The sequence below is a fragment of the Rhineura floridana genome, chromosome 6, assembly GCF_030035675.1.
Source record: "Rhineura floridana isolate rRhiFlo1 chromosome 6, rRhiFlo1.hap2, whole genome shotgun sequence".
Classification (NCBI taxonomy): domain Eukaryota; kingdom Metazoa; phylum Chordata; class Lepidosauria; order Squamata; family Rhineuridae; genus Rhineura; species Rhineura floridana.
In genome coordinates, this window is record NC_084485.1 from 51,739,366 (window position 1) to 51,883,544 (window position 144,179).

A 144,179-nucleotide genomic window follows, 5' to 3' on the forward strand; every position below is an offset into this window, starting at 1 on the left:
GGAACCTTTCTGAGAACTACTAGCCAAAAGGGATGTCTAGCTTGAAGGAAGGGCCTTGCAGTTTGTTAGTATTTCCTCGAGTCACTTGCTTCTCATTGACGGTATGAAGATAGAGCCCTGATATGAAGTAGACCCCAAACTCCTGGGTGCAAAGATGAGGTTTTCCTGACTCCAGGCGTGTACAAATGCCAGTTTGACTTCTCTCCTTCTATGACTATGTTCTATACTGTTTTCCCCCCAAGCACTCCATTCTGGCTCTATGGGCAAGCCATTGCTTTCCCTTTCCTCAAAGCTTGCAACCACAGGTGCCGCTTGAACCTAACAGGGAGAGAACTTTGCATCCCTGATGAATGTTGTTTCCAGGGAATGACATCTCCAGTACAGGCACAAGAATCGCTGTGTGTTTGTGTGTGTATGTGTTAATGGAGATATTTCCTGCTTGGAGGTGGGATTGCAAAGTCCATGGCAGCTAAATACTTCGGATAATGGATGGATGCCTCAATACTGCAATGCTTTTACATGTTTTCAAAGGGAGGGGAGAGAAAGCTCAGACACTCAGTATCCTTAAACTGGGATTCAAAGACTCAGTAAGGATTAAACATCAGGATTACTGCTCTTCAGAATGGGTTTGGTGAGCCTTTCTCTGCCTGTCCCACTGTAAGCTGTGACCTCACCGAGTAGAGTGAGGTGAGCTTCCAGCATTTCGCTCAGGAATAGGAAACAAAAGGACTAAACCACATGTGACATTAAATATATTGCAGGTAGTTGTGTGAATCCTTATAAAACTGTAAATAGCAGCCTGTGGCATCCTGATCAGGACTGGGACCATGGTGTGCAGGGAGAGCTTAACCCTGTCCTCATATGCTGCTGTCCTGACAAAAATCACACACACTCTGCCCTGAAGCTGCTATTAACCTCAGAAGAGAAGCTCCCATTGGTAGCAAGATAAGCTTGATTATGTGCATCAAAGTTCAGTGAGTACCAAAGTTGGTGCTATTCACCTGGAGCCTTGGGATAGATCAAAATATCCAAACCTTTCCTGTACTTCTCTTATCACATTATAAAAAGAGAGAGGTCTATATTCAACTTAGCGCTAAGCAGATGTTCTACCAGCACAAGGATTTTTCCTTGCCCAATGGAACAATCTCCCCCTCTCCTCTCCTTGAAAAATGGAAATGGACTGCCTTCAAGTTGATCCCAAGTTACAGCGACCCTATGAATAGGGTTTTCATGGTAAGCGGTATTCAGAGGGGTTTACCATTGCCTCCCTCTGAGGCTGAGAGGCAGTGACTGGCTCAGGGTCACCCAGTGAGCTTCATAGCTGTGTGGGGATTCGAACCCTAGTCTCCCAGGTCATAGTCCAACACTCTAACCACTACACCACACTGGCTCTCCTACCTCTCCTTGTGTGCCCCCTAAATCTATTCTGAGTTTTCTCCCAGTCCACCAGAGCAGATTAGGAGATGGTATGGAGGTGCGCAGGGGGAGGGGAGGAATTCTGTTTCGCTAGCGGAATGTTTTAGTTGATTGCCACCCATAATATATATATACCTTCCAGGAAAACAATAGTATTTCTAGAGAAAATGTATGGATGAAGAAGATATGGCAGATAAGGTACTAAGTGGGTAGATTTGCTTTGAAATCTTGGACGACACTTATAGAATAGCTAGCTGCTCGGCAACACATTAAAAAAAGTTTCCTGTGATAACATTTGTTTTTACTATCTAGAGTATTGGTTTATTGAGGCTAGGATAGTGCTTGTCTTGTATATGAGGCTGTCTCTGGGGACTGGAGTGTAAGGAGACAGTGAGATCCTGCATGAGTGCAAGATAGGTTAATTTGTACTATGTCCTCTCTAAGACACTGGAGTCTCTCAAGTCCTTGAGGGGCTATAGGTGGAACTTTGCTCAGCATCCCACTCATTCAGAGCAGCAGCCTCTCTGGTCATGCCTGGGATCTGGGGGACTTGGGATTATTCACACCCTTGGCAGAGATGAGAGAGCTGTCTGTGAGGCCTCATAACTAAGTCACTCTGGTTGGAGCTGGTGTTGGAACAAGCACATGGGTGACACCTGCCCCATCTCCACTGTCCAGCCACTTCAGCAATTGATACTAACAAGAAAAACAACTTTTGGTCTTGGGAAGAAGCTGGTGGAAGAACTGCTGATGCTCCCTGCTCAGCGGATTGAGCTTAGCATGGGGTGCCCACGGCCCCCGCAGGTGTAGGTGACTCCTGGTGCTTGTCAAAAAGGATGGAAGAGGACATCTCGGTTTTCAGCTTGCCATCGGAGCCACCATCACCGGAGGCAGCTTCCTGACCACACTCCTCGCAACAGCAACAACAGCAGTCCATGAAGGCCTGACCCAGTGGTTTGCAGAGGCATAGCAGCAGCACAGGAGTCACTGAGCACTTGAAGAACAAGAAGAACTGGTTGATGAGGCTTAGAAGGTCCAAGGTCTGCTTAGCCATATCGGGAGATAGGTAAGCCACAACGATATTGCTGACATTCTCGGGAATTGTGCAGAGGCCATAAATTACTGTCAGGCCAATCACCGTGCAATTGAGTTGGCTCTCACACTGCCCATGCTTGCTGCCACGACAATCTGTTTTCTCTGGGCTGCTGACCCTTCTGGTGACCAGCTGGCAGCTGACAGTGAAGAGGATGGGCAGGCAGAAGTAGCATCCGAAGTACCACCACATCCTGGCATTCTGGTAAGTGAGAACCAGAGAGTAAACAGATTCTGGCAGCTCCTGGGAAGGTTTCATGGTGCAGTAGTCAGTCACTACACCAGAGACTGGTGAGGTGTCTTGCGCCAGCTGCCAGAGGAGGATCTCTGGGACAGAAAGGGTCATGGAACCCACCCAAATGACAGCCAGCTTGGCAATGATGGAGTGGCAGTGCTCAATGGGCCGTAGCTTGGCTTGAGGACTGGTGGCTGCATGGAATCTGTCAATGCCCAAGGCACAGAGGCTGAAGGTGGTTACGCCCAAGGAAGACACCTAGGATTGCAAAGAACAGAGCGAGATTGTTGTTCAGTGGAATTGAGCTGACAAAAAGGGGCAGTTAGTTTTAAACAGAGAAGGACAAATTTAGGATAAACGGAGCTACAAAATCAGTTCTTCTGTTTCTTGGAGTGGGGGAAAAAACCCTCTTCCAAGAACAAGAAATTTGCCTATCATAAAAGGATTGATCACATCCCCATTTATGCCATGTTAAAAGGCCTTCCAAACCATAGTAAGATCATTCCAGTCCTCAACAACTTTCTTAGATAATCCTGAGAGCACTGCTATTGGTTAAGGCTAGAAGTACAAGGAAAGACACATTAAACTGTATGTGAAACATGTTTTGGAAAACGCTTCCCAATGAAGGCCTAAACAAGAGAGACAGTAACTCTAGGCAAGCCCAAATGATTGCAAAGGGGCAGTTTCAGAGTGTGAAATGAGTCCTATTACCAGAATAGCTCCAACTCACTTTGTACCTTGAGGCAGATGTATCAAGGCAGATTAGGGGGTCACCTCTGATAGTAAGGCCCGCAGCCTGCTGATACTCCTCCCCACAATCTTTCCCAATAAGACGTCCTTAGGCTCTTTCATGCGGCGTTGACACTCTAAAGGCATATTTTCCACTATGAATTTATGTTGGTGTTAAAACAGTTTCACTGGGGTGGTTTACCTTAAAGAACACTGCAAACAGTTAAGTTTTGGAAAGGTACTCCAACTTCTGTTTGCAACCCCTTACCTACCTTTACAGAACAAGGATTCCTCACAGGGCATAAGAGGCTCTGGCTGATACTCTGCTTTAACACCAGTGTAAATTTGTACTGTGGTAAATACAATCTGATTGACTCTCCTAAACCTTTAGCTAAATGTTTAATTACTTTTATTTAGGATAAGCAACTTTCTCTTCTCTCATTAATTTCCCTTCCCTCTGCCGCCCTGTTATATTTCCAACCTTTTTCTGGTTCTTTATACCTCAGTGTTCATATTTTATACCTTAACCATGCTTGCCTCCAATTTGATTTTAGTCTTAATTAGTGAAGGGAAGAAGTAGGGTAGGGACACACAGTAGGAAGTATGGGGATTCACTGTGTGTTGTTAGCATTTATCAGTTAAAACAAGCATCTGTAGTGTGGCTTCTGAAGTTACTTCCTTATAGCTGCATCTCCCGCCTGAGGAAACCAGACTCAGGCAGGCTCTGCTCATGCAACAGAAGATGGGGCTAGAACTGACTGTACCGTACCACTACAGGGGATGGGATCACAATCACAAATGCTCCCCAACGTAAGCATTTATTGCAAAGCCAGCATGGCAGGCAAAGGCCTGTGAAAGAACCTTTCTCTGTGATGCACTACATTTCTAGTTGCAAGGAGAGCATTCAGAAGTGGAATCCTCTTCCTGTAGTCTGAAGTGGTACATTCTATCCTGCTGCTTCACGACTCTTTGTCATGTTTCTGCTGCATATAGACCATGCCTCACCCATCCACCTTTTCATATTTACAGAATGCCGTTAGCAAAGGGGAAGAGCTATCCTTGCGAAACTGGAGGAAATTCTCAGGCCAATTGCAAGCTCTCACTAAGACAAGTGTTGGCCTTTAAAGCCCCCCCAAACCACCCTCCCCTTCTGAGTCTTACTACCAAAATGCATCCTCTCTCTCGAAGGAATAAACGAGTTCAAATAAGTTTGTTGATGTCCCAAGCCAATCCCTGTTAATTTCCGCTGCATTCAGAGGCCCAGGAAAACATCCCTGTTTGCCAAAAGGGAAGAGGGCAAAGTGTGGAGGAGAAAATGCCAAACGCTGGGTGAGTTTGAGAGACAATGAAGAGCATGAATAAATAACAGCCTGGGACTGCCCTCCCTGTCCCACAGCACTCTCCATTACAAACACTCTGCTTTCCTTAGGTGCAAGAAACACAACGCCCCATTTGGAGAGTTGTTCATAGACTGCCCAAGAGCTCTGGGCCCTAATTGCAGGCACCCGCTCACTTCTGAGAGAAACAAGGGACATTCTTTTGAGTGCAGGAAGCATCGGAAATTGGGGAGAGAGGCTTACTTTCCTCCAAAAAACAAACCAAAACCCTCCGTCTCCTTTTAAATGCAGCCAAACCTGGACACAACAGAGCGCTTCCAGGCCACAGCCTGTGCTTCTGAGGGCTGCTTCTCACGGTGCTTTTTAAAGGACATGGGTACGTATTCTCCCAAATCGCCTCTGAATTGAAATTTACACAAAAATTCACACAATGCTGACAATGCCCTTCTTTCCCTCCAAGAAACTGGTGAGAAGCAGCAGAAGGTTCAAGTTTGCAGGGGAGGGGGCTTCCTTGCATATTGCAGGCCCAGCCCAAGTCATTCATTTATAATTCCCCAAGCAGTTGCTCCATATGATCCAGGGTATACTTAAGGACCGCATGTAACATCACAGACATTGCTCAGGATGCAACAGCTGGATTGATTAGTTGTGCAATTGGTTAGGCTCTGAGTCTCAGAAACAGACAAAGTTGAGGTCAAATGTTAAATAATCAAATTACAAGTTAAGCCCCCCTTAAAAAAAAAAGAGCTATTTTTCTTAATTCATCAGAATGAAGAAGGAAAATAAAAGGCAGTTTTATTAACAAAGTAGTACTTTTTGTGTATTAAACTGCAAATTATCTCAGAAGGTACTAATACTGAAGTTTTTGGCAATATGCACATTTATCTAAATATAATCAATTGAATAATTGCTTAATGATTAATGATTAAACATTCCTTAATCAGTTGACAATACTCATTTATACCTTAGGGCCAAACTAGGCATGATGGTGCCAGACATTTGTTTACAGTGGAGACTGGCAGGGCAGAAGGTAGGGAGGCCAACAGTAGGGGGAGCCAGAGAAAATGGCCTACTAAGCTAGAGCCAAATGATAGGTGAGGCCAACTAATTCAGGTTTTGTTCCCATCTTCTGACTTCTTTATGGGCAACATTGAAACTAAGGAGGAGGAGGCTGACAGCTAATGCCACTTCCTAAACTGTTTGTAAGGGAGTAAGCAGGTGAGGGCTGGCTGAGGACAGACTGACCTTAGTGGGGCATTTGCCTCAATGGACACTTGCCTTCACTGTCTGTTTATACATATGTCCCATACATGTACGAGTGGGCATGTAATTTAACAGCAACAGAGTGTGTGGATGAGGGGAACTGAACCCCTTCCCCTGTCTTTCCTCCCTACAGTCTCTCACTTGAACTTTTTTTTCCTCCATCTCAGATGTGATACCTAGAGGGAGATGGACTGGGGAAACAACCTGGAATGGTGAGGTAAGGTGGGAGAGAAGGAATGCTTTAGGTCTCCTTCTCCACATGTCCCTTCTGATGCTAAAATTAGATATCTCACCGTGCTGTATTTATGGATAGGGCAAACAAGTGATTAAACAGCATGGCTGCCACTATGAGCTAAAACAGCCTCAGCCTTAGACACAGTTACAGCAATCCTAACTGTAGAAATCTGGTGTAACTTAGGCCGAGGTAAATTACCCCTGTTTCAAACTCAGTTCAGGAGTGGGACTGCTGTCTGCTGAGCTGACCCGAGCCTGGCAGAGGAAAGACAAGCCTTTAAAATAGAGTAGCATGATTGTGCTTGTTAATTGGGCTAGAGAAGTCAGACAGGGAACTATTCTCTTCTTCAACTTGTAATATAGCAGCAGGAACAATTAAGGGCCATAATATAGTCTGAAGGCACAAGAGGCCAGCTAGCTAAGCAGGATCAGGTCTGGTCAGTGCCTGGATGGGAGACCGCCTGGGAACTGTATGTAAGCTGCCTTGGGTTTCTATGATGAAAAGAAAGGCAGGGTATAAATGTAATAAATAAATAAATAATATCTCTGCACGTATATGTAACATTAATCCACCGGTTGTTTCTTTACTCCAGTTCATTCTTAGTATAAAGCAGTAGTTCTCAAATGTTTTTGGTTCACGGCGCACTGTAAAACATATAAAAGTTTCTGGCGCATTTCGTGTACAAAATTAAAAATATATCAATATATTTTAAACTATGAATAAAAATAAACTATAGAAAACTATTACTTACCCTATACAAATGGGTTTCTTCTCATTTTTAAAATATACTTTCATAATATTTGAAGCACACCTAGCCACCTCTTAGGGTGCACCAGTGTGCCTGGGGGCACCGTTTGAGAATCACTGGTATAAAGTGACTGGAAGCATAGAATTTGCTCCGTGTGCACATGTGCAGATGCTCTATCCTTGCCTCACTTTCCCCTTTCTTCCCAAAACCACTTTAACCGCTAGGGATCCAGAGCCTTGCAAACACAGATCTTGAATCCTGTAGGGGTGGAAAGCACTTACAGGGAAGTTTCAGAGGGAAGGTGGCAAGGAAGAAAAGGGTTAAGTATATTCTTCCCTGCCACTTCTCCAGTGCAAATCACCTCTCCCAGGGATGCTCTGAAGAGGCAGTCAGAGTGACTAATGCTATATATGGCTGGTTGCAGTGTACTTTACCTTTTGTTTTTAGAGAGAAACTGAAAGGCGCAATAACTTTTGCAAAAGTTGACCAGTTAGATCAAATAAGAATGTCTTCCATATGCACAGATCCTCTGCAACCTTTGTTAAAAAAGTAATTTGCAAATTACTTAAGGCTGAAGAATATGTAAATAGAGCAGAATAAAAATGACTTGCTGTTCTACTTTCATAAGCATCAATGTTTAGCATGTTAAGAGTTCTAGCATTTAACAGGATTTTTTCCTGAATGAATGCAGCTATCAAAATGTCTGACCAAGTTTCAGTTGCTTTACTTCTAAAAGCTGTATGCTCTGCACCATTTTGAAAGTGGGATGGTGAAGGGCTGCAAGCACAGCCAGCCTAAATCTGCCTCTTTGGGATTTTCAGAAGTTGACAAATATTTCCCTGAAGTAAGCAGAAGTGGCCTCTGGCAGCAATAGGTTGTTTGTTCTGCGCGAATAAGTACTTGACCCATGACTGCATTTTCCTACTTTCCTCCAGCAGGCCCTTACCCTTTTCCAACTGCCAGTGATCCTGCCAGACAATACCAAAGCCTCATTGTCTTCCCTGCCTCACCCGTGCACTGCGCTGTTCCCAGAGCCAAACACTGAAATCATTCACAGATGTTCCACCACCTGCATTGCTCTCATCTTGCTTTGAGTTAGCAACCAAGCAGAGAAGCTACAGAGTAAGCAGAGCTGTGGCAGTCCAATTGGCATGCATACTCTACCCAAGGAGGGAAGGGAAGGAGTGAGGGAGAGAGGAACATTTACATTATATGAATGGGGGGAAACTAGCTTGCATGCAAGGGGTCAAGTCTGAATGTGGTATTTGCACCACCAAAACCCATGTTCAGCAAAAACAAAGCTTATAAATGTGTAACTACACCCAACCCCAACCTCAGCCCCTGCCAACCGTTGAGTTGTAGACTGTATGCTCCTTGGAACAGGAACCAGTCTTCTAAAGTTATGTTATTCTTCCAAGCATCATGCACCCTGAAGGGAGGCACTATAGAAACAAGTAGTCGTCTCTTAGGAATGCAGGAAGCTCCCTTATACCAAGTCAGACCATTGACCCCCATCTAGCTCAGTATTGTCTACACTGACTGATGGCAGTTGTCCAGGGTTTCAGACAAGGAGTCTCTCCCAGCCCTATCTGGAGCTGCTGGGGACTGAACTTGGGACCTTCTGCATGCACAATAGATGCTCTACCACTAAGCTATGGCCCTTCTCCCTCTCTTGCTTGGTGCACATTCGAGCTTACTATTTTTCAGTGGAACGGCACTGTGTAAATGTGCAATAATAATAATTACTTAATTTACATAGCCCCATTTTACAGGTATAAAAGGACAGATCCCTGCCTCAAGGAACTTACAGTCTAGAATTATATATGGAAGAGAAAACAGGATGGGGAGGCAGGAAAGCAATAAGTGGTTGTTTGGGTTGCATGGGTTTAGGCTTGGTTACAGGTAAAGGGTGCATGGCACCTAGGAGCCATGAGACTTGTCAGCAGTCCTCTCCAATGTCAGAGACAGAACTCTGACACTACAGAGTGTTGTTCCATGCTGCTGAACCCTCTGATGCCCTGGCCGAAACTCTGTTGAAACTCTGACATTGACAGGGCCAAAAAGGAGCATCGCAGAGAAGATTTGGGAAATGCCTGGGACTTGACATGCCCTCCCAATCAGCGAGAAATTTAGGCATACTCCTGAACATGTCTAAATCTTTCCCTCCTTGTTTCCAGTGGGAAGGGATTTTTTTTTTAAAAAAAATAACATCCAGAAATGGATGGAGTCATGCAAGATTGTTCTTCTGCCCTGCTGGCTCAAGCCTACCAGACATCTCACAGATATTCTGGAAGGCAATTCCAAGTATACATTTCATAGGATTTCTTTGTAAAGGGTGCTGAGTATAAAGGTTCCTGACCCAGAGTAGGGGGTTGAGCATGATGACATTTATCCCCTTGGCCATGTGAACATATAGGTGCACATTAAAGCTGTTCATTTATACCCTCAGTTGTTTGCCCCATGTATACAGTCTCTCTTCCTTTCACTAGTATCAAGCCCAGAGGGATCATCCTGTATGGCTCAAGCTAAATAATCCTTATTATTCAATTGAAGTCCTGGACCTTCCCCCTTTTGGACAATATGTCACCTGAACCTCTTCACAGGGTAAACATAATTCACTAACAAGCAAAAAACCTTGCTGTTTAGGAACGTACCTATAGCCCACAGATATTTCTATCAAACTTTAAAAAGCAGGAAAACTGGGCAGCTATAGTGAATACACCAGGGGAGCAGGAGACCTGACTTCCTCTCTGAGATACTGTAATGCCCTTCAAATTTGGCAAAATGCAAACACAATTTGGGTTGGTCTTTCACAGTCCAATCCACTTTCTGTATAGCTTGGAAGAATTTGGTAATGTGCCTTTGGCAGGACGGGGGAGGGAGGAGATTGGATGAGTGGGCACTGGGCAGAAGGGAAGCCCCTTTCCTTTCCAAAAGGAAAACATTGTGAAAAGTATCATTTCCCCCACCTTTTTATTCTACAGCAGGCACATATAGCCTCCCACCCAAATTTAAAGCAAAGCTGTCCCTGGCCACATCCACGAGACCTTTATTTTCCTTTAGGCTGTCATGGCTTCTTCCAAAGAATCCTGGGAAGTGTACTTAGTGAAGAGTGCTGAGAGTTGCTAGAAAAGGCCCTGTTCCCCTCACAGAGCTTCAGTCAGAGCGGCTAACTGTTAAATCACTCTGGCCACTGGAGCATTGTCAGTGGAAAAGGAGTCTCCTCTCAGCACCCTTCATGAACTACACTTCCCAGGATTCTCTGGAGAAGCCATGACTGTCTCAAGTGAAATAAAGGCCTTGTGTAGGTGTGGCCCCCTGATTAGCCAAGTGAAGCAGCTGTGAGTCTGGCTTTTAGAACACTGACAGTTGGTTCTTACTGAGCATGCCCGACTTTATCATTGAGTTCAGGCCAAACTTTTCTTTAATTAATTAAATATCAGCCAGGCAATTTTTAAACTTTTAAACTGCAGAAGATGAAGGTCAGAGTATGGGGCAAGGTCAGTAACAGGATTACAGGTACTCTGTGAACATGGCTGATTTTTAATGAATTTCAACAGATTATGAGAACTCTGACAGAAAAAAGTCCAAAAGGGGTCTGCTTTTTTCCTCTCTCTTTTTAGATTTTGAACTCTTAATTGTCTCTGACTGTTTTGTGTGTCACCGTGAAAATTTAGAGCGTTGTTAAGCAAGTGTTTCTATTAGTTTTGAAAGGTTTTGTTTTGAAATGAACTTATGGGAAGCATCAGAATGGCATGGGGGGTATTTTCAATTTAACATTGCAGAATGCGAAAAATCCATGCCGCCTATAGTATACGGCCACTCTCGTAGCTGTATAATCACAAGGTAGAGACACACTTACTGTACTGCCGGTTCCAGTGCTTCTCCACCTCACTTTTCTGAAAATAGGGGCACATGACGCTAGTCAAACTCTGCCCCTTTTTAGTGTAAAACCTGATGGGAGCAGCTTGAGTGCATTTTTTGTTAATTCAGCTTCAAGCAGATTTCACAACTGATTGGCAGATCAACAACTTGCCCCTCCAGGTGTGGCCAATGGAAATGCTTTGCTGTGGATGACTAGTGTGCTCACAGCCACATTTGCAAACAGAAACCTAAGCAGAGCCTTGAGGGACTTTCCATATGTTGTGGGCCTTCTATATGTTGCTGGGCTACAACTCCCATCATCCCTGATATTTGGCCCTGTTGGCTAGAGTTGATGGGAATTGGAGTCCAACAACATATGGAGAGCCACAGGTTCCCACTCTCTGCTCTAAATGTCCCAGTCATGTATAAAGTGGGGGTGTGGATCAAATTTAAAGAGCAAACTGACCACATGAGTAAGAGAGGTGCTGAACATTCCCTCTGACCACCGTGTATCTCCCTGCAGCCCTTCCCTTAGTCTTAGTTCCAGAATTTTGTTATTTTGGGGGTGGGCGGGCAACATGCACTCAGTAGACCCCTGCCCTTCTTGAGTTGACTAACCTCTTTGGCCATTGTTACCACTGCTGATTTGCCTGCCCTCTTCCTCTGCCCAGAAGGAAAGAGCAAGGTAAATGGAAGCTGCTGCTCCTTCTCCTTCCTCCTGTCACTGCTTGCACCCTCAGAGAAGGCAGGTGAACCAGACAGCAACAGCAAAGAGGAGGAGGAGAAGCAGAGGCAGGGGGGCTCTCAGGGTCCAGCAGTGAGTCCCTTTTGTGTGGACCTCAGTAGGTGCTTGACAATGCTGAGCCCTCTGACCCTGCCTATGTGTTTTCTTCCATTGGGGCTCTGTCCTGGGTTGAGAGCCCATCAGTGGACAGATTGCAGATTGGAGGATTCCATACTCCTCACTTGTGCAGTCTTTTTGCTCTGTTATATGTGATTGAATCAGATTTGCATTTATTTTGAAAAGGCTGCTGCTGCTACACCAACTTTATTCCTCAGTTTGGTCCTCCAGTCAATTACCAAGAATTTCACAAGTGCACAGGAATCAGGTAGGTCAGGTAGGTCAGGGAGATGTGGTACTCTAGGGCTGTTTGATGTCCCTCATTTCAAGGGCTGTCTGTTTTAAAAGTATTTGTTCTGCAGTCCCTTTATTGTAACTCTAGGGGGTTCTTCATTTCTGAGAATTTCATCTGGTAATCTACAACCATTGGTGGAGAAACTTAAAAAAAATGAAGAGTGATTTAATCTGCACTCACAAATTATATTTCAAATCAACATTATTTTTCATAGAAATCTCACATCGTTCACCCTCCCTCTTTACTGCACTCCATCCTAGGAGCAGACGAAATTGAAAGTCACAAAGGATGCTTTCAAGAACAGCAAAGTTACAGTTTCCCACTCCCAACGTGTTTTATCCAGATTTATGTCTGGTTCTAAAGCTCAGTTCATGATTCCTTATTTTGTTCAGGCAGATCACTTTTATTTTCATTTGACGGATGGGGAACTGAGACTTCAAGATAGTGATTTACCCAAAGCCATCTCTCAGATTCTGTGGCTAAAGTGGGATTATAGTTGAACCTTTGAAGTGGGGTTGGAGAAAATCTCAAGCAGATTCTCTGTGCTGCGCTTTCTTGCAAAATGTTTGATTTATATTCTATTTTGCTTCATTTTTCAATGATATCTTGCAGTGATGAATGTTGGTGAATGTCAGGCTTTTTTTGAGGGGGTCCCAAAGGATAAAATGATTATATTTCTATTTAGCAAACACTTTTATTTAAAAAATCATCAAAAGGACATACGTTTTACAAAGCATCGCATAAAGTCAACTTTTAAAAGCAACATTCATAAATGTTCAATATTCAAAAAGCAAAAGCTGGATTCTAAAATACTGCAAAATTTCATTTCATCTCCAGCTGGAATTAAAACGCATTACCCAGTTCTAGGTCCAACACTTTGCCTATTGGGTAACACTGGCTTTCAATAAATGACCTGTTTTCTCAGTCCTAGATGTTGAAGGCATAATCCACTGGAATGGAAGTGAATGGGAGGTGTGCAAAAGCACTGCCATAATCCTGGGCAATTCTATTCATTTAAATGGGACTTAAATTGCAAATGAGAACATCCCGGTGGGTGCTACTTAGGATCAACCTCTAAATCAATTTCAATCAGGTCATTGTGAGAAAGAAAGTGCGTACATTCTATGGAGCCATTTCTGTGCTTTGGCTTTGGCCTATAAGACTCAGAGCCAGATACCCAAATCCATAAGGCTAACTGTGGATTGAGTGAATTCTAATTAAACCCTGGCTATGTGCTGAAACAGTTGTCTTGATGGCTCTGTCATAAGAAGAACTCTGCTAGATCAAAAGCCTTTCTAGTCAGTGTCCTGTTTCCCACAGTGGTCAAGCAGATGGCTATGAGAAGCCCGCAAGCAGGACATGAGCACAATAGCGCTCTCCCACTGATGTTCCCCAGCAACTGGTATTCAGAGGCAATTTGCCTCTGATCCTGGAGGTACCATATAGCCATCATGTTTAGTAGTAGTTGATCATGCATATTCTCTTCCCAGGGATCTTAGGGAACTGTAATTTGATGGAGAGACTACTGCTGACAAACAGACAAATTCTTTGCATCTTCACCAAATTTAAATTAACAGGTAAACTAGACGTGACTTTAACCGTGTTTTTGCATCCCATGTTTTTGGATTGGCAATGTCTCTTTTTTTTACAAAAAGCAGCTGTGAAGCCCCCTGTCTTGATCAGGATTGTGGTGCAGGTAAAAGGTTTTATAACCCTTTTCTTCGCATGGTTTTCCCACTGAAAATTGACTTCTACCCCAGCTGCTATTTGGCTTGATTTTTGTTTAATGCTACATAATTTTTAAAAATCGAGACAGGACATAATTTTTTTAAATTAGGGCAAAAAGAAAGAGATGTGGCTAATTCCAAGCATGGGATTAAAATAATGTGATTAAAGTTATGCCTAGTTTGGCCCCATAATCCCCAGGATTGATATGAACTGGTAATTCACATCATTGCTGTTTAACTGGTAGGTTAGGATCCAGTACCAGGTTGCACTTTGATCTAAGGTGGGTTGCAACAACAGCATTATCACCATATAAATATATGGTAAACAAATTAAGAAAAGGGTCCTCAAATGGATGTTTTGGTAATGATAGGTTTGGGTCTAAAAAGGTTGAAAACTTCTGTTTTAGATAGATCCTGTTGGCTTGGGGTCCATCTATGCTACATATCCTATCAGTTTTATGCCAGTTTAACCATAATGGCTTCTCCCAAAGAATCCTGGAGATCATGGGAAAACAACTGCTCCAGCACATGGCCATGTTGATTTATTTGCCCACATCTATCTGGGGGTAAAGAATCGTTTGAATTAGTCCTTATACCAGGGCAATTTCCTGTATTGGCAGCCTCAGAAATCTCTATAACGTGACTTCAAACAGCAGAGGGAACTATAGTCTGCTGACAGAATAACATGACAAATGTACAGGTCCACCCATTCATGTCTTTGCAATGCTTCCATCTGGCAGATAACTGTGGAATGGGTTTCACAGAGATTCACAACAGTGGACATTTGGCAACCATGTCCATTGACAGTGGTTGATTATTCAGACATTTCTTTTAGGCACATTATAGCTGGGCATGAAAGCGGGCAGCGACTCAAAACAAATGTTACATGTGCAGTGCAACTGGCCGTGTTTATTCAAAATAAGTCCCACTGTGTTCAAAGAGGCTGTGTTAAGGTATTCACAGGACTGCATTCCTAGTGGAACAGGTCTTCAAGCTGATTTACTCCCACCCTGCTGCTGTGGAAGCCAATGCAGCTGGCTTGATTTTCACTTCATGAGAAACAATGTATTTTGGAAATGTTGAAACACTAAACTGACACAGAGTATTCTCGCTATTGAAGCAGTTACCTGCACACACAGCTACCTGAAGTTCAGGTGCAAAAGGAAATATATTTTTAGGATGGTCAGGTGAAAAAGAGAGCAGAGTTTTTATACCTTTAATACTGTAGCTGTGTAGAACAGGAAATCGTCACTTAATTGCTTTTCCTCCCTCTACATGCCCATAATGACAAGTGTAGACTCTCCGTGTGCATTTAAGGCATGTTCCCCAAACCAAGACTCCTGGGAACTGTAGTTTGTTAAGGGTGCTGGGAATCATAGTTCTGAGAGGGATAAACTACAATTCTTGGGATTCTTCTCGGGGGTATTTTAAATGTATGGTGTCTATGCAGCCTGGGTGAGTCTCAGATTCAATTTCCTTCCTTGCCACAGATTTTCTGTGTGACCTTGAGGCAAGATGCTTAGCCTGTCTGTGCCTCAGACTGACTGTGCAGTTTAATAAAGAGATACGGTTATCACCAGGTACAAAAGCCAGACACACTGGAAGCGTTATCAACATATACCATCCCACACACACGCATACCCCTCAAAATTTAACTCGATGAGATCTTCCATGACATCAAGCAGTGCTCCAAATATCTCTCACTGATAAGTACCTGGGTGAAATCAAACAGTCCTTGAGATCTTAAAGTTAGGATTGCCACTGTTTCTTTCTGTGCCTTTAAAAGCAGGTGTGAAAAAACTGAAATGAACTGCCTTCAAGTCAATTTCGACTTATGGCAACCCTATGAATAGGGTTTTCATGGGAAGTGGTATTCAGCGGTGGTTTACCATTGCCTTCCTCTGAGGCTGAGAGGCAGTGACTGGCCCAAGGTCACCTAGCGAGCTTCATGGCTCTGTGGGGATTCGAATCCTGGTCTCCCAGGTCCTAGTCCAACATTCTAACCACTATGCCACACTGGCTCTCAAAAGCAGGTGTAACAGGTAGAAATTCAACAAGTAAATCTTTCCCTAAATGATTCAGTAATGGTGAAGCCTTTACCTATTGAATTTATGCCTGTCACGTGCCTGTTAAATGCAGAGGAGCCCTGCTGGTGGGGGGAGGGGGAGGAAACCAACCTGAAGAGGAATAGGGTTCTGAATTTTTAATCCTGCTTCTCCCTGATCCTTTAACAGCAGGATGAATGAACAGGCAATCATGTTTTGTTCTAAGTCATGCAAAGCTTAACTTGCTAATTTCTCCACTTCAGACCCCCCGCTGGCCACTGGCATGGCCACTTCATCTCTGCCTTCTCTGTCCTTGTCTCACATGCTTGCTGGCTCATTTACAACTTGTGAATAAAACTTCGCAAAAAACAATGGTATGATGTATACAGATCTTGAATCACCTTGGATCATTGCAACAGGCTGAAGCGCTGCTGGTTAATGGAGTCAATACAACCATTTGATACACTTATTCTTTTTAATTAGGGCATTATCATCCTGAGGGGATATTTATAACCTTGCTGTGTGAATTGGCTGTATTTCCATCCATTATTGTTTTCTTCTAGACAAATAAGACACAACTTCACCTAGTCTGTTTTGTAGCTCTGAGTCTCTGGGGTCAAGGCAGCAACAATTCTCTATGCCAAATGCACAACATATAAGCATAGGCTATATGAACCTAAGAACATAGGACGCTGCCTTATAGTGAGACAGATGGTCCATCTAGCTCAGTATTGTCTACGCAATGACTGGCAGAGGCTCTCTGGGGTTTCAGACAAGAGTTTTTCCCAGCCCTACCTAGAGGTACCAGGAATGAAGCATCAGACCTTCTGTATGTAAAGTATGTGCTCTTCCACTGAGCCACAGCCTTCCCCAGTAAGCACAGATTAAATGAGCACACATGGTGATCAGGTTTAAAAATACCATCTGTGGCAATATATTCCTTGGCCAACAAGGATACTTGTCTTCATTTTCCAAAATGCAGCTCAGTGATCTGGGAAACACCTGTTAATAAAGGGAAGAGGCACCAGAGACCATATCGTAAACATATGTTGGATAATGGAACAGACCAAGGAATTTCAGAAGAAAATCGCTCTGTGCTTTATAGATTACAGCAAAGCCTTTGACTGTGTAGATCATGAAAAACTATGGAATGCTTTAAAAGAAATGGGGGTGCCACAGCATCTGATTGTCCTGATGTGCAACTTATACTCTGCACAAGAGGCTACTGTAAGGACAGAATATGGAAAAACCAATTGGTTCCCAATAGAAAAGGGTGTGAAACGGGTGTATTTTATCACCCTATTTGTTTAATCTGTACGCAGAACATATGATATGGAAAATGGGATTGGATCAAGGTGGAGGTGTGAAAATTGGAGGTAGAAAACATCAATAATTTAAGATATGCAGACAATACCATACTACTAGCAGAAACCAGAAATGATTTAAAACAAATGCTGATGAAAGTTCAAGAAGAAAGCACAAAAGCAGGACTACAGCTGAACGTCAAAAAGACTAAAGTAACGGCAACAGAAGATTTATGTAACTTTAAAATTGACAATGAGGACATTGAACTTGTCAAGGATTATACCTCGGCACAGTCATTAACCAAAATGGAGACAATAGTCAAGAAATCAGAAGAAGGCTAGGACTGGGGAGGACAGCTGTGAGAGAACTAGAAAAGGTCCTCAAATGCAAAGATGTATCACTGAACACCAAAGTCAGGATCATTCAGACCATGATATTCCTGATCTCTGTGTATGGATGTGAAAGTTGGAAAAAAAGTGGATAATAGAAAAATCAAATCAATTGAAATGTGGTGTTGGAGGAGAGCTTTGCACATACCATGGACTGCGAAAAAGACAAATAATTGGGTGTTAGAACAAATTAAATCAGAACTGTCACTAGAAGCTAAAATTATGAAACTGAAGTTATCATACTTTGGACACATCATTTTTATTTTTTGTTGTTGTATTGTTATGTTTTTTTGACTTTGTTTTGTTTGTTTTTTGAAAAATTTGAATAAAAATTATTAAAAAAAAAAAAAGAGAAGACATGATTCACTAGAAAAGACAATAATGCTGGGGAAAACAGAAGGGAGTAGAAAAAGAGGAAGGCCAAACAAGAGATGGATTGATTCCATAAAGGAAGCCACAGACCTGAACTTACAAGATCTGAACAGGGTGGTTCATGACAGATGTTCTTGGAGGTCACTGATTCATAGGGTCGCCATAAGTCGTAATCAACTTGAAGGCACATAAGGTTAGGATAGCTCTGCACAGGAGGTGCTAACACGGCCAAGTAACATTACAAAAGGATCGGTCCAAGCTTGCCGTGTATAGCTGGGCCGTGGGACAACATTAGCCCCCAAAGAGGACCCATAAAATTGCTGCAGAAAAACAGAGAGCAGTGGAGAAATCTCTTACCTCCATGAAAGGCACAATGCGACAGGAGATGTTCCCCAGCAGCCTCTTCTTGGTGATCTCATTGAAGATGACCACTGGCAAGCAGAAGAAGAGGATGAGAAAGTCCCAGAAGGCAAGGCTGGCCAAGATGGAGTTCCAGGCGCTTTTCATGTAGTAGTTGTGCCAGACGATGCACATCACAGAGAGGTTCCCAATGATGCCCACAGCAAAGACAATTAGGGACAGGAACATGACAGAATAGGCACTGTAAGAGCTCTCTGTCACTGGGTACAGAGGGTTTTGGATCTGAGGGCGCTTTCCTGATGCCACAGTCATATTGTCTTGGGGTTCTGTGCCACCATGGATTGCTGGGCTCCTTTGGTGGTGGTCAGATGGATCTGTGCTGGATGGCACCAGGGCCTTGGTGGGTCGTAAGCTGCCAGGATTCATAGGCCGAGGAAACTCCACTTTTACTCCCGGAACATACTGCTGGACGGGCTTGGACTCTTCATCCTCTGTTCCCCTGCGAGTCCTCCTCCATCTCAGTTGCTCTTCTGAGAGCTGTCTCCCCCAGTAATTGCCAGCGGATCCTGGCCACCTCAGTCTGCCCAGTTCCCCGGGTGTTTCCAGCAGTGCATCTTTTGAGACAAAGTGCCTTGTTAAATGACCATCTCCAGCTCTCTGCACCCTCCTGGAGTAGGTATAGGGCTCTTGAAGAAACGGGGCAGCGCCTTCCTTCACCGTGGTCTCCAGAGGCTGCAGGAAAGGAAGCAGAAGCATAATTGTCCAAGGCAAAGCCATCCTTCCTTCTGCACAGATAGGGAGGAAGATGCAGAAAGAAGGCGACTCACAAAGCACTGCAAATTGGGAGAAAAGGAGGGGGGAAATCCCACGCTTTGACTCGGGCTATTGAGAGGGCAGGGAGCAGGGGAGGCTACCCTGAAGTTTCAGCGTGGAATGAGAGCCAAGACGGAGAAACTCTTCAGCCTGCTTCTACCAGCCTTACGGCTGTTCTGCATTCCCTCAGATCTTTGGCCAGAATAAAAACCGTTTCCCCCAGTAGTTCACTCCAATCGTCCTTTGTTGGGCCATGGGCCCCCTGGTGGCCAAGTCACAATAGCTAAAGGCTGCTGTGAAAAGATCAAAACCCAGCATTGCTTGAGCCAGGGAGAGAACAGCAGAAAGAAACCCCCGGCCTCAACAATAGACATTGGAGGGTTTGTGTGGTAGAGCTCCTGGGGGGGTTACATCAGAAATAAGCTTCTTGCTTGGTGAATCCTCTTGAGCACAGACAAATTCATTATAGTGCCTATGCAGTCATTAGTATACTGCTGTTGGTTAAAAGAATGTGCTCGATCTAAAGAAGAAAGTGAAACAGCAGCACAAATGTACACAACCAACCAACAGTACAGTTTGTTCCACACTGCAGGCTGACTGTGTCAGGGCCAGTGCAGGAAAAAACCAGCATGTTAGCTGAACAGACCAATGTATATCATTTAGACCAGGAGCAGTGAACCTGTGGCCCCTCCAGGTGTTGTTGGACTCTTAACTCCCATCAGACCCAGACAGCACAATTAACGGTTAGGAATGATGCAAGCTAGAGTCCAGTAACAGATTGCCTTGCCCTAATTTAAACAAAAATGGACAGCTGGAACAAAGAGTAGTGTAAGTGGAATTCATTCACAAATTTTTTAAAATTTGAGGGGGTTTTTCCTTCAGGTTATGAATAACTATTGGTGATTCTTTCAGAACAAATAGTTATTGTCTCATGTTGCTGCAGCAATTGTTTAGTATTCATCCACTGATGGTCCAGCAAATCTTCAGATTATCATTAACATTCCATCTGGCTGTGTTTTTGTTTTGTTTTGCATTTCAGATAAGTTTAGTCAACCTGATGTATCAACTGTACTCAACTTATCTATATCTACACATGCATCTCCTTTGCCCTCTGCTTCAGAAGAAATTTGCTTATAAACGTTTTGCTGTACATGATAAATCGGTGGTTCCCAACCTGGGGGTCACAAAGTCATCCGGGAGGGGGGTCACAAAGAGCCAAGACAAGAATTATTTATTAATTTAAAAAAAGAATGGCTGGCCTGTGCACCACCAACTTGTGAACCTGCATATGCATGCAGCCGCTTCTGCCTTCCCTTTCTTCCTTCCAGCTGACACAGTCAGTTCCCACCAGGCAGGGAGCTGAGAAGCACAGCACTCAAACAAGTGCATCAAGAGAAGGGGCCAGCTGGACTTATTTAAGCTCCAGCATCTCTCCCTCCCTTTTTTTTGTCAGCCTCGGTGAGGGAAGATTGATCAAGCTGATTGGCTCTGGCTGTAGAGACAGATGGATGCTGGAAGCGGGGTGCCTGCCAAAAAAGTAATGGGAGGGAGTCCCAGAGCGTCCCCCCATGAATGCACACCAGGGCACTCATTAAAAATTTACTGTATAGTGAACTTATACTATAATGTATACATGTCTACTCAGAAGTAAATCTCTTCATATTTACTGGGGCTTACTCCCAGGTAAATCAAATTGCAGGTAATCAGACTAAGATTCTGTTGAAGCTTTGAAGCTGTACTACTTGGGGGGGACATGGGGTTTTATAGTACAAAGATGCATCATTCTGGTTAAAGGAAGTAAAAAGTTATGTCTATAATACAAAGGCTGCAATCCTAACCAGGACTACTCAGAAGTAAGTCCTACAGAATTCAATAGAGCAACAGCCATTGAGGGTTAGTGGCTGACCCAAGGCACTAAGTGAGCAAAAAAATAATAATGAAATGTCACGTGCTCAATGTTGCTATTTATCAAGGCTTTGAGTGTGTTTTTATACAGTTGTATATTTTAAATATTTTTTTATTTTAAAATATGTTACGTTTTACTCTTAACTTGAGTTCTTTGCATGGTTTAGGGTTGGCACTGGGGGAGAGAAGGACTCTTGTGCCTCTAACAGCTGTGTGTAGGGTTGCCAGGTTCAGGGCCTGAGACTGATCCTGTATCTTAGGAGAAGAGAAAGTCAGCCAAGTGCAGGTGTTCTTGCAACACTATAATGGGAAAAACCACAAGGTGGAATTCTCCCTTCCCCCTGCACAACTTTTATAGATCATAGAACATAGAATAGTACAGTTGGAAGGGGCCTATAAGACCATCAAGTCCAACACCCTGCGCAATGCAGGAATCCAGATCAAAGCATTCCCGACAGATGGCTGTCCGGCTGCCTCTTGAAGGCCTCCAATGTCGGAGAGCCCACTACCTCCCTAGGGAATTGGTTCCATTGTCGTATGGCTCTAACAGTTAGGAAGTTTTTCCTGATGTCCAGTCGAAATCTGGCTTCCTGCAACTTGAACCCATTATTCCGTGTCCTGCACTCTGGGACGATCGAGAAGAGATCCTGGCCCTCCTCTATGTGACAACCTTTCATGAACTTGAAGGGTGCTATCATATCTCCCCTCAGTCTTCTCTTCTCCAGGCTAAACATGCCCAGTTCTTTCAGTCTGTCCTCATAGGGCTTTGTTTCCAATCCCCTGATCATCTTTGTTGCCCTCCTCTGAACCCGTTCCAGTTTGTCTGCATTCTTCTTGAAGTGCGGAGACCAGAACTGGACACAGTATTCAAGATGAGGCCTAACCAGTGCTGAATAGAGGGGAACTAGTACTTCATGTGATTTGGAAACTATACTTCTGTTAATGCAGCCTAATATAGCATTTGCCTTTTTTGCAGCCACATCACACTGTTGGCTCATATTCAGCTTGTGATCAACAACAATTCCAACATCCTTCTCACATGGCGTACTGCTGAGCCAAGTATCCCCCATCTTATAACTGTGCATTTGGTTTCTTTTTCCTAAGTGTAGAACTTTGCATTTATCCCTGTTGAATTTCATTCTGTTGTTTTCAGCCCAATGCTCCAGCCTATCAAGGTCCCTTTGAATTTTGTTTCTGTCTTCCACGGTATTAGCTATGCCCCCCAACTTTGTATCATCTGCAAATTTGATAAGCATGCTTTGTACCTCCTCATCCAAGTCGTTAATAAAAAATATTAAAGAGCACTGGGCCCAGGACCGAGCCCTGTGGTACCCCACTCATTACTTCCGCCCAGTTGGGAAGGAACCATTGATAAGCACTCTTTGATTACGATTCTGGAGCCAACTGTGGATCCATCTGATAGTTGTTCCATTCAGCCCACATTTAGCTAGTTTGCTAATCATAATATCATGGGGCACTTTGTCAAAAGCTTTGCAGAAGTCAAGATATGTTATGTCCACACCATTCCCACAGTCTACAAGGGAAGTTACCTGGTCAAAAAATGAGATGAGATTAGTTTGGCAGGATTTGTTCTTCATAAATCCATGTTGGCTCCTAGTAGCTTTCAAGGTGCTTAGAGACTGACTTCTTTATAATCTGCTCCAGAATTTTTCCAGGGATTGATGTTAGGCTGACTGGTCTATAGTTGCCCGGTTCCTCCTTCTTGCCCTTTTTGAAGATAGGGACAACATTAGCTCTCCTCCAGTCATCCGGTACCTCACTAGTCCTCCATGATTTCGCAAAGATAATAGAGAGCGGTTCTGAGAGTTCTTCAGCCAGTTCCTTCAATACTCTAGGATGTCATTTATTGGGCCCTGGAGATTTGAACTCGTTCAAAATTATTAGGTATTCCTTGACCATTTGTCTATCAAACTCAAGCTCCAATCCTGACCCTTCTACTTTATGTTTCCCGGGAGGGTCACAGACCCTTTTTTGGGAGAAGACTGAGCCAAAGTAGGAATTGAGCACTTCTGCCTTTTCTTTGTCATCTGTTATCATTTTGCCATCCTCATTGAGTAGTTGTGCCACCATTTATTTTCTCTGTCTTTTACTATGGACATACCTGAAGAAAGCGTTTTTGTTGCTTTTAGCATCCCTTGCTAGCCTCAGCTCATTCTCAGCTTTAGCCTTCCTGACACCATCCCTGCAATTCCATGATACCTGCCTATACTCTTCCTTTGTGGCCTGGCCTTCTTTCCACTTCCTGTATGTGTCTTTTTTTGTTTTCAGGTCATCTCTAAGCTTTTTGTGAAGCCACATTGACTTCTTCTGCTGTTTCCCCTCTTTTTTCCTTGTTGGAATTGCTTGCCATTGCGCTTTTAGAATTTCCTTTTTTAGAAACTCCCACCCATCTTGGACTCCTTTTCTCATTAGGGTGGCTTGCCATGGAACCGCACTTACAATTGTTCTGAGTTTATTGAAATCAGCTTTCCTGAAGTCCAGGGTGTGCGTATGGCTGCTCTCAGCTTTTGCTTCTGTTAAAATCAAGAATTCAAGTATGGTGTGGTCACTTTCCCCCAGCTGCCACTTCATCCACCAAATCATCTCTATTGGTTAGAATCAAGTCCAGCATAGCTGATCCTCTGGTTGCTTCCTCCACGTTCTGTAGGAGGAAGTTATCTCCAACACAAGTCAGAAATTTCTTGGAGGGGCTGTGTTTGGCCGAATTTGTCTCCCAACAGATATAGAGTTAATTGAAATCCCCCATAACTACTACATTATGCCTCCTCGAAACATTGGCAATTTGCTTTTCAAAAGTTACATTCCCATCTTCTCCTTGACTGGGTGGTCGGTAGTAGACTCCAAGCACCACTTCCTTTTATTACTTGCCCCATTAATTTTAATGCAGATACTCTCGGTGGAGCTACCAAGCTCATCTTCCTATATTTCTGTGCAGGAATATATATATTTAACATATAGCGCAACTCCACCTCCCTATTTATTCCTTCTGTTCTTCTTGAACAAGTTGTATCCTTCAATTGCTGTATTCCAGTCATGGGAGTCATCCCACCAAGTTTCAGTTATACCTATCAAGTCGTAATTGCACTCCTGTATTAAGAGTTCAAGTTCGTCCTGCTTGTTTCCCATCCTCTGTGCATTAGTATACAGACATCGAAGACCATGTAATTTATGGCTTGGCTTCCTTACTACATTTTTCTGAGGGCTGTTACTGGGCCGTATTAGAGCCGATCTCTCTGGTCCCGCTACTGTGCATAAGCCTTCATCAGTCGTTACCACCAAGTTTACGTCTCCCTCCCCTTTAGGATTCAGTTTAAAACCCTCCTGATGAACTTCTCCATGCTGTGGCCAAACACATTCTTCCCAGTCCTTGTGAGATGCAACCCATCTCTTGCCAGCAGTCCATCTTCCAGGAACCAAAGGCCATGGTCCCAGAATCCAAATCTCTCACGTCTGCACCATCTTCGTAGCCATTCATTCACACGGAGTATTTTTCTTTCCCTTTCTACTCCTCTTCTAAGTACTGGAAGGATGGATGAAAAAACTATCTGGGCCCCAAAGTCCTTGAGATACAGAAGACCTCTTGGCAACCTGGCAACCAAGGATCAGTCTCAGGCCCTGAGCCTGGCAACCCTAGCTGTGTGGCAAGCAGAAATTAAACAGAAATTAAATTAAGCCTTTTCTAGTATGGATATACAATTATGGGGGAAGCTTCACCTGTTGACATTCTGTCTGTTAGACATTATTGTCATATGGAGCTTCCTGAGATGAGTGCTGAAGAGGAAGCATTGTTGTATATAGGTGGAGCATTTAAAACCAGAGTCCAAAAGCCCTGGGCATCAATCAAACTCTGTTCACCACTCTGGGTGATTTACTTTTATTTCCTTCAAAAATTAGTTAAACGTTGTTTATATTGCTGTAACCTGCACTAGGACCTTCTAGTGAAGCACAGGTAATAAATATCATCATCATCATATTTGTTTTTGTGATGAATAAAAATGACATTATGTAATGCTTCATTATGTATTTTTTCAATTACCAGAGACTAAAATTACAACAATTAGCATGTTGGGGTCATGAATATTTTTGAGGTTACAACGGGGGTCCCGTACTCATTAAGGTTTGGAACAGGGCCGGTGCCAGTAGACGGCCAGGTTGGGCCCTGGCTGAGGGGCCTCTCCTTAGGTTAGGAGGGTAGCGCTCTCATTCTGCAATCCATGGCAACTCCGAACCCTGCCACAGATCACAGAGAGGGAGCTCCCAGGCACCTTCCCCCCCAGTATGGTTAGTGCAGGACACACATGCCCCACCTACCATATCGCTCCTGTAAATGACGTGCATGCTGTGCATGCATGCCTACCATCAACCAAGATGGTGGCAGGGGCATCAGCACCTTAAGGAAGCCTCCACCACCACCTTGGTTGATAGCAGGCATGCATGTATAGTGCGCACGTAATTTGCAGGAGCACTAGAGATAGGTGGGACACACGGGGGGGGGTATTAGCCCCACACTGCCTGTATGGAAGGGTTGCACTCTGGCCCCACGGGTTCTGGCGCATGCTTGGCGCTAGCCCTGGTTGGGAACCATTGCAATAGACTTTTATTCTCTATGCTGCGGCTGCATTCTTTGATTCTCATTAGGGTGGGGTCTTTTATTGCATTTTTCAGCAGCTGTAATGCTGTAGGGAAGAATGCTGTATGCCAGCACTATTGACTTCAAGCTGCTTTAGTTTTGCAGCACTTGGATTCAGTTAACACACACACACCCAAAGTTTTCAGCTGGCAGGACTTGCTGCTATATCATTTCAAGTGAGTGTCTGAGCAAGGCCCAAAAACCAAAGGCTAGTGTTTGGTCATTTGATTTCTCCAGTGTTTTGTCCTGGGTCTTCCAGAGAGTCTTGTAGCAAAAACATCAGAGTGCTTCAAATGGTTTCTGCTGTTCTACCTTACCTCTTACAACAGTAATATAGCTAAGGTAACACAGAATCATAGAGATGCAATTGATTTGCCCTGATCTAATGGAACCAAGGAAATACTGAAACAGGAGTCAGGGTGGAAGTGAAGACCTTCCAATCTGTCTCAATAGGGCATGAATTATCTTTCCAGATTGACAAAGGGAGCATGTTAACAGTGCCCATAACAATGTTATCTCATGTATTTTTATAGTTTTATTACCATAAATCTATTTCCTGTAAATGAACAGTGCAGCCAAGGAATGTTAATGAAGTTCATAACATCAATATGCCAGTAACAGAGGTTATATTTTGCCATGAATTTTTCCCTCTAGCTCTTTTATCATTTCCTTCAGAAAAGCCCAGGTTTGGTTGCCATGCAAAGAGCACAGCTCTGTTGTACAGTACTTGCAGAGAAGAATGTCCCAGTGGCTTATGTCCAGAAAATTCAAGACCCATCATAGGACCCTATTTTAACACTAAACTAGGTGCTGAATTGTTCCCCTGCTACTTTGTTGTGTATGTTTATATTCTAAAAAGCTTGCACATGGCTTATCTTGCTTAGGCCATTGATAGCATAATTATAAGAATGACCTAAGCAAAATAAGTGTATATCTGTATTAATAGCTTGCAGCTGAGCTGAGGTTTCGTAACGAGCTCTACTTTGACTTAGGAGCACAGTTTTTGAAAAAAATTATTTGTTCCTTATAACCAGCTATGTGGTTTGGGAAAATCCTCAAGGGCAAAATGTTTATTTATGAAATAAAGACTTTTTATAAACAAGGCTATCTATATAAGTAAATATATGCTTTTATAGCATTTTTAAAAATTAATTTGATCCACCCATGAAATGCAAAGAGGTAGATAAGATCCCAAAATGGTAGGAAGGTAGATCAGGTTCTATAATGATACTACTCAAAAGCATCAAGTGGGCATGCATAGATGTTTCAAAAGGAGCTGAACATTCAGCAGCTGCCGTTCTGTTCTGTTTACTCCAGAAAGGTACTCTGAACAACAGCTAATGCGATGGAAAATGGGATGTCTAGTTCCCTGTAAAAAATCCAACACTGATTATTATTTTCCCATTATACCTGCTTGCTTATATATTGGTGGCTGTTGTTGAAAGCATTTCTATCCTCCCATTCTATTGATAAGATATCCACAGTGGCCAAAAAATTAAAAACAATAAAATATACTAAATTATTGAATACACCATAAAATTAACAATCAACACAAGCTTAAAAAACACAAAAACTCAGCAAAATTCTTTAAGACACTGAATCTCTTTCTGGCTATTGTCTCCATAGGCGGCTGCAGCCAGCAACAGCACCTAAAGTCCTGTATTTCCAGATAGCCTTTGGAGTTAGTCTTTATCCTTTGCTGGAAAATCAGCAGAAAGTAAGATGAACACATGCTGAAGGGGAAATTGACAGCCAGCATCCTTGAGTCTCAGCACCCAAGAACCTGTAGCAGTTCCATCTTGCTGAGGTCTGACACTTGCAGAGATATGGATATTGTTGGTTGATAAAACGAAAAGGAAATTATGCTGTTGTAGAAGATGTCTATTTTATAAAGGAGATTAATTAAAATGAACTTTAGTGCTTTGTTTGCCGCTCTGGGCGCCTGCTGGGAGGAAGAGCGGGATACAAATTAAATAATAAATAAAATAAATAAACTTCTCTATAGCTAAGTGAAAGTTCAGACATTACTTACATGATCAGCCATTTACTAAACAGCCATTTGCTTTTGAGTTCTCAGTGTTTTGCTACAGTAATAAGCTCTGTACAAAGCCCAAGTTATCACATATGTCCCATTCCTGTGCTCATGTAATAAAAAAATCAGGAAGCGCCTGCATGTAATGCATGCACATGTGCATGTGCGCACTCACACACACACACTCTAATCCCAATGTTTTCCTCCTGTTGATCGAAACTATGGAATAGATAAATACGGGCATCATAATAAACACATCATGACAATGATTTGGACAAGCTCTCCAGCTATAATTATCTAGGCAATAAAACTATATAATCATTAAAATAAACCCTCTGAAGATAAAAGCTCTTGTAAATGAACAACAAAAATGGTAAACAGTGTGATCCAGGCTGTTTGTTGAAGCAAGATCTGTAATTTTCAAAAACTGTACAAGAATCTTCCTATATACAAAAACTCTGGCAAATGACAGCCATAGAATTTCTTTTTATTACATTTATATCCCACCTTTCTTCCATCATGGAACCCCAGGCAGCATACCCCCCATGCACTGGCCAGACCCAGACCTGTCTAACTTCAGCAAGGGGGTGGCCTCAGGGTGCCTTGGGACAGAACAGACTGTACTGTGGGACAGAACAGATACAGTCTGACTCCTGCAGTTGCTCAACATTCAGATAATTTAAAATGATCTGGTATTATCTCAGCCAAAGCCACAAATGCTCCGTACCTTAGCAAACACCAGAGATGGAAATCGAATCTTCAAATGCAGATGAATTATACAAGGTCTGTGTCATGCAGATTAAGAACAAATCTTTGGAAGGTCAGTAACACTGAGTTCAGATGATACTTTGCCCCTGGCATTCCACCTGGGAGAGGAAGAAGCAGGCCTTACTCTCTTTACTGCACCCCTTATCACAAGTAGAGGTTCATGGGTGAACCGGCTGTTCCATGTTTATTTCTGCACAAGATGTCCCTCTTACTTATTACAGTCCACTTGCAGTGATGGAAGCAGGAGCCTACGAGCCAGAGACCTACTCCTGACCTCACCTGGTGTAGAATCTTGAGGCAAAATAACTTCTGAACAGGCCCTTTTAGAACTGGCCCTGATGTAATTATAAACACCCCAGTATAGGAAGAGTCAACAGGTAAGCTAGAGACCAGATTTGGACCTGGGAGGTGTTGATTGAACTGCCTCTGGTATGATCTTTGAACAAATCACAGCCTCAGATTCCCATCCTAAAACAGGAACAATAGTGACATACTAGGATAAATAATAAAGGTTGTACAACACTTTGCAAACAGGTGTAGTCATCCAGGGTTGCGGGGGGTTGCAGACCCTTTACATTTTGGGGAGCAGGGTCCCAGTCAGGTCCTTATGTAGGAGACAATCAGCATGAAAGGGGAGCGTGTTAGCCACTGAAAAGAGTATTTGTCCTTTCATGCTGATGGGAGCCAATCAGAGTGAAAGGAGGTGAGTCAACCACCAAGAGGACTTTTCTCAGTATCTAACACACAGCCTCCCTCTTCATGCTGATTGGCTCCTAGGAACATCTGTTGTAATGGAATGTGGACATGGAGATGAAAGGAAGAGCAAGAGAGACAAGTGAAAGAGGGAAAGGGGGTGTGGCTATGAGGGGGTGTGGTGTGAAAAGACCCTGCACAAACAGGGTTTGCAAATTAAAAGTTACTGGTAGGCTAGAAACCTTACCTTGGCTTTTAGATTGCTGAATGCCACAAAGTATTCCTTTTCTTAGGGTTCAAGGGGTTATATGGCTCAGGGTACTACACCTATAATTTCCCATTGCATGTTCAAGGCCTTTCCTCTGCAACTGAAATAAATGTCTCGATTAGGAGTAGGAAACCTGTGGCCCCACAACTCCCATCATCCCTGGCCCCTGGCCATGCTGTCCAAGGCTGGTGGGAGTTGTATTCAAACAACATCTAGAGGGCCAAAGGTTCCCCTCATTAGTCTATCCCTGAACTATGCACTGTATGAAGTACTTCCTTTTTGCTGTCCTGAATCTCCTAGCATTCATGAACCCAGGTTCCAGTGTCGGGGGGAAGGAGTAAAATGTATTTATTATCCACTTCCTCTGCACCATGCATAATTTTATACACCTCTATCATGTCCTCCTAATAGGACTGACCCACCTGTTTCCTCTTAGGGATCTTATGAAAACTAACATGACAGTGATGAATATGAAGTGTACTGTATTATTCAAATGGTGATAGGCACAGAGTTAACAGGCACCCGCAAATGAAGTTCTCACAGAATTGCATGAAAATTCCAGGTGAATTTCAAAACAACTGAAGCCTTGTAAAACAACTCTTTCATTTTGTTTTAATAAGGTGTGGTAATGGTTAAGAAAATATATTTTATTAGACTGACTTCTTTATGGGATGCAAAAACAAATACTGATGACGACAGTTCTTTGGCATCTTTTTTGTCTAATATTAGATACATTACATTGAAAAGGGGTGTGGGAACTAATATCAAGGAGATTCCTTTCATTACACCGGTGTAAACAATGAATAGGGATGTACATCATTGCAAATTATTCCAAAAATTAAGAAAAAAATACTGCTTTGATGGTATTCTCATATGTTGATTCTTATTATGTGTTGCATTTCTATGAGCCCAAATACATATGTTTATACATTATAGGTAAATCTCACAACCTGTAAAATCACTCAGGTAAAGGTGGAGCAACTTTATTTTTCCAGTAGCTTGCAACTGACATTTTAGCTGCTATTAAAAGCATCAGCATCAGTTTTGTCAACACATCCTCCAAATAATTTAGTAATACTCTTAACTGGTTTATTTGGGATATCATATCCTATAATCCAGGGATGGCTAACCTGTGGGCCTCCAGGTGTTGTGAGACTCCAACTCCCATCAGCCCCAACCAGCATGGCCAATGGTCAGAAAGGTCCTCTGCAGTAATCTATTTTATGTAATACAACAGCATCTGCCCAAAGCTTTTAATTTTCCCGCACCACCAAAATATGTGGATATAGCCTGCATAAGATTTTACACATCTCCATCAATTATCTTGAGATAGGGTTATAACTCATTTTGAATGTATGTGGTATCAGATACAATTGATGGAGTGTTCATTTTAAAAAAATCAGATTTGCTGCAACCTCAGATTTTTCCTGAAATGGTTATACCCACATCTTTCTCCATTTCTTTTGATAATTCATATGCCCTTTTTGTTACTAAGAATCTTATGTAGCAGGAGTTCCCAAACTGTGGTCTGTGGAGCTTCATTCAGATGGTCTGCGGCGTGTCCATAAAAATACAATTAAAAATCATACAGCATCTAGCACAGCACATCATGATTGCTACAACAGGCAGAAAAATCATTAAGTGGTCCACCAAGACTCAGCAATTTTCAAGTGGCCTGTGGGGGAAAAAACTGTTATATATTTTGGCAACTAATCCCTTCTTTTCTGAAATGTGGAGCAATTCTCCAGAACTGTTAGACTCATGATAGGACCATATTTTCTAATTGGTCAAACCATGGCATGCCTTATTTTAAATAATTAGTACCTCTTAAGAACAAAAGAATAAATCCTATTACTTATAAACTCAACATGGCTATTTGCAACAAACCTTCCCCAAAATTAAATACTTGAGTCTCCCAAAAATACATATCCCCATATATTTCCCTCTGATTACCTGCTTATCATATGAGCACAACATAAATGGAGACAGTCCTGGGCAAATAAGGTATGGTATATTTTGCCATACCTCAAATCCTCGCACACATGTATTCTGGCCTGCTATAACCAAGTCCTCCTTTATGTGGTACCATACTAAGTCCTTCTGAACTTGATGTTGTTCATATTCCCGTTGCTTCAGAGTTCAGCCAGAACAAAACTTCTGCAAAAATCATAATACCGTCCAAAAATGGGGCATTCCACCCTGTTCCACAATTTCCCCAAGAGTTGTGCATAGCGTTTAACATGATAAAATATCTTCCCCAATGCAGATAATGCCCATACATAGTTCTAGTCATGCTTTCAATCTAACTTTTTTAATATTCAAAGGAATGTTAATGAATTAAAGACCCCAAATGTGGAGGAGTTTGGGAGGCTGAGTTGCAGGGCTCTTCCCCCTTTGTGGTTCAACTATACTCCCTTTCTGGGGTATGGAGCAGTGCTGGAGCTAATCTTGCCAGAGCGCATTGGAGCAGAAAGGAGGTAGGAGTATTGTGGAAAGGTGTGTGGAATGTGGGACTTTTCTGCAGGGCCGGAATCAATTTCTAGTGTGCATGCTACGAAACTAATAGAGCACCATGGAAGCCTCTGTTTTTCAGTGAGTAAAATGCTGCCTCCCTTATTTGTTATCTGGCTGTTTATTAGCCCTTTGAATACAGGGGTGTAGTTATCCAGGGTCCGGGGAAGTGTCTTAAACCCCTTACTCTTTTGGAGCCAGGTCCCAACTGGGCCCCTACCTCTCCAGCGTCCAATGAGCCAACCAGCATTAAAAGGAAGTGTGTTAGCCACTGAGAAGAATCCCAATGTATGTCAATTGCAAGCAAGCTGTTATTAGTTCCTACTTCAAAAAGCCAAGACAAGTTGTGGAGAGTGAGGATTCTGTAACTGCGGAAGAAGAGACAGCGAATCCTGATGATAGCATCCCATCTGCATCATCAAGCAGTTTGGTAGCAGCATAACATTAAACTCATTGAGACTGAATTCAGGAATTCAAGCAATATCTCTGACAGTGAGAAAGGACAGTAAAATGGTGACAGTGATATAGAAGCAGAAAGCAGCATTCACGCCTGGCCAAATTATTGTATAATCTTAGAAGGTTGCATAAACTTAGAAGGGAACTGTGACTATCATGAAGGGACCCTGCACTTCTGCAATTGCCACTACATTACTGTTTGAACAATCCATGTCTTGTCCATATACTGTATATAGACGGGGCTTGGAGTAAACAAACAGAAGGCCAGAGTACAGAACCAGTGCTGCCAGTGGCTTCACAGAGTAATGGCTACTTACTCTTGAGATTGTCTAGAAATGACTATTTTTGTGGCATAATGGAGAGTGACTGAATTTCCTTCAGTGTAAATGACTGGTGATACCTACCCACTGCTATCAGTTCAGTTCAGCATCAGGCTCAGCAAATCAAGCTTTTTTTCTTTTCTTTTTAAGGGAATCCCTGGCACTCCAGGTAGGGCTGGCAATATCCCTGGTCTGAAACCCAAGAGAGCTGCTGTCACTCAAAGTAGACAATACTGAGCTAGATAGACCAGTGGCCTGAGTCGGTATAAGGCAGCTTCCTATGTCCAATCCCTGCTGTAAATGGAATATAGGAAGTTGCTGTGCAGCAGGTCAGACTATTTGTTCATGAAGCTTAGTATTGCCAACTCTGACTGGCGGCAGCTCTCCAGGGTCTCATGCAAAGGTCTTTCCCATCACCTGCTGCCTACTTTTTTAATGGAGATGCCAGAGATTGCATGTGGGACTTTCTGTATGTAATACATGCTGTTATTACTAAGCTACAGTCCCTCCCATGAATAGCTCGGAACATTCACAAAGCATCATATAGACATGCCAGGCATTATTATTTGCAGCTATGGTGGCCTTGAAGTTCTAAGGAGCCTTAACTAGCACTTTCAGCTCCTCTTATTGACATTTGGCCTCTTTATGGGGTGTACTCCTTTGATAACGACGTAGACATTGTGCAATTTCACGTGGGCAATTTCCTGTAACGAAGAAATCTATTTTTAGCTTCATTTCAGAGCGGTTACACAACACACTGACGTGTCATGGAATTTTTGTAGTGACAACAGCCTATTGTACCAAGAAGAGCTTATAGGGTTGTTGATTGATATTTCAAGTAACAAGTAACAAGGCAGGGGGAGGGGAGGAAGCCAATCCGGAAACTCACTGACAAATCTTGATTCCACACTTTAGCCTCTCCTGCAAGCTATGGCCACAACCCCAATGATGGCACAACTTTAAACCAGTCCCTGATCCATCAGTTTCAAGGAATTCCCCACATTGATTTCAATCCACATTGCCAAAACAAAGCTGGGGATATGATTTAAACGAACCTCCAGTCATAGTACACCACCCCCAGTATATGAACCCTGCACAGGAAGACTGAGACTCAGATGACAGGGGACACAGCATGGGATTATATCACTCTTCCCTGAGGTGATGTGCACTTAGGGTTGCCAGGTTCAGGGCCTGAGACTGATCCTGTATCTTTAGGAGAAGAGAAAGTCAGCCAACTGCAGGTGTTCTTGCAACACTGTAATGGGAAAAACCACAAGGTGGAATTCTGTCTTCCCCCTACACAACTTTTAAAGATACAAAAGACCTCTTGGAGGCCGGGCCTGGCAACCCACCAGGTTTATTCAGTAAAAAGGAGCAGTGTTTGACTAGCATCCCGGCTTGCTCTCGATTTTAGAAAAGAGAGGTGAAGATGCACTGGAACTGGTAAAACAGTAAATGTGTCTCTACCCTAGAACTGTGCATTCAGCCTGCCTCCTGGGATCAGGCATTTCAGCTGAGGGAAATGAACACACATCAGCTCTTTGTGTATTAAGGCACCCATGTTGGCAGTATGTGAGTGCTCAGCATATGAGATGTTGATTTCATCCTTGACATTGTTGCTGATATGATCCCTCTAAATGTCCTTTTTGAATTAACCCAAGTGTCTCATGGTTTGCCTGTAATATGTGTTTAAGAAAACACACCCAATACCTTGTAGACTCTTGAGAGGTGACTTCATCACAGATCTTAGTAACAGGATCTGAAATAAAACCTGGTTCTGGGGGAAGGGAGCAGGTTCAGTTACGCTTTTCATCTCCCATCATCAAAAGTAGAACCTAGTGGTGTTCAGACCCAACAAGAAATTGAATATCTTGGTACAATGTGACCATGCACTTTCTTGGCATAATCACAATGTGCCAATGGCATTACCTGAAGAACAACCGATATGCCCATGTTTGTGTGCTGGAGGCAGATTAGCCTCTTTGCAAGAAGGCAGCACTTCCTACACTGACATTCAAGGAGGCTGTGCTGTTGTTGTTGTTGTTGTACTGAGGCTGTGCTGTTGTTGTTGTTGTTGTACTGGATCCCTTCTATATGAAAGTGTTTGTCATCAGACTTCATTGTGGAACAAGCCTCTTTGCTATATCCCAATGGCCACCGGTTCTGAGCATTTGCTATGTCATTGGGCTGCAGCATTTAATTTCCCACACAGTAGCTCAGACACCAGAGAAATTCAGATAGTATTATTTGTATTCCATCAGTTTAAAGAGATGTAGAAATGCCAGCTTTGTTCCGGCAGGGCTCTTGTGTCTCTCATGGTTGCATTACAGGTGGAAATAGTATTTCCTCGCATCAAGATGGGAAAAGCTTTAGCTATTGAAATGCTGCCTGTTATTCAGGTGTAAGAGACACAAATTGTGCTGTTAGTTTTCATTGGTTACTGTTTCCTTCTATGATAATTTTATCTTTGCATCTTTTTTTAAAAAAGGCAATAAAAAGAACTATATATCCATATCCACGGGAACCTTGCTAAGAAAAAAAAATGAGGAAATGGGGGAGAGATGTGTTTGAGGGGTAACACTGGAAAACACATAGGACCCTCACAGATTGGTGGATTTTATTTTTTTGCAGATATATTCTGCAATATGTCATTGGTGCAATAATAGTGCATTGGTGGTTAATGTATTCTGGACCATCCACACATCATTCCACTTTATTACTTGTTCTGTGATGCTTCCCCAATATTATCACATTATTGCCATCAGGAGGGGCACTCTTGCACTATAGCTCAATAAAAGTGGGCCAAAACATCCACCCTGGTGGCAATTTATTTATTTATTATTTGATTTATATCACGCCCTTCCTCCCAGCAGGAGCCCAAATGATGTTTGTATATTCATGTGTTTTTGTGATGAGATGTATGTTTAATGTTTCTGTTTTGGTTTTAATGTATGTCATAAGGCTAGTTGCCTGGGGGAAACGGAACAAGTGAAATGTTAACTAGTTAGGGATGAGACAGTTCTGGGCAGTCTTGGCATCTGGTGTGGGGAGACTGTGATCAAGTTCTGAGAGTGGTTGTGGAGGACAGAGACGGAACAAAACAGCAATGGGAGAGAGAACAGCTGTAAGGTGCAGGGGGATCCAGCAGGCTGCAATGCCAAGGAGCAGAGTCGGAGGATTGCCTCACAGGAACACCCAGGCAACACTGTGAGATCATACGGGATTCAGCTAGGGAAAAGGATAGCACTATTGGTTCATTTTCCCAAAAAAGATGCAGCCTTATAGAGGCGTTATATGCCGAAGTAAACCTATTCCTTCCCTTATTTATAATAAAAATGGTTTTAACAAATGTATTTGTGTAGGGTTCCAAAATTCCCTTCCCAGAATGTGAACTTGAAGCATGACCTGCTACCTGCCAAACCCCTGTATGTCAAATACCAGAAAACCATTTCTAATGCTCCTAATTGGATATAGAAACGTAGGAGCTGTGGACCTTCCCCTTGAAATGATATTCAGAAGAAGTAACTCATGCTTTATAGGAGGGTTGGGAAACATTTCGCCCTGCAGATGTTATCGGACTACAACTCCAATCAGCCTTGGCTATTGGCCATGTTGGCAGAGGCAATGGGGATCCTTCTGGCTGAGTTGGTTTTGCACCATACAGTATCACGGAGAACCCGTTACACATTTTGCTTTTGCCATTGCATTCACCCCCACTAGATGGGAGCAGAGAGACAGTTTCCATCAACAGAAGGTGCTCTACAGAGGACGGTCCTTCCTGGAGACTGCAGAGAGCCCCAGAGCTTCATCCCACATCAAAAGAGCTGCTAAAGCAAATGTGCACTTGAGGCATGCTAATAATTCATCTCCCATTCCAAATCATACAGCAGCAGCTACGGGATTTATCAGGTGCTCTGTGTTGCATACCTTATCTAGAAGCAGTGTAGATATAAGAATGTGAACTCTGGAGGACCCAGATTTAGCTCTAGCTGATTTTGTAACTGAAGTGCTGGTGTTGGGCTTCAGCAAATCTTAATTCTGAACCTGATCTACCTTTGTTTGCTATAGGTTTGCTATAAAGAAAGGTGAGAAAATAACAACATATAGAAGAGTTATTGAAACTAAGGATCGGAACGTTGAGTTTCCATCCATAGCCATGGGGGTTATTATGAGGGGGTGGCAAATTCCATGTTAGGGATCTTTAGTAAGGAACTGAAAATAAAACTGTTGATATAATGCTGTTATAGAAATCTATGGTGTGTCTGCATTTGGAATACTGTGTACAGTTCTGGTCAGCTCACCTCCCAAAAGATATTGTAGGTTGGAAAAGGTTCAGAAAAGGGCAACCAGAATGTTCAAGAGGGTGGAGCAAATCCCCAATGAGGAAAGGTTGCAGCATTAGTTTAGAGAAAAGGAGAGCACGAGGTGACATGATAGAAGTGTATAAAATAATGCATGGCATGGAGAGAGTGGCTAGAGAAATGTTTTTCTCCCTCTCATAATACTAGAACTCATGGACATCCAAAGAAACTGAATGTTGGAAGATTCAGGACAGACAAAAGGAAGTACTTCTTCACACAGCACATATTTAATGAAATTTGCTCCCACAGGAGGCAGTGATGGCCACCAGCTTGGATGGCTTTAAAAAAGGATTAGACAAATATATGAAGCATGAGGCTATCAGTGGCTACCAGCCATGATGGATATGCTCTGCTGCCATGGTTGGAGGCAGCATGCTTCTGTATACCAGTTGCTGGACATCGCAGGAGGAGAGAGTGCTCTTGCGCTCAGGTCCTGCTTGTAGGCTTCTCATAGGCATCTGGTTGGCCAATGTGAGAACAGGATGCTGGACTAGATGGGCCACTGGCCTGATCCAACAGGCTTTTGTTGTGTTCTTATGTTCTATATCCAGCAGAAAGTTTCTGTGAAGGAAGACACCTAGGCTGCATACACACCATACATGTAAAACACATGACTTCCCACAAAAAATCCAGAGACCTGTAGTTTGAGTGCTGTGAATTGTAGCTCTGTGAGGGGTAAACTATAGTTCCCAGGATTCTTTGGGAAAGCCAGGTGCTTTAAATGTATGGTTTGTTTGTAGTTCATAATCCTTGTTCGTAGTTAATCCTTTCCTTTGCTAGTTTACCCTTAGAAAACCAGCTTCCCCTGTTCCAAATCATCTCAAGAGAATAATATTTGGACCACAACACAGAGAAAGAGGAAGCTTCATCCTGAAGTCATTCTTTCTTGCCAATTATTTCTTGTTTGTTTTAAAAGGGAAAGTCTCCTTAATACAGGGGTTGCCAAAGTGGCACCTGTGGGCATGAGCATGCATGCCAGTATCTCCTATGGCACCTGAGAAAGGTTCCAGTAAATATCCCCTTAAAAATCTGCGCTGCATAAGAGACTGTTTGCTCTTCCTGCTCAGTTCCTGTTTGGAGTGGCTTGGCCTCTCCTACACTGAACACACTCCTTTGGACATGTTCCCATTTCATTGGATGCCAGGATTGGACACCCACATTCCTATCTGTTTTGAACAGAGGAAAGGTGCAAAGAGCATCTCTCTCTTAAGTGAGTATGATAGTGGCTCATGTAGGTGCCTTTCCCCCCATTGATGGGACAGCTGCCTCTTTTTCTGTTCTTTGAGATATGGCAGCCATCATGCCATGTCTCCACAGCAGCCATTTTGTGTTGTGTCACACCCATACCCTCATGGCAGCCATTTTGTGACTGGCACCCACAGCACTTCCTCAAAATTCCAAATGTGCCCATTGGCTCAAAAAGGTTGGTGACCCCTGACTGAGAACAGAGAAAATATAATCGGCTTGCCCTTCTGTGTGAATAGACTGTTTTTGTATAGTTCTATGGCGTAGGCCAGCCCAATCAAACTCTTCAGGGACAATAATTCTCCAGAAAAACCTTTTGACATCCAAGGCTGCAAACTCTTTTCTTTGCACACACTCTTCATCCTTCCCGACTCCCCCAAGCACCAATAGTTCAGATTAATTGCATGCATTCAAGAGTGGGCAAAGCCTTTTCATTTTCAGGACTTCGAACAAACATTAACCAGCTTTCAGGCAAATTGACTGCTCCTAAGTAATAAGACACCCTTGCCCTCTTGATTCCAACTGTTAAAAGTATGAGTGAGTCTCCCTCCATACAAAGGAGACTAGCTCCCTGATGTCCCTGTCTGCATTGTAAGTAGAAACATTCAGGCCAAAGCTGTGGTCTTATTTACATGACCAACAAGGTGCAAGGCTGTGAGCCATAACTAAATGTTGCTGGCTGGTTGCATTAAGGTTACTCCCACATCTGTTGAAGTGGACCCTGGTCCACAAAAGCATATGCCATCATAAATTTGTTAATCTTTAAGCTGCTGCAAAGCTCTTTATTGTTTTTCCTACAGGAGGTATTAGCCTGAAATTATTACCATAAATCAGTGCTTCCTAAATATTGAGGTCTGTTGTTGTATAGTGGTTTGCTTGCTCTTTGTGGACTATCAGTAGGGGTTGCAAACTGACCTGGTAAACCTGGCTTGGCTTGCTCCTGGGTCTTTAGTAGCTGCTTGATTTGTAAAAATTAGTAGGCAAACCTTTTCTCAGCATCAAGGTGAGCATTACCACCTCCTTACTTACCAGCAAAGGAGCAGTGGCTGGGAGGAACCTTAGCAACCCCAACAATGTCTCCTTTCTTTGCTTCCATGGTGCTGGAGTATGCTTGAAAGATTGTCTGAATTAAAACTCAACAACTGCATTTATCCTCTAGGGTTGCAGTTGAATAGGAGAAGATTCATAAACAGAGAGGGGCGGGCTATAGCCCGATTGCAACTGGAAACCTAACCCTAAAGGGCAATTGAAATTGAAAACTATAGCCCTATTTGGCATTCAAAGATTGGATAGGTGGAGTAAAGCATGTAGCAGGTGCAAATTTTGACAAAGCAAGATGAATAGCATGACAGCTACCCTTCCTGTAGCTGTGACTGGCCCATAAAAGCTTATGTCAAAAGTATATATGTTTATCTTTAAGGTGCTACAGAACAATCTATTGGTTTTGTCAGTGTGTGGTAGCTGGACTAGGACCCAGGAGTCTAGGGTTCAAATCCCTAATCGCCATGAAGTTCACTGGGTATCCTTGAGCTAGTCTCCATCTCTCAGCCTATCTTACCTGACAGGGCTGTTGTGAGGTTCAAATGAGTAGGAGGGAGAACCGTTTTCACCACCTTGAGCTCCTTGGAGGAAAGGCAGGATATAAATGTAATAATATATTTTTTTAAATCATAAAAAAGAAAGGGCATCAGGGTTACCCCTCTGCAATATAATACCCAGTCTTACTATTCAGCATGCTTTGCAAAATCCTTATATAACATAGAAGTGACACAATCCCTTCCTAATATACATTAGATAGTGGGGAGGCATGAATGATTCAGGAAAGGCTTGATATAAAGCAAGAATATATTGAGTGAGCATGTTCAATTATTGCTGCTGCTGTACTGTATTTTATTGCTGTATTGTATTTTATTCTATATTGCTTTAATTGTTCTATGTTTATTATATATATATGGTTATTGTTAGCTGCCCTGGACTCTTTCGGAATGAAGGATGGGATAGAAGAGGAGGAGGAGGAGGAGGAGGAGGACGAGAGGGCAGGGGCATGCATAGAATTGCCCTTTCCTTTTTTAAAATTGCCCCTGTTGATTTTGTAAATTGGACCAGCTCTTGTGCTTTTAACAGCAGCCTATAGGCTTATTCAGTGCTTAGTGAGTCTCTGGAGTGTATAATTGAAACGCTAAATAAACACTTGTGCGCATATGCAAATGAAAGCAGCATTTCCAGGAGTGGAGAGTGGAGACAGGGTGGACGACTTGCTGTGCTGATGCATACAGCAGAGTGCAACTTTGGTTTGAAAAACAGCAAGAAAAAATGGCCTTGCTGTGTTTTAAGGTGGCAGTGTGTACACAGCCTAAATGTCTAGTATGAGCTTGAATCCCTCCTGCAAAAGTGACCATCTGGAGGCACCAAAGGCTAGTCATAAAGCTGGTGATCCTAGGCATCAAAAGTGGCACATAGCAGACATCAAGGCTGTTGGGTGCAGGAAGAGCAAAAGTATGAACTTTGGGGAGGGGGGAATGGAGAGAACATAGTGGAAGACAAAAGAGGAGTGTTGGTGGGGGATGGAAAGTATACAATTAAGAATCAGAAGGATTGGTGGAAAGGAGAGAGGAGTTGACAACATAGTGAGTAAGATGCCTGGAGAGAACAATGAGTTCAGGAAAGGAATGAGGATTGAATGGGCAATATGGCAGGCCAAACAATAATGCCTCAGGGAAGGGTGTGAGGGCACATTATCATCAATGACTTCCTGTATGGATCCACTCTGTTTTTATCTTGTATACTTTTGGCCTTCACATACATATATAACAGATCAGACTGCTGCTACTCCTTGCATTTTGTGGCCTTTTAGCCTTATCATTTACAAGCTTGTGGGACTTTAGGTCATGAAAGGTAATGTCATAATTAATGTGTTAATTCTTACCCTGGTCATAGGCCTCTTTGTTGTTTCTCCTACAGCAGGCTAAAATGGCTTCTCTGGAATTCAGCTGGCTAGGTGTAATAAAAACATACCCCGGGTTGTTTAACCGCTGCAAAAGTATGTGTATACATGCTGTGTGAGTGATTCAGTGTATGCTCTTCCATCCTTCTGCAGCTATGTTCAATGAAAAGGCTCTCCCTGAACTAAGTGGCTATCCCCCATGATGGTACTGGTTTTTGTCTGCTGCCTTGCTCTGAAATAAGTTTGATTTGTTTGCCTTTCAGAGCAGACTAGGAGATCAAGGGCAATGGGAAGGAAGAAGAGGCATATGATTGCTTTGAAGATAGCTGTCTTTCTAGGATGTATTCTGCATTGTTATGTTTTAGTTATAGCAGTGAGTCACCTGACACAAATCCATATCTCCCATCACTTTGTGGAGGAAAAAAGTGTTTGGCAAGATGATGTAAAGTTAATTCTTGTGTTTCTCTTACTGTCGCTTACCCCATAATTCCAGCTGTCTCTATCCAAACCAGTTTGGCGAAGTTGTGACTAAGACGTGGTAGGCATTTGTTTGCACAACAAACAAAGTGATGTTTAACAGAGCCTGTACAAGTGACCTCAAGCTGTTTGCCTGCCAGTCAGTAAATAGGGAACCAGTTCCCCTCCCCCTCCACACATATATAGGCCTGATTCACATGCCACTTTAAACAATACTTAAATTGTGGTTGCTGGTGCATGGGGCTAAAATCAATTGCTTCACTTCTCTCTCCCCTCCCCACTCCTGCTGCATGGCCAGGAGCTAAGCAATAGTTTGGCTTAGCTTTTAGTTTAGGCATGGTTTGGCTTAACACCTGCAATTTTAGCCCCATGGACCCACACACTGAACATTCACCTTCAAACCATATTTAAGTTTAATTATGGTTTGAACTATAATGAGTTCAATGAGGCTATTATTTTCTTAACGTAGGCGACCTTATCAATATCAAATCTTCTAAGACAAATATAGTCAAATCTGTAAGATCCTACTGATGCTGCCTTTACCAGCAAGCTATACAACATTAACCAGTTGTGCACATCATATTAAATCAGTAGTGGGGAACTTCATGTGTTGCTGAACTATGACTCCCTATCAATTGATGAGTCTGTCTGGGGCAGATGGGAGTTGTAGTTCAACAACATCTAGAGGCCTACAGGTTCCCCACACCTGTATTAAATCATGGTTTCATGTCAACAGGCAGCTTGCTAATGCACACTGCTCCACTCTTCCCCCATTCCTACTGCTGCCGTGTTGCTGGGAGACAAGCCAGAGTTTGGCTTGTCATAATGTCCAAACCCAGGATCATGGTTGGTTTTTCCTAAACAATCCACAAGTAGTAAGTCAAATACAACCTGGGCTACTGTTTGTGCGCTTTTTTGGGGAAAGGAAATCATGAGCTCTGGTTCAGACATCACAACAAACCAGACTTTGGCTTGTTTCTAGGAGAGGAGTAGAGCAAGAACTTTTTAGCAGCATGCGCCAACACGCTGCATGCTCTAATTAAAACACACTATTTGTTTTAACTATGGTTTAATGAAACATTTGAACCATTCCATTGTGGTTGAACTTCTGGCCCAATGCACTTACTCCTTCTGTTGGTGTGCAAACATTTCTCTGGCAATGTCTTACCTCTACATCTGGCTAGAAGTGGCGTCAGTGGTCACTGCCCTTGAGCCAGCATTGAATGCATAGCTGGAATTAAACAAGCAAACAACAACAATTTGACAATACTTTTATATTAGGTCCTTCAGAGCCTAACACATATTATGTAAACAATTATTAGTATATTGTGAGACCTGAACAAGCATATGCAGATCCCAAGTTTCTGCCATCTTACTCAGAACTAGGGTTGCCAGGTCCATGGCCTGAGACTGATCCTGTATCTTTAGAAGAGAAAGTCAGCCAAGTGCAGGTGTTCTTGCAATGCTGTAATGAGAAAAACCACAAGGTGGAATTCTCCTTCCCTCCTCCACAACTTTTAAAGATACAGAAGACCTCTTGGAGGCTGGGCCTGGCAACCAAGAGGTCTTCTGTATCTTTAAAAGTTGGGCAGAGGGAAGGGAGAATTCCACCTTGTGGTTTTTCTCATTACAGTGTTGCAAGAACACCTGCACTTGGCTGACCTTCTCTTCTCCTAAAGATACAGGATCAGTCTCAAGCCAAGAACCTGGCAACCCTAGTACGAACTGATGCCTGAATTTGCTTTTTTCCCCTTCTCCCTCCCCACCCTTTACCTTGTGTGTTATGCCTTGTAGATTGTAAACTGAAGGGCAGGGACCATCTTACTAAAGATTTTTGTACACTGTTCTCAGCCTTTTTTGGCTAAAGAGAAGGGTAACAATAAAAAAATAAACAAGTAAAATAAGACACTAGGCCTGACCAAGGGTAAAGTAATCTGGCAAGATGCCCAACATCTTGATTTTCTAGTGTTGCTCCACTGGTTTGACTGAACTTTATTACTTACAGCTGAACCACATTACAAGATATAGCTGATCTATTTATCCCCTAACCCTTCCTCTCCCAGAAGAGTAGCATTAGCTGAGACAATTCTCTTTCTAAACCTGCACACTTTTATACATGTGCCCCTACCTCTCCAACACTTTGTGGGCCAGATTACCCTCTGTTACAGTTCTGTGTGAGAAATTGTTTTTGCAAATGCTTGCAGTCTCCCAGGTTCTATGAAAACTTTATTAGGAGTTTATCTGTAGCGAGTGAATTTCCTTAGAACTTCTTTTTTTAGTGTTGCAATCAGGACGCAGAAGTAGCAATCGTTTCTTAGAAAGGCTTTCACATCTTTAAAGCTGTCAGCAAACATTAACCAGACTAAAAGCAACCTTATTGCTGCTGAGCTTAGCTTGTTGTGTCTGGACTTTCAGAGATCATAATTTTTAGATAACATGTTTATCCTCAGGTGGGAACCATTACTGAGTCAACATAATTTTTGTACAGTGTTATTGTCATTTTGCCCTTTGGCAAATAGCAATCAATATTTTGTCACCTTTTGTTCAGTCTCACAATTACTATTGGTTGTTATCAGAGATCTAGGAGTGATACATTCAGACCTAACACAGGGGTGATTTTTTACCATTTAAGTGCAAATAAGAGAGTACTTAATCCAGAGTATCAGCCATTGCCCTTATCACATGCAGGAAGAAATGGTTAGTTAACACTGAATATTAGTTTCGATAAAGTCAGCAATGGTTCGTGTTGTTTTATGTCTAGGCACTTCCAGACAGTTGCTATTTTGAGGTGGGATTCAATCACATGCCACCAAATTCAGGATGTGCAATTATAGTTTATTAGAAGGTTTTGTGCAACCAACCTGCTTCTCCCAAAGATAGATTTTTGTGATAAAGAAAGTGATGCGAAAAGTGTGGAATAACACTTGCTTTGATCCAATGTTAACTAACCTCCTTACACAATGAATGCTCATTAAATAGCCATTAGTCTAATCACCTTGCAAACAAATCAGGATGAATGCTCAGTTAAACTGGTAATCTGGAAGCACCCACACATGCATTTCAAATGCTGATGTTGGCCCCCTCATTCTTTCAATGCATTATTGTTGTAGGTTTATCATATTGGTTTATGATTTCTGATTTTAAATTTTTATGTGGTTTTATGATATTGTAAACAGCTTTTTTATGAATAGCTGTCATATAAATATTTTTATAAATAAATAAACAAATATTTGGTGCCATTTAGTTTTGCCAGAGAAAGGGCGTTTGCTTCAAATGATACTTAACTTGACCCAGCTCTCATAATCAGTTCTGATCTTATCAGTGTTTACTGCCTGAAGGAGGATCTGGTAGGTGGAGGGAGGCAGGAAAACCCATGGACACCATAGAAATTCTGATTATAGAGTTTTCCTGAATTGAACAATGTCCTTTTACAGATATGCCTATGCAATGACATTGGACTACACTGTGCCGCCAGACTAGTAGCATAATCATGGTATCCCATGCCATTGGATCAAAGCCTTTTTCTGTCAAGATTGTGTGTTGATCGTTGTGCGCCGATTTCCCCACATAAAACAAATTCATGCACAGGTGTCTTCCAAGCAAACCCTTATCTTGGAAGACAATCTTACTTGGCCACGAGTGATCGCCAATGGGGAAAAAAAAGCATAGTGGCTTTGGTTAGAGTAAACCAGGTGAAGCTTGAGAAGAAAGGATTTGGTGACACTAGCAAGAGTGACCTTTTGATTATCTAATCTGTCCATGTGCCCCATCTAACCCCAGAATGCTCTATTTTCATCATGTCTTACTATGCATCAGTTATAAATAACATAAGAAGAGCCTGCTGGATCACGCCCACCTAGTCCAGCACTCTATTCTCACATGATAATGGCCCTGTGAAAAATGCAGAGTAGATAAGGACAGCATGAACTCTGGTCCTGAATCTTTCACATGAAATGCAACATGTTTCTAGGGAAGGGCCATAGCTCGGTGGCATTGCTTTGCATGCAAAAGGTCCACACATTCAATCCCTGGCATCTCCAGCTGGGGCTGGAAAAGTCTTCTGCCCTGTCTGAAATCCTGGGGAGTCAGTCAGAATACTGTAGACAGCACTAAGCTACACGGACCAATGAACTGACTCAATATAAGGCAGCTTCCTGTGTTCTGTGTTCTACTACAGGCCTCTCAGTATTTCTCAGAAATTTCTCAGAAATTGGCTGGGCTGTGCAATAAGATATCCATCTAGGCTCCTCCAAACCAGTGCAGTCTCTGGGACTGGATGTTGAAATCCACTGTTTTGCAGCTGCCTTTTGGTCTTTTCTTCTTCTTTAGAAACCTGAAATTTCTGCCCCTGGGGCCAGTTTCCTATTTTTAACATTGAGTAAGCATAAGTGGCTGCCCAAATTCCCCCGAGGGTGTCAGTTATAGTTGCCCTTCTGGGAAGCACAGTATTTCACGAACAGGGAGGCTAGTTGCCTTTGATCACTCCAGGTGCTGTTGTGTAACCAGTGCAATGAAGCACTACCTACCATTTGCACGGGAGGGCAGCCCCAGGGAAGGGATGGCTTTTCAGCTCAGCATATTTCATCTTTTCCAAGAGTGGCTGTTTTGAGATTGCTAGCTGCAGCAGAAAGCCTCTGCATTGGGATGGTGATCTCTAGTGGATAAGTTCATTGATAACTTTGTTTTAGCTTTGTTTACTAAATACAAGCAAAATTTATTTATTTATTTAAAATATTTCTATCCCGCCCTTCTAGCATAAACATGCTAAATTACATCACTCTCTAGGGATCAGAAAATTTTCAGATGCAAATTACCCTATTTTGCAGAGGGAAATTTTCTGAAAAATTTTCCAATTCTGAATTTTCCTGAAAATCCATTATCACATTCATTGGTGGTTACATAGTTTCGCTAAACATATGAAGCTGCCTTATACTGACCTCAGATTTAGTATTGTTTACACAAGATGGCAACGAGTCTCTAAGGCCTTTTTCAGCCCTGCTACATGAAACTCATTTTTAAAGATTATATTTTATTCCGTTTGCATAGAGTATAATACAAAAACCAAACAATAAGCCAAACATGGAGTACAGTGTGTATAAAAGAAAGCCATACATGAAACACTTTTTGCTGGAGAAGCCCGAGATGAGATCTGAGATCTTATGCTTTCAACCTATTATATTGTGCTATTGCCCTCTGCTAAAACATCTCCTTTTTGAATCTGCTTCACCTCTGTTTCAAATATTGGTGGAGGTATGGAGAGAGAGAGAGAGAGAGAGAGAGAGAGAGAGAGAGCAGACAAGATCCAAACAGGGTCACTATCATTTTGGGAAGGTCTGTAGCTCAGTGGTAGAGCATCTGGTTTGCATGCTGAAGGTCCCAGAGAGAACCTGTTTGAAATCCTGGAGGACCACTGCCACCTAGATGGACCAATGGTCTGACTCAGTATAAAGCAACCTTCTATGTTCCTAACTAAAAGCACAAATAGAGAGATCTAGTCTTTTAGTCTGGCAGAACTCCTGCTTCAATCCAAAGCAGGTGGTAGGGAGAGAATGACATTCCTGTTTGAGGGCTTAGTAGCAGATGCCTGGTCTGCCCTGCATTGCAGTCTTTGAGGGGTGATTCAGGTTACTCTAGGATCTTTGCAGACTAATTAGGTTTTTGCCCAGTGCAAAGGCTCACCAGTTTTACCAAAGTGTACTTACTGAGACAGAAAGGACTGCTCTCCCTTTGAAAGTATAAATTCCAGATGTTATTCAAATCTTGTCTCTAGAGACAGGCAACCTGTCTTTTAACACCATGCAACACAGAGTCTCTTAAGAGATGCGTTGACAACTGTGATTCCAACTCATGGGCCCACACATTGGACTGTGGTTCCTTGCAGCTTTGGGCTGTATGTGTGGATCAGCCACCTTCCTGTGGGAAATTCTGTTTTGTAGGAATTGCCTGGCTGCTGCAAAGTGTTCAAGCTGTTTGCTGGTTGGCCTCTTTCAACGCAGAGCATACAAATTGGGCTTCATTGTCTCCAGGCAAAGATTTAGAAATTCTACCAAGAGCTGTGACAATGTTTTCCTACCCAGGCTCTTTAGCACTTTGTTAAACTCCTGGCAGACCTCCTCTTTGGTGCCTCATTAACACCAACTACTCCCAGAAGTGCTCAGTAAACAGCTCCTCAGAAAGAGTGGCATTTATCATGACTTTGCAGATACATCCCAGCAACAGTGTTCCCAGGACCATCTGATCCCAATGAACAATAAAACAAAAACACATACTCAAGTGCCTCCTATTGCGAGTCATATAGCCAGGACTGGCCCCTAGACCTTTTAGAACCCTTCCCATGGTGCTGATGAACAATGATAAAGCATTTGTTGTGGCAGTGGGATGCGGCTAGTGTTGGAGATGGAAGAAATCCCTGGGGTCCCCTATAAAGGTGTTGATGGAGCCAGTGGGGGTTGAGGTGGGCAGGAGGGCCATTTGACCTGGGTATCAACGTCAAAGAGGACCTCACATTTAGACATCTTACATTTTTGCCATTTGATAAGTTTTGCAACTTGTTTTTATGCACGTCAGACCGAAACATGACAGATTCTGTCAGCTTAGAGCTGTAAATTTAAGCAAATAAGAAATGTGATTTGATAAGAGACTTTTTTTTTAACGGAAATAGTTTTTGTCGTATTAAAGTGTTTAAAATGTTCATAAGTATTAATAAACATTAAAACATATCAGTTCTGATGGCACAAGGTTAGATCATGATGAGCATGTCCTCTCATATCAGTTGATTATATAAACAACCCAACTCACTCTTTTTTTGTGTGTGCTTTATTTTGTTTTCATGTGTTGTCATTTTCATTTTTATTTATAGCTAGGGACCTCAAAGTAGCCTGGGCCTTTCTGGACTTTTGAGTGGGTCTAGATGGAACTAAGAGTTATTTCCTAAGGTGATTAAGGAACACAGACATAGGTTTTAAAAGGGAGGGATGTAGAATCAGAGACATGGGTCTGTTCCCAAAATAATTTTCCTCATTTATAAGGCACTTCCAGACTGTTGCTATTCTTGGGTGTGATTCAGTCACATACCAGCAAATGCAGGTGGCATAATTATAGTTGATTGGGGAGTCTTGCACTACAAACCCACTTCCCCCAAAGACTGGACTTTTTGCGAAAAGGACAGTAACAGGAAAATGCACTAGAAAGTGTGGGGTAACACTTGCACTGATGCAATGTAATCTAACCTCCCCACAAACAAATCAGAATGAAATAGCCATCATCTAATCTCCCTGCAGCCAAACTGGGATGGATGCTCAATAAACAGGTAATCAGGAAGTGCCCACAGTGAATGGCCTTATGATAGGCATAATCTTAAAGCCAAACTAGAGATCTGTGATTGGATTTCTGTACTTTCATTAAAAGTGGTAATGTTTAACCCTTTATTCCATGCTATTTCCCAACTATACGCAGAAGTACAGGAAGAAATTGATCACACACCAAAACAAGATGTGCTGATCATCATGGGGGACTGGAATGCAGAAGCAGGGAACAGAGAAGAACTAGGAATTGTGGGATAATGGGGCTTATGAGATAGAAATGAAGCAGGAGACTTACTGAATTCTGTGAAGCCAATAATTTGTTTCTTGCGAACACATTTTTTGAGCAACCGAAAAAACAACTGTACATGTCACCAAATGGTGAATATAGGGATCAAATTGATTATATAATTGGTAGCAGAAGATGGAGAAGCTCCATACTTCCTGAGAAAACAAGACCAGGAGCACACTGTGGTACAAATCATGAACTGGTCGTATCGAAAATCAGAGTAAAGCTAAAGAAGAACAACAAAGCAATCATAATGCCAAAATACAATTTAAATAACATCCCAGAGGAATATAAAGATCAAATAAGGAACAGGCTTGAGGCTTTAAACTTAGTTGACAGAGAACCAAAAGAACTATGGGGTGTAGTCAGAGACATTATCAGGGAAGAATGCAAAAAGACAATACCTCTAGTTAAAAAGAAAGACCTCAATGGATGACTGAAGAAACTCTTAAAATGGTTAAAGAGAGAAGGAAAACAAAAGCAAAGGAGATAGAAACACGGTCACAACCCTAAATGCAACAATACAGCGACTAGTACTTAGGGACAAAGAGAACTATTACAACAGTTATTGTATAGAACATGAGGAGGACAACAAAAAGGGAAGAACAAGAGCCCTATTCCAAAAGATCAGAAAGATTAAAGGGAAATTTAAACCAAGAGTAGGGATGTTGAATAATGAACAGGGGAACACACTGACTGACCAAGATGAAATAAAAGGAAGATGGAAGCAATACACTGAATCATTGAATCATAGAATCAACCCCCTGCGCAGTGCAGGAATCCAAATCAAAGCATTCCTGACAGATGGCTGTCCAGCTGCCTCTTGAAGGCCTCCGGTGTTGGAGAGCCCACTACCTCTCTAGGTAATCGATTCCATTGTCGTATGGCTCTAACAGCTAGGAAGTTTTTCCTGATGTCCAGTTGAAATCTGGCTTCCTGCAACTTGAGCCCATTATTCCGTGTCCTGCACTCTTGGACGACTGAGAAGAGATCCCAGCCCTCCTCTATGTGACAACCTTTCATGTACTTGAAGAGTGCTATCATATCTCCCCTCAGTCTTCTCTTCTCCAGGCTAAACATGCCCAGTTCTTTCAGTCTGTCCTCATAGGGCTTTGTTTCCAATCCCCTGATCATCCTTGTTGCCCTCCTCTGAAACTGTTCCAGTTTGTTTGCATCCTTCTTGAAGTGTGGAGACCAGAACTGGATGCAGTATTCAGGATGAGGCCTAACCAGTGCTGAATAGAGGGGAATTAATACTTCATGCAATTTGGAAACTATACTTCTGTTAATGCAGCCTAATATAGCATTTGTTTTTTTGCAGCCACATCACACTGTTGGCTCATATTCAGCTTGTGATCAACGACAATTCCAAGATCCTTCTCACATGGCGTACTGCTGAGCCAAGTATCCCCCATTTTATAACTGTGCACTTGGTTTCTTTTTCCTAAGTGTAGAACTTTGCATTTATCCCTGTTGAATTTCATTCTGTTGTTTTCAGCCCAGTGCTCCAGCCTATCAAGGTCCCTTTGAATTTTCTTTCTGTCTTCCATGGTATTAGCTATGCCCCCCAATTTTGTATCATCTGCAAATTTGATAAGTATGCTTTGTACCTCCTCATCCAAGTCGTTAATAAAAATGTTGAAGAGCACTGGGCCCAGGACTGAGCCCTGTGGTACCCCACTTGTTACTTTCACCCAGTTTGAGAAGGAACCATTGATAAACACTCTTTGATTACGATTCTGGAGCCAACTGTGGATCCACCTGATAGTTGTTCCATCCAGCCCACATTTAGCTAGCTTGCTAATCAGAATATCATGGGGCATTTTGTCAAAAGCTTTGCTGAAGTTGAGGTATATTATGTCCATAGCATTCCCACAGTCTACAAGGGAGGTTACCTGGTCAAAAAATGAGATAAGATTGGTTTGGCAGGATTTGTTCTTCATAAATCCATGTTGGCTCCTAGTAATTACTGCATTATTTTCAAGGTGCTTAGAGATTGACTGCTTTATAATCTGCTCCAGAATTTTTCCAGGGATTGATGTTAGGCTGACTGGTCTGTAGTTCCCTGGTTCCTCCTTCTTGCCTTTTTTGAAGATAGGGACAACATTAGCTCTCGTCCAGTCATCCGGCACTTCACCAGTCCTCCATGATTTTGCAAAGATAACAGACAGCGGTTCTGAGAGTTCTTCAGCCAGTTCCTTCAATACTCTAGGATGCAGTTTATCGGGTCCTGCCTATTTGAACTTGTTCAAAATGATTAAGTATTCCTTTATTTATTTATTTATTTATTTATTTATTTATTTATTATAGTTCTGTACCGCCCAATAGCCGTAGCTCTCTGGGCGGTGCACAACATTTGTCTATCAAACTCAAGGTCCAATCCTGCCCCTGCTACTTCATGTTTTTCTGGGAGGGTCACAGATCCTTTTTTGGGAGAAGACTGAGCCAAAGTAGGAATTGAGCACTTCTGCCTTTTCTTTGTCATCTGTTACCATTTTGCCATCCTCATTGAGTACCTGTGCCACCATTTATTTTCTCTTTCTTTTACTATGGACGTACTTGAAGAAAGCTTTTTTGTTGCTTTTAGCATCTCTCACTAACTCTATAAAGAACTCTATAAAAGAGATGCCAGGATGACAGATTTATTCATGGAAGAACTGTATGATGAAGAACGAGAAGTTTTAGAATGTGAGGTGAAAGCTGCTCTTAAAATACTTGGAAGAAAAAAATCACCAGGAACAGATAGCATACCAATAGCATTGCTACAAGCTACTGAGACTGAATCTGTCCAAATTTTGACAAAAATCTGTCAAGAAATATGGAAAACTAAACAATGACTGGAAGCATTTAATATACATCCCAATTCCAAAGAAAGGGGATCCCAGAGAATGCAGTAATTATTGAACTATTGCCTTAATATCCCATGCAAGTAAAGTAATGCTTACGATTCTACAACAAAGGTTCTTACCAAATATGAAGCAAGAAATGCCAGACATTCAAGCTGGATTTGGAAAGGAAAGAGGCACCAGAGACCATATTGCAAACATATGTTGGATAATGGAACGGACCAAGGAATTTCAGAAGAAAATCACCCTGTGCTTTATAGATTACAGCAAAGCCTTTGACTGTGTAGATCATGAAAAACTATGGAATGCTTTAAAAGAAATGGGGGTGCCACAGCATCTGATTGTCCTGATGCACAACCTATACTCTGGACAAGAGGCTACTGTAAGGACAGAATATGGAAAAACCAATTGGTTCCCCATCGGAAAGGGTGTGAGACAGGGGTGTATTTTATCACCCTATTTGTTTAATCTATATGCAGAACATATCATACGGAAAGCGGGATTGGACCAAGATGAAGGAGGTGTGAAAACTGGAGGGAGAAATATCAATAATTTAAGATATGCAGACGATACCATAGTACTAGCAGAAACCAGTAATGATTTGAAATGAATGCTGATGAAAGTTAAAGAGGAAAGCACAAAAGCAGGACTACAGCTGAAAGTCAAAAAGACTAAAGCAATGACAACAAAAGATTTATGTAACTTTAAAGTTGACAATGAGAACATCGAACTTGTCAAGGATTATCAATCCCTCGGCACAGTCATTAACTAAAATGGAGACAATAGTCAAGAAATCAGAAGAAGGCTAGGACTGGGGAGGGCAGCTGTGAGAGACCTAGAAAAGGTCCTCAAATGCAATGATGTATCACTGGACACCAAAGTCAGGATCATTCAGACCATGGTATTCCCGATCTCTGTGTATGGATGTGAAAGTTGGACAGTGAAAAAGGCGGATAATAGAAAAATCAACTCATTTGAAATGTGGTGTTGGAGGAGAGCTTTGTGCATACCATGGTCTGCGAAAAAGACAAATAATTGGATGTTAGAACAAATTAAACCAGAACTATCACTAGAAGCTAAAATGATGAAACTGAGGTTATCATACTTTGGACACATCGTGAGAAGACACTAGAAAAGACCATAATGCTGGGAAAAACAGAAGGGAGTAGAAAAAGAGGAAGGCCAAACAAGAGATGGATTGATTCCATAAAGGAAGCCACAGACCTGAACTTACAAGATCTGAACAGGGCGGTTCACGACAGATGCTGTTGGAGGTCACTGATTCATAGGGTCGCCATAAGTCATAATCTACTTGAAGGCACATAACACCAACAACAAAGAGTCTCACTCATGTTAGCAATTGTGCTGCAGCATTCTGCACTAACTGCAGCCCTGGGTTCAGGTTGTGCTGCATGGGGATTTCTGTGACCTTGGCTGACTGGCTGCCAGGATTTTTTTAAAATGTTTGGTTAGGAACCTGACTGGTTGTAGAATGCTGATTTTTCTGCCTTACTCATAGGAATCTTGTTGTGGTTGGTATAGTATGGTATTTGTCTCCCCGAGGAGGTACGCCTGGCGCCTACGCTTTTATCCTTTCGGTGCCAGGCCAAAACCTTCCTATTCTCCCAGGCATTTTAATTTATTTGTATGTATTTTAATGTTTTAATTACCTTAACATTAGGTAGTCCTATTATGTATCTGTATTTTATATCTTGCGATTTTTGTTGATTATTGTTATTATTGTATGTTGTACACCGCCCAGGGAGCCATTGGCTAAGGGCGGTTTATAAATGAAATTAAATAAATAAATAAATAAATTTAGGAAATAATCACTGTCTTTTGTTTTTCTTTTTCTATTTGCATTTCATTTACCTCTGACCTTACTCCCTTACATCCATAGAAGCAACAACAGTGGTTCCATGTGGTCAGCTCAACCCCCTTAAACCCACTGATGATGCATCTTGTTATTTGCATGATGGTTTGTTTCTTGCCCAATAATGGTAAGAGAATTCACATGCTGGGAAGTGTGGCTTCAATTGCTGTAGTTCACAATCTACTGCCCGTGAAGGTAGGCCAAACCATGTGTGTTTTCTGTCTGTCAGTTAATACTCACTGGAATTGGATTGGCTGTCAAAATGAGTTTATAGCAACCCACAAAGTAGGCAGGAAAGAGCAGAGAATCTTCTTAATCCTTACTCATTTCTCAAACTTCTCTCTGCAGTGAAGGGTCAAGTCTGTACAGAAGTTTGGAAGAGCCATATTAAAAGGCAGGCAGGGCATTCCAGGCAGGGGATTGCCAACCCTGATTTGATATGGATATCATTGCAGAGGATTCCTAGTCAAGCCTTACCAACAGCACAATCCTAACAATATCTACCAAGAAGTAAGTCCTGTTGACTTCTATGGGGCTTAGAATTGCAGCCTTCAGGGGCATCCAACTTTACTCCTGAGTGCTCCTATCTAACATCTCCACAACACTAGGCTTTCTTTCTACAACAGCGTTCTGATTACTGGCCTGGCCTGAGGGCACTTAAACCCTTCTTGCCAGAAGCAAGTAGGCTAGATTAAATGTTCCTTATCCAGGCTCTCTAAACAGGTAAGAAGGAATGATCCCGTCACTTCAGCTGGACCTGGGAACACCCTAAGATTTCTATCTTAATTTCCAGTCAGAGAATTATTTTTGTTCATGTGGTACGCTCCAAGCAACAGTGGTTGATGCTTAATGTATCGTGCTTAATGACATCACTAGGACCCACCCCCTATGACATCACTGGGGCTCACCCCACGACATCACCAGGGCACACCCCCTATGACATCACTAGGACCCGTCCCTGAAATCTCAGGGTTTGGGATGCTTCTGACCTGGCGACCCTAGCTAGTGCTAGCCTTTGCACTAATACCACATTTTAGTTGAATACCACCCAAGGCTAGGATTGGTTACTCAAGGAAAAGTTTCTGGGACAGTAGTAATTTCTCTCCCCCAGTCTAAATCTTCTCTCCCACCTCCTCCTTTACTTTTAGCCAAAGGAAAAGTTGTTGGGAAAACTGATCATACATCTCCTACATTACATTTAGGTTATCCCTTAGTGTGGATAGCCAAGGCACTATTTGCATTTTGGGGTGGGAAGCAGGTAAGGGAAAGAAAGATTAAGGTTCCCAGGGCTAATCTTGGATATGATCAGTGATGCAACTGAAAAAGCTATGTATTTTTGCTTTGTGGTGCTTGTTTTCTTTCTTTTTCATATTTTGTACTAGTGAAAGCAGGGTGGAGAGCTGGATCTGGCTGGAGATTCAGGAGTGACCCACTCTCCATGAGCTACTTTTGACAGGTGGGCAAGGCCACCCAGCTGTCAATCACTTGACATCATAGGGCATCAGGTGATTCAGAGTTCAAATGCTAAGACTGGAGATACGCTTCCACTTGCTCTTTGATGGTATAAGGTAGCAGCAGGGGCTTATCTTTGATTTTAGCACTGTGGGGCCGGAGATGAGAGGATTGCTGCCTATTCTTTAATAGCTTACTGTTGAAGAGCAAGAAGAGGTTTATATTTGATCTTAAAGCCAAGCACCACAGCACTAAGATCGGAGACAAATTTCTCTCCAACCCATCTCTGATCTTAGCAGTCAGTTAGTGCTTAGATGTCATATGATGTCAGGTGACTAACAGGTGGGTGTGGTTTGCCCAAAATATCCTTGCAGGCCAAATTCAGAGGCCTAGCAGGCCTAATTAGGCACACAGCCAGAAGTTCCCCACTGCTCAGCTATAGGACCATTACAAACACAGGTCCAGGGAAGGGGGAAATTAAGCCAAGGGATGTGTGCTCTTGGTATGTGCGTGCACACATGTGCGCACACACAAACTATTTGCAACTTTAGTCAGGGTATAGAAGCAGTGAACTGACTCATCCCCTCCTTGAGAGAGAACCATTGACTTTGTAATAGTTTTATTGTGCTAGTGACAGTATGCTGCCAAAGCTTCCTGTAGCTCATATGCGGGTTGTTTCATGTTGTTGTTATGGTATAATGTATTTATATTTATTTTTAAAATGTGTTGTAAATTGCTTGGAGACTTTCAGGTAACAAGTGACTAACAAGTTGTCGTCATTATTATTGTTATCATCATCAAGACATCATCAGTTACTTTGGGGACAGTCAAGGTTTCTGACATCAGGGAGAAAAATGGGAGTATCCTCCTTGTTCTGTCCTTGTTCTGTCCAGACAATAGCAAAGAAACACATACAAAGAATTTGTGTCTTTTACAGGTCAGGTTTCAATACTTGGCTCCCAGTTTGGCTAGCAGGGATGAGACTGAAAAAAGGTCAAGCTGCAAATAAAGAATATACTGTGACAGAAAGAAAAAAGCAGCCAGGGGGCACTCACAGATTAAACAGCTAACTGTAGATACACAGTATAAAACAGGAGATGAAGGAGAAATTGACTTTGTAGCTTTTAATGTATATTGACATGCCTTGTCTCTGTTAGCAACAACAGCAGATTGTGTTCAGACTCATTCTTCTGGGTAGGACTCAGAACTACATTAGATGTTTCTTTTCTACCTTAATCTTGCCATTGTATACAATGCAATTTCATTGCATTCCCACTGGAGTTACCCTCCCTGGAGATCATACTGGGAAAACAGTGCTGTGGTTTTATGATGTTCCCTTGCAATTGATTCCCCTTCCCATCTGTTGCTCCCTGTGGACACTTCCAGGTAACCTGTTCATTTAGATTTCATCCTGTTCTGTTTGTGTTGAGGTTAGAAGAGCAAATGTTATCCCACATGTTCCAGTTTTATCTCTTTATAGATATATATCCTGTCCTTCATCCCAGTAGGAGCCCAGTACATTTTTCCATGTCCTTACTACAAAAAGTCCAATCTTTTGGGAACACTGGTTTGTTGTGCAAGATGTCCCAATCAACTATAATGGAGCAATGTGGATGTGCTGAAGTGTGATTGAATCCCACCTGAAAATAGCAACAGTCTGGAAGCAAACTGCCTCTCTTAATGCCTTCTGAATCTTTTGCTTACTTAATCCTTTTCCTTCCTTGTTTTGTTGATCCATGATAGCTGCAGCAAAGATTACATCAAGAGTGTCCACAGAAATACTGGAGGCCGGCAAGGTCTATTAATTATTACTATGGTTACATTAAAATTCCAGGAGGGGAAAAGTGCCCCCATTGACCCTCCCCTATGGACACCTTTGATGGCATTCCATATATATAGGCAAACCGTCATAGGAACACCATGAGGTTATGCCAGCTACTGAATCTGCCATGGTGGTGGTCTTGACATTTCCACAGGATATTACACAAGGCAGTCACAGGGGAGTGCACCCTTTCACCACCCCATCCCATTCTCTTCCTTCCCTGCCTTCAGCAGGCTGGCTTCAGTGGTACAAATGCAATACTGCCCCCAGACCCTGGCACTGTTACACTGGGATGGGTTGGGGTCTTGTCTCAGTTTTGTCTTGTCTCTTATTCCTCTAGCTGCTCCAGCAACAGAGGATCAGATCATTGGGTTGGGTTATTGGGTTTCTACATCCTTTTTCATCTTGGGATCATAATTGTATAGATCCTTGGGACCTCAACTGTGTGTAAATTCTGATAATATATTTCCTATGTCTAGAATTTCATAACATTGTCGTCATCATCTATTTCCAATGTGCAAAGGTGACTGCCAGTGATTATATCACTGAAATGGCATCATTATTACACACTACAGGGAGGTATCAGTAAGCATGGGGAAAATGCAAAGTTTGCAGAAATACAACAAATTTTTTGGAGAATAAAAAACCCCTAAGGGGTATGTGGAACCCCTAATATAGCCCAATGGGAACTCAGCATGCTTTGTGGCTACTAAATGTTGACTGGCAAGGGGGGGATGGAAAACTGGGTGGGAGCTGGAACAGAATGGAGTATTGTGGAGGAGAGAATGACTGACTGAACAGGGCCACTCCGCACTGCAACATTTTGTTGCAGGTTCCACTTGTTCATTCTAACAGCAAATGTGGTTGTTTAAGTGCCTATCAGTCTGGAAACAAAATGGAGCCATCCACTAAACTTAGTATTTGGTGTGGGCTCACTCTGGAAAATATAGCTTTTCATGTTGTCAGGAAGGAGAGGATAGTAGCAGTTTTCAATGATGAAGTTGTATTTAAGAGAGCATGTGGGAGGAGGTGGAGATAATGAGATGAAGGGCTGGATTGTGCCCATAGACTGCAGCATTTTCCTGCCTAAGTGCTCTAAGTACTCCAAATACTGTTACAACAATCTTATAAGACAGGCCAGGAGTAGGGGTTGAGGCTCAGAGAATGTAGCTTGCCTGAGGCCTCACAGTGTGTGTATGGCTGAACTGACATTTGAAATTGGAGTTTTCAGCACAAAGCTCATGCACTTAACCACTGTGCCACAATAAAACATTTATTATATTTATATGCTGTCTGTCCTTCCAAGAGCTTAGCAGAATATAAACGGCTCTCCTTTTATATTCACAGCAACACTGCAAGGTAGGGTAGGCTGCAATGGTGACTGGCGCACTGTTCCCCAGTGGTTTTCATGGCTGAGCAGAGATTTGAATCTGGTTCTCAATTGTCAAAATGGATCTTTCTTCCTTAGCAAAATCATCTTTGAAACAGAACTGCCATAGGCGCATGAAAATTCTACCATAGTTAATAGCGTTTCCTCTGCAGTTTTCAGCAATAATTACATGCTAGTTAGTGTGATTTATAATATAAATTTTATGTATAATATAATTTTTTTAAACTGGAACAAGTTCAGAGGAGGGCAACAAGGATGATCAGGGGACTGGAAACAAAGCCCTATGAGGAGAGACTGAAAGAACTGGGCATGTTTAGCCTGGAGAAGAGAAGACTAAGGGGAGATATGATAGCACTCTTCAAGTACATGAAAGATTGCCACACAGAGGAGGGCCAGCATCTCTTCTCGATCGTCCCACAGTGCAGGACACGGAATAATGGGCTCAAGTTTCAGGAAGCCAGATTTTGACTGGACATCAGGAAAAACTTCCTGTTAGAGCCATACGACAATTACCTAGAGAGGTAGTGGTCTCTCCGATGCTGGAGGCATTCAAGAGGCAGCTGGACAGCCATCTGTTGGGAATGCTTTGATTTGGATTCCTGCATTGAGCAGGGGGTTGGACTTGATGGTCTTATAGCCCCCTTCCAACTCTACTATTCTATGATTCTATGTAGTACTTTAATGGTCAAGGCATTATCTCAGTAACCCATCCAACAGCCCTGTATGATAAGTCAGTAGTGGCTTACCCAAAGCTTCCTAGTGAGGGCAGAACAGCAAATTTAATTGAGTGTATGGGCTGGCACTGAGTCAGTAAAACTTTTCTAAACTTCAAATAGCTGCCAGTAGGGGACCCAGTTAGGATCTGGAATGCAGTGCATGGGAGGAGAGGCTTAACAAGTGGTAGCTTTTCCCTTGTGCCAAATAGCTTCAAGTGGGGCAGTTTTCAATCAGGCCCTCCAGCAGCTACTCCACTGCAACACCAAACTACCCCTTTAACATAATGTGTAGTTTGGGCCTGCTTCCATGTCTGATGCAAGATTTGATCTTGTCTGATGCAAGATTACACTGCACCAGCTCTCACACAAATTCACCCTTACATCCATCAGCTAACGTAGGAAATAGACAGTCTTCTGTTTCAGACTAATTATGAGTTTCACAGCCCTTGACACTTGGCTTGTTTCTCTCGGTAACTGTCAGTGTTTTTGCTATGTCGGGCATTGTTTCTGTGCTGATTTCAGGGAATGAGGGAGGCAAAGTAGGTAATGTGACACTTTCTGTTGGACCAAATTCTGTTGGCAAGAATGTGCAAACTTTTTGGATGCACGTAGTCACTCCAGGTAAATTAGGGACATGCAGAACAAGCCACTACGTGGACATGAAGGGTTCTTTGTTTTTCATACACCTGTTAGTTAGAATGGAAGAAATATTTTTCCCCACCCCCACAAACCCCTCTCTTTTTTCCCTTGACACCAGTGGGATGCTGTCACCTTGCTGGTCGTTACTACTTCAGTGTCTTGAGAATGAAATTTATCAGCCATTGATTTCTTCATATACAAATAGATAGTTGTTTATCAGTGACCCTATTGACCTAGTGACTAAAAGTGTTTTCATTTGCTTATCAAACCCAACCCTCTGTAGTTCAACTCCAGCCACTTCATTTGAAAAAGGAGGCTAAGAGCTAGTTCTCATTGAGGTGATAAACCTGTGTCACCTGTATCATTTTGGACTGTAGATGGAGACTCACCTGATTGAATGTGTATACATGCATGCACACATGCACACGGACACACTACACAGAACACTAGATGTCTAGCTGTTTGTACAGCCTGAGGATGTGAACAGGAACCCTGGAGACATAGGGGGCACTACATGTGGACTAGATTCTTGCCCTTCCTGGCTTATTAAAAAGGCAAGGGGGGGAGACTAGCCACGTGGGTAAAGGGAATGGTTAATGCCTCTTTACAGCAAAATGGGATTCCTGACATATAGTTTCTGTGTTTTGTGGAGTAATCCTGCATGTGTGTGTTTGTGCATAACATATCTGGAGAGCCACTACCTCCATTTCGTAGTGGTACAGCATAGATTCAGGTTTGCCACTTCAGTAAAGACTAGGTCTGAGTCTCACACCTTTAATGAACACATGTAGGGCAGGAGCAGCTGGCAGGAAGGGGCAGAGCTGTAGGCGTAGCCTTCTGGCAGCATGATTACTATTACCGACTGGGAAGGTGTGGGGATTGAGAATGGGCAGAAGAAAATTGGGGACACTGTAGGTACACCAGTGTAGGCTATCTGGAACTCCCACAAGGGTGCCCATGTTGTTCTGACCTCACCACCATCCTGCCATTCCTCACCACTGCCTCACCTTGGTACATGGCAGTGAAGCTGTTGCTGGGAGGCTAAGTCCATGGCAGCACACCTCCCCGCTAACTGCTCCTGGTGAGGAGATAATGGGAACATCCACTGGCCATGCCCCTTCCATGCCAGCACACCTGTTGGCCATCCATAATGGCATTTAGTGAGAAAGGAGCTCAGTGCTGGCATACAGCTCCTCCATGCAATTGGGAATCCTGGCAAATTAGGGTTCCCAGTAGGAAAGCCACATGTGCATACAGCTCCAGCTGTTATTTGTTAATTTCATTGATGAATTTCTTCCCATGAGGCATCCCATGCTGGCATAAGAGCATTCTATTGTATCAGTCAGAATAGGGTGTGTGTGTGTGTGTGTGTGTGTGTGTGTGTGTGTGTGTGTACGTACATTGCCCATGTGTGTGTGTGTGTGTGTGTGTGTGTGTGTGTGTGTGTGTGTGTGTGTGTGTGTGTGTGTGTGTGTGTGTGTGTGTGTACGTACATTGCCCATGACAGCTCCTCTGGTTTGTAGATGTGCCCACAGGCCCCGAAAGTTTACGGATTTCTGCTCCAAAACCAGGGAGATTGTCAGCAGCTTCGACTGTAGCCCATACCGCCACCTGCTCCCCCGCACAAGACATTAGTTCTGCACCACTCCTGGATGATGCGTAGTACAGCAGGGCCCCGCTTTACGGCGCTTCGCTTTACAGCGCTTCACTAATGCAGTGGTCTCAGTTAGACGCAATTAGACTAAAGCCCCACTCATACTATTCAATGAGTTCCGCTTTTCGGTGGTTTTCGCTTTACGGCGGGGGTCCAGCATGTAACCCGCCGTATGAGTGGGGCCCTCCTGTAGTTCTTTGGCCCCATGGCAGTGAAGAGGTGTGTTATGTTGCAGAGGTTCTCCTCTCACAGGCAGCATGCTACCGTGAGTCAGCCCTTCCTTCCTTCAGTGTTTGCGAATACTTGCTTGCTTGTGTACTTTTGCTCCAGAGCCCTGGTTCTGCCTGAGGGCTGAAAAACAACACCCACTCCTACCTTCACAAGCACCGGCCTGGAATACCCCTGCTTCTGTTTGCAGCCAGCCAGTAGGTCTGCCTGTTTGGGGCTAAGCAACCAATTTGAGGGAAATATGTGCCTTCTATTTAACCTTGCATTTGGGAATGGCAACCAGTAAGCTGTTGTTAAAGGGGGTTGGGGGCGGGAGGTTACTCCAGAGAATGCCGGATTTCACCCTCACCTCTCAGTGACCTCCCAGAGAACTCTGTGTATGTGCGCACAGTTGGAATGGATAAGGCAATGACCCTGCTGCCCTCCCAAGCATACAGACAATGTTTACAGCACATGGTGGGTGGAGAAGAATCAATAACCCCCTTATCCCTTCCTTTCTGTTTGGCAAGGGCTGGATCACAAACACAGCACCGTGGATCTGGGGGACTCTGGAAGAAACAGCTCATTAGAGCTGTTAAGAAAGGTAATCTAAGGTCTCTGTAGTTTTATTATAGAGTTTCTGCAAAATCACATGTGCTCTGGAGAAGGAGGGAGGAAAGGGTGCAGTGTCTATTCATTCTTCCCCAACCTGCTGCCCTCCAGATGTTGAGGGCTACAACTCCCATCAGCCCCAGCCAGCAGGCTAGTCTATATGAAGGTCAGCAGTGTTTCTGTAAGCAAATGAGGTAGTGGCAGAGTGTTCTGTACCACTTCAGATTGCAAGGGGGATGTGTGTGTGTGAGTGCATGCTTGTGGGGGGTAGTCATATTTTAATGCCTTCCAATGTTGTTTTTTAGAGTTGTGCAAAGCTCTATCCTAGTCCATTCCCTGCTGTGCTAGATTTCTACTTTCAGGGAGATTTATATATAGGGGAGCATTCAGAACTGTGATACAACCTGCAGTGATCCATTCCATTCTAGGACCTCATCTCCATGCCTTTCTGCTGCATGTGTAGGCTAGGCCCATGTGTCAGTGTATGGAGTATCAGGTCATATCCCTGCTCAGTCATGAGGCAGCCTGAGGGGCCTTGCGCAATTCATTATCTCTTTTAGTCTCATAAAATGTAATAGGAGCATATTTTAACCCTCTCTTAGCCCTTGAGGTATAAGGGAGAGAAAACTAAAAGAAAAAGAAAGAAAGAAAGAAAGAAAGAAAGAAAGAAAGAAAGAAAGAAAGAAAGAAAGAAAGAAAGAAAGAAAGAAAGAAAGAAAGAAAGAAAGAAAGAAAGAAAGAAAGAAAAGTAGGGGCAGCCAGCATCACCTCAGCAAGTTCGCATCCGGGGAAATATAAAAATGATGTTTACACACCATATCTTAAAATTGGCCTAACTATGCATTTCACATTAAAGCAGTATTGTCCCACTCTAAAGAATCATGACTTCCCCTAAATAATGCTGGGAACTGTAGTTTGTTAAGGGTGCTGAGTAGTTAGGAGACCCCTCACAGAACTACAGTTCCCAGAGTGATTTAACAATCAATCCCCCTTCCCAGGGAACTCTACAGTTCTCAGGATTCTTTGGGGGAAGTAATGACTGTTTACAATGGTATAATAGTGCTTTAAACGTATAGTACAGATGGGACCGTTGATAACCCCATCCTCACACCCTGTGGTTCTAACCCCCTTCCTCTATGCCTGTAGTCATGGCAGCCTATCTAATATACAGGTGTGTTGTCCTGTCAGGACAAGTTGGGATGCCGTTCCCTTACTTTTTTTGCAGGTAGCCCCCTCCTGGCTCCCTCCGGTCTGCAATGCACCCACCGTCACCCCAGAGAAGGAGAAAGCAGGAGAGGAGGGCCTCCTGGGCTGGACAATTGAACAGATCACAGAAGAGGAAGAGAAACAGGAAGAGGAGGTGCCACACCATGGGGCAAGAGACAGGGTGCAGGCTGGAGTAGGCAACAAATCCACTTAATTGACCGTGTGTGTGTGTGTGTGTGTGTGTGTGTGTGTGTGTGTGTGTGTGTGTGTGTGTGTGTGTGTGAGAGAGAGAGAGAGAGAGAGAGAGAGAGAGAGAGAGAGTCTGGCTGCCATGGGGTGTGGCATGACTCATGAAGGGACTCTGCACTTCTATATTTGCCACTACACTACTGCTTACATACCAGGAGTTGGTGACTTTTTGCCTATCAGTTTGAGGGCTGCATTCCCTCAGGGGTAATTTGTTGAGGGCTACATGAAGGAAGTAGGCAGAGCTTAAGCCAGCAGTGGGCAAGGGCACCCTTTTCCATCTTTCTGATACCTCCATTCCTCTCTTTCTCTTCTCCCCATCTAGTGGGCTGTGGGGAGAGGGACAAATTGCTCTTGAAAGAAATCTGAACTAATAACTTGCCAAAGGCTCTTGAAATTAGGCTGTGGGCTACAGGTTGCCCACTCATAAGAATGTAAGAAGAGCCTGCTGGATCTGGCCAATGGATTCTAGTCCAACATCCTGTTCTCATAGCAGCCAACCAGATGTTTATAGGAAGCCTGAAAGCAAGACCTAAGCACAAGAGCATTTTCCCCTCCTGTGATTTCCAGCAACTGCCTTCTGCTATATACTCCTACTATACACTAACAGTTAATCTCTCTCTCTCTCTCTCTCTCTCTCTCTCTCTCTCTGTATCCTTGTGTAACCAAAATGGTGCAACCCACATACAACATGGAGGTATCAACAGGCTTCAAGGAACCCCAACGTTTTAAAAACGCGAATGAATGTGAAAGTGATGGCTGTTCCCTATTGTTTGTCCTCAACAACTGGTATTTGAAGGCGTACTGCATCTGTATCTGGAGGTTCTACCTAGTTATTATAGCTACTAACCATGGACTAATTCTTCCATGAATCTGACTAATCTTTTTAAAAGCCATCTAAGCTAATGACTGTCACCACATCTTTGTTGGGAGTAAAGCACTAACGCCTGTAACAAGCAACCTGAACCAGTGGATGGCAACAGACAGAAAGGCAACCAATTCTTTCCTCTCTGATTCCTTCTTTAGTAACTACTTGATTGTTTTTTCTCAGGCTTTACTTCCTTCCTTCCACTTCCCTCTAGTCAGTCAGAGGTGGTGTCTGTGGGTGTGAGCCTCATGGCTCTACAATGGCCACATGCATGTCTGTATTCAGTAGAATGACTGTATTTCCCAGTAGTAATAAACTGTATGTTTCTTTATTCTTTCACCCAACGATCTTACTAGACTATTTCACCACTCGGTTGCAATATATTCCAAACTCCAGTAATCTTATGGTTGTGCAGGGGTGTGTGACCTCAGGTCCGGCAGGGGACGTGGCACTTATGGTCCTCTAGGCCTCTCCATCTGGCTCTGTGGGTTTTCTCTGGGCCATACCCCCTCTCTACAGGCAACATCCCTCAATAGCTCTGTTTTGCACCCCAGGTGTTTCCCCCCCCGGTTGAAATGTGTCCTTGATCTCTGACAATGCCTCTTGGTTGTCTGGATGAAGGGTAGAGAGGGGTGTGCGAATGTATGTAGAAACTTGCCTACTGTGCAAAGGTAAAATTGGCATCTATTGCTCTACCCACTTTTGCTTTCCCAACGCTGGCATGTGGCCCTCAGAAGTTGCCTAGAAAGAAATATGGCCATTGGGCGGAAAACCTTTCCTCCCCGCCCCCCCCCCCAGTAGTGAATTCCATAAATCAGGTAAGCTTTCCATATTGTCTTGCCTTCCTTTGTATACCAGTGGGTGGGGGAGTGGAAGACCTGGAAAGGGAAAATGCCTTCCATCAGTGGCTGCAGCTAAACAATTGTCTTCCAGTCCTGGATGGCAGTTTAGAGCACTGTCCTTCAACCTTGGGTCCCCAGATGTTGTTGGACTACAACTCCCATCATCCTTGACCATTGGCTAAGCTGGCTAGGGTTGATGGGAGTCGTAGTCCAACAACAACCTGATTATAACAAAGGCTATCCTGGAGGCAACTGACTCTCCTGAGCCATTCTCAGGCTGGAAGGTGGAAAATGTAATTTGGAAAACTTCTCCCTGCCATAATCTTGTTTTGAGAAACTCAATATCTGATACTGGGCTTCAAGGAAAGAGCATTAGTAACATGGTGATAGCACTGGTTACATTGTGTTTCCTTCCTTGAACTGTGACTAAGCATCAAAACTGTAAAAGACAATCTGTTTACTTCTTATTCTCTAACCCCTGCCTTTTCTTTATACAGTGGTCTACTTGTCTGCATGTCTCGTATCCGGTCTTGAAGTTAACCTCTTGCCATTTCAGCCAGGCAAGTTACAATTCTTTCTGAGCTGGTCCTTCGCTAGATTAGTGGTCTTCAACTTGTGAGAAGCTGGGAAGCACCTGGAACTGCAACTTTGTGGTATGGAACCCATTTTCAAGACCTCATGCACTCAGGGGGTGGAGCCCATGCACTCTGTGGGCCAATAGCAATAACAGCAGCACATGCACAATTCCAAAGTTAGAAGAAGAGGATGAGGCCCTTCTCAGAAAACAAAACAGTGGTAGCAGTACCCACCTGAGGTTGGTTCATGATCTAGGGGTGGGTCCTGAATCATCTGTTGAAGATCAGTTTGCTAGACCAACTGCTTGAAATGCCTTGCGTCTCTAAATATGTATACCTGCAGATGAGTAAATTGGAATATTTTTATAGGCTGGATCTTATTTTATGTGTTCCTTATCTGGTCTTTACTTTTTGCCCCAAATTTGCATTGATGTCGAGGTGGCATTCTGACAGCTTCTTTTACATCTCTGTTATCTGACTTTTCTACTGAAGGAAAAATATTCTATATATAGAATTATTATGATGATGAATAAAGATCTATAAAGTACCTAACATTTACTAAGCACTGTACACATATTAAAAATGGGACAACCCCTCTTACAGTCTTAAAGACACACAACACAGAAAGAAACAGGGATGAGGAGGGAAAACACAGAGCCCCAGGCATCAGTTCCACACTGTATAAAGGTATATTGTGTTTACTTATGAGTATACTGTATGCATAAATTATATAACAGAATTGTGTGCCTAAACTATATAGGAGAATATATGTTGTCTGCAATGGTGCTCTACCACGTTGCATAGTTTATCTCACAACATTTTCTCTGTGTTCTGTGCACAGTCATCTACAAATGACAAACCCCTCTTAATTGCTCCTGTCAGGTGCTTCTCCAAACCCAGCAACCATGTTCCTTGGGAATATTATGTGAATATCCATTCAGTAAACACTATTTGTTGGGTTCTTGGCACAGTTTGAAACCCTGCTCGTGTCTGCGCTCATTGGCTCATGAGCAGAATTGCCATAGTAATGCTGCCACCGGCCCTGAGGCCTTGGCACTGACACTCCCTGAGAGGGAGCAAAGGTCACTCAATCAAGTATCTGGGAAAAAGGGGGAAATTCCCTGCTCTCCTACAAAGTAAATGACAGACAAAATGGAGTCCTGCATAGCCAGACCTGCCCCTGAAGCCTTCTGGCCACCGGATGAAATCCAGTAACTAGTCCTTGCTTCCGTCTACCCACTCCCCAGGCACGGCCACTGACTAAGTAATCAGCAAAATACAAAAACCAAAGTCAGCTGTTCTCAGCTAAAAAATACCAATGGTTTCTTTCTTTGCGATGCATACTGAAGGATGAAATTCTTTCTCAAGGGTTACTAATAAGAACTACAAATAAAACAAGCTAAATACATGATTTATAAAAAGGCTAGATTAATTCTAGTTTCATGAAGAAACATATATGCAGATTTACCACCCAGAGGTCTTAAACAGCCAGTGTTGTCTCTACTCCTATGGAGCAGCAATCATTTTCAATGCCACTGGGAGGCATGGAAGAGGCTGAGCAAACTGCTAGCAAATCTAGGTGTGGTTCCTGTGTTGTCAGCCAGTTTTGCTCTCGTGAATTACTCAGAGTGCCACTGATAAGGTTCACATATCTATTACATCTGCAAAGGACATGATGCAAGAAGCCCCTTTATATACACAAAGGAGGTTATGCATTCAGTGAGTGAGTGAGTGTATGTCCTTTCTAATGCAGTCTGTATCTGCACCTTACATTTAAAACAGTGTTATACCACTTAAACAGTCATGGCTTCCCCCAAATAATTCTGAGAAGTGTAGTTTGTTAAGGGCGCTGAGAGTTGTTAGGAGACTCCTACTCCCCTCACAGAGTCTCCTGTGAAGAGGGATTGATTTTAAATCACTCTGGGAATTGTAACTGTGTGAGGGGAATAGGGATTTCCTAACAACTCTCAGCACCTTTAACAAACTACAGTTCCCAGGATTCTTTGGGGAAAGCCATTACTGTTAAAGTGGTGTAGTAATGCTTTAAATGTGTAGGTACGGATGGGGCTGTAGTCCCTCCAATACCTTTTAAGCTCAGGAAAGTCCAGATAATTGGACTCACACCTGGGAAATGTGAGCTTAAAAACCACATCATCCATAGTTTTGCTGAGAAGATAGGGGTGCATCATTTAGTTGTCAATCTTAGTTTCCAGTTCTTCAAGCTGAGGGGAGGGGTCATTGCTCAGTGACAGAACACGTGTGATACAGACAGAAGGTCCCAGGATCAATTCCTGGCATCTCCAGTTTACAGAATGCTCTCCCCAGGGAGGCATTCCTGGCACCATCATTATCTACCTTTAGGCACCAGCCAAAACATGTTTCTTCTCCCAGGCATTCGGCTCTTAGTTTGCGAGGGCTTTTGATACTGTAGCCTCTTTTATGAGGTGGGCCGTTCCACCGCTTATTTATGTACCGTGGTTTTAAAACTTTTTATTGGTTTTAATCTTTTTATTTATTGCAAGTCGCATTGGGTTCACGTCTGTGAAGAAAAGTGACAAATAAATGAATGAATGCAGATCCCATAGCAGGTAATTGGGGTGTGTGTGTGCAAGACCTTTGCCAAGAACCTGGAAAGCTTCTGCCAGTCAGTACTGGGCTAGATGAACCAATAGCCTGCTTGACTATACAGTGCTCACAACTGTATTGCCCAAATGGGACTGACCTACTTCATGGGGGTGTTGTGATGACAGATATGCTAAAGATTTAAAAATAACTCTGTAGAGTAAGTGTTGTATAAATCAGCAATGGCCAACCTTTTTAGACATTTCCTGGCCAACTTGCTGGGCAGGGGGTCAACCCCCCCAATGATGATGTCATTGCTCTCAACAGCAACTTGGCCAGGGAGGATCTGGGATTCCAGGCTGAAGATGTTCAAAGGCATCTTCCAGTTCCAAAGGGACACCTTGTTTAGAAGTGGTGCATCACTGGGTGTTCTTAGGAGCAAAAGAAGCTGCCTTGCACTGAGTCAGACCATTGGTCCATCTAGCTCACTATTGTCTACACTGACTGGCAGTGGCTCTCCAGGGTTTCAAGCAGATGTTTCTCTCAGCACTACCTGGAGATGCCAGGGATGGAACCTGGGGCCTTCTGCAAGCAAGGCAGGTGTTCTGTCAGTGAGCTACGGCCTTTCCCCTCTTGGCCTGGGCAATGCAGCTTCCAAAGAATTGGAGTGGGAAAGAAAACTGCCCTGAGCCATCAGCTGTGAAGTCAGAATGGCACTTCAACCTTCTGAGGGCTGAATGGAGAGACAGCCCAAATGCAGAGGTCTTTGGAGTGTGTGCAGTGAGTGGTGGGAGACGGTCAGCTCCACAGACGTTATTTGTGCACAACTGTTGGCCCCAGCAATGCTGTTTCCCCAAGCAAATCCTCTGGATGCAGTGTCCCAGGGGAACGTTGCCTGGGGTTGCCTTTTGGCCATCTCCTAGTATAAATTATTATTCAACAAAGTAGGGCCATTTGGCCTATTTATTCCAAGTATTACACAAAATGATGGGTTGTACACTAAATTTAGCTTAAAACTGTGTCAATGTATATTATTGTTGGTAATATCTATATAATTTTCTGTTTTCTTAAAATAAAAAATAGTGGTAAAATATGGTTTGACAGCTTGACGTGTGTGAGAGAGAGATGCCACATCCATGCTATAGATTTGAAGTGCCGTGATACCACTTTAACAGTCATGGCCTCCCCCAAAGCATCCTGGGAGCTGTAATTTGTTAAGGGTGCTGAGAGTTGTTAGGAGACCCCTGTTTCCCTCACAGAGCTACGATTTCCAGAGTCCCCTTGGAAGAAGTATTGCTGGTTAAACCACTCTGGGAGCTGTAGTTCTGTGAGAGGAATAGGGGTCTCCTAACAACTCTCAGCGCCCTTAACAAACTACAGTTCCTGAGATACTTTGGGGGAAACCATGACTGTTAAGTGGTATAATATTGCAGAGATTGGCTGGGTGGGTGTTGTTGAATTGGAAACAACACAGACGGGGCTCTTATTTTAGACCTTCTAAAGCTGGTATAGCACAGTGGGGAGGAGAGCCTGGCTGGGAGTCCAGAGTCTGTAAATTCAAATCCCCACTTGTGTCTCCTGGGTGTCAAGGGCCAGCTAAAGATGACCCCCACAGTGAGCGGCTTAGGGGTTACGTGCCCTGCCACCTGTGCAGCCATGGGCAAGCTGCATAGTCTCAAGGAGCCCAGTGGTCCCACAGCTGGCAGTTGCGGACAAGGAAGGGGCTGGCTTGTGCAGCTGTGGCAAGCTGAGCAGGCCCTAGCCAGCTGGGGAGGACTAGCCTCAGAGGGAGGCAATGGCAAGCCCCCTCTGAATATGGCTTACCATGAAAACCCTATTCATAGCATCGCCATAAATCGGAATCAACTTGAAGGCAGTCCATTTCCATTTCCCCCAAAGTGTCTCATGTCCGCCACTTTTCTGCTGAGCTGCAACAGCAGGTCAAAGAGTTGGTCTGTTGCCCAGGGAGCACAAATCCATGTTTTTTCGAGAGAACTCCTCCTGTTCCAGGCCAAGCCACAACTTCAGTAAGAGGCTTATGTGCACCTGCGATGACTCATGATACTTCCCTTGGATTGAATCATTTCAGGGCATCATCATCACTGTACTACTGCACAACAGTTTCAGAAGGTTGGGGAAAGGTGCGACATGAACCCTTACATTAGCAACTGACTAGGAAAATAATATCCCAGGCCTCATGGGCAGAACAGCCTACTGGACTAATTCTCCCTCTTGCAACAAATCCATTTTTGTGACTCATCAAGTGCTGGGAATTGGCTAAACCCTGTCACCTCTGTAACACCAAGGATGCTGAAGCAAGCCAGGAAGCTTTACGTTAATAGGCAGAACTTGCTTACTAATTACCCATTTAGGCAAATCAGTAGTGTGAATCCATAATAAGACCTGTCTCACTGGTGCTGGAAGAAAAAAGACGGTCAGCACCTTGACAAATCTCAAAATAGTAGGTATGTTAATGAGTAGTGAAGAAAAGTACAATGGCAACTTGGATATTACACATCTTGTTGGGGCATCAGCACTTTAAAATAAGAGTTGACTTATTGTGTATGTTTGTTTAAACATTCTGCCTACCCCTCATTTGGTCTTCAAGGTGGAAGCCCAAAATGATGGAAGCATCCAGCTAATGTATTAACAAGAGACTGAAAAACCAGAGGGAACATTCCCACCCTTTAAATTGGTCACCATATATGTATATCTGCTCCTGTCAGAAGAAGCCCTGAGGGAGGGTCTTCTGCCCTTTTCTTAACTACTGGGATGTGGTGCATATGGTGCCCTGCCAAAGATTGTCACTGTGAATTAAATAAAAGCAATCACCTTTGTATAACAGGAAAATAAACACCCAACTGAAGTCCTTTTGCATTGCAGAAGAGCAGTACAAAAGGAAAGGTGATGCCCAGACTTACTGTCTCCATCTCCTGGGATTATATTGAAGTCGAAACACAGGGAAAGTCAATGGGAGGTCAACCAACTCGGGCCACTAGTAGTTTGAAGGTGTCAAAACCTTTCAAATACCAAAAATTGAGGGGGAAATGACACTCTTACAAGTGGAAGAGAGCCAGATTATATCCCTCATATCTAAGACTTATCTTTTCAATAATAGTGCTGGGTTTGCTTTTTGCATTAATATAATTCTGCATTTCTCCAGTAAATTAAATATCAACAACAACAATAATAATACAACTTGCATGCCCATTTCAGCCTCAGGTTGGTGTTGAGAGAATGTAAGTATAGCATGTGTGTCCTGAGTTCTGCTTATAACAAAGGGACTGTATGATTGCTCCCCCACAAGAACAACTTGCATGGTAAATGCAGGTTTCTGTGCTTCCTCAAAAGTGCTGAAAGGGTGCTGAGTTATCCGACCAACTCAGCTCACGGATCTCTTATTATCGCCATCAGGGAAAGTGATCAAATTGTTTTCATGTCTGTTGATACAAAATTGCCACTGGTAATTATTCCTACAAAATCCCTTGCTGTGGCTTCTAATTCTTCTGCACTGGATGGACTTACAGTAATGTTGCTGCTGCCTAACTTAACTACTTATGCTGCCAAACTAAATACTCATGCTGCCCAAAACTGGGGCATGGCCTGACCTCTAAAGCCTATAAGTCTGGGGGATGAGCTCTGGAGCTATAAGGGGCACATGTTGCTGATGTCTCTGGCTAAGGAAACATATCTTCTTTGCCAGCTTGTTCTAAAGATGAACTGCTCACCTTGCCCAGGCAGGCTGACCCCAGCTCTTGTTTTTAGTCTGTCCTGTCACACCATGACATCTGGCTAGGCCCCAAACAAGAGGCCACACAAAGCTCTAACAGGCATTGCCAAGAACCCCTGCCTGCCTGCCTGCTGTATTTGCTTACTCAGAAAAGGTCCGTGGCAATAATCCAAAACTAACTAACCAAATAAGTAAAATTAGAATGCTGGTATCTAAGAAAGTCACTAAGGCAGAATTGTGAGGCCCATGGCCCTGCCTTGCATAATTAGTTGAGTTACAGTGTTGTGTTGTGTTGTGTTGTGTTGTGTTGTCAGAGAGCACTATTCTGCAACCACATTGTGCATCTCCTCACAAGCATGCATTGACCCATGGTCAACCCTCCAGGGGCCGCATGTTGAAAGTGAACATGACCAAAGTGTGAAAGCAGGCATGGCTAACATTTTAATATTTTCTAAGCAATTAAAAAAAATAATGGACCAAATTTTGGGGAACCTGGGGCAGGGAACAAAACATTTTGGCATCAAAAAACTTAAAACAAAATGTTTAAAACTTTAAAAAGCTTTTTAAAAGACAGATTTTAGAGAGGGCCTTGAAGGGGCACAAAAAAACTTTTGGAATCACATAATCATAGTGGAGGACTCATGGGGGACAGTCAGTAATTAATTTTTTAAAATTAATTCTAAATAATATTTATAAAAAGTTAAATAGAAATTTTGAGTGGCCTTGGCCTTGACATAATGGCATCACAGTGGGGGATCCATAGGAACAGTCATTTTTTTAAAAAGTAACTTTTTTTTTTAAAGGGAAACCTTGGGCCCCCCACAAAAGACCTCTTGGGGAGAGGGGGCTGGATGCTGCTCACATGCCCTAAGTTAGCTACACCTGCTTTATACACTTTTGTGGATCCTCCACAAATTATTAAATGTTCAGTCATTCTCCATTCGTAATCTAACCAAACATCACGGATTCACCTATAAAGTGGCTATGGAGAACCCTGAATTGTTGAGTACAACAAGTACTTTAAGCCCTATCTAAAGTCTAAATTCACCTCTTTTGTTAAGTAGGGATAAGTGTATTCTTTTTATGCACATCATACTTGCCCCCCCAGGAGCATTACCTTTTTGTTAGCCTTTGTAAACACAGGCTATAAAGGCTTTGGACTCCCAGAACACAGAGAATCTCCCTAAAGTCCTTCAAGGGTCCTGTCTGAGTTTTCATAGCAAACACACTGCCTGACCAAGTTTTGGAGCGCCCAACTGAGTGCCCATTTCCCCACCACTAAATTCCCAAACTCTAGGTGACCCCAGAAGATATTTTGCTACTTATCTCACAGTATGACTGACTCTGGATTCCAGGGATTTGCATTCCTCTTTTTCTGCATGTCTGCACAGTAAAGTCTTGTTGTGACCAAGGAAAGTTTCTTCTTTTTACTTCTGAAGCAAATGATCCCTGCTATACCTCCTTGGGCCTGTATTTTGGACAGAGTCTAAGGAAGGAAAGTTACCCCTTCTCCCCTTTCTATTTCTTGCCTGCTTATCAATTCCCCCTCCTTCCCCCTCCCCACATAAAGCAGAAGTAATTATTGCAACATATCATTCCTCTCTCTTTCCTGTTCCCATTTCTGGGACAGCCTTCAGTGGTTAACCATTACATTGCAATTTTGTTTACTTTCTCAATAAAATTCAATTTCTGTAAAAGCTCTGCTATTGTCTCTGTTGCTTCCCTTTGGTACCTTACAGGGGCACCTGACTATCCAATCCAAAGCTATTCATGCTGTACTCCTATGTATTGGGCAGAAAGTAGCTTGTCCTCTGGGAGAATAAAGCCAGAATAACAGTGAGATATATTCACGAATGTCCAGAGAAATATTTTTTTGGTGGGGAGTAAGGTCTATGAATGGTTACTACAGGTCATTGGCAACCCACGCCACCCACCATTACATTTAGAATTCCTCCCCCCCCAATTCCCTTGGATACATTGCATTCTCCTAGGACATTTGAACTAAATTCTGTCCTGTTATCCATGCTCCTGAAGGACTTATTCCCTGCACATAGAGATATAGTGTTCAGGTGTATATAGAGGCATGTGTGGTAACAAATGTGTGTGCATGTGTAGGAAGATTCACAGGTTCCTTATGAGATTGCAGCTATATGGGGGCAGCAAGCCCAGAGAGATTTTGTTGTGTTATTTTATTAAATGGAAGCTGTCTGGCATTGAGTGACTGATGCTGTTTAAGGACATTGAGTAGTTCCACATAAAATAACTCAGTTTTGCAAAACTGGTTTCTCCAACTACAATATAATGTTCAGTCTTCCATATTAGACCACTGCCACTTAGTCCAAAGCATAGTGCTCACAAGGAAAATCATACCCTTTTACTTGGATTTGTCCAGAGGATCCAAAGAGCATGTGGGGAGCCCCAACTTACGAAGTGTCACAGCCCCAGTGACGAAGCATCAAGGTAAACAGTAAAAATTTAAACAGATATGGTGAGTTAAGAATTTAACAGATAAGGTGAGTTAAATTAAAATTTATTTAATGTATTAATCAGCTGAAGCTGAAACAAAGGCACAACCAAAGGCATTGCTTAGGGGTGGAGTTTAGGAGTGCTCTTAAAACCATCTATGCCTATGGTGGCCTCCATGACTGAGTGCCTGTCACCAGTTCCAACAGGTGTGTAAGCTGCACCATTTCCTGGCGAGGGATACTGTGGCCACTTTGATGCATGTGCTGGTCATTCAAGCAAAGCCTACTGTATTGAACTCTGTGGGGGGCTTCCCTTATATCTGGTCTGGAGGCTGCAGCTGGTGCAGAATGCCATGGCCTAGGTGGTGAGTGGTGCCCCTTACCTGGCACATATCATGCCTGTACTAGGGGATCTGTGCTGGCTGCCTAGTAGACACCAAGCCAGTTTTGAGGTCTTCCTACTTACATATAAAGGCCTAAACAACTCTGGACCAGGTTACCTGAAAGATCGACTTCCCCTCCATTGCCTAATAAGGGCATTAATATCAACAGATGGAACCCAGTTAGGGACCAATCCAAACCGAAGATCTGCCGGGATGGGAGTGGGGGCTGGAATGTGTGGATCTCCGGCTGAGCCAGCTGAACCTGGATTCTGCCAGCTTAAGTCCCTGATCCTGGCTCAGCAGGAGATACACCGATGTAAGTCCTCCATCCTGGATCACCCAGAACTCAGCTGAAAGTGGCTCAGCTGAGGCTAGGGTAGGTCCTGAAAAAGGGGTGTTCTGGGAGTGTGGTGGGGATGGGACAAGGGCAGGGGAGACTTACCCCCTATTCCAGACTCATTCCGTTCAATCAAATGACCTAGCAACCCAACAGAAGTTACACGGGCAGAAAAGGTGGTGTAAACAAACTCTATTTTAAAGGCTTGTTTTCCCTCTGCCAGGCTCGGTGGCTAGCTCATGCAGCAGTAGCCCTGTTTCAGAAAGGACCTTAGAATAGGGGTAATTTACCCCTTTAATTTAGGCCATCATAAATTACACTGGTTTCCTACAGTTTGCATTGCTCTGCTAGTCTTGCCATGGCCCAATGGTTTGTGGTTTGTGGTGATGGTTGTGATGATGGTTATTGGTTTGTGGTGATGCGGAGGCAGGCCTTTTCACTGGTGACACCGCTGTTATGGGATGCACTCTCTGCTGAACTCCAAGAGGCCTCATCTGAATTGACTTTTCACTGGCTTTTGAAGAAGCACCTACTGAGGCATTTCCTTGATCTCCCAACCTGAGAGTCCTGTTTTGTTTTAATGGGATTGTTTTATTGCATATTTTTATTATGGATGTTTATATTTTAATGCTTTTTTATACTTGTAAATGGCCTGAGAGCCTATTTTGGCATTAAGCGGTATACTATTAGTAGTGTGCCAGGGCTAAAACCCTGTTGAATCTTACTGTCCATGAGCTGAATCCCAGGAAGGCAATGTTGTAGAAATGTATAGCTCAGGAGCAGAATCCTAGGGGGGATCATTTTGTAGAGGCCTTCAGTTTTTGCAGCTCTGCTGAAGCCAGGGAAGCCTAGAGTGGCTCAAGTAAACCTCAGATGGAAACCTAGATTAAACCCAACTTTGTAGTGTAGACTTAGCTTTCAGCTCAAGTTCAGTGTAGCCTCAGTATGATTTTGGAGCTGAGGTGGGTTGCTCATTGAAAATATTAACCCAGTGTGGGGCAGCTGTGAAGAAGGTGAATTCCATGTTAGGGGGATAAAGAAATAAAATTGCAAAGATTGTGAGACCTTTAGACAAACCTCTGGTGCAACTTCACTTGAATACTGTATGCACTTCTGGTTGCCACACCTCAAAAAGGATATCGCAGAACTGAAAAGTGTCCAGAAAAGGCAACCAAAATGATCGGGGGATTACGGCAACGCCCATATAAAAAATGGTTACAATGTTTGCAGCTTTTCAGTTTGGAAAAATGTGTGTGGGGGGGGGCATGTATAAAATTATGCATGGTGTGGAGAGAGAGACTTTTCTCTCCCTCTTTCATTATACCATAATAATAAACCTGGGGTTATAAGTGAATGGTGGGAGATTCAGGACAGAGAAATGGAAGAACTTCTTCACACAGTGCATAGTGAAATGATTGTGTTTGTTACCACAAGGTGTGGTGATGGCCACCAATTTAGAAGACTTTAAAAAAAATGAATTAGACAAATTCAAGGAGGATAAGGCTATCAGCACCAGCCATTTCATGATATGAGTCAATTGTCTAACATGGTGGTCGGGAGTAGCGAACTGGCCCCACAGCCCACTTGCTTGCCTGCCTCCTAGTTTGCCTATCTGTCCAGCGGAGCTGTGCTGCTGCTAGCGAGGCATCCAGAATGGCTGTCAGCTAATCCTCCATTTCCTCCCTGCTTTGCTCTTGGAAGGGCCAAAGGAGTCCTTCCTCAGAGTGAGGCATCCTGAGTGAGGTGGCTTGGAGAGTGCCTGTACTGCTGCCATGGGCATTTCCCAGCCAGTTTAACTAGAATGGCTTGCTCTGAGGAAGAATCCTTTTGGCCCTTCCTACAGCAAGGCAGGGAGGTGAGAGCCAGTGTTGCCGCTGCTAATCCAATAGCTAAAAAAAGGTGGGGGATAAGTGGGTGGCAGGATGGAGGGGTGGTGGTAGCATTGCTTCAGCTGGCATAATCTCTTCTGCCAACCCTGCTGCTAGTCATGATGGCTGCATACTAGCTCCAGGGTTGACATAGATATTGGCATGGTCTCAGACACCCACCAAAGACCCGTGAGCTCAGAAAGGCCCATTGCCAATCCTCTTGACTCAATGCCAGACCCTGGACTAGTGTTCCTGCCACCCTTGGAACTCACACCACCAGAGCCCCCTGCATGGCACAGTGGCAGCTTGCTGTGGAGCAGGCCAGCAGTACCAGTGGGGGAGGCTGTTGATGTCAGGGGACCATCGGCATTACCATGCCAAGAGCCCACTACAGTCCGGTGCCAGGCCTGACTACCTCCAAGATCAGAATACCAGTTGATGGGGAACAACAGGGGGAGAGAGCTATTATCCTCATGTCCTCTTTTTGGACTTCACATAGGCATCTGATTGGCCTTTGGTCTGATCCAGCAGGGCTCTTTTCTTATGATCTGGCACCCCATGGGGTTGTATGCAATGAGGAAGCATGCAATGGAAAGATGATGGTGAGGAAATCTAACTTTGTACCATCCTGCGCCGGACAGTTAAAGGATCTGATAGGGGTTACTGTGCAACCCTAAGAGACCTAAGTTTGCTACTAGAGCTATGCTAATTTAGGAGACAATCTTTCAAGCAAGTTTTGAATTCACTTGCAAAACAAAAAATCATCTAAATTTGTGTTTCTAAAAAAACACACAAACCAATTATGGATGCTGTTGGAGCTGAGGGTTATAGGGGAGAAAGATGCAAGGGCTAGATACAGGGGGGGAAAAATCCTCCCCACTCTTTTTGGCCCCCCCCTGAACTTTTAGGCTGGCTACTTGCCTGGGTAGAAATATTAAATCTGCTACACTGGTGCTTAACATTCTTGCCTCAAAAGTCTATAAATCTTTAAAATAGAACTTTTGGACGTGTTGAGTTCCAAAAGCATAAGTTGAGGCTTTAAAATTCAAAAGTTTTAAACTAAACTGAAATTCTGCTAAACATCTGAATTTATGTGAAAACGTGTTACAGCTCCAGTTTGATGCTTATGGGTCACTTTATGTAAAATAAGGCGCATAAAAAGTATGCAGATTATTGCTTAACATTGAGGCTGAACTCAAAGCAAACCGACTGGCCATGGAGAGGGAGGAAGGGAGAATCAAAGATTGGTTTAAACTCAAGCAAGGAGCAACCTTAAACAGACCTGAAATGCAGCTGAGGGACCTGGGTTTCTGCACCTGCGATTCTGGCAGAGAGATGTGAAACTCCATTGAATGTGAATATGATACCTTGCAGGGGGAGGAAGAGGGAATCAGGAGACAATCTGAAAGTGCCATTGCCTATTGAAAACTGTTTCTATGGAGATAATCCGCACCCTGCTAGCTAATGCCAGGCTATTCTGCTAGAAAGAGTGGCCGCCTGGCAGGTTTTAAACTGGCTTAGCCTGGTTGTGGTGTTGTGTTGTTTTTGGCTTTGCCACCTCTTTTTTTGCATTTTATTTTTCTTTCCCAAGGGGCAGAACCATAGTACCTGCAGCTGCTTGTGGCAGTGTACAGCTTTCCAGGTGCCTCTTTATGGAGTACACTGTGTGCAGTTGCTGACCTAATAGGATGTACCGCTGTTGTTGTTACTAGAATTTATTACCCGCCCTTCACCCAAAGGTCCCATGGCGGTTTACAACAATTTAAACACATAATGAAAAACAGTTGAAAACAATCTAAACAACATCACAGAAAATATGGTGAGCCCTAAAATATACATCTCAGGTGTCAAAGGCCAGGGTAAAGAGGTGTGGTTGCTGTTGCTGCTGCCTGCTGTTCAGGTTAAGCAGATAGATGGTCCTGGCAGCCAGACAGTCTAATGTGGCTGGACAACTTGGGTGGCTGAGTGTGCCCCTGGCTAGAGTGATGTGATCAGACCTTCCAAGCCAATGCCCCCAGGTTACGCCTAGTTCCAAAGGAATGTCAATGAGTACAGGGAGACAGCAGGTTACAGGTGGAGGGACTGTCCCTTTGATCTTGTTCCTCCCATGGAGGGGCAGGAGACAGGAAGAGGAGGGCAAAGGGCAAAACAGTGCAGTGCTGGAGGGGCCTGGCGCTTGGAGCAAAGAAAAGAGCACCAGCAGTGACTGAAATCCCAACCAATCAGGCAGCCAAAGCACATGGCGGATGTGATGCTGAAATAAAGCATGCAATATGGGCTCCTTCCGGAGGAAGAGTGGGATATAAATTCAATACATTATAATAGCATGTTGTGTGTGTGTGTGTGAATACTCTTATACAGTTTATCAGCTTTCTTCCAGGGAATATACCCAAAAGATCATCAAACCCTTTATATAACCAATAAATCACTCTGCTATGCAGGAGAGGGCTTCCTGCAGATACCATCTTCAGGAGGTCCGTCCCATATGATATAGGAATCAGACCTTTGGTGTGGTGGCACCTTTCCTTTGGAACTCCCTCCATATTAGACAGGTGCCTCCTCTGTTGTCTTTTTTGTGCCTACTGAAGACCTTCCTCTTTCAATAAGCTTTTTAAGTGGATATCTTTATCCCAGTCTACATCTCTGTTGTAGCTATTTTTTACTGTTTTTATATATGGAAATGTTTTACAATGTCTTGTTTTTATATACGGAATTTTTTTAATATGGTACTGTTTTTAATTAGTTTTTTATATTTTTCTTGTTTTATGGCTGTAACATTTCCCTTTGTTTTATAATTGTATATTTTATTGTTGTCACCAACCCTGGAACCTTGTGGTATAGGGTGAGCAAGAAATCTAATAAATAAATACATAAATAAATATGTGGCCACTGAGATAGATTAAAGCCAGTGATGGCTGGTGCCTGTTGGCATCTGGTGAAGTGGAAGTCAGAGTGCCCAACAGTAAGTGGAATCAGAGCCAATTATAGGCAGAGCCAACAATTCTGGCTTTGTCCCCATCTTCCTCCCTGCTGAGTTCTACAATGGCAACACTGAGATTAAGGAATAGGAGGAATATGGCCATCCCCTAGACTGGTTGTAAGTAAGGAGGTAGGCAGGCCAAGCAGAAGACTGGCAGGTGGAGGCTGGCTGAAGACAGACTAAGCTTGGTGGGGCAGTGCTCCCTTTGCCCTAATGGACCGGTCTCCGCTGATTAAAACCTTACAAGCAAACTGACACCCCCCTCAAACCCAACCAGTTCTGGAAACATGAACAGCATTCATAATCTGTAGAAGTTTTCAACCACAGAACAATCTGCTGTCTGAAAAGCACCTGGGCCATGAAATATCTCTCACTCACAAATTTGTTGACTGTTCCATGTGTGCAAAAGACCCACATAATTGGCTTCTCCCACATGGCTGGAAGAATATTCAGATGCATTCTCCAGTGGTATGGTGGCATACCACTGAGAAACATCTCCCATCATTGTACAAATGAGGCCAAGTCTGGGGACATCAAAGGCAAGAAAAAGGACCCTTCTTGAATTAACTTTGATGGATTTAATAGATTTATTGTATTGTTGATACTCTTTTTTGACATGAATTTGGTTCTGACTCATTTTATATTTAGATATATGCTGTGTTTTGTTGTATAGATTTTTATTCTGAAATGTGTGTTAATTATGTTGTTTTCTGTTTGCTTTTAACTTCTTTCTTTCGCTTTTCCTGGGAAGGAAAAAGTGGGACATGAGCAATACATGAAATGGAAATGAAATGAAAGAACTAATGAGGAAAATATTGCTCTAAATATATATTTATTGAGAATACATAGTTAAAGTATTGCATTTTGTCTTGAACATCAATTAGGTGATACTTATCCTCAGGCTGAAAGGAATAATGTTGGCATTCCTTGGAAGATAGTTTTGAAATTTGTACAGCACAATGACACAGATATACACAGATTATCTACCCTATTTTGCATTTGATTCATACACCTTTATCATTGCTTCCAAAACAAGTGATGTTGCTGTAAAATACACGTCATAAACTGAATCAAGGAAAATATGCTAAATAACATTGCATTGCAGTGACTCATATGACAGATGACAGACAGGCCATCATAAACAGGACTCAGTGAAAAACAGACAAGATGGTCTCTAACAGGTGAATGTGGTGCAATGCTTTTGTCATCAGTACTTATTAATTCTATATTGTAATGAAATCATTCATTCATTCATTCTCTGAGTATGGATGGTTATGTAGCCAAAAAAGAAAATAAAAGATTTTTTTTAAAAATGGAGGAGGAAATTTGCCATAAACAGACCAATGATGACTGACCATGCTCAGTGGCCATGGAATGCTGCCTCATGTTGGGAAGGGGGAAGGGAAAGGAAAACTTGGAGGAAGAGGAATGGAATAGAGTATTTTGAAAGATGGCATGGCTGGCTCACATCCTAGACAGGAGCACCCCATGCTGCATTGATGGTCCCATTTTTACAATTATCATCATCATCATTACTGCTTTTTTGGTAAATAAAATGAGGATCCAGTAAAAGTTCCATAGGTGCCAGCACAAAATGGCTTCATGGGCAGCAAAAAAAGAGGCATAGGTACTTCATACCAATGTGTCACAAAAATGCTCTGAAAATAATGTGAAAGAGCCTCATGGGGTATCAAGATAAACTCCTCCTGTGTGAAATGGGAACATATCATTATTGAAACATATATAGGCATATTTGACATACATTTGTTTAAGAACCACTTCTATGAACCTTTAACAGGAAAGTTTTCAGGGCCACATGCCACACGCAGTTCTAGCAGGACAATAACTAATAGGAGCTTATAAGATAGGGGTGGGGAACCTTTGACACTCCCCTGATGTTACTGAAGCCATGCTTCCTGGGGCTTGTAGTTCAGCAACTTCTGAAGAGCCAAAGATTTCCCACGCATCTTATTGGAGGATGTTTTCATTATCAAATTCCAAACAGGTAGCTACGTTAGTTCTGTTGCAATAAAAACAGCAGAGTCTTACATCACAACAGATCTCTTTGTCTTGTTTTATATTAGAGACCAAAAGATTTTGGGATGAATCCAACTAAGTTATACTCAGAGCAGACCTGCTGAAATCAATGGATGTGACTAACATTAAATCCATTGATTTCAATAGGTCTACTCTATGATTTAGTTGGATAAGAACCCTTTGTGTTGCATAACCTTTGTACACACACACCTATTAGTACAGTGATTAAAAAAGGTAAACTTTTTTTGTACCACAGTTGAATTTTCTTATCTCCATACCAATGTTCCTGTCAAAATGGGTTCTATTAGTCCATAAAAGAACAAGCTGCAGTAAATGTGTTACAACCTTTAAGGGTTCAGTTCATTTGTTGTTGTTATGTGCCTCCAAGTCTACTACGACTTATGGTGACCCTATGAATCAGTGACCTCCAAGAGCATCTGTCATAAACCACTCTGTTCAGATCTTGTAAGTTCAAATTCCTTTATGGAATCAATCCATCTCTTGTTTGGCCTTCCTCTTTTTCTACTCCCTTCTGTTTTTCCCAGCATTATGGTCTTTTCTAATGAATCATGTCTTCTCTTTATGTGTCCAAAGTATGATAACCTCAGTTTCATCATTTTAGCTTCTAGTGATAGTTCTCGTTTAATTTGTTCTAACACCCAGTTATTTGTCTTTTTCGCAGTCCATGGTATCCGCTAAGCTCTCCTCCAACACCACATTTCAAATGAGTTGATTTTTCTCTTATCCACTTTTTTTACTGTCCAACTTTCACATCCATACATAGAGATCGGGAGTACCATGGTCTGAATAATCTTGATTTTAGTGTTCAGTGATACATCATTGCATTTGAGGACCTTTTCTAGTTCTCTCATAGCTGCCCTCCCCAGTCCTAACCTTCTTCTAATTTCTTTGCTATTGTCTCCATTTTGGTTAATGACTGTGCCGAGGGATTGACAAGTTCAAAGTTCTCACTGTCAACTTCAAAGTTACATAAATCTTCTGTTGTCATTACTTTAGTCTGCTTGACGTTCAGCTGTACTGCTTTTGTGCTTTCCTCTTTAACTTTCATCAGCATTCATTTCAAATCATTACTGGTTTCTGCTAGTACTATGGTATCGTCTGCATATCTTAAATTATTGATATTTCTCCCTCCAGTTTTCACACCTCCTTCATCTTGGTCCAATCCTGCTTTCCGTATGATATGTTCTGCATATAGATTAAACAAATAGGGTGATAAAATACACCCCTGTCTCACACCCTTTCCGATGGGGAACCAATTGGTTTTTCCATATTCTGTCCTTACAGTAGCCTCTTGTCCAGAGTATAGGTTGTGCATCAGGACAAGCAGATGCTGTGGCACCCCCATTTCTTTTAAAGCATTCCATAGTTTTTCATGATCTACACAGTCAAAGGCTTTGCTGTAATCTATAAAGCACAGGGTGATTTTCTTCTGAAATTCCTTGGTCCGTTCCATTATCCAACGTATGTTTGCGATATGATCTCTGGTGCCTCTTCCCTTTCTAAATCCATCTTGGACATCTGGCATTTCTCGCTCCATATATGGTAAGAGCCTTTGTTGTACAATCTTGAGCATTACTTTACTTGCATGGGATATTAAGTTCAATAATTATTGCATTCCCTGGGATCCCATCTCTTGGACTCAGAAGTTATCTCATCCAGTCCCTTGCTGATGCAGGTAATCTGCTTTTACAGCCTCCCTTACAGATGGCCATCCAGATTCTTGATGAGAGGCTTTTAAGAAGAAGAGTCCACCACCTTCTGAGGCAGTCCATTCCACTGTCAAATAGCTCACACCAGAAGGAAATTCTTCCTATTTTAAAAAAATCTAAATCCCCTTTCTTGTAATTTGAACTTGTTGGTTTGGATCCTGCCCTTTAAGCAACCATTGTAGGGTTTGAAAGCTACAATATCTGGAGGGCACAAGGCTGCTATAGGTGAAGTTAATGCTTTAATTCCAACGTAATTTGTAAAGTACAGCAGTATTCCACAAGTGCTTGGCTGATCAAGAGAAAGAAGGAACATCACCAAGTGTCATTCTCTTACAACTAGCAATATCTCATTGTATGTGTGAGATGGGGGGAGGTGCTAAGTCAAAGAGGATGACCTTTCAAAATGAGGTCAGTTGCACAGTGGAATAGACTCTAGGAGCCTTAAGGCCTGATCCTATGACTTAATATGCCTGTAAGTATCGACAAAGGAAGAGAGCTATTTTAATTGCGTAACATATCAACCTGTGATGATTTGGTCATATCAAAAATAGCCCAGGACATAATGCCATCATGTAATTCCATCAGAGAAGGAAGGGTGTGACAATTTCCCTCTAGTGTTCCTCACAGCAGCTTCTTCCCCTCCTTGGCCAAGCTCCACCTGCTTTCCAAGGTGTGTGAAAAAATGTTTTAGCAGATGGCCTTTCAAAAGCCAGTGAGGGATGACAGAACTCTATCAAAAAATTAAAAGCACATGTGAAATATCACAATTGGAAGACTCAGACTCAATATGGTCAACCTCACTGTGGAAGGAATGGTGTCTGCTGCCAGATACATTATGCCAACCTGTGGCATTGAGGATCCCATCATGAGGAGACTTGGCGCAATGTCCCACCAAAGAGAATGGGCTGGTGCCACTATGACCAAAATATTTGCTTTCCCCAGATATTACACCTTTGTGCAAATGTGGTATGGTACAGATATGAATGAAGCTGGGGGCATGATGGGATTTGGGGTTGTGAGTCCATGAATAATCTTAAAGGCAGCTGCCACAGAACCAACAGTGACAGTGCAAAGTTAATATTCAGTGATAAACTTTTACAATGACATCATGAGATACAGCATTTGGAACATAGTACGCTGCCTTATACTGGGGCAGGCCATTGGTCCATCTAGCCCAATACTGTCTATACTGACTGGTGGGGACTCTACAAGATCTCAGGTCCTTCCCGTCACCTGCTAAATGGATATGGGGAGAACTGAACTCAGGACCTTCTGCCTGCATAGCATGAACCTAGCACTGAACTACGGCACCTTCCTTCCTCTGAGATTTTTGGAATAGGGAGCATATAAAATCCTGAGGATAAGGTAAGCAGAACTGGAATTTCCAAGTGATTTCAAGGCCCACGTAAAACTACACAAATCCATCTGGTACACAGCAGCCATACACTGCCATCTGCCTCATAAGGAGGCTTGATATAAGGCAGCTTTCTTTGTTTCTTTGAGTCCTCTTTCTTCTTATTAATTAATCTACCACATTTGCAGCTTGCCATTCATCCAAGGAGATCCCACTGGCTTAAATGGAGTGATTTCATTTTATCTTCAGATTAATCCAGTGAGGTAGGTTATTCCAAGAGAGTGATTTGCCCAAACTACCCAATGGGCTTTTTGGCTGAGGAGAGACTTCATCCAAGCCCAGTGCTTTAGCCACTGCACCATATACAGGCTGTGTTTTTGGCTACTGAATCTCTAGCAGAGCTTGGAAAAGTTACTTTTTTGAACTACAACTCCCATCAGCCCCAGCCAGCATGGCCACTGGATTGGGCTGATGGGAGTTGTAGTTCAAAAAAGTAACTTTTCCAAGCTCTGAAGTATATCTGGACCACTAATGACCATTCTTGTTCAGACCATTCTTGCCTCTTTGCCATCAGTACTTGCTATATATCAATACTATAACCAAGAATAAAGGCAGGTATCCTCATTTAGGGTAGCTCCCAGCTGCTCAGACAAGGCTTGAAGATACCATATATAGAGTTTCAGGACAGGAATGTGCCCGGTGTCAGGGAGTGTAATTTGCCTAATAAGTTTTTGGTTTGTATTTACCGAACTCTTTGTTCAGCATTTTGTTGATGACACGCCTCCTTGAGAGCTGGCAGTATCAAGAGTTTTGCTGCACAAACTTCTTGCTCCTTTCTCATACAATTATTGGGAAATCAAAGATATTGTCTAAGAATCTTGGGCTTTCAGCCAGATGTAATTTTCCACCTGTTTTGCTTTGTTCTCAAAAGAGCTGGAGCTCGTTCAGAAGCAGGAGATTAGATCAGGAGATCTTAGGCACACATTGCTTTCTTTCTTTTTTAACTAACACAAAACTGGTACTGTCAGTGCTCTCCAAATGATAAATGGTTTGACCTGCTCATTAGTCATCATGACAAACTGAAAGGGTCCTGGGCTAATGATAGTCGTGCTTGACTTTGAAGGATCGTTCCTATATTCACAGGCAAATTTGGAGGAGTGAAGTTTCCTGAAATGTCAAAGGGATTCAGATAAGCAGGAGTCCTACCTTCAAATGTTTTACTGGCTGCAATATTATTTATTATTTATTTATTTATTATTTGATTTCTATCCCACCCTTCCTCCCAGCAGGACCCCAGGGATATAATCAGTATCCTGATTATAAGGCATAATGACTGGGGTGATGCCACCAAAATTTGACTGTGGTGCCACGAAAAATGCAAAAGGTTATGACTATGCAGGCACACCAGTGATGGTGCCCTATCCTAAACATTTATTTGATGGAGCAGCAGCTAGTCACAGGAGCAGGCTATTGTCCAGAGCATGACGATGCATCTAATTTCCTGGCACACAGCCAAGTATATACTTTGAATGGAGGGCCTCCCACTCTACAGGCTTAGAGGTATGAAATGTCACAATGTTTGAAAATCTGAAAGTACAACATAGTTGTGCAACAGAAAATTTCCTTCTTGACCTGCATGTACTTACTCAAGTGTTCTGAAGAAGCAGATTTGAATGTCTTATAGCACATTCCTTAGGTTGAAAATTGAAGAAATTGCACTGCATGTCTACATTTCCTTTCCATCCACTCATCTCTAGCACTAGCACTGAGGGTTGTTGTCACTCTTTGTTATCCATTTGTTGGATATGAAGAGCCATTATCTGTTGTTTCCTTTAAATATATGCCATGCTTATAATATGATCATAACTGCATATATATGCTGCTTTTCTGCCACTCTGTGGCCCTCAAGGTGGCTATCAGTCAATGTTTATTATTTAGTTTATTAAGACAATTTATACACCACTCTTTTTATTGTGTTGAGCAATACTCAGGATGGCTAATAGACAGGAAAACACAAAACAAAACATGTAAAAACCAATAAAGCAAATTAATAAAATTACATTCACCATAAAACAATAACCAAAAACGATGGCTGCAATCATATATCCACTTACCTGGGAGTAAGCCGCATTGATTTAAATGGGATGTCTAATTCTAAGCAGACATGTATAGGATTGTGCTGTTAAAAATAAATCAGAAAGGGCATCATTAAATTATTATTTCCTACACAGTTTCTGCACAGTGAGTTTCCTACACAGATGTTAGTCGCCAGCGAAAATGATAATAGAACTAACTGGAAAAGGCATAAGCTAAAAATATTCAATATTCTGATATAATACCAACCTCAACTGAATAGATTCCTCATATGAATACAGTGGAACTCACTTCTGGATAAAACTCTATAAGATTGTGCTTTTATTGTTCCGAGGTGCTTGCTACATAAAGATTCCCTATCAAGGAAACATGGAGCCTAGCCAAACCTAAATAATCAAAAAGGACATTTAGGGAGCTATCTACTGCTCTCCAACCATGCATACTTTGGTGGGGTAAATTAAATACCATTTTTAAAGTGTTCATGATTTCAGATTTGATGGAGGAATAGGTAAAAGCAGAGAGTTTGAATGTGTATTTGGTATTTAATAATTATTTATTTATAGGATTTATATCCCACCTTTCTCTCAGAGCAGCTTGCAATAGATTATAATTGCCCACACACACATGCACACACAGGGAAGTCACAGAACCCAGCAGCCCTTTGATACCCTGGCTCATGGATGGGGGCAGAACATGCTTCTCTCCAGTGTTGCAATCCTAGGACAATCGGCAGTTGGAGCTGAGTGTTCTTTTGGGCAGTCTAGGGCCAAGCAAATTTCCTGCAGCTGCTCCTTTTCTGGCCAATGGATGGGGCCAGGTTGGTTTCCCTCTTGCCATAATGTTCTTCCTGGGAATAAGGGTGTTGTTGTTGTTGTTTGCAACTTCCCAATGGCCATTGGTTCAATGACCGATGGCAGAGGCCAGAATGTGCTTCCTTCCAGCTCTTCAGTCCCAGTCCTCAGTGTCAGAGGCCTCAGGAGCAGAGCTTGGAAAAGTTACTTTTTTGAACTATAACTCCCATCAGCCCAATCCAGTGGCCATGCTGGCTGGGGCTGATGGGAGTTGTAGTTCAAAAAGTAACTTTTCCAAGCTCTGCTCAGAAGTATAACCTGAGACAGATTTTAGTGATTTGATCGCCCCTTAAAGCTTGTGAATGACAGTCTCTCTGTGGTAAACAACCTAGGCTGAAACTACTTTACAACAGTACAGATCTTTAGGATCAGGTGCTGGAAGGGATGTAGCTCAGTGGTAGGGCATCTGCCTTACTTGCAGATGTCCCAGGTTCAATCCCTGGCATCTCCTGCTAGGGCTAGAAGAGGCTCCTGCCTGAAACCTTGGAGAGCTGCTGCCAGTTGGTGTAGACAATACTGAGCTATACAGACAATGGTCTGATTCAGTAAAGGCAGCTTCCTATTTTCCTCCACAGAATTATCTATGACCTTTGCCAGAGAACAAGAGGCTGTCACATTATGACAAACTACCTAAGATCATACAAAATCACATTTTCCCCAGTGGATTAATGGATCTATCATAATTACCACTCCTACTCTGTGCCTGATCAGATCCCTGATGCATCTGGATAGCCACTGCAAAAAAAAAAAGATAAGAACATAAGAAGAGCCTGCTGGATCAGGCCAGTGGCCCATCTAGTCCAGCATCCTGTTCTCACAGTGGCCGACCAGATGCCTGGGGGAAGCCCGCAAGCAGGACCTGAGTGCAGGAACACTCTCCCCTCCTGAGGCTTCCGGCAACTGGTTTTCAGAAGCATACTGCCTCTGACTAGGGTGGCAGAGCACAGCCATCATGGCTAGTAGCCATTGATAGCCCTGTCCTCCATGAATTTGTCTAATCTTCTTTTAAAGCCATCCAAGCTGGTGGCCATTACTGCTTCCTCTGGGAGCAAATTCCATAGTTTAACTATGCGCTGAGTAAAGAAGTACTTCCTTTTGTCTGTCCTGAATCTTCCAACATTCAGCTTCTTTGAATGTCCACGAGTTTTGGTATTATGAGAGAGGGAGAAAAACTTTTCTCTATCCACTTTCTCAATGCCAAGCATAATTTTATACACTTCTATCATGTCTCCTCTGACCCGCCTTTTCTCTAAATTAAAAAGCCCCAAATGCTGCAACCTTTCCTCGTAAGGGAGTCGCTCCATCCCCTTGATCATTCTGGTTGCCCTCTTCTGAACCTTTTCCAACTCTATAAAATCCTTTTTGAGATGAGGTGACCAGAACTCTACACAGTATTCCAAATGCGGCCGCACCATAGATTTATACAACGGCATTATGATATCGGCTGTTTTATTTTCAATACCTTTCCTAATTAACCCTAGCATGGAATTTGCCTTTTTCAAAGCTGCCGCACACTGGGTCAACATTTTCATCGTGCTGTCCACTACAACCCCGAGGTCTCTCTCCTGGTCGGTCACCGCCAGTTCAGACCCCATGAGCATATATGTGAAATTAAGATTTTTTGCTCCAATATGCATAATTTTACACTTGTTTATATTGAATTGCATTTGCCATTTTCCCGCCCATTCACTCAGTTTGGAGAGGTCTTTTTGGAGCTCTTTGCAATCCCTTTTTGTTTTAACAACCCTGAGCAATTTAGTGTCATCAGCAAACTTGGCCACTTCACTGCTCACTCCTAATTCTAGGTCATTAATGAACAAGTTGAAAAGTACAGGTCCCAATACCGATCCTTGAGGGACTCCACTTTCTACAGCCCTCCATTGGGAGAACTGTCCGTTTATTCCTACTCTCTGCTTTCTGCTTCTTAACCAATTCCTTATCCACAAGAGGACCTCTCCTCTTATTCCATGACTGCTAAGCTTCCTCAGAAGTCTTTGGTGAGGTACCTTGTCAAACGCTTTTTGAAAGTCTAAGTACACTATGTCCACTGGATCACCTCTATCTATATGCTTGTTGACACTCTCAAAGAATTCTAATAGGTTACTGAGACAGGACTTTCCCTTGTAGAATGCTGAATTAGGTGAACCTTTAATTTGATCCAGCAGGGCTTTTCTTATGTTCTTACAACCACTAAGGCATGTTAAACATAACACAACCTATGAGTGCATTCAAAGTTGGGTGGTGGTAGAATCCACCAATTACTCACTCTGAGTTTGATCCAGATTTAAGCTGCAATCCTATTCCTATTGGGAGCAAGCCCCATTGAACTCAATCAATAGACATATATAAATAAGGTCTCATTGAAATCAATGGGGGAAATGAGTAACGAGTTAAGTTAAGTCCCATTGATTCTACAGAACAGGCTGTTCCTATTCTGTTCAATAGCATTCCTGTCGAGATTCAAAAAGTACCTACTATCTGCACTTTCGGAAAATAATTGAAGACATTTTTGTTCCAACAGGCTCTGCCAGCTGGATGAATCAGTCTCTGCCTTGGGTGTCTATTTTGTATGGCATATATTTTTTGTGTGTTTTAACAACATTAATAGCAATGATATCTCATTTCAACAAACTTAGTCTGAATCCAATGCTTTAAAGAATGTTAGATAGCTAATCTACAATAGAAGAGATCTTGAGAAGGTGTCCATACATTACTAGGCTTCAAGGGAAGGTTGACCTAACCAGTATTTCTGGCGTACTAAAAGCAGAGAGTCTGAGGCCAGAAGCACTGGTGCTTTTTCAGGCTTTTCCCATGTTAAATGCCATCACCAGATGTGAGAAGGTACTCTCCACCCTTGCATGCTCTAGATTCTTGCCCATATTGTTCTCTGCAACTGCATTCAGATGCAAACCCATTCTGACATGCTTCATAACAGTAATTTCTGCATTGACTGCCCACTATTTTCTTCACTGTTTCCCTTCACCAGTCATTAGTACAATGGACAATGAGCAGCAAGGGGTGAATCTTCTGAATTTCATCAGTTGAGCAAAAGGTATGTAATGTATATGTGTATTTGCATTAGTGGACATAGCAATGCTTAAACTGACTACCCGCTTATGAAATTGATAAGATTTTCCCTTGAATTTGTCAGTTTCACTGAAGACCAGAGAGAAGGACACCATGAAGGACATGGCTCTTTGGTTGATGGAAAAGGAGGAACTGGTTAAAGAGTAATGGCCAAATAGGACAAAGAGATACTTCCATACAGGGAAGTGAAAGAAAGAAAGAAAGAAAGAAAGAAAGAAAGAAAGAAAGAAAGAAAGAAAGAAGGAAGGAAGGAAGGAAGGAAGGAAGGAAGGAAGGAAGGAAGGAAGGAAGGAAGGAAGGAAGGAAGGAAGGAAGGAAGGAAGGAAGAAAGGAAGGAAGAAAGGAAGGAAGGAAGGAAGGAAGGAAGGAAGAAAGGAAGGAAGGAAGGAAGAAAGGAAGAAAGGAAGAAAGGAAGAAAGGAAGAAAGGAAGAAAGGAAGAAAGAAAGAAAGAAAGAAAGAAAGAAAGAAAGAAAGAAAGAAAGAAAGAAAGAAAGAAAGAAAGAAAGAAAGAAAACATGGGGGGAAATGGTGAGTTTAAGAAACTAAAAATGTCCTGACTGAATCAAAAAACACAACAAAATGCAGGAAGGTTGAAATGAGAGAATACTTGGGAGGTGGGGATACTTGGTTTAGCAATATTACAGCAATACTACATCTTGAAATTGTTGTTGATCATAGGCTGAATATGAGCTAACAGTGTGATGTGGCTGCAAAAAAGGCAAATGTTATTTTAGGCTGCATCGACAGAAGTATAATTTCCAAATCACGTGAAGTACTAGTTTCCCTTTATTTGGCACTGGTTAGGCCTTATCTTGAGTACTGTGTCCAGTTCTGGACACCACACTTAAAGAAGGATACAGACAAACTGGAACAGGTTCAGAGGAGGGATGATCAGGGGACTGGAAACAAAACCCCATGAGAAGAGACGGAAAGAATTGGACATGTTTAGCCTTAAGAGGAGAAGTCAGAGGGGAGATATGATAGCACTCTTCAAATACTTGAAAGGTTGTCACACAGAGGAGGGCTGGGATCTCTTCAACATCATCCCAGAGTGTAGGGCACGGCTCTTCCTGGAAGGAAGGAAGGGATATAAACCAAATAAATAAATAAAGGGCTCAAGTTACAGGAAGCCAAAAAAAATTTCCTCACTGTTAGAGCAGTATGACAATGGAACAAATTAGGGAGGTGGTAGGCTCTATGAAGGTGGTGGGCTCTCTAGCACTGGAGGCTTTCAAGAGGCAGCTGGACAGCTACCTGTCGGGTATGCTTTACATTAGATTCCTGCACTGAGCAGGGGGTTGGACTCGATGGCCTTATAGGCTCCTTCCAACTCTACTATTCTATGATTCTATGAGATTGCTCCAAGCATTGGATTTCCTGCATTTAGCATTTAGCAGGAGGACAAGATGGCCTACAATGCTCTCTTGATTCTATGAACTCACCTTCCTGCAGGGCCATTGATGAATTTAACAACCTGATGTAAGCAGATTGTGTTTCTGTCTTTTGCACATGCATACCAACAGTCAGAGAGTGCTTTAAGTGCATATGCAAAATAAGCCTAAGAAATTCATTTTACGTTTTTGGCTCCTATTACTGGCAGAAGGCCAGTAATAAACCTCAATTCCCTGAAAAGTGTGGTTTTGTTAAAAATTAAAACAAGTCCTATATTTGGCTTCCACTTTTCATGGATTCTGAGGCAAATGGAAGTACTTTTTTATTTATTTAACAAAATTCATATACTGCTTGATTGTAAAAACCTCTAAGCAGTTTACAACATTTTTACTTTGAGTAAAAAAGACACACACGCCTCTCTCTCACACACACGCACATACTGTGTAACCTAAAGCACCATCCACAACCATTTAGCTTTTCCTGCTCATAGAAACTGGGTGATGCTTTGTAAACCACTTTGAGAAAAAAGGAGCAAAAACTCAAGTCTGAAGAATTAATTCTTTGAAGATCCTTATGGAAGCCAATAAAAAAGTAGCCATAGTGTATTTCTGGACAGACAGTATAGTAGTGATCCTTTAAGAATTATTGTGACTTAGTTTCAAGTGATGAGAGAAGATTTTTTCACCTTATGTTATGAGCACAATAAAAAATACTGTTTCGACTAGCTACGATATGGACCTCTTCCATCATGGGTAGAGTGCATGGAGACTGTTTGCACATTACTGTAAAGGATGCAGTAGTACATAGTAAAGAAGCTATCTTTACCACTCACCCTTGACTAGCACAATGGACATGCTGGCTGCCAGTCTGTTTCTCAGCACAATTCAAAAGACTGGTGCTTCCTTTTAAAGCCCTCTACATTTTGGGACCTGGGTATCTGAAAAACTGCCTATTCCTACATAGACCTGTCCATATGGGCTGCCTCAGTGATACAGAAGAGGCCTTAATGACAGAGGGTTCAGCTCTGCTGAAAGACCAGATCCATCAGGCACTTCCTACCCCTGAACTGTTTCTATGACAGCTGGTCATTATAAGAACTACTTTTTTAAGAATTGGTGCCTGAGCTTGCTTTTTTCCTTTTCCCTCCTGTCCTTTTCCCCTTGTATGTCATGTTTTTTTACATTGTAAGCTTATGGGCAGGGACGGCCTTGTTTTAATTAATTATATGTAAGCCACTCTGGGAGCTTTTTTGGCTGAAGAGTAGGCCACAAATACTATAAATAAAATAAAATAGTGGGCATCTCTTCAGAGCCCCTTCTCCAGGTATCCCCACTCTGAAGTTATGTGAATGGTGAATAGAGAGAAGGTCTTCTCATTTGTGGTGCCCATCTTTTTAAAAAATGCTCTTCGCAGGTTGACTTGCTTGGTGCCTGCCTACTCTTGTCTTCTCAATGCCAGGTGAAGACTTTTATTTTCTCAGGCCTTTTAAATATCACTTGAGTTGTTTCTAACTCTGCTTTTGCTTGGCTCTTATTATGATGTTGCTTTAATGTTTTGACCCTGAACATTAGCTTTTATTACTTATCTGATTGTTTTATATTATTTGTAAGCCACCCTGGGAGTGGCAACACTGACGGGAAAAGTAGACATTCCAAAATAAGTAACTCACATGTACAGAAGCTCCCGAGAAGTAACAATTCTAAAGGCAGAAGTTCCAAGTAGCCAATGACATGCCCCCACCTGTTTACATGATGGAGGACATCAAGCAGGGTGGTACCCTGTATCTTCTGTAGTGCAAATGATTACATCCCTTTACCATTATGTGCAAAAAGGCCTTTACTAAAATGCAAATGTCTTCATAGGAACAAGTTGCAGGAATGTACTTGCTGATGGAGGAGGTGAAGGATTCCAGCAATGGTCCGGATGGTGGAGATTAACAGTAAACAAGTTTAGACAAATTTGGGCTGGTGATGACATATGTGGGAATTTACAGTATGACAAGTGAGAGGCACAGCTGACATTAAGGGTGTGTATTCCTGTCATATTTTCCACTTGAGAGGGTAGAGAGGGGGCAGATAATGACAACCAGTAGTTTATACCAGTTAAGCTTCAGGTGTAGCATAAGTGAGAAGTGATTGCTGTTGCTTACGGGGTACATGATCCATCACTTTTCAGTAGGCAAATCCGTATTGATTTCAATGGTAGAGTGAAGCTTGTGATTAATCTTCTCCTGATGAAATCAGCTGAAAAATGCTTAACTTTGGCTGGATTGTGTGGCACAAACTTAGGGAATTAGACAGCCTGTGGAATGCAAGGTGGGGTTTTATTTGCTTTTTTATGGTGTTTGCATATTTGCTCTTTGCCATCTACAATGTCTATAGTGTTATAGATGTCTGAGGTACACCATAAACCAATCACCACCCCATAACTCTACTTATTAAATGTGTTATAGGTACAGTATCTATTTTCATTATTATATAGGTTGCTACTGTGTACTAAATGTGTCCTTAACTCTGAGATTTTCCTGCTGATTTCACCTCTTTGGCTACACTGTTTATTTTAAACAGAATATCACAGCTTGACTATCACACATCATCATCATCATCAATTCATTCATTCATTCATGCACTTCTTAATGCCAAACTTGGATCCAGGTTAGATAATGCTTAGAGTAGACCAGGGCTGGGGAACCAAATGCAGCCTCCCTATCCAGCCCTCAGGAGGCTCCCCAGGCATGCCCTCTCTCCAAGCCATACACCCCTCTGTAGTCCACACTCCTCACTGTCCTGCTCTGCACACTCATTGGTACTTTGCCTGGCTAGAATGTGTTCTTCAACGATGATAATGGGTTTTGCTTGCCCAGATGAAAGATGGAAAGGTGTGTGTGTGTTTGTAAATCTTAGACACTTGCATGGCTGCAATGTAGCTTACTATACAAAGTTAAGAATCACATCCATTGCTCCACCCACTTTGTGCCTCTGGCTCTACCCACCACAGGCATGCAGCCTCTGGAAAATTGCCCACAAGGGAATGTCATCCTCAGTCTGAAAAAGTTTCCCCAATCCTGAAGGAGACTCCTTGAAATCAACAGGAGAGAGATTAACTTAAGCATGACTAGGTCTGGATCTTGACTTTGAAATTCTAGATGTTTCTGTAATTTGGGAAAGGGCTATGCTGTGCACAAAAAGTATACCACCCCTAGATGCAAAAATAGGTATTCTAATTTTGTAAGGGGAAGTATCTTTTGAAATTAATACTACAAAAAGTGTCATCAACCATGAAACCCCATAGAAGTTCCTTCCAGAGCTGTTTAATATGTCCAGTCTCACACTATGCCCCCTCAATGTAAAAAAAAGTATACCTGTTTTCCTAGGCCATGTATGTCAAGTACTGGAGGATATGATTATAATAAAATTAACAGGAAACATCCTCAGCTACAGCAGCAGATTGTGTAGCAAGCTCTTCAATGAAGGCAGCTTCATTAAAGAACTGGAGCTCGGAGCCAAGCAACGGCTAGTAGTGTCCACAAGGGGTGGCTCTGAAGGTCCTGTTTTGAACTAGATGACATATAAGAGTTCAAAGTGTGGATCTGGGAGTCTCTCTGACAGCAAACAATAAGGGCTGCAAGACAAACTGATGGGACCTGGGCCTTTCGAGTGTGCATGCCTGACACACACTGACAAAAGTGCCAGGCGCTGGCTGCTGCCTGTAATATGAGCATTCACCTGCTTAGTAGGCTGCAAAACAAACTGAGTTTTATAATCAAGGAACCAGCAATAAAAGTTGGAAGGACAATAAAATCTCACTTGTGTCCTTTCCAGAAGCAAGACTGGAGCTGGGATGATTTATATATATATATATATATATGTGTGTGTATATATATATATACATACACATATACACACATATACACACGCACGCGCGCACACACACACATACATGCATGGATGAATGAATACAGAGACTGCTAATGTGGCCACTGTTAATGGGCAGAACAGATAGCATATGGATCCTGTAAATACATGGTTTAATAATGGAACTGGAGTTGTGATGCTCTCATTCATTGCTATGTAGGGATGGGAATTTGTGTAACTACTACAGCCTGTACTAAGAGCTGGGAACACAAGACATATATGGGTGGGATTCAAATCAGTTCTTCTACTGTCCACTAATGTGGCCTTTAGCAAATCTTTGTGATTCAATTTCCCTATTGTAAAGGTAACAATTCCTCTAACAATTGTGCTAGTGTTGCCAGCCTTTTGGTACGGGGAGTGGTTTCATTTGGGTCAGTACAATCACCCAGAAAGATCCTGATCTTATTTGGAGACTCACACCCATGCCATAGATATTAACTGTTCAAGAGTCATTTCCTGGATCCCTGGGAACTGTAGTTGTGCAAGGGTGGGGGCTAGGGCAGGGGTGAGGAACCTGTGGCCTTCCAGACATTGTCTGTCCCAACCAACACAGCCAATGGTCAGGAGTGATGGAAGCTGTAGCAAACAACATTTGGAGCATCACAGGTTCCCCAACCCTGGGCTAGGGATATCTGAGAGTTCTCAGCATCCTTACCAAACTTTGGTGGCTAGGTTCCTTTGATGGGGGAGACAGAACACATAAAATGGTATAAAACTGATGCAAGCTTGTAATGGTGGATGTGTCTCTTTAATGTTACTGTTATAGGATACGTTAGCATCAGAAGTGTTTCCCAGAATATGTTTATAGCCCTTTCTCAGGGTAGATCAGGCGACTAGAAATTGCTTTAGCCTGTGTATCCACAAGAATAAGCACTTTAATCTGCTGTTTTGGTGAAGTACTTACTCAGAAATAATGCTTCGTTTGCTCTTCGTTGGTGCAACTCACCTAGGCAGGATAGTCAATGGAAATAGTTTGTCCCTCCTTCTCCTTGAAAGGATTTGGGTGGTATGATCACACAATACACTGGTGAAACTGATAGCACAAGGATATGGCCTGCCCCTTGAGTGTACTGTTATATAAGCCTTTGCCAACTTGTACCCTCTAGATGGTTTGGACTTCAACTCCCATCAGTCCCAGTCAGCACTGTGCTGCCTCTTGAAAGCCTCCAGTGTTGAGATGCCTATCACCTCCCTAGATAATTGGTTCCATTGTTGTACAGATCTTATAGTTAGGAAATTCTTCCTGGTGTTCAGCTGAAATCTGGCTTCCTGTAACTTCAGCCCATTATTCCATGTTCTGCACTCTGGGACAATCGAGAAAAGATCCTGGCCCTCCTCTGTGTTACAACCTTTCAAGTATTTGAAGAGTGCTATCATATCTCCCCTCAGTCTTTTCCTCTCAAGGCTAAACATGCCCAGTTCTTTCAGTCCCTCCTCATAGGGCTTTGTTTCCAGCCCCTCATCATCCTTGTTGCCCTCCTCTGAACCTGTTCCTGTTTGTCTGCATCCTTCTTAAATTGTGGTGTCCAGAACTTAACACAGTACTTAAGATGAGGCCTAACCAGTGCTGAATAAAGGGGAATTAGTACTTCACGCAATTTGGAAACTATACTTCTGTTAATGAAGCCTACAATAGCGTTTGTCTTTTTTGCAGTCACATCACACTGTTGGCTCATATTCAACTTGTGATGAAAACAATTCCAAGATCCTTCTCACATGTTGGAACCAAGTATCCCTCATCTTATACAGTAACTGTGTACTTGGTTTCTTTTCCCTAAGTATGGAACTTTGCACTTATCATTGTTAAATTTCATTGTGTTGTTTTCAGCCCAATGCTCCAGCCTATCAAGATCACTTTGAATTTAGTTTCTGTCCTCAAGAGTATTAGCTATCCCTCCTAATTTTGTATCATCTGAAAAATTGATAAGCGTTCCCTGCACCTCCTCATCCAAGTCATTAATAAAAAATGTTGAAGAGCATTGGGCCCAGGAGATCTCTGTGGTACCCCACTTGTTACCTCCCCCCAACGTAGTCACTGTGATTATCTGTTACAGGAAAGACAAATAAGAGTCCTTCAAGTCTAACAGCACATGGTCTATGGAAGCCACAATAAACCCCTTGGTCTACAATTCTAAGCATTCTTGTTAGGAAGTAAGTAATGTTATGTTATGTTAATGTTTATTTATACCCCGCCTTTCGGCCAAACAGCCCTCAAGGCGGCTTACAGAAAAAGTAAACACAAATATAAAAATACATCAGCAATGCAATACATCAATAAAGCAATAAATTGTACAAAAAATTAAATTAAATAGCAAATAACATTAATTAAGAAAAAATATCCTGGAAAGGCATTCCATCTCGCCTGAACTTACAACTATTTCAAGGGGTGGTACACCAGTCCGAAACAGTGAGGGCCTGCTGCTCAGGCCAGCAGTAGTGCAGCTTAATGCTGGGGTTCTCCGTCTGCATGCCTGGCCAAAGAGTGGGTGTAACATGATGGCTAGCAGCTGGAGTTGTGAAGTAAGCGCTATTGAACACACTGGGACTTACTTCCAAGTAAATATGCATAGAATTGCACTTTGAGTCTTTTAAGGTGCTGGAGGACTCTCTTTTTTTTGTAGTCTGCTGATATCATTTTGGGAGTTTTTTTTTTTTTTTTAATGGGAAAACAGTAAAATTTTTATGGGAAAAAACAGTAAAATTTAAGTAAATCAAGACCCAAACATGGGAGGACTTCCCAGGAGGATCCCTTCGCCTGTGCTGCCTCTGAGACGGGCTCCCGTCTTGGATGAAACTTACCCAGTTTTAAATTCAGTCAGAAGGGTTTTTTCTGACTGGGGATGATTTCTTCCGGATAAGGAAGAAGCGTGAGATCTGCCACATAGTTTTGTTTCGATTGTTGGAGCCTGGAATTCGTCAGAATTGTCTGTCTTCCAGCAGTTCAGACAGAGCGAGGATTTTATGCTAGCTCAGCTGGATAAGTGACCCATTTTTTTTTAAAGGACTAGCAGGCAAACCTCCTGTCTACATTTATCATTTTCTTATCTATATAGCTAAAGAGATTTGTCAAAGTAACAGCAATTAAGATAACCTAGATGAGGTAAGACTTTCCTTCTTTATTTACGGAACTAAAGGGGAAGAAAATATAAATAGCTTATCTTTTTTTTTTTTATTGCAAAAAGCTGACATGGAAAATTGCGTTTTAAAGATTACAACGGATGAGAGCTTTCTGATTGGGAGAGATAAGAAATCTTTTTGATTTACAAGACTTTTGTGTAATATATATAAGGGACTATTTTTTCTGATCTACTTTTTTTGTTGTTGTTGACGAATCTGCTCATTCTCTCTGCTACTAGTTATTTGAACGCTGTGAACTAAAAGCTGTTTTTGCACTTCTGGACATTTAAGAGATAAGGACTGTCTAGCGTGTGACGTTAGTTGGTTGGAAAGATTAACTCCTTTGTAACTGGATAAAGAAATAAACTGCTCTTTGCTTAGGACATTGAAAATTGAAGGAGTTTTGTTCTTTTGGTTTTAAGAATGGCAATTAAGAAGATCATGGATGTACAAGAAGGGACTTTATTTCTAGACATGCTTCAGAAAATAATGGATGGGATTAACTCAATAAAACAAGAACTGAGAAATAATAGACAAGCGTGGAGAACTGAATTTCATGAAATGAGACAGGAGCTGAAAGAAACTCAGGATTCTATGAGAAAGGAGAATAAAGATAGATCTGGAAAACAAAAAAAGGATGAAAGAGAAATTAAAGGCAAGGTTCAATCTATGGAGATTGGCTTAAATATGGACATGAAAAAAGATTTGGATTTCCTGGTTGTGACGGATCCTGGAGATAAATATTACAGTTTGGAATACAGCGCTGTCTCTGAAGGAATTGAAGAGATTGGAGATAAAGATATTATCGGTTCAAAAAAATTCCTGGACTGGAAGGATTTGATGGAACTTGAAATGGAGAAAGTTAATAGAATTAATCCCTGTTTTGTGTCAATGGAAAAACCTTCAAGAAATGTACTAGTGTATCATGTGGAAAAGAGGAACAGAGATGCGGCTTTGAAACAATACTTCAGTGTTACGTTTGGATTTGATGGTAAGAAAATATCTGTGATGGAGGAAATTCCTATCAGACTTTTATTATATGACTATGACAGCAAGATTTTTGGGTGCGTAAAGATGGAAGATGGACCCAATATGGATAATGACAGAAGAGCGATTTGAAACTACTGGACTCAGTAGATTTGATGAGTTGGATTAATTGACATGTTTATTTAGAAAAGAAATTGATTGACATATATCTCAAGGATTGGAAACTTCTCTTTGACTTTTTGTGGAAGATTAAAATGGTATGTTGTTAATGAGATTTGAAACCAACTAAGATAACTGCTGGAGGAAGGTGATTTTATAATCTATTAAGAGATAGGTCTGTTATATATTATAGATTTATAGTTGAATTATAGTGTTTTGAAATTACTGGATTTAGTAGATTTGATGAGCTGGATTAATTGGCATGTTTATTTAGAAAAAAAATGATTGATATATATATCTCAAGGATTGGAAACTTCTCTTTGACTTTTTGTGGAATATTAAAATGATATGATGTTAATGAGATTTGAAACCAACTAAGATAACCGCTGGAGGAAGGTGATTTTATAATCTATTAAGAGATAGGTTTGTTATATATTATAGATTTATAGCTGAACTATGACAAATCGGAAGTCAATATTTTTATATATATGTATTTTTTTTGTATTGTATTAGTTATTGATTTGTGTTGTTTTCTTTTTGTATTATTTTGGTTTTGAAAATTAGAATAAAAATTAATTGGGAAAAAAAAAAGACCCAAACATGGGTGCCTTTCCAAAACTATAGAAGAAAAAGGCATAGTTCCTCTTATAGGAGTTAGCATGCAACTCATTGTTAGAAACAAATCCAGTCTTTAACAAATACTTCCTTGTCCATCAGCTTGTCAGCCTGGTATGAAGGGAATTCCCAACAACAGTTAAGCCAAGTCTGGAAAACAACCGTCACTGAAATACTCCAGCCAAGAGTTCTGTGACCAGCAAACTGGAAAGAGAGGTCAGTGGGTCATCTCCATTTGTGTTTGGCTGCCAGGGAGGCAGAACTTTACAGCACCACTGAATCCAGTGCCTTGAATTGCACCAGCTGTTGGGGAAATGCAAAGTGACTACAGAATAAACACATTATGCAAGTTGGAGTTGGTGTGCAATGAAACTACTGCATGACATGGGGCTGAGTAAGTCGCAACAGAAAGCTCTCACCCTGCCTCTGTGCTAGAGCTTAGCCAATCCCATTCTCCTCCTCCTCCTCCTCCTTCCTGTCTTCCCACTTGCTATCCCTGCCTGTGCTTCCCATACCTCTGGCTTTGACAGAAGGCTACTTGTGATTATACTGCTTTCTCCCACAAAGTCAGCAATGGAATTGTAAAACGTGGTTGGGCAGTCTTTAAGCTTGCCAGTTCTACTTTGTTTTTACAAGGACCCCCAAGGCTGACTAGTCAGAGCCAGATGCAAAACAGTATGTGTAGGGAGACTGAAGTCAGTGACCTATTGTACCCCATGTGCCATACACTGAATATACAAAATCCATGTCTGAGTTACTATAGATCAGGGACTAAACCCAAACTCTCCCACTGACCAGTACAGCTGCATAAAATCCTGGTCAAAGACAACCAATAAATTCTGGTGTTTGACAGGTGAGAATCATTGAGGCTATGAGATAAATCATTAGCTCAAGGCTAGCTATGGCAGAGAACTTTTAAAAAAGAGTCAGGACAGACAAAAGAAAGTACTTCACACAACAGGGCATAGTTACACCATGGAATTCACTCCCACAAGATGTAGTGACTGTCATCAACTTGGATGGCTTTAAAAGAGGATTAGACAACTTCCTTAAGGATAAGGTTATAAAGGGCTACTAGCCATGGTTATGTTCTTCCTCTGCTGCTAGAGGCAGCATACTTCCGAATACTAATTGCTGGGAATCAGAAGCAGGGAGAGCTTCTGGTTGCAGGTCCTGTTTGCAGGGATCCCATACGTAGCTGGTTGCAGAACTGGATGGGCCTTTGGCCTGATGTAGCAGTGCTCTTGTGTTGTTAAACTGCCAGTTCTGTTTACTAATTCTACTTGCTTAAACTGTCATAAACCCTTGTTGAGTTACTGCAGATTATCCACAGATCTACCAGTAGATTCTGGTCTACCTTCTGCTAACTCCTGTTCCAAAACATAGTATCCCATGTGTAATATAGTTAACAACCTACCTGGAACTGGAAGAGAAGGGGGAGCTAGGAATGTCTGAACTGTCTCTCAATCTGGGAATTGGGGGTAGAAGAGAATTATCTAATGGTATATAATCACTGTCTGTAGATGTGGCCAAAGAGGAAAGCCAGCTCCAACTAAAAGGCCTTTCAAGTGGTGGTTGCTATCTCTGAATGCAGAAGTAAATATTATTACAAGAATTTTTTTTGTTTAAGTTAGACACTTTTGTTAGGCAAAAGCCACTTTGGGGGGGGATCTGCAGATCAGAAGCAGCATGCAGAGTTTTTTTTAAAAAAACTTCTGCTGCTTTCCACACTGCCCAGCGTTCCTATTATTTGTTTTTATATGCAGCCTTATAACCAAGTTCTCATGGGGACTTACAGAGGGAATAAAAAAAGCAAATTAAAAATTCATACAGTAAGAAAAATCAGTAATAAAACATATAAAAACAGGAGCAAACATAAATCAAATTAGAGCACTCTTCCACTGCTACTCCCTGCATGGGATTCCAGATGTGTGTTTACTGTTGCATACACACAATGGGGGGGGCATATTGGAAGAGGAGTTCCAGAGAAGTGGTTGGTAGGGAAAAGGCTAAGTAAATACCCCTTCCTCCTCCAAGCAGTTTCCTGTTCCAAATTAACTCCTCCTGCAATGGTTCTTCTCTTTATCGTCATTTTGATACATGTATTGACATGTAAAGTTTAGTTCTGATCAGAAAAGCAGGTCAAACAAACCCCTCTTCAGTCTCTCGCCGAGGCCACTTTGCCTTTCCAGGGCTGATTAGGTAGGTGGGGTTAAATGATTCTCATAACCTGCTTGTTCACACATTTCATGGAACACAGGTGCAAGCTGTCACTACACATGTAAGCATTTGTGTGAAAGAGTGTATGCTTACACAGATTGTACACTTGTTGAGTGTTACATGTGAATAACTGAAAAGTGCATAGCTCATCTATGTGTGTACACAGGTATGCAGACAGTACATTTGTTTAATGTAATGTGTGAACATCTGTGATGAATTTGGAAATCAAGACCCAGGGAAACCAAATAACAGAAACAGAGCCACTTAAAATAACAATTTGTGCCTAGTGTCACTGACCTCTCCAGACCCAGATATTATATATATAGGGACAATGAGAGAGTCTGCAGCAGTTGTGATATTCACTGGTACGGAGCATTCTCTGACTCTCCTTGCTGTAGCAAGCAAGATTTTATTTTCACTTCACAGCAGTGGGAAAAGAAGTTGGGGTTAGCAGATCATCCAGGATCTCAGGGGGGTCTTAGAACCCATACTTTTTTGGGAGCAGGGTTCCTATGTCTCCAGCAACCTGTGAGTCAATCGGCATGAAAAGGGAGTGTATAGGTCACTAAGAAGAGTCTTCTAACTTGCTTCCTTGTCCTTTGCTGCTGATTGGAGCCAATCAGAGTGAAAGGATATGAGTTAGCCACTGAGAAGACTCTTTTCAGCAGCTCACTCTCTCCCCTTCTATGCTTATTGGCTCCTAGGGATGTCTTTTGTTTTGGGAGAAGGCATTAACAAGAATCTCATCCTCAACACAGCAGCAAAAACAAGGCAGGGAGTGTGGTTGTGGCTATCATGAAGGAACCCTGTACTTCTGAATTTACCATTACACTACTGACTGCAGCTGCTTCTTACTGTCTTGCCAACCCAGCTGCAGGCACAGGCTCTGGATGGATGGATCATCTTCATCTGATTATCCCAACTGTGTTCAATGAAGAACCTGGACCTTGGGCCAAGATAGATGTTATACAGATGATCTGTGGCTGGATCTCCCCACTGGGGGGTGGCCTCCCAATTTTTATCAGGCTGAGTGAGGTGGTTACCTGAAGTGGCAGATGCTGTGGGGCAGGGTGTGGCAGTGAAGCACTGAAAGACAGAGCTGTGTGTGTGCACCACCTGGGCAGCTCTGCATCCCCTAGGCTAGCCTGCTGCCTGCAGGTGAAGGCAAGTACACTGACCCATTGCCAGTACTGAACCCAGATGCAACTGGTAGTCCAGTTGGCTGCTCTATCATTGAACTATGCCCTTTTTCTTTGCTTAAGGCAGCAAAATGTTTTTGGTCAGTCCTGCGGAGAAGTGACACTTAGAGTTTCCAACCGTTTCACCTGTGCTGCTTTTCCAATCTAACCCTTTCCTCCCAAACTCGGAAAACAAAAGGTACAGACAGGATTCTATTCCTGCATATTTTTCCTGGTATGATAAATAGCAGCTTCTGGGGGGAATTTACATTGGGGAAAAAGGAAGGAGGAGGGTTAAACACTAGCACCACTTTTCTGATCAGAACTGAAACTACTTTAAAGGCAAATTTAAAAAGCAACACAGGGAGAGCCAGTCATGGATTTCTGGTATCACATCCTCTTTGTCCTCCAGAATTCTTGCAATCTGAGTTATAACCTGAACTGCAGTGCTTTCCCTCTTGCCAAGCAAGCCTTTTTCCTTGTGGAGGTGGAGTTGTAGCTAGTGGTTTGAGGAGGCGAATAGTGGCATGCTAATGATTCTGTTACGTGACCTCGGGCAGGTCACGAAACTTCGCGTGCCTAAGTCATTGAGTCACCCAGCCCTGTGTATCTGGTGGTGGCTGAGAAATGGAGCAAATCCATTATTATTGCTACACTAACAGGAACAATGAGATCGCCTTACGTAAGAGAGGCAAATTCAGGACAACAGAACGACTGCAAGACAGAAAGACGGATTGCCTTAAATGTGTTTCAGCACTCAGCCAGGAGGTTTGCAGATAAGCACATGCATAATATTAGTACTTGATCACCATCCATGCATACAAATATGAACTGGCAAACACTATAGTATAGAGACAGACATGCACTCTTTCTAAACTCCCTACTTTCTCGGACTCACACAAAACACTCTGCATTGCTTTCCTTAGGTTTATGCATCTACGCCTATGATTGCTACTCATTTGTTGTCCACATACATGGTGTACTTGTCCTCTCCACTCCCACATGCATACCTCTCAAATGTTTGTAACTGTCTGAGATGTCCCTGATCTGAACCTTAAAAAACAACAACCCCAAACCCGTTCCTCTGTCCCTGGTTGCCTGTACAAAATGTCTGTTATTTTCAGCATATGATCCTTGTTTCCCATTTCTCTGTGGCCAAAGGCATATTTGCCCTGCAGACTTGTGCCAGCTTAAAGTAATAATTCCTTTTCCCTGGAAAAGCTGGCAGATACACTACAGGAAGGTTGGGATTTTAAAGTCAGAATTCTCACCACTCTCACTAAACTACAATTCCCAGCATGCTTGGGGCTGGGGGAGCTGATGGGAAACCAATATAAGATTGCAATGGTGATATTCCCCAAGTCTATTCCGAACAGTCATTGAGGAGCTTACCAGCCAAATGCCTTCGGGATACTTCAGGATATCTCAAATGTATCATTTCTAGGGAATGTGCAGTTGAGAAACATCTTTTTGTTTCAACATTTTCCCCCCTTCCACCAAAAAGGCATCCATAGCTGCACACAGTGTCTCGGAATGGGAAGTATCCTGAACACTCACATTTCAGAAGAAACCTTACACAACTCTCTTTACACCAAGATAAAAAGCTCTCCGCGATGACATATTGCACTTCATTTTCCTTTTAATAGAAAGCTTTGCCGTCTCATTTTTGGGGCTGGCCCAAGATATTCTGCTGTCTGAGGTGAAGGAGAAAGCGGTGTGTCCCTATTTCACATATAGAAGCTGTCTGGACTGGCAGCTGAGTCTTGCTTAAAGACTGGAGACAGCATCCTCTGCTGCACCTGAAGGCAACAGGCTAGTTTAGGGTGTGCAGAGCATGCCAAATGGAATGTGCTGCTCGGTCCTCCAATGGTATGGAATGCCTGGAAGGCTCAGGAGGAATCTGCCCCAGAGGGAGCTGCCTCACTCTGCCTAATGGTAGGGCTGGCCCTGCTAATGTCCCTGCATGTCCTCCATGTTAAAGTCCAGATGCTGAGAGAGCCGGGGGTGGGGGTGAGTGGAAAGTATGCTGTAGGCTGTAACTACAAGGTATCAAAAAAAGAAAAAAGGGAAAAAAAGAGTCTGCATCTACTGAATTTATGCAGCCTCTTCAAGGGTACTTCTACATGAGTATTTATTGTGGGTCTGATGTTCCTCATGCATGCCGTTTTCTGCAGCACCCACACAATGTTGTTGGCAACAAAATGCCAGCCTGTATTTCCCCCCCCCCCGATGCAATCCTGATTTCCCCTTTCCATGGAAAATGATAGATAGATAGATAGATAGATAGATAGATAGATAGATAGATAGATAGATAGATAGATAGATAGATAGATAGATAGATACTGTATCCTGTTGCAATGGCCCATTTGTAATATTAAACCTCTTTCTGGAAGCATCAACACATATTTCTGTCCTGCATTATATGCAATCACAGAAGCTAGAGCTGGACTCATTCTCTGTGACAACCTTTCCCAAACTGGTGCCCTCTAGATGTTTTGGACTACCACCTCCATCAGCCTTAATCTGCATGGCCAATGGCCAGGGATGATGGGAGTTGTAGTCTAACCCATCTGGATGGCATCAGGTTGGGGAAAGCTGCTGTAGGTGGGGAGAGGAACTCTTGACAGCTCTCCCAGATATTCTTTGCCTCTGGCACTGAGCAAGAAATAGTGCCAGCCAGCTCCGCTCATGCTCACTGCCAGCTTGACAGCATGCCATGCTTTCCCTTCTCGAGCACTCCAATCTCATTTGTTGGGAAGCCTTTTGCTTAAAAGACTGCAGTCCTGACCCCATCGCAAGGCATGGCCCTGCTCTGTTCCTTTCCCGAAGACAGGAATGGGGGATATCAAGTCTGGTGGCCAAATGCGGCCCTCTTGGCTTCTCTGTCTGGCCCTCAGAGGCCTCTGCAGGCCACATCCCCTCCTCAGACACGCACCCCCTCTCACCAGGCCACACCCCTTACTGGTCTTGCTTTGTAGCGTCCTTGAGGGCTTTTCCCTGCATGGAATATGTCCTTGATCTCTGCTATTGCCTCTTGTTTGGCAGACAGATGGCAGAGGGGTGGGCATGAGTGTGTGTAGAAACAAGCCTACTGAACAAAGATAAAATTCACTTTTACTCTTCTGCCTGCTTTTGCTTCTGGCCCCAACCACAACTGGCATGTGGCCATCAGAAGGTTGCCCAGAATGGAATATGGCCTTCAGGCTGAAAAATATATCCCGCCCCTGTCCTCAGCAGTGGGTGGCCATGCCACAATCAGTGAATCTAGGGATCTGCACAGGTCTTTCTCACTGGAGAAGCATGTGAGGCAGGGACAGACAGAGCCTTGCTGGGCTTAATGGGGGAATGTCCTCGTCATGACGGTTCTGTACAACTGATCTTAGCAAAGTATGAGAAATAGCTCTATATAAGGGGATGGATATACAGCATTCCATTTAAAATATAAGCAGCTTGTCAATGGATCTGGCATATCCTGAAAGAAGTGATGTTTCCATTAAGTCATGTTTACCTTATAATCCTCAAACTTCCCATCTTTGGAAGAACAGTATAGCTTTTCTGTGACATTTTTCAGTCCTACAGCCCTGAATTTATATATAAAATTATATATAGGGTAATATAGTAAATATAGTATAGGGGGGAGGCGTTGCAGAGGGAGAAGAGCATTCCATTTTCAAATGTTTGCTGAGCATTGAGCACAATCAGTCAACTATTTAGTTCCTATAGCAACACATCACCTCTAATTTACTTGACAATAAGGAGATATTTGCTAGGGCTATTCAGATAACCTCCTGTCCAACCAGTCTGACCACTTTAGCAGACTTTTACCCAGACCCCAATCTTACAATCATAGAATCATCAAGTTGGAAGAGACCCTGGCAGTCACCCAGTCTAACCCTCTGTGCTTACTACAGAAAGAAAAAGTGTACCTACAGTGCTCATCTCATCAGGGCTTTCTTCCCATCCTTCAACTGGAGGACCACAATCTAAATGTTCTTTTTAGCAGAATTAATTGCATGGGAACAAAAGGCATATTTTAGAAATATGCCAAAAACCCTGTGCCAAACAGTTTGTGGATTTCATCCAGGCTAGCTACAACCTTAAGACCAGAGCTTGGAAAAGTTACTTTTTTGAACTACAACTCCCATCAGCCCAATCCGGTGGCCATGCTTTAAAAAGTATCTTTTCCAAGCTCTGCTCAAGACATGGATCTAAAATTATCTAGCTGCCAGCGACAGCTAAACTTGCTTCCTGAGAGATTTCACTGGCAAATGAAGGGAAGGGCTGCTCTTCTGCCTAAGGGCTCTTCTTCTTCTTAGTGGACTGGCAGCCAAGCCCAACTTTATTTGGTTTGCAAAATCATCTTGGCAAAGGGCTGCTTCCCATGCTAAAAGTCACTCCCATGGCAAAAAAATAATAGAAAAATAATAACGTCGCTGTGTCTGATGAGAGAGTGACCATTTGATCATCTCTTGTGGCCTTTCTAGAAGTCAGAAAAGACAAACTCACCACCCTCGTTCCTCCCCACTTTTCGCACCATACTTGTGTTTGCTCTGCACCAGTCTTCACAAATTTGGTGCTCTCCAGATGTTTTGTGCTGGCTGGGGCTGATGAGAGTTGTAGTCCAAAATATCTGGAAGGTACCATGTTGGCAAAGGCTGCCCTATATGTTTATCTTTTGTCAATTGAGGGATATTCTATCCTATGCTGATTATTTATTTATTGAATTTATATCTGAGCCTTCCTCCTGAAAGGAACATAGGGCAGCAAATATAAGCAAGAAAAAAAAGCCTTCTAAAAACAGTTAAATATATTCCAAAACACAATTACAGTGAAAAAGTGCTCTAAAACACAGTTAAAAATATTTAATAGATGAAACTGTAGTTTTGCTATAAGGAATGACTGTGTACACACTTGCTTTGTTGTTGTTGTTGTTTTAAAGGAAAATCTGCACTCCAGCACTGGAAAGGGTGAACATGCATGATGCTAAATAAAATGTATATGTGTATTTTTGTTATGGGGGAAAATACTCTTAAAATTGTGGAGGGCAGCATTTCTTGTTACAGAAGAAGTAGCCCTGGGTTGTTTTCTGATCTTTCTATTAAAAGTGCATAAGCAGCTCATTGCTTGACAAGTTCAGTGAGAAATAAAACAATTTAAAAAAATTAAAAGAAGGAAATTGTGCCTTCAATATATTATAATATTAGGACACTTTCTCTTTAAGAGCAATTATGCAGGGCCAGTATAAGGAGCATTTATCTGGCTGAAAGGCAAGTGATTATGCTTAGAACAGGGAATTTGTAGCAGGAGCCATTTGGTCCCAGTTCCCAAATAAAGCATGAGAACGTGAAACACCCTGATTCAAAGGCATCCTTGAATGTGTGCCTGCCATCCACACAGCATGTCACTGCCCAGGTGATGCTGAGGTCATGCATGGCTGTGGGACTCCCTATGGCATTGACTGGAAGGTTTTGTCATTTGATGTGCTAGAATTTTTTGTCTGCTGGTCCGATGTAATCCAAACACATTATCATGTCCTCCATGCTATGTTGGGAGCATGAACAATCTGAGGCTGCCTCACATAGGCTTCTTCCTAGAGTCCAGCCTTGCCAACTGAATGTAGGCAGCACCTGCTTCATCATGCCTCACAGGAAGGCCATTGTTTACAGTTGGATGGGCATCTACATGGGGGCCTGTCTCCCTCAGATACATATGTTGCTGGGATAACTCCAGCCACAAAGAGACCCCTTGTTCAGTCCAGGAAATTATCATCCTAGCTACTAGAGAAAGGATGTGGACCAGTAACCAGAGCGATAGAGTTTCAAGGCCTGAGATCAAAGCCCCTTCAGAGGCCCACTGCTAATCTGTGTTTCTGGAGCCTTTAATAAGAGAAAACACCCTATAATCATTTCCCTTCTCTAGGCCCCAGGGACCCCTTTAGGGCAACGAGAGGCTCCTTTTGGGAATAACTGTGCAAGCTGGAAAAGTGATCAGCCTTGAAATGGCACAGGCTACCTGCTGCACTGAACATTATTATTCAGCAATATCTAACATGCATATTCATAAGTAAAAGAATGTAACTATTGCCATCTACCTAATACACAAAGAAAACTAACCCAAAGAGAAATATTAGGTTTGGAGGATTTGAATATCTAAAACTGGCATACCTGGGCGCTTACTGTTTGGAAAGTGAATTGCAAGGAAAGTTGAGAATCTTACAGAATCAGGTTCATCACAGCACTTTGGAACATGCACTGTATGTGTCTGTTTGTCTCTGTTTGTCTCTGTCTACTGTATCTATTGCAACTTTTAAATACTTTTTCTACTGGAGCTCAATCCACATTAACATTATTTTGCAGTACTGCTGCTTCTTGTTTTCTTGCACAACAGATACACCAATATGTAGTTATTCCACTATTTCTGCCCCTTTATTCTGGGATTTTTCAGTCTTATTTTATTATGGCTTCCCCCCCTTGTGTTCTTGCACTGTTGATTTTCATGAGAACCAGTCATGCACTAGTATTATTGGTGATAATGGCTTCAATTCGCAAAACCAGTCTGGCACCTCCTCAGCGCCATCTTCCTCAATCTCCACACGCTCCGCGGCCCTGCCTTTAATCTTGGATGGGTCGGAGTGTATTTCCGGGAAGAAAGTTTATCCTCCATTTTACTCTCAATTGAATTTTTATTTATTTATTTATTCATTAGACTTTTATACCGCCCGACTAGCAATAGCTCTCTGGGCGGTGAACACAAGAAATACAATAAAATCACACAATATAATACAACAAAACATATAAAAATAAAACAATCTAAAATCAGTTACAACAATTCTGTACTTGATGACATTCCTAGTTATTCTTCAAAGGCAGTCCCTTCTACAACTCATTCCAGTTGTCTATACAGGAGATGATTACGACAACTACATAAATGATGGTGAAGAAGTCTGTTTTAGAGAGGATTGCACTCAGCTCACCTGATGAATCCAGAAAGGGCATTCCTGCTTTAGCTGTGACCTGGCTATCAAGCAGCAACACTGGGTTTAGGGTGCAAATCCTAACACTGCAAACCTGCTCTTGGCAGATGTGTACAAACCTTTAAAAAAATAAGAAGAGCCAAGCCACTGTCCCCATAGCTCTTGGTTTACCATCCATCTGACTTGTTCAGGATTAGCCCTGATCTAGCAAACTCCATATGGGTGCAGTGAAACATACATTGCAATAAGTGAACAGCAGGGGGGGGAAGAAACAAGAATGGGTGATGCCTGGTTAGGAAACCACTGTGTCTATTGTGACGATGGCACTCTTTTAACCTTTGCCCCAAGTGTCCACTTGTTTGGTCTATACATTATATTGGTGCTGCTGCCACCAGCATCACTGCTGCTTACCTAAATTCTGGAGTGGGGCACTGATAAGATCTGAGCCACGCAGGTGGACTGGCATGAGGGCGAGATTGGCAATGCCTTTCTTGCCGATGCACCCATGTGGCCCTGACCTTGCCAGTGCCCCATCTCAGCCTTGAAGAGCGGCTGAGAAATACGAACAATAAATATTCATAAATAAATGCATTTTCCAGGTAAGCAGCAGTGATACCAACATCAGAAGGGAGGCTCCATGGCTCCACCCCACCACATGCACTGCTATTTGCCAGCCTTGCCCTTTCTTCAACCTGCTGTCTTCTATTTTGCCCCTTCTCAGAAACTTTTTGAGACTGAGAAGATGGCCAGGGCCCAAATATTCCTTTGAGGGTCCCCTTCTTTTCTCAGAGTGTATTATTTGTCAGTGTTGATGTAGCTTCGCTATATGTGAAACGCGTGGCAATTGCCTTCCATTGACACCCTTCAGAAATGCCTGCCTCTATGGCAGACTGCATCAGAATTTCCTATATCTTTGCTGCAGGAGCTTCACTTTGGCTGGGGATCTGCTTTAGCATCATGATTAATACAGCCCTGACTCTCCCCAGGGATGACTGCTGCTTGTCATGAGGGATATTACATTTATAGATATTGTTTTCCGTTGTGGGTATGTCTCGTCAGGTAGTCAATATTTTACCATGAAGGACAATGTGCAATGATGTAATCTGTTGATTCAGTATATTGGCATCATTTGCCAGTTTCTGTTGTTTTTGTAATTGATTCGCTATGGTTCTCAGCAACTGATCTTGGAATACAGCTAAAATTCCTTTGACGTATAAAGATTTTCCTTTGCTGCTCACTTTTAGATATGCCACTGGACTATTGCTTCAAACAAGAATGGCTAACTAGGCATATTCATGCAGATTTATTCTCCCTACATAAATATGCAGAGGAGTTTCACCAGAAAAGTAATAATGGATTTAAGCTGCCCAAGAAGAGTGATAGTGTGCTTTTCTGTGCTGCTGTAGAAAATGGTGCCCATGTGCCTATCTATCACATATGGCTGTTGCTTTCCTTTTTGGCAAAGGTTCAGGTTTGTTTTGACAGGGACCCACACAGCCATTCTTCTCCAGTCTTGCATCCTTGTATCTAACCCTCCATAAAACGAAACAGCCATTTCCCTACTGTTCAACAGTACCAGTTGTTTAACTGTACATATTGGCCTCTGTAGCCCATCTGACTCCCTGAGGAAGCCACAATGTTTGCAGAAAGGGAGGTATTACTATTACTGACGTCAATAAACCGAAAGTCCATGACCTGCTACATGCCTATTAGAGAATTCCAGTGCCAGCAGCTGGCAGGGGACAGAAGAGATGTGGCTTGACTGCCACTGACAGCACTATGCATGTACAAACGTGCTGTTGTGGCAGGTTAAGTGCTTTCCATTTGTCATTCCAGCAATGGCCGTAGAGATTTTTTGCACCTGAAGAACTAACAGTAATACACACCTGCACACTTTAAAAAAAAAAATGACATTCAGATGTAGAGACTGGAAGCAGGGAAATGGCACCCTCTCTAGCATCTGCCACTCCAAGTAGGACACAGGAACGTAGGAAACTGCCTTATATTGAGTCAGATCATTGGTCCACCTAGCTTAGTATTGGCTACACCCTTCTGTAGATTAATAGGTGCCACATTTTTATTCATAACCCTCATATATTACAATTCTATCTCAATTCTCCTGTTTACTAAAATGGGCCTGGGCAAGCAAGACCAAGACAATCTTTTGGTCTGTGAGAATGTTCATAAAGGACTCTCAGGTCTTGGAGAAGTATCTCTCTGAGTTGTCCCATCAACCATTATCATGGGCATTTATTTATTTAAAGCATTTGTACCCCATTCTTCAGCTGAAAATGTTCCCAGGTCAAAACAAACAACCCAAAATAGCCCCTGCTGTGAGGCTTACAATCTAAAAAAACATGACACATAAGGAGGGAAAGGATGGAGAGGAAAGAGGAAAACAAGGAAACCCAGCTACTAGTTCTTAAATTTACAAAGTTCATGTCACCACCAGTTGGGAGGGGAAAAGTTCAGGAAAGGAGGAGCCTAAAAGAGCTGATCTCTCAGCCAGTGCTGATGGAGTGGCCCTGCTTCCCATCTTTTGGTCTGCCAGGGATGGGCAAACTTCAGGCTTACAGGACCTACTTAGTTGTCTACAGAAACCCCAAGACCAACCAACCGAAGCAGAGACAAGTTCAAAACAGTGTTGGTGTACAGCAGCAACAGCTGAAGACTGGGGGCTCAAGAGGCAGAGCTAATTACTTACTATGTCCCATAAGCCATACACTGGGAAAACCTGTATGTACAAATACAAATAACTCAATTACAGATCAGAGTTTTTAATGAAGCTCTCTGTACCTGGCTAGCAGAACAGCACAGACAAAAAGGAAAGCAATTATTACTCCTACTTTGCAGATGAGGCTGAGAAATAAGACATCAGTATAAGGCCAGCCATGGCAGAGTTCTTGTGGGATTTTCTTCTTGCAATTTTAAGGAATAGAAAATTATATCAGCACTCTTGATAAAAATCCATTTTACAGCTGGAGAACATAGAGGCTCTGGCATATATAGCTTGCCCATGGATCAGACAAATAAACATGCATATGACTGCAGTATATTTGTTATTGCTATTGTCAATAATTGTCAGAAACCCTTGCTGATCTACTGTATACCACCAAGTGGTAGTCCTGGAGATCCCAGACTAGCTTTCTATCCACCCCTGTTTTGTGGCCATAATATATGAACCATTGACTGTAAAAGGGGATTGGAAAGGTAGAGAGGCCAACAGTAGGTGGAGCCAGAGCCAATGATGGGGTAGAGCCAGCTCATTCTAGTCTTGCCCTCATCCACCTCCCTGCTGAGTTCTTCAATGGCACCCCTGGAGACTAAGGAGAAGAAAGCTGACAGCCAGTGCCGCTCCCTGGACTGGATGGAAATGAGAAGGCAGGCAAGTGGGGGCTGGCTGAGGGCAGACTGAAGTTGATGGGGCAGTGCCCCATTCACGTGAATGGACCAGCCTCCACTGTTACCAAAAGACATGTCTAGGACTGTGCTTGTGCTTTTGTGGAATGGGTTCAATGGAAGCCTTGCCTCATTCGTTGCAGGACTGCCCACTATGAGCACTTCCACATGACAGTGTGATAGTTTTTTGCAACGTCCACCAATAGCGCAGTGAAAAATTCAGAAGTGCAGGGTTCCTTCATAATAGTTAGAGCCATGCCCCCTCCCCCCTTTTTTGCTGCTGGGTTGAGAACGGCTCGTAGGATGCTGGAGACATAGGGACCCTGCTGGGACCCTGCTCCCAAAATAGTAAGGGGTCTAAGACCGCCCAAGACCCCGGACAACTACACCCCTGGCATCCACACAATGCCATCTTCATCAAAATGTCATCCCCTATCACGCCACCATTTAAACCAGATTTACTGTTCCCATTGTTGTTTTACTAAACCAGATTTTTTGTGGGAATGCTAAGTACAGATTAAATTGTAAGGGGGGGAATAATATGGGATGACACTCTGATGGTGACCATGTTGTATGGACACTGAACAAAACCAGAATGCATGAGCGGCACCAAGTCTCCAATAAACTGCTGTGTGGAAGTGTTGACATATGCAAGTTAGACCTGAATGGATAGTGTTGGTGACTCAGAACTAGAGGATTTTGGCAAGAGTGCCCTCTTATCAGAAGCCAAACTTTGCTGTAGCAGCTGCAACTAAAATTAGCTTGAAGACCATTAGAGTTCTGAGGTGCTTATAGATACTTAGTGGTTATTAGTCTGATTTTAGTTATATAAGATGAAAGAAGGGACCGAGAAAGGCAGGCAAAGACAGCATCAGGGCCTGATCCAGTCAGATTGCCCCCTCCTCCCACTCTCCATCATTTATTTGTTTAATTTGTAAAGTGCCTTGGTTGCCTTGGCGGAAAGGCACTCTTTAAATGCAACAAGCAAACAAACCATTAGTTTCATAGTTCCAGTTTAGATTAGTATAATTTTATTTGTCTTTGCTGTGGGATTTTTTTGGGGTGGCATTTTTTCTGTGATTATATTCTTTGTACATGATTTGATGCTTCTGTGATTCCCCCCCCCCTTTTTTTTTTGGTTATGGCCAGTGCTGATACATCTAAGTGCAGGTGTGTTTGTATTTGGAAATAGACTTTATAATTCACAGCTATAGTCTTGTTTATAGTGTTGTGTATTATAGTGTTTCCCTTTGGAGCCGGCCCTGCTTGGGTCAGTTACAACATTTAATCTGTTTGAATTTGTATTTGAATTTGTATTATATTTGTATTAGGGCATATATTTATTTGGGTAGTAATCCAGAGACCCATCTTAAGTGCACCCAAAAGCTAGCATATATGCCCCAATCAAGCTTCTCCTGTTCTCCCCCCTCTTAGGTGCTTTTTAGCAAACTGAAGAAACAAGTTTCAGAAGTTCAGGCCAAGATGACTGTGCTGCGCTTTGACAATTTGTGCACTTCTCTTTCGTTTTAAAGTAGGGGCAGGGAACTGGTGTCATTGGATTCCAAGCCAACTCCCATAAGTCCCAGCCACCATGCCCTATGATCAGGAATGATGAGAGATGTAGTCCAACAATATCTGGAAAGCCACAGTTTAGCCTCTCCTGAGCTCCCCAGACATATAGCAGGATACTTGGGGCAAATAACTAATACAGGAATACCCTGCTATATGGACCTTCACTTTACGGACACTCACGAGTACGGACATATTTACAGTAACACCATTTCCCTGTTTACGTATGCTCGCTTCACAAGAACGGACACTTAACAGCATGACGCCACCGCCCGATCAGTTTCCAACTACAAACTTTTTCTTAAAATAAGGCTTACTGTGTTTATTTTAGTTATAAATGCGTTATTTACATCAGCTATGCCCATATATTATGATTGCAGTGCAGTATATGCATCAATAAGTGAAAAAAGGTAGTGCTTCACTTTAAGTACATTTTCGGTTTACGTACTCGCTCTGGACCCATTGCGTATGTTAATGTGGGGTATTCCTGGTAACTTATTCTACCTGCCCTGTCCTTTAAAGCTCACATATTTGAATAAATAACAGGAAAAGCTGTACCTTCTCAAATTTTCCCTTCTCAGCTTTTTAATTAGGCAACCCTAATCCCCCCAAATATTGGTGTCATTTGTTAATCTTCACCCATCTCCCCATTCTCCACAACCTGTACCCAGTGATTTTTTCCCAGCTCCAGGTGCTCTGGCAGTTTTGCCCTTGGCCAGATAGATGTGGACCAACCTGTTCTTTTTTTTATTCTAATGTCTGGCATTAGCCTTGGATGGTTACCAAGGCAACATGAGCTCATTGGTGCCATGGGGCGGTGCAGAGCAACAAGGACACTGTGTCACTGGGGAGCAAAGATGAAGAAAAGGAAAACCGCCACCCACAAAAGCAACCCCCTGCCTCCATATCAACCAAACCATCACTTTAGGCCCAGCCTCTCCCTGGAGATGGAACTCGCAGTACTCTGAGATGGGTGTTCACAGAGTAACTTCAGTTTAATAGACCTTTCAAGCTTCTGCAATCTAGTTATCATTGGGAGCAGAGTTAAGCTGTGAGAAGGGCACAGGAGTCATCTTAAAGGATGCCCAAAAATGATCCAGAGTTTGGGGAACCCTTGTATGAGAGGCTCTGTGGACCCCCTCCTGATCTTCCTCTTTGCTGCTGTCACCACTGCCCATTTGTGTCTTCTAAAGAGATTGCCAGTTTTGTGCCATTCTAGACCTTGTGTCCCTGGACCCTGGTGTCCAATGCAGTCACCACTCGCCATATGTGGTGAAATGGCTATTGATTGTGCTTTACTTCTATCACCTATTTTTAAAAAATGTAAATACACTTACTTTATAGATGTGCCTGTTCAAAAAAGTGTTTACCCTCTGCTCTTAAAATTACAGATCTGTCCTTGGGTCCTATACACTTTTCTGATTTTAAAAAGTATAGAATTGTCTTTGAATTCTTGCAAGATCTATTTCACTTTGACATCTACAATTCTCAAGCATCTCAAGAGCTTGTGAGGCTTCTTTCTTTGGAGAGATCTTTTTTTGAGACGGATGTGATTTTACTTAAAATCACTCAGCGTTTGAAAGATGATTCAATTGTTGCGATGTGGACTTATATTTTAAATCAAAATGAGTTCGCAGTTCTAAATACAGTTATTCCAAAACACTTCAATTTTTGATTCAACATGGCTCTGTGATCAACTTTTTCTGTGGTAAAAATGGTGAAATCAAGATATAGGTTTCAGATATTGGATGGAAATTTGGGGGTGGAGTTGCAGTGTATTCTAACTGATTTTATGCCTATTTCTCTGTACTACTAATGAAAAGAAATGTCAGAGTTCTCACTAATTCTATCAATAAATAATTCAAAACATCATTGTTTATTTTTCTACCCTCAAAACACGGTTGATTTTTTTGTCATGTGGCGAAAATGTTAACACATTCATAACAATTTTGGCAAATACTGTGGTATGCAAGCCAGTTGCAGGAATCGCTTTAGTATTAAATGGGCAAAAGTCCCTGCTCTGTAAAGTTTGTGCTCCTCAGACATGCAGTTACTTTGGTAGGCCTTGAGATAAATGCATTGTTCAGTGACATGTAAGGGCAGGGGCAAAGCTTTGCCAACTTCTTGTGGCCCAGTTTCTGTTTCTCTTAGCAGGCTCAAGGAGATAATACTCAGTGATCTGCTCTGCTGCCTAAGCTAAGCAGATCACTGCTACCCAGTCACTGGATTGTTTACAAACTAGGTTGCTTGAGGAGTTGGCAATGTGCGACAGGTCAGCTAAATTACAAAGAGGCCTTCTTCTGAGTTTTTAGACTATGCAATTGTGGGAGATTACAGGAAGATGGATGGGAATGAAATTAATCAGGCAGGTTTTCAGCTAGCTCATTTTACTGGAAGGGGGATTATGTCTTTAAATACCCCGCGGGGACTGAGTTTATGCCAAATTACCAGGTAGGCTCACCCTGTTCACAGCACCCACCCAAACACCACACTAGCAAAACAGCAGGGATCAAGTGCTTCTGGCTAAGGCAGGCCATTTGGCCTGTTACCAAGCCCACAAGATTTTGGCACTTGGTCTCTAAAAGAAAGGGCACCAGCTGGGGAATGGAGGGCACAGTAAGAGTCAGAGCCTATTCTCACATTGTAACCGTGGAACCGAAAGAGGATTTTCCTTCCCACTCCAATAAAACTGTCTAATGAAGGGCTCTACATGACTTTCTTTTCCTGAAATGTTTTTGGAAACTAGAGAAAGAGGGCAGAAAGGAAACTACGCTAGGTTGTTTTTTTTAACTGCGCGTTAGTATTTTCTGTAGCTCTGCTCAGATTTAGTAGCATCTGGTTCCTTGGGAACGAGCAGGAATCACTACAGAAGAAACACAAAAGCAACAGCAGGTCCCTTGTCTGGGGTCTGAAGTTTTTACCAATCTTGATGCGCAAGCCACTAGAACAGAAATGAGATGCTGATCAGCTGGTCTTAAAGGGAACACAGAACTTTAGGGGAGTAATGCATGTAGGAAAGTTTCTGATAGAGTAAGGAGCCAGTTTGGTCAGTGGTTAGAGTGCTGAATCAGGACCTGGGAGACCAGGTTCAAATCCCCACTCAGTCAAGAAGTTCATTGTCTTTCAGCCTAAACTACTTCATAGGTTGTGAGGGGAAAGGAGGAGGGGGAGAACCATGTATGCCACCTTGAGCTCCTTATATGTGGGATATAAGTATAAAAATAAAATTTAAAAAATAGACACCCCCCCAAGGTCTGAAATTGGGGCCATCCTCTGATTTGCATGGGAAAGGACCATAGCTCAGTGGTAGAGAGCTGCTTTGCATGCAGAAGGTCCCAGGCTCAATCCCCAGCATCTCTAGGTAGGGCTGGCAATGCTCCCTGCCTGAAGCCCTGGAGAGCTGCTACTAGTCAGTGTAGACAGTATTGAGCTAGATGGAGCAATAATCTGACTCAAGAGAAGACATCTTCCTACATTCCTCATGAAGCTTCTTTAGATCCCAAGAAAAAGCGCCAATTGTGGTCCTAGGTGCAGAATGGAGCCTTTCAAGTTGTTTCACGTCTTTTAGAAGAGAATGTTTCTGGCTGCAGTTATGGTTGCAAACGAGTATTAATTAATGAATTAACCCCAACCTTTTATGTGCCACCTTTCCATTATAAAGTGGCTTATCATCAGACTGTAATAATGCAAACTGTTATGCATATAGGAACAGTAAAACATCAATCAAAATTAATATAATCACACTTCAATCATAGTAGCAGTGTCAATGTTCAGTTTAAAAAGCAACAAAAGCCTGCTTGAATACAAAAGTATTTGCAGCCCATTTAAAGGCTAACAGCAATGGAACCAGGCACACCTTCCTTAAGGATCACCACAGAAAAGGTCCTGAGTTGGATCAAGACTAAGTTAGTTTCATTTAGTTCCCATTGAATCAATGGGACTTAGGTAATGATTAGCATGTCCCATTGATTTCAGTGGGACCTGTTCAGCTTACTTAGTCTGGACCCAAACCCTCTTGTGCCCTCTTGCCACACATCTGAAGGTGAGCAGACTCAGGTGAGAAAACTTTGGTTCTAGGCCATTTAAAGCTCTAAAGGTCAATAGAATTGAGCCCCAAAATGAACCAGTAACTAATGCAGATGATCCAAGACCAGAGCAATCTGATCTGATTTGCAGGCTCCAGGTAATATGCTGGCAGCTACATTTTGGACCAACTGAAGTTTCTGAACGATCTTTGGGGGCAGCCCCACATAAAATGCATTTTGTTGTTGTTGTTATGTGCCTTCAAGTCGATTACAACTTGTGGCTACCCTATGAATCAGCAATCTCCAACAGCGTTACTGTAATCTATAACCTGGGAGTGGCTATGACATGAATGTTGTGCTTGAAAGTTTCTGGTGAAATCCTAGAAGCCAGAGGGGTGACTGAATAACATTTACAGTGATCAAAAGAGGGGTCACTGCTTCAAAGCCCCCTTTGACTTTTATTTTGCCTTTTCTTTTTGTAGCTGAAATATTTAAAATAACCAAAAGGAGGGCAAATTTATACAGGCTGCACACTTGTGGAATTCTGCAAAGCTATCCCACTACACACCTTTCCTTCTTGACCTGGATGTACTCAGATTCCATCTGTGTGCCACTGATGCATCCTTGCTTGCTGCCTGCCCTACCCATCAGTCTCCCTGCCCCTCACGACATTTTTGATGGATAGAGAGGAGACAGGGTATTGTTTTTATGGTATTACTTTTTGGAGACCAAAGATCTGTGATGTTCTAAAATAGGCTAGTGTGTGGGGGATTTGCCCCCTCCCTATGCACACACACGCACATGCACATGCACATACACACTTTAGGCCTCAGTGTTTATGCTGCACTGGAATGATGTCTTTCCTTTTCATCTCACACTGAGACATAAGAAAGATGAGATCCTGCTGGGACCAAATTAATATATACTGCTCTTGTCTTTCTCCTCCCCCCCTGCACCTCCCAGCCCCTCCTCCTATAATGACCCAATTGCAATGGAAGTCCTTGAAGACTTGGTCAACTTCTTTATCTTTGCCAGCACCCTGGTTGTGTCTCCACTCTACCTGTCAGACAGGTGTATCTGGCTACTCGCCAGTTCCGTCTTCAAGTCATTTACGGGAAGGAAGGATGTAAACAGAGAAGAAAGGTTGGGCCTAATGCCAGGAAACAGGGTTGGGGAAAAGGGCTGAACTGAATTTTATGTTCATCATGCCCTCTGAGAAACAGAAACTCTCCTCCAAATCTCCTCCATCAAACAAAAGGATCAGGGGCTGGCCAAAGGCAGTGACCACCAGTCCACTTAGGGTAAAGACACACTTAGCATTGTGCCGGTTTTAGTGCATCTCCACCTCTCTCTTCTGAAAACAGGGGCACAGGAAGCTAGGCAAACCCCACCCCTTTTTACTGTAAAACCTGATGGGATCTGCTCAAGTGGTTTTTTTGTTTGTTGCTGTTGAAAATTTAGCTTCAAAGAGATTTCATGACTGATCGCCACGTCAACCCTTTGCCCCTCCTGGCATGGCCATGGAAACGCTTCATTGTAGGTGACTAGTTTGCTCACTGCCTTACTATCTGGCTTCTAGGTCTTTTCAAGACACTTTCAGTATACTGTCACTCTATTGGAGATAGCTGTTGAGGTTAAAGATGACTGGGCTATGGACTACAAGCTGCTCATACACAAATTTTGAAAGCAGAAGATTTTAATTAGTAAAGATATACAATTTTGAAACAGACTCCCTGAAACAGTTATGGTAGCAAAGAGTCTCACTGCTTTGGAAGGTGAACGTCAGAGTAGTTGCCCTGTTTGTTCATTGTGGCAAGACACAACTTCTGTTTTCACCTTGAAGGCTAACTAATTTAGGCTGCAATCCTATGCACTAAGCACAGTGGGACTTACTTCTGAGTAAACATCCATAGGATTATGCTGTTATTGTAGCACAAGCCTTTCATCAGGTGCATGATCATGTCACAGATAGTTATGAAGGGTCACTTCTAATATTTTCGTAGGATATTTCAGTTGTTGCTCAGAAGCAGTTTCGCCTTCCAATGTAAGATTATGGGACTTTCCATTCCTCTGGGGCATTAGGAATAGCCACAACTAGAAACAGGATTTTCAGCTGCATGACTCAGGGAGGACTTCCTGAATATGTTTTGCTCATGCTCAGAGTCTGATTGCTATATTTAGGATCAGCAAGGAATTTCCCTCATATCAGACTGGTATGTGATCTTTTTTGGTGAGTCTTTCCCTGCTTCTTATGGCATATAACTTGACACAATTGCATTATTCATGTGTAGCTTATTTATACATAATGAACCTTAATGCGGCATACCTGCTGTCTGGTGTTAGCACACTGCAGTCTGGATTCCATAGGGTTGTGTGTGGACAGATGACCCTGTCATTGGGTTGACCCTTGCCCATCTTGGATTCTTAGATTTAGCCATGGGGGGTTGACTGGGTGGGTCCAGAGAATGATCAATGCTTCACTGGAGTAGGGTAGAGTATCATTTAGAAGACCTTATTGGATCCAGAAGTGTTAAGTAAGCAGGGCTTTTTTGTGACAGTACTCACTGATACAGAGTACAGGCACCTGATTTTTTTCTAGCCATGGCAGCCATTTAATGCTGGAATCCATGGCACTTTCATCAAGTTATGAATAATGGCATCTCATTTTTTTATTAAAAATGCACTGTGAATAACCATTACCCAGTTTCAAATATCTCTTTTTGGGGCAAAGCGCTCTAGAAGGTAGTGGCAGTCCAACTGCAGGCATGCTTGGAGGAGACTGAATATCTGGATCCATTTCAGTCTGGCTTTAGGCCTGGTCATGGCACTGAAACTGCCTTGTTTGCCTTGGTTGATGACATTTATTGAGAGAGAGATGGGGGAGTGCAACACTACTCATTCTTCTTGATCTCTCGGCGGCTTTTGGTACCATTGGCCATTGTATTCTTCTGGAGCAGCTAAGGGGAGTGAAGGTTAGGGGCACTGTACTTCAGTGGTTCTGCTCCTACATCCCAGGGACTTTTCCAAAATGTAATTATGGAAGGCTTCTGTTTGACACCATGGGAGCTTTCCTGTAGTGTCCTGTAGGGTTCCGTCTTGTCCCCTGTGCTATTTTACGTCTATATGAAGCCGCTGGGAATGGTCATCTGGAGTTTTGGAGTTAAGTGTCACCAATATGTAGATGACACTCAGTCTCTGTTCCATCTGAATTGGGAGAGGCAGTTGAGGTACTAGACAGGTGTCTGCAGACAGTGATGGGCTGGATGTCAGGCCAACAAACTTAAACTGAATCCTGGAAAGATAGAGGTGTTATGTGTTCCAGGTTTCGAGTCCAGGAGATGGGAAGATGTCTTGTTCTGGATATTCCTGGATCTAACATTGTCACTGGAGGCTCAAATGGCCTTGGTGGCTAGGAATGCCTATTTCCAGCTCCGTTTGGTTCACCAACTACAGAACCTTTTGGACAGAGATGACTTGGCAACAGTACTTCATGCTCTGGTAACTTCCAGATTGGATTATTGCAATGTGCTCTATGTGGGATTGCCCTTGAAGACGACTTAGAAACTTCAACTGGTCCATAATGCAGTGGCCATATTACTGGCTGGGGGTTGCTTTTAGAACACATACAACCCCTGTTCTAAAAGAGTTGCATTGGTTGCCAGTTCTTTTCTGGGCCGAATTCAGGCTACTCATGTTAGTGTTTAAAGCCCTAAATGACAGGCGCCAAATATCTCAGGGACTGTCCCCTACAGACCCTCTCAAGTGTTAAGATCAGCATAGGGGGACTTCTTGGTAGTTCCGCCACCCTCAGGCATTCAGGTGGTGGTAGCCCAGGAGATGGCTTTCTCTGTGGCAGCCCTAAGTTGTGGAATTCCCTCCCTACAGGGATGAGTCATGCACCTTCACTGTACAGTTTTTGGCAAATGCTAAGGATGTACCTCTTTACCCTGACCTTTGGCACTTTAGATGTATGTTTTTAGGACCCACCCTATTCCTGTGACTATAATGTGTTTTAATAATTTTTGATACTGTATTTTAAATCTTTGTAAACTGCCCTGGGACCTATTCGTGAAGGGCTGGCAATATTTATTATTATTATTATTATTAGTCCTGCCCATGCTGCCATTCTGTTCAGACACACTTCAATGTTTGTGATTTGTACAGACTCCACCAGCTTTCTCCAACAATACTATTTATTTATTTATTACATTTATATACTGCCCCATAGCCGAAGCTCTCTGGGCGGTTTATAGCAATTAAAAACAATAAAAACAAATATACAAATTTTAAAACACAAAAACAATTTAAAAACACAATTTAAATTTTTTTAAAAACAATTTAAAAACACATGCTAAAATGCCTGGGAGAAGAGGAAAGTTTTGACCTGGTGCCGAAAAGATAACAGTGTTGGTGCCAGGTGCACCTCGTCAAGGAGATCATTCCATAATTTGGGGGCCAGAACTGACCCCTGCGGAACCCCATACTGGAGAGTCCAGGGTGCCGAGCAATGTTCCCCAAGCACCACCTTCTGGAGCGGACCCGCCAAGTAGGAGCAGAACCACTGTTATGTAGTTCCTCCCACTCCCAACTCAGCCAGTCTTCCCAGAAGGATACCATGGTCAATGGTATCGAAAGCCGCTGAGAGATCAAGGAGAATCAACAGAGTCACACTCCCCCTGTCTCTCTCCCGACAAAGATCATCATACAGGGCGACCAAGTCTGTTTCCGTGCCAAAACCAGGCCTGAAACCCAACTGAAATGGATCCAGATAATCGGGCTCATCCAAGAGTGTCTGGAGCTGGCCTGCCACCACTCGTTCAAGGACCTTGCCCAGGAACGGAACATTTGCTACCAGCCTATAATTAAGATTTTCTGGGTCCAGGGAGGGTCTCTTCAGGAGCGGTCTCACTACCGCCTCTTTCAGGCAGCCAGGGACGACCCCCTCTTACAGACAGGCATTAATCACTTCCCTGGCCCAGCCAGCTGTTCCATCCCTGCTAGCTTTTATTAGCCAAGAAGGGCAAGGATCCAGCACAGAAGTGGTTGCACGACCCTGTCCAAGCACCTTGTCAACATCCTCAGGCTGTACCAACTGAAACTCACCCAAGAAATCGGGACAAGGCTGTGCTCTGGATACCCTGCTTGATTCCCCTGCTATAACACTGGAGTCTAAGTCCTGGCGGATGCTAAAGATTTTATCCTGGAAGTGCCTAGCAAATTCATTACAGTGGGCCTCAGATGGTTCTAGTCCTTGGGGCCAGTGTGTAATAGCCCCTGGACAATTCTGAAGAGCTCCGCTGGGCAGCAGATTGATGATTTGATAGTGGCAGCAAAATATTGTGGGTTTTTTTGCTGCCCTCACTGCCCCAGTACTAGAGTTTTTGTGGGTAGCTGGCACATTGGCATGCCAGATTTTGAGGTCCTCACCAGCCAGATATCAACTACGCCAATGCCTATGCATAACTCTACTAGTCCAAATGTACTAGCAGATCAGCACAGGGTGGGATGGGGCCACAGTTACTGTGCACAACTAGCTGTGGTGGCTCTTCTAAGAGATCTTCAGGGAAGGACCATAACTCAGTAGAAGAGCACGTACTCTGCATGCTGATGTTCATAAGTTCAGTCTTCAGCATCTCCAGGTAGAGCCCTCTCTGAAACTGTGGATTGCTGCTGCCAGTCAGAAACAATACTGAGCTAGATGGATCAATAGTCTGACTCAATATAAAGCCACTTCCTACTTTCCTGTCTTTCTTCTTTTGCTTCCATGTCTCTAGCTGCCTTCACTGGGGAAATTGATATCTGAAAGTGTGTTGCATTAAAAGCATAAGAGTGTCTTGCAGTTTGGAACCATCTCCCCTGCCCCCATGCCTAATCAACTGCAAATTATATTTTCTGCATACTTGGTGCCCTGAACTTGGTTCTCAGTCCCCTTATCCAGAGCTTCACACACTTGCACTGAAGTTATAATGCTGGTATTACAACATCTGTACTCATTTTTTTATATTATTAAAATATTTATAAACCACCACTCACATAAAATATCAAGGCAATGTATACATTGCATACAAATACAATAGGACATACAATAAAATACAAAATATTATAATGCCATCATTACTGGTTCATCTTAAGAAAATGTAAAATAACCAGATAGGTCTGTCAACATAAAAAGGTCCTCAAGAAATGCCTGAAAGTTATTAGTGAGGGTGCCTGCCACATTTTTGCTGGAAGAGTATTTTGCAGCATGGGACCAGCAACATTAAAAGCCCAACTTCTAGTTGAAGCCAGTTGGGATTCTGAAACATGGGCGAGTGGGGGTGACCCAACTAAGTGCTCCTATGGATATCAGTGACTGAGCTGATATATGAGAGCTCAGAAGGTATCCTGGACCCAGGTTTCAGGGCTTTCTATATTAATATGAGGACCTTGAGCTTGGCTTGGTAGCATATGAACAGCCAATGCAAATGGTATAGCATAGATATCACAAGCTGTTGACATCTGCTCCCAAGAGCAGTAGAGCTGCAGCATTCTGCACTACCTGAAGCTTCCGGACCAGATCCAAGGGCAGCCCCGCTTAGAGCACATTGCAGTTGTCTAGTCTTGAGATCACCAATGTATGGACTACAGAGGCCATGCTATCCCAATCCACATAAGGCACAGGAAACCCTGAGAAGATTGTGAAAGAGCTTACTACTCAAATGGCAAATATCTAGTCTTTTCCTCTTTATAGCCCTCCCCCCAGGCAGTATGTTGTTTTCCACCTGAGCTGAGATCATACACAACCTTTCCACAGCCTTCCCACACCTCTCAGCTGATTTCTTACTGATTTGAAGCAGGAGTCATCAGTGAAGATGAGAGGGGATTAAAAGGGGTGGAATACATTTGTGCCCATCTCCCATTCTCTGATAGCTGCCACTTAGGAACAAGACTGGCATTGTATGGTCTTGTGTACTCACTGAGAAACCAGTTTATACGTTGTCCGCTGTGAGAACAGGATGCTGGACTAGACGGGCTATTGGCCTGATCCAGCAGGCCCTTCGTATGTTCCCATGTTACAAGTATGATATGACTCCTAGATTCCATGTCATACTGGAAGAATTTGGTTGAAGAAAGCACATGTTTCGGGCAGATCAGGGAGAAGTAATCCCAGCAGTGATGCCATTGTTTCCCAATTATCTGTCTTGGGATTTGCCTTCTCCACATGATACCTTCATCCAAATGTTTCTGGTGCAGCGTGCAGAAGCATCAACCACACTGGATTGGTAAATGCGTGAACTGTACCTAAGTGTGGCTGTTATTGCAGTTGATATATTGATTATAGAATGCTAATCACAACAACCAGGCAACAAGAACAACACTCCTCTTCTGCCAGAATGCCAGAAGAAACCTTTTGTATCATTCCTTATGTGGGCAATGCAGAGGTAAAGCTTCTCTGCCCCCCACCCCGCCACCCAAAGAGCACTGTTTCCTGTTTCTAGGGAGGGTAGATGCAAGCGGATTTGGGGACGTACTTGTGCCCAGATCCTCTTTTCATGTAATCCAGGTGAGGCAATGGAAGTTCTGAGCAGATGTCTGGATATGAGCTAATAAACTGACACTGAATCAAGATGGAGGGTTTGTTGATGTGCTGACTGGGAAAGTGTCTAACCTGTTATGGATGGGGTTGCACCCCTCTGAGGATCAGATTTGCTGCTTGAGGGTGCCGCTGTTAGATTAAGATTTACTGGATGGGCAAGTAGCATCTGTGGTATGAGGCATCATCTACAGCTAAGGCTGCTGCATGGGTGCAGCCCCTCTTAAATACAGACAGCCTAGGCATGGTTGTCCATGCATCCAGACTAGATTGTCTGCAACACACGGTAAGTGGGGCTATATTTCAAGACTTCTAGAAAGTTGCTGCAGAATGCAGTGGGAAATACAGAGGGGAGTGCAATTCTGGGGGGGGCGCTAATTGGATGTGTAGTCCTTACCCAACCATGCATATTTATGAGCCAACTCTGCAGGGGAGTTATAGTACTGATGATGCCCCCACAACGTTTGTTTGTTTGTTTACAAAAATATTTTGGATACTGCAATTTCATTAAAAAAAATCAAAGAGGTCTGCAACAATTATAATACAATAAAAACGGCACAAAAATGAAAACATCACCAGCTGATTCTTCTGTTTTTTTCCTTACTTGTCAAATAAAAGTTTTCAGCCAACATTTGGGGTTAATATAGGTGTGCAAGACCTTCTGGAAGGCCACAGGTTCCCTCACTCCTGTTTGTGTTTGTGTGTGAGACATTTGCAGGACATAGTGGTGGTGAATAGGAAGGGATGCATCTGCCAATCAAAAGAAATACCTGCCTGTGTGGAGAAAGATAGGAGGGCCTGTTGAGTGTATGTCACCTGCCAAATGTTATTTTGCTTGCAGATCATGCAGAGCCAGCCACAATACAAAACCAAGACAATGCAAGGGCTGTTGAGGACACCGCAGGCTTAGAGTTTGTTCTCATGGAAAAGACTTAATGCAAATATATAACCACCCCACTCATCACTAGCCTGCCCTATCGCTCCAATCTCCTTCCTCCAAATAATCTGGTCATATAAACTGAACTAGTCTAACTCTACCTCAAAACTCTTAAGAAACCCTGTGACTCATCCAAAAAGATTGTTATAGAAGGTCAGAGGTGAATGTTAGTGAGTGGGAAGCAACACCAAAGACAGAGGGGGCGCTTTCACTTTCCCAGCTCTTGCTCCATCATGAAAACAAAGTCGAAAGCATCTGCAAACATAGAAAAGGCCAGGAAATAGATGGAAAAAGCACCTTGCTACAGTTGTTGCTATCTAGCTGGGGTGTGTGTGTGTAAAGTGTGTGTATAAGGCACCATCTCTGTTATCTTTTCAACGCCTACTGAAGACCTTCCTCTTTCAACAAGCCTTTTAGGTACAGTCCTTATCCCAGTCTGCATCTGTATTGGAATTACTTTTTTAGATGTTTTAAAAGCTTTTTAAAAAAATGTTTACAAATATTTTTGTTTTAATATGTTTTTAAATATGCTTTGTTTTAATGTGTTTATAAATATGTTTTGATTTAATATGTTTTAAAGTCTTTTGTTTTTAAGATGTTTTAGAGTGTTTTGGGTGTTTTTGTTTGCCGCCCTGTGGTTCTTCTGGGAGGAAGGGCAGGATATAAATTTAATAAATAAATAAATAAATATTCATAGGGTTGCCACCCTTTCCTGAAAAGGCTTTAATAGCTGTTTGATACAGGCAGAGATTCAACTGGTGAAACACTGCATCCTTGTGCCAGGAAAAGCATCACCTGTTGAATTTCTGTTCTTCAGGCAGCTGGAAAACACACACACCAGATCAGGGACCAGATCAGCTCATGTAACATAAGAACATAAGAACATAAGAAGAGCCTGCTGGATCAGGCCAGTGGCCCATCTAGTCCAGCATCCTGTTCTTACAGTGGCCAACCAGGTGCCTGGGGGAAGCCCGCAAGCAGGACCCGAGTGCAAGAACATCCATCCTATGTATAACAGATCCATCCTATGTATATTTGCAGAAAATTAAATCCCACTTTCTTCAATAGAACTTCAAGGTAAATGAGCAAATAATTCCAGGCTTTAGTCTTACAGGGAAGGACCATATCTCAGTGGTAGAGCAACTGTTTTGCATGCAGAAAACCCCAGGTACAATCCCTGGCATCTCGAGGAAGAGCTGGGGAAAACTCCTGTCTGAAATCCTGCAGAGCCAATCTTCCTGTAGAGCCAATCTGTGGTTTTTAACTTGTTTATAAATTACCTAGAGTTAGGGGAAAGCAGTGAGGTGGCCAAGTTTGCTGGTGATACTAAATTGTTCAGGGTTGTTAAAACAAAAAGGCATTGCAAAGAGCTCTAAAAGGAACTCTCTAAACTGAGCGAATGGGTGGTAAAATGGCAAATGCAATTCAATTATGCATATTGGAGCAAAAAATCTTAATTTCACACATATGCTCATGGGATATGAACTGGTGGTGACTGACAAGGAACCAGAGGTTGGGGTTGTAATGGACAGGTTGATGAAGATGTCAACCCAGTGTGCGGCAGCTGTGAAAAAGGCAAATTCCATGCTAGGGATCATTAGGAAAGGTGTTGAAAGTAAAACTGCTGATATCATAATGCCATTACACAAATCTATGGTGTGGCTGCATTGGGAATACTGTGTACAGTTCTGGTCGCCTCACCTCAAAAAGAATATTGTAGAGCTGGTAGAGGTTCAGAAAGGGCAACCAATATGATCACAGGGATGGAGCAACTCCCTATGAGGAAAGGTTGCAGCCTTTGGGACTTTAGTTTAGAGAAAAGTTGAATAAGAGATGACATGATAGAAGTGTACAAAATTATGCATGGCATGGAGAAAGTTGATAGAGAAAAGTTTTTTCCCCTCTCTTGTAACACTAGGGCTCATGGACATCTACTGAAGCTGAATGTTGGAAGATTCAGGACAGACAAAAGAAAGTCCTTCTTCACACAGCACATAGAGGCAGTGATGGCCACCAACTTGGATGGCTTTAAATGAGGATTAGACAAATTCATAGAGGAATTGCGTCTTCGTCTGTGTTAGAATTGCTTAATATGTTTTTTAATAATGTTTTTAACCCTTTAAAAAAAATAAAAATGTTTTTAATGCTGTTTTGTTTTAATGTATTTTAAGATCTGTTTTTATGATGTTTTAAAGTGTTTTTAGCGCTTTGTTTGCTGCCCTGGGCTCCTGCTGGGAGGAAGGGTGGGATACTAATGAAATAATAAAATAAATAAATAAATAAATAAATATCAATGGCTACTAGCCATGATGCTATGCTCTGGCTCCATAGTCGGAGGCAATATGCCTCTGAATACCAATTGCTGGAAACCGCAGGAAGGGAGACTGCTCTTGCACTCAGGTCCTGCTTGTGGGGTTCCCATGGGCAACTGGTTAGCCACTGGGAGAACAGGATGCTGAACTAGATGGGTTATTGGCTCTTCTTATGTTTTTCTAGACAATACTAAGCTAGATGGACCAATGGGCTGACTTGGTATAGCAGCTTCCTGGTTTTCAGCCAAAAAGAATGCAAAAAATTCCAAGCACTTGAGTTATATATAGGCCGGGCATCTCTTTCAAAATGATAGAGGAAAAAGTCATGGTTCATTTGCACATTGGTGGTGCTTGTGGTGAGGTGGAGCCACCCTCTAGGCATCAGGGTCACTGCTGCTTACAGGGCTGGGGCAGGGCACTACTGAGGTTGGGGCCACACGGGACTGCTGCCAACCAATCCAGTGCTCCTGTCATTGCAATCAACTGCCCCCACCCTACCCCATCCCCATCCAGGTAAGCAGGAGTGACACAGGTGTTGGGAGACTGTGCCTCACCATATGCATCACTGCTGTATTTGCTTATATAATTCATTTAAAACTATGAACAAAACATACACTGGGACTTACCAAAGAAATGGCAATTTTACTGATGCACTTACCTGTTTCTTAATTCAGTCTCATGTATCAGTTGTGTCCTTGGTTGACAAAGAAAAATTATATGTCTACAAAACAAAAGGACAGTTAATTGATAGCACAGAGTTTATGCAAAACATTGTTATCATTAGTAATTATTTTTGGGGTGTTAATTGTTTTAATCTCAAATGCCTACTTACCACCAGGTGCTATCTGGGCCTTCCTAGGTGATCTCCTGACCATTAAAATGTCAGTAGCTTTGTTGATGGGCCAAAGCTGAGCAACTTGCAGAAACAGGTCTCTTATCTGGGGAAACCACACTGGTTTAAGAGGCTCTCCGGATCTCTGGTTGCTTCACAATAAGAAAGGCCTTACTTAGAGTAGGTTAGGGCGGAATGTATTGCCAGAAAGAATAAGTCTAATTAGCAGTGACTGTTCTTTACATCCAGAAACTCAGCTCATTTGCGTCCTGCCTCTTTTGATTGCCACTGAATGGTAGCCACGGAAGTAAGTTACTCTAACAAACTGGTGTCCTGCCTCACCTGTAAGTCATTGTGAAGTGGAACACTCTCTTATTACTTGGCAGGCAGTAAGAACTCACGTGATATCAGAGGTGCAAATATACAGTGTCCAGCATTGGAATAACACTTGGGGAGTGGATCTTGAAGCCATGTCTCACAGGCTCCACTCTGGAACCTCTACCCATCTGTGATACTCTCCCCCACCACCACCATACACACACTTGGCCACCTCAATACTCAGCGGTGTCTCTTAGATGCAAACAGTGCCCACAAATCAGCTGCTTTGTCTCTCAAAGCATCCTCACCGGGACATACTATTCTGCCCAGCATGCACGATTGCCACATAAAAGCTCTGCATTTACATTACAGTGTGTTTCTATAAAAGCTTTGGCTTGCTGTTACCATTTACATTGCAATTATGTGCTAAGTATGGATTTCTCTCTGCATGAGCTAACTAATCTTAAAAAGAGAGAGAGAGGTAAAATCATTCTATATTCTGCACCTCCGTAGCCTACCCTTAAACCTGAGCCCGTCCAAGAATCAGTTCAAAGGATATAATTTAAAATCAACTAGAGGAGCAATTTCTTGATTGCTGTACTGTAGCATGAGTTTGGGATCCTTCAGACCAACCTGTTTACTGAGCATTCATCTTGATTTGCTTGCACAAAGCTTATTTGGAGAAGGTTATTTTGGTCTTTATTGAACATTCATTCATTCTGAATTGTTTGCAAGGTTATATGGCAGTGAGCATTCATCTTAATTTCCTTGGGGGGTGTTTACACATCTGTCTTTCCATTAATTTGTTTATCCCGCACTTTGGAGTGCATTTCCCCATCACTTTCCTAACCACAAAAAGGCAAGTTTCTTTCTAAAGTGGAATTCTTGTCCTAGGGCATTTGAATTCCTGCCTCAAAATAGTGACAATCTGGAGTCCCCCTTTGTTAAAAGACTTTTGCCTTATTGATATAGCTAAGCAGGTAACTTGCCTGAGTATAATAGTGCTTTGACTCTTGGGTAGCATTTCCTATGTGATTTTTCATGTGGATTTGCAGTACAAAAGGGCTGAGATCCACTCTTTGCTGCATGGGTTGGGAACCTCCAGCCCACAGACCAATCTTGGTCTGCCAGGGGGTCAAATTTCCTGTGAGGCCATTTTCTCCACACCATGCCCACCTGTCATTAAGCTGACATAATTTAGGACATCAGCTGATCGGTAGGAGGGTGAGGTTTGATTCTGCCTTGGCTGTGGGTGCCAATGCAGCAGGATTTAACCCCCACTTGTCAGCTGACAGGATCAAATTTTGCAGTGGAGAAAGGAGCTTTTCCCTCAGTGGTGGTGGTGGGGAACAAAGATCTGTAGCTGCCACGGCTACAGAAAAACTTTACCCAGCAGCAGCAGTAGCAGCAGGCAGGGGAGTAAAAGGGAGAAAGTGTTTTTACCCTTCATTCCACCCCTTTCCCACAGATCACCTCTCCTATGGCTGGACCACCCCCTGCTTCTTTGCTCCATAAAGAAGTAGAGGAGTGGAGAACCTTTTTTGCTGCACAGATCCTTATCAGGATCAGCCTCATGTGCCAAATATGATAGGTGGGCGGGGCCACCCACATGTCAGTCATATGTCATTATGATGCCACATGATTGACAGGTGGGGGAAATGCAAGAAAGAACGTTCATTTAAAAATGCCTCAGTGGCAGCAGGCACTTGGGAACCTCACAAGGGATTTTGACAGGTGGGTGGGACAATCCACCTTTCAATCATGTTGCATTGCAATGACATCATGTGATTGACAGGTGGATGTCCCTGCGAATCATATTTGGTCCACAAAGCAGATCCTGATAAGGATCTGGCCCGTAGAGCCAAAAAGATTCTCTACCCCTCCCTTTCTGGTTTGTGGAGCTAAGAAGCACAGCAAAGAAACAGATGTGATCTGCTTGCAAATGGCTAAAAAGATGAATGGAAAGGAAATCCATACAAGCTCTATCAATAGGGCAAAGCATATGCTTGATCTTTTCCTGCTTAACACACCTTACACCACCATACTGTTACAATAAGCTGGACACACCAGCAACCACCACAGAGGACCCCCAAGTCTTGGAGAAGCACTCCAACTGCCAAGGACCCACAACCCAGAGAATGCAATTGGCAGAAGATGACTAGTCCAGCCACACTGCCCACCCCCCAAAGAGACATCAGTGCTGCCCTGATCTTCCCTTTTCAACATTCACCAATCAGTCTTTCACCCTGACCTGCAACTCCTCAGTCCTGGAAAGGACTTACCTGCCTTGTTACATGCTACTTCCTACTGTTGCCTGCTAAACCCTCTTCTGCATGTACCCAAATTCCCTTGAAACAATATATGCTGCTTTACTGCCTGTATGTTGATTGGGAATGAAATAGTAGCTATAAGAGATACACAGGCAAACCTGAGATGATTTGTCATGATGAAGCTCCTCTTTATTATGTGTACGTACTGCCTTCAAGTTGATTCCAACTTATGGTGACCCTATGAATAGGGTTTTCATGAGGCTGAGAGGCAGTGACTAGCCCAAGGTCACCCAGTGAGCTTCATGGCTATGTGGAGATTTGAACCCTAGTCCAACACTTTAACCACTACACCACACTAGCTCTCCCTCTTTATTAAAGGTAGCAAAAATGCAGCCTCAGATGCTGGAGAGAGGGCTGCTGTATGGGCAGCCCCTTAATATCAAGTATGGCAGGGATGGTGAAACCTGTGGCCCTCCAGGTGTTGCCATCATCCCTGACCTTTGGTTGTGCTGGCTGGAATTGATGGTTGTTGGAGTCCAACCATGTCTGGAGGGCCACAGGTTCCCCATCACTGAAGTAGATGGAAAGTTATACACACTCATAAGCATGCTTTAGATCCAGGGTGAGGAACCTCTAGTTTGTGCACAGTATTTGTCCTGGCATAGTCCTAATTTTGCCCATGCACCTGTTTTCCCCAAACCATGCCCACCTGACCCACGCCTGATAGGTGTGAGCCAGGTAGACAGGGCTGGATAGGCTGTGCAACTCAGTCCTCCATGAGAACCCCTTGCAGAAAGCAGGGTTAAACTCCCTGCCCATCAGCTGATGGGTGGTGGGTTTATTTATTTATTTATTTATTTAATTTAATTTATATACCCTGGGTTTAACCCTGCTGGATTGGCTGCGTGACTGAGTTCCCTGTGGGGAGCTTGATCATGCAGTCAATCCCTGCAGAAAGCAGCTTTGCTGAGCTTAGGGATGGCAAAACCCCTTGTGCCCAACAACTAGCTGGCTGTCAGGTGTTTGGAAAGTGCTGCAGAAGTGACTCCGAAAGATGGGCGGGACAACCCATCTGTCAGTCATCTGTCACCATAATGACAACAGGTGATGGACAGGTGGTTGTCACAGCTACCTATCAATGTTGGCCTGTGTGGGGGTTTGAACATATAGTGGTCTGGTCCACCAAGCCAAAAAAAGGTTCCCCTCCCCCCATTTTGGATGAAGAGAACAATGAGGTAGGTAGCTAAATTCTTCTGTAATTGCTTTATCCCATTACCTGCTTACCTCTGACATTTATGTTTGTTATTCATAGAGCAAATAGGATGCCACATTCTGTATGAGGATGAGCTTTTTTGAGTGAAACTTGTGGCCCTCATGCACTAGTGTTTAGTGCCAGTTCACAATTGGTAACTAGCAGAGCTGGGAGAGCAAGCTCTCTTTTTACCTCAGCATCAACTTGGTTTCATGGAAGACTACCATGGTGTTGGGTAATTGCACAGGAGAGAGAATTCCAGGCAGCAGTGCTTCAGTTATTGGGGGCTGGGGTGGGTGGGAACTCTTAATGAAATCCACAAGCCCACTCCCTGACTTCCACCAATTTTAGCTAAATCGTGTCCCCCTTGGTCTTCTAAAAGCAGTAAAAGGGTGGCCACAAAAAGCATGGGGTTAGGTTTCCTCTGCTCACTCTCTACCGATCTGGAGTAGCGGTTGCTAAAACTATCTGTTTCTGTCCTTGGGGAAATAGTTTTTTTGTTCAGTTTCCCTTTGCAAGGCATTTATTATGTAACTTCAGCAGTCAAGGTGGTTGTTCAGCGATGTGTTTACATATCTTACTCATCCGTTTGAGAGAGAGAGACAGAGAGATGGAGCAATACAAAATCCTTTACTGAACACACCCTTCCCAGGGTCAGGTGTGATACAAGGTGCAGACATGTCTGCCTGTGGGCCCAGAAGGGATCAAGCTGTTTAAAGAGACCTGTAAAATTCCATTTACCTCCCCAGGAATTATGAATGACAAAGCAGAATCAGAAAAGTACTGGGGGGAGGAGGGGAGATAGTTAGTATTACCCACTGTAGCATAGCCTGAACCAAACCTTCTTTGAAAAACTCCCAATTCTTACCTCTGCCTGTGCCCAAAGCCAGCCAGTGTGGGTCAATGGATAAAGATTGCGTAGGCTAGGGGAACTGGCAGCATTTTATATTAAAGTTGTGTAATAAGAATATCTTTGTTGTGCTATTAATTTCTTGCTAATGACCAATGCTTTTTTTCTAGGTAGAAAGTTTTTTTTTAAAAAAAGGTAGGAATGTTGCATTATTTTGTACCATGGAAAATGGGAATCTTCTCCTAGAGACCATGATTTGGATTCCTGCATTGTGCAGGGGGTTGGACTTGATGGCCTTATAGGCCCCTTCCAACTCTATTATTCTATGATTCTATGTCCAGTGTTGCTTCTCTGGAAGTCCCCATTTTTATATATGTTTGCTTTGAATGTCCAGAGAGGTTTCATGGAAGCATTTGAGCATTCAGTGCCATGTTTGCATGGTAGAGTGCAAACATAAATTCATTGCATAACTCTGGAGAGATAAAAAAGAAAAGAACAAAGATTAGGTTCACACATCATTGCAGTTTATTGGCACTTTCTGTCCAAAATTGAGCTGGTTTTCAACTTAATTCCCAGTGCAATATGTGCAATTTTCACTGTAGAGATGCCAAGAGATAGAGATATGCCTCTGGGCTCGATAGAGAATGATGGCCAATAGCATCTTTCATTTTTTACCAAATGTTCAGTTTGCATAACCTTCTTCTAACTCTGTGGCTGACTGATTGTTTCAGCATAGGGTGGATATGCATATATCCATGGCTTTCTCAGCGGCTGTGTACCAGTTATGGGATTCCTACCCCCCATTGAGATCAGAATGTCTGCCCACATTACTTGCAGTTAGGAGGCAGCTCAACGTTTATTTGTTTCAGTAGATCTTTGGAGCTTAATGTGAGTGTCACTGTTTGCATATTTATCACTGACTGTCAGACTGTTATCTCATATTGGGATGGTATACTCCTAGTGAGTCCCATCAGCGCAAGGATTTCTGCTTACGTAATGGGATTTTCCCCTCTTCTCCTCTCCCCATGTGCACCCCATGCTATCCCCAAATCTGCTGTAAAAGGTTGGAAGAAACCCCTAGAACATCTTTAGGGGGCACACAGGGAGAGGAAAGGAGGAGAACATTCTGTTGCGCAAGCAGAAATCCTTGTTCTGATGAAATTCTTGCCTTTCTGCTATGTTGGATTCCCCCCAATGTATTTTATTTTTGTATTGTGATTTTGACGTTTTTAAGTTGTGCTTTTTATTGTTAGCAACCCTGGGTTTGTAACAACAACAACAGCAACAACAACAACAATAGTGCATTCCGGTGTTGAGTTTCTCTTTCGCATGACATCTAGGCTGAAATATTGTCTGAGTTCCAATGGTTGACCCGAGCAGTACACAGTGAGCTGTCATTTGAAAGGAGACATCCTTTGTTATCTCCTAGCCAGTGCAAGTAATTGTATGGCTGTCTCAGGACATCTGTTTAAACAGAACTGCCCCAATCATGCAGAAAGAAGGGGGTGTGGGGCCACTGAGGCCTCTGGTTACTGAGCACTGAACCCTCCCTGGGCCCACTGTTTACCTTCCTGAAGCCCCGTTCTCTTTTGCAGCCATCTCCATCTTGATATCCTCCAGTTGTTTTTGGACTGCAATTCCCATCATCCTTGACCACTGGCGATGCTGGCTGGAGCTGATGGAAGTTGAAGTCCAGGATATCTGAAGGGCACCAGGATTGCGAAGCCTGCCCTGGATTTCACCCAGCTGAGGTTACTTCTGGTGCTGTATGAGAGTTTGACTGAAGAGAAAAGCTCAGAGAGGGAAGCTTCAGAGAAGTTATTTATAGGGAGGGAGGGTCGTTCTGTTTCCTACAAGCAGGGCCCATAGCTCAATGGCAGAGAGGTACTCTGCAAGCAGGAGGTTCCAGGTTCAATCCCTGGCATCTCTAGCTAAAAGGATTTTAGCAGGTGATGGGAAAGACTTCTCTCTGCCTGAGAACTATGGTGAGCCACTGCCAGTCAGAGCAGACAATATTAGATTAGATGGGGAAATAACCTGTCCTGATATAAGGCAGATTCCTTTGTTTCTCACCACTACATACCAGGCTCATCTCTCTTTTTTTAAAAGTGATTGGGATTTTTTGTATGTGATTGATTTAAACGCACACAACTACTGCCATCACACTGAGTTGAGCCCTCAGGATTCCAAAGAATGGCGCCAGGGCTGCCTGTGGAATGAGAGGGCGTATCTGACTCCTGCACCATTAAATGCTGATTGAGTTGAGCAGATGCAGGGAGTATCAACGAAGATTCAAAAGATTCCTGCCAGTGGTTATCCTCAAATTGACACACAGGCCACAATCCAAAAGACATGCATTCATGAGTAAGTCTCACTGATTCCATCCAACACAATCTGCACATGTGTATACAGATTTTGGACTGGGGTCTTGGCACCATCCCCAAAGGCATGTCTTAGCAAAAGATTGGTTGAGGAGTTAGGCAATCGTTCAAAAGTTTGCGCACCGGGAAATTCCATTGCATAGGTCAGAGTGGATAGCTTTTTCCAAGCTATGAGCAAAAAGCACCCAGAAAAGCGAAATACATGAGCAAAATGTGAAATATTTTTCTGTTGGATGATGTCAGGGAAAGTGTCCCTTGGTTTGGGGACTGTTAAGAGTCAGGGAAGGCGGCATGTACAGGCTTGTCCCACAGCAACAGATGGCAACAAGCATAAGGGAGTGTGCGGGCTACACAGCTGGCAGGACCTGCATTCTCTCTGTGTCTCCTCTCACTTGTTGTGTCCTTCAGCTTGTGCTTTGCAATCACCATGGTGTCTCTCCTGTATGGAGGCAATGGCTGCAAATTTGTTTAATGACCAAACAATGTATTGTTACACCAGAGGAGTTCCTGGCAGTGGTAGCTCCTTGTGAAAAGAGACATGCCAACTGCCACCCCCTCTAGTTGATTATATTACCCATATAATTAGCAAGGGTGTTGCTAGTGCGTGGGGGGCAGAATCTGGTATGGTTTAACTAACAATGCTGTCAACAAGAACACAAGATTATCAAAAAAAAGGAAAAGGCCTCAGTGATGGCCTTTAGAGAGCACATACTCATGGTCACTTATCACAGGGTGGTTGAAGAGTGATTAAAAAGGTGGGTATAGGTGAAGTAGGGAACCAGCTACACACACAAGATTGTTGCATTCTATGCTGATTAAACTGGAATAAACAACGCAAATTTGTGTATGTAACATGTTAGAAAGACAAGAAGGCAGAACTGAACTCAAAGAGCCCCCAACAACAGAAAAGGAGAGCTTCAGTGTAGTAGTAGAGTGTGCGTTCTAGTGAAGAATGTAATACAAAGACCAACACAGCCACAGCATACATGTAAAGTGGCAATCATGGTTTCCCTCAAAGAATCCTGAGAACTGTAGTTTGTTAAGAGTGCTGGGAACTTTATAGCTCTGTGAGGTACCTCCTAACAACTCTCAGCACTTTTATCAAACTACAGTTGTCAGGATTCTTAGGGGGAAGCTGTGACTGTTAAAGATGTTTTTAAACCTTTTTTTAAGAAATATGTTTTTAAAGATTTTTTAAAAGTATTTTTAAACTTGTTTTGTCTTCATATATTTTAAAATCTGTTTTTTTTTATGTTTTAGAGTGTTTTTAGTGTTTTTGTTTGCCGCCCTGGGCTCCTACTAGGAGGAAGGGTGGGATATACATTTAATAAAAATAGTATGAAAATGCTTTAAAAGCATGGTCTGCATGTGAACCAGGATATTGCCACATTTAAATGAATAGTCACCCTTGTTTCCCTTTACCTCCTGTTAATCCTCATCCTTCCTGTTGCTTCTTATCTTTTAACAGTGCTCTAAATATATTTAAATAAATTGTGTATGTAAATACATCATGTAGCTTGAATCTAAAACCTTTAGCAGACCATATAATACACGTGAAAACACTGATGATCAAGGCAAATTTGTTTGTTTAAATAAATACTTTTACCCACCTTTCAGTTGAGTAGACCAAACCAACTTCTGCACTAAGGATGGTGTTATGGTAAACAGGAGTCCGTGTCTCGCTCTGGTCTTTAAGAAGGAGTCAGATAGCAGTTTATAAGAAAAATATAAAATTATTTATTAAAAAAAGACACACAAACGGCAAGCAGTGTGGGTGGGTCGACCACAACTAACTTTGTTCCCTGATTTTTATTTATTTATTTATTTATTTTTACCCTTCAGTGAACGTACAGGAAGCTTACAGTAGGAACTCCAAATAAGGTAATAGTAGGAACTCCAACACAAGATCCTCTGTGGTGCAGAGTGGTAAGCAGTGGTAACGCAGCCGAAAGCTCTGCTCATGGCCGGAGTTTGATTCCAACGGAAGGAGGAAGTCAAATCTCCAGTAAAAGGGATTGAGGTCCACTCAGCCTTCCATCTATCCGTGGTCGGTAAAATGAGTACCCGGCATATGCTGGCGGGTAAAGAAAGGCCGAGGAAGGAACTGGCAATCCTACCCCATATATACGGTCTGCCTAGTAAACGTCGCAAGACGTCACCCTAAGAGTCGGAAACAACTCGCACTACAAGTGCGGGGACACCTTTACCTTTAGGAACTCCAAATAAGGTAATACTACAGTGTGTTACATTTAAACTGGCTCTCCCAGAGTATTCCCTGAGTCATGCTTCTGGCCACAGTGCATGATCAGCTTATATTTCTAAGATGGCGGATGCAGGACATCCATTATGGAATGGAGGTGCTAAGTCATAACAGAACAGATGCCACCCTGAAGGCACTACTATATAACAGAAGAAAAACCCTTAACAATGGGGAACCTGTGGCTCTCCAGTCATTGCTGGACTCCAGCTTCCATCAGATCCAGCCAGCATAGCCAATGGCCAAGGATGATGGGCAATCCAACAACAGCTGGAGGACCCCAGATTCACTATCCGTCCCTGCTCTACGCCTATGAAATGCCACATCAATTCCTCACAATTACATTCAAAAGATTTCATTAAAGATATGCAAATGAGTGAGGAAAGAGGCAATTATATATCATGAATGGCTTTAAAAGAGGAGTAGACAAATTCATGAAAGCTATCAGTGGCTACTAGCCATGATGGCTACTCTTTGCCTCCATAGTGGGAGGCAATATGCTTCCAAATACTAGTTGCTGGAAACCACAGGAGGGGAGAGTGCTCTTGTACTCAGGTCCTGCTTGTGGGCTTCCCATGGGCATCTGATTGGCTACTGTGAGAACAGGATGCTGGACTAGATGGGCCACCGGCCTTATCCAGCACATTGTTTTGCCCTATGCTGTGAAGACAGATGCAAAGAATATCTTTAGCTTCTCTGCAGTGTCCTTATCCTGCTTTAGCACACCTTTGACTCCCTTGTCATGCAAGGGTCCAACCACTTCCCTAGATGGTATTCTGCTTTTAATGTATTTAAAGATGATTTTGTTGTCAGGACAGTCGAAATCACCCATTACTACAACATTTCTTAGTTCGGATGCTTCCTCGATTTCACTTTTCATCTCAAGATCTCCCTGAGCATTTTGATCATGGGGACAATAGAGCATCCCCAGTGCTAAATTATTCTTGGGGCCCAGTATCACCAACCACAACGATTCTGTGGAGGAATATGCCTCTTTGGGGTTTCTAGCTTGCTGCATTTGATGCCCCCTTTCACATATAAAGTGACACCACCTTCAATAGGTCCTTCCCTGTCCTTCCAATATAGTTTACATCCAGGGATAACTCTGTCCCAGTGGTTATCTCCATTTCACCAGGTTTGCGTTATGCCCGATATATGAATGCTGTCCTCTAAGACACTCCGGTTCTCTCATCTTGGCTTGGAGACTTCTGGCATTAGCATACAAACATTGGTATACAGTGACTCTCTTTATGTCTCTTTGGTGCTTTTGTTTGGGCCTCTGGTCCTTTGGCCTCTCTGAATTGCTATCCTGTGCCCCTGCACTCATTATGCCTAGTTCAACACCTACACCATTTAGATTTTCATTATTATTATTTTGTCTCCGTCCCAGGGAGGAGATTTGTTCTAAACTGGACCTTCCTCAGCTCTCCTCAGCTTTCCGTTTCAGTTTAAAAGCTGCTCTGCTGCCTTTTTGAGTTTAAGCTCCAGCAGTCTGGTTTCATCCTGGTTCAAGTGGAGCCCATCCCTTTTGTGTAGCCCAGGGTTGTCCCAAAATGTTACCTGGTGCCTAACAAATCCAAACCCCTCCTCCCAATGCCATTGTCTCATCCACACACTGAGACTACAAAGCTGTACCTCTCTAGCTAGCCCTGCACGTGGAACTGGTAGCATTTCAACTAAAGCTGCCTTGGAGGTCCTGGCTTTCATCCAGAGCTTGGAAAAGTTACTTTTTTGAACTACTACTCCCATCAGCCCCAGCCATTATGGCCACTGGATTGGGCTGATGGGAGCTGTAGTTCAAAAAAGTAACTTTTCCAAGCTCTGCTTTCATCATACCTAGCAACCTAAATTTGGCTTCCAGGACCTCAAGACTACATTTCTTCATGTCATTGGTGCCAACATGCACCACAACCACTGACTCCTCCCCAGCCCTAT

General features: G+C 42.8%; 1 protein-coding gene and 1 non-coding gene across 7 annotated transcripts; one reads left to right on the top strand and one right to left on the bottom strand.

Moving 5' to 3' along the window:
- Window positions 1–1,704: 1,704 nt before the first annotated feature.
- GPR37L1 (G protein-coupled receptor 37 like 1) lies at window positions 1,705–74,042 on the bottom strand. 6 transcript variants are annotated; one of them, XM_061631852.1, is made up of 6 exons: window positions 73,859–74,042; window positions 66,470–66,572; window positions 42,866–42,928; window positions 41,203–41,270; window positions 18,251–18,985; window positions 1,705–3,001 (listed from the first exon to the last, which is right to left on the bottom strand). In XM_061631852.1, exons 4-6 carry the CDS (start codon window positions 41,209–41,211, stop codon window positions 2,192–2,194), a joined length of 1,554 nt encoding a protein of 517 aa, XP_061487836.1. In that variant the 5' UTR covers window positions 41,212–41,270; window positions 42,866–42,928; window positions 66,470–66,572; window positions 73,859–74,042; the 3' UTR covers window positions 1,705–2,191. The 6 variants fall into 6 exon arrangements, with proteins under 6 accessions (XP_061487836.1, XP_061487837.1, XP_061487835.1 ...); XM_061631853.1 differs by lacking the exons at window positions 66,470–66,572; window positions 73,859–74,042 and adding an exon at window positions 46,224–46,238; XM_061631851.1 differs by lacking the exons at window positions 41,203–41,270; window positions 42,866–42,928; window positions 66,470–66,572; window positions 73,859–74,042 and adding an exon at window positions 20,349–20,433.
- A 14,964-nt stretch (window positions 74,043–89,006) lies between these two features.
- Window positions 89,007–89,077, top strand: TRNAV-UAC (transfer RNA valine (anticodon UAC)). Its single transcript has one exon. It is a non-coding gene; the product is annotated as a tRNA-Val (tRNA).
- The last annotated feature ends 55,102 nt before the right edge of the window (window positions 89,078–144,179 follow it).

Excerpts from the sequence above, each read along its gene's own strand:
- GPR37L1 (XM_061631850.1), bottom strand. The coding sequence starts at position 19,030 with ATGGCTTTGCCTTGGACAATTATGCTTCTGCTTCCTTTCCTGCAGCCT. Across the intron at positions 3,002-18,250 it reads GCATTGTGCCTTTCATGGAG|GTGTCTTCCTTGGGCGTAAC; the intron begins GTAAGAGATTTC and ends TTGCAATCCTAG.